Source organism: Oncorhynchus nerka, linkage group LG6 (genome assembly GCF_034236695.1).
Source record: "Oncorhynchus nerka isolate Pitt River linkage group LG6, Oner_Uvic_2.0, whole genome shotgun sequence".
Lineage (NCBI taxonomy): Eukaryota > Metazoa > Chordata > Actinopteri > Salmoniformes > Salmonidae > Oncorhynchus > Oncorhynchus nerka.
The window spans coordinates 28,967,121-29,111,299 of NC_088401.1; the positions used below are offsets into that span (position 1 = coordinate 28,967,121).

Genomic DNA, 144,179 nt, shown 5'->3' on the forward strand with positions numbered 1-144,179 from the left:
CCAGAGTGCTGAGGCATGCGTTGAAATCGCTAAGCTGTTTATTTCGAAGCAGTGTGCCGATGCTTGTATTGCTTTATCAGAAGCAAGTGAACAATGACGTCCAAAGCTTGGTTTCTTTGAACAACCACCTGATTGGTTTGGTATTGGTAGAAAACAAGAAAGCTACACTGTGCGTGCGCTACGGCGTGTGCAATATCATCTGTAGTAATTTTGCTGTTCTAAATTCTTCTGACCAGCACTTGAGTAATTAACATATTTTCAACACAATTGGCTGGAAATGCTCAATGCCTCTGTAAGCTTTGTTTCTCCATCACTCTTACAACATTTGCAGTACAAACAGTGTCAAAGGAGGTGCTCTACTTGAATTGATACAACACTTCCACTGACGGTTGGCACAAATCCACATGTATTTGTACCACGTCCCCAAATATGCTAATGAGCCCCACCAGTACATTGCCCCCATTTATCAAAGTGCAGTGATGATCGTACCTCATATTCAATATTATAATATTGCGTAGAAAAAGGTCCCATTATACCTACAATGTACCAAATTGTACCATGTGAGTTCATATACTGTATAAACCTCTGAAGTGTACCTTCGACTTTTGTATTCACAGGGAACAACACTGTACCCTAACCATACCTTTATTTTTTTGTGCATTAGTACACATTCCAAGCAATAAGTATGAATCTGGTGGTACTGCAGAAACATTGATGCACTCAAACAAAAGGTTGCAAGTTCAAATCCCCAAAGCATTCATGTATACTCTATGTCCAGTGTGCTTGAGTACGGCTAGTCTTATGTTGATGTAATGTTCGTGGTGATAATTATTTACTTGATTCTGGGTATCTTTTAGCAAAGTGCAGGAATGCACCTGGTGGTGTAGTAGGACATTTCAAGTTGCTAGCAACTAAGCGGTTTGGGATTCAAATCCCAGTTGAGTTCCAAGTGTGGTTAGAGTACACTATTTTTCACACTATTACATTCACGAAAATGGTTCGCTCCTACAGACAGTGAGTCACGTGGCCGTGGCTTGCTATATAAAGCAGGCAGAAAGGCATTGAGGCATTTAGTTACTGTTTAATTGAACATTAGAATGGGCAAGACGAGAGACCTAAGCGACTTTGAGTGTGGTATGATCGATGGTGCAAAGCGCGCTGGTTTCAGTATCTCAGAAACGTCCGGCCTCCTGAGCTTTTCATGCACGAAAGTGTCTAGAGATTATCGAGAATGGTGCGACAAACAAAAAATCCAGTCAGCGGTAGTCCTGTGGATGAAAGCAGCTCGTTGACGAGAGGTTGAAGGAGAATGACAAGAATCGTGCAAGCTAACAGTCGGGCCACAAACAGGCAAATAATGACGCAGTACATCAGTGGTGTGCAGAACCACATCTCGGAACGTACAACTTGTCAGTCCTTGTCACAGATGGTCTATTTCAGCAGACGACCACACCGGTTTGCACTCCTATCAGCTAAAAACAAGAATGAGCTGCTCCAGTGGGCACGAGATCACCACAACTGGAGGACTGGAAAAACATAGCCTGGTCCGACGAATCCCACTTCCTGTTGCGTCATGCTGATGGCAGAGTCAGGATTTGATGTAAGCAGCATGAGTCAATGGCCCCATCCTGCTAGGTGTCAACGGTACAGGCTGGTGGTGTAATGGTGTAGGGATTTTTTTCCTGGCACACGTTAGGTCCCTTGATACCAATTGAGCAATGTTCCAATGCCCCAAAGAATCATGACTGTTCTGGAGGCAAAGAGGTCCGACCCAGTACTGGATGGGTGTACCTAATAAACTGTCCACTGAGTGTATGTATAGTCAATCTGCATTATGTCCACATAACTGGTGGCGCAGCAGGCACTTCAGCTACCTAGCAACCAAGAGATTGTAAGTTTAAATCCCAAGTAAGGTTCAGTCCCAAGTTATCCAGAGGATATTGACACAATGTTCTGAAAACATTCTAGGGGATTAACTGGGAACTTGATAAAAACTTGCAAGGAACCATCTGTTTAAGTTGAAGTAATATCAATGATGCATTTTAAAGTAAAATATTCTCAATGACATTCGACATTTGGGTTTTCACGTGCTCAAATGTTGTCACGTGTAGTTTCATCGTACCATGTTCAAATTTTACACACGCACACACGCACACACATACTAGACAGGCATAATCACGTCACACAAACAGTTGCCTAAGAACTGTTGTCGTGCAGTATAAGGTTTACTGTAGTAAGCAATATTGATGAATTTCATTGGGAAAAGATTCAACATAATATCATTAGTATAATATACAAACCTGCTTATATACAGATTATGATGCATCTCAGATTAATCCAGCAGATTGATTCAACCTACTCAAACAGTATAATTTAATGCTGTTGAATTGAATGTGAATTGCATGACATTTATCTCTATTGACCTTTTTCGGATCCTTCTTTATAGGCCTAATCAATTGCAATAACACTTTCCCATTCCGTCACAGAAACACAACACTGAACATTCATTTTGTTCACAACATACAGTAGAATGAATAACCTCGAAGACGACCTATAAGATATTGATAAGAGAAAACCAATAACGTCTACTAGTCACAGGTCATTTCTCATAGTTTACTATTTCTTCAACCAATATTTCAACATTTGAGATCCCTGTAGCCGAGTAGTAAAACCTCTTCATTGGACAGGCAGGCACACATAGTGCTCTTGAAAACAGAAAATCAATCCTAAAATGGTTTCTTTATATTCTTTCAGGGTGCGTTTAGGTTACATTATAGCTCATCATATTTTCAGATTGACAGGGAGGGGAAGCGCAACTAGGTCTTTAGTCTCTTAATAGTCTGGCGCTAAAACGCCAGCATACTGATTGATGCTATGAACCTACGGTGAATGGTTCTCAGGAACCTGGACATTTAAATCGAGGCCTTGGGATTCTGTTTAGAGCTCTAGTCAATCTATTGTTGGGTTTGACCTTTTATCTATATATATATATATATATATTTTTTTTTTAAGAGGTTTGACTTGATGGGTTTGCATTGATAGGCTCTAGACAATCCATTGAGGGGGTTTTGACTGATGTTTGGCTATTTTTCTCCTTAATTGTTAAAAGAGAAAAGCATAGTGGCTTGATAGTGAAGCGATTGCTTTCATTTCGGTCAGTACAAAGTCATTTGAAATACACACATTCGAGACTGGAAATTCAAATGGCTGTTAGCCTGGGCATTGGGCAATAGTATACTTGATTCAATAGATTTCAAGCTACTGTAAGAGGTATAATCCAGCCAGACTGTGATGTCATCTTATCCTGCTCTCTCTTTCTGCAGGGGAACTATTGATCTCGGTATAAAGCCCTGTTTATACATGGTCCTAACATGTGTCATTTGTCCTGATCTTGCATACATTCTTATTGTGCCCACATTTTTAGACAGGTGTAGGTATTCAAAAGACACATTTTGATTTGATTCTGATCAGATCTTCCTGCCCACAACTAAAGGTAGTCAGGCACACAAGTGTGGACGGATCTGGACAGTGAAACCATTTAAATCATCATTATTCCACCCTGTAAAATCCTTGACAGTTTGCACCATTGTTCATTAATTATGTGTGAAATAATTGACTTGTGGCATCAATATGTGTGATAATACATATTATTTTGAAAGAATATATGTCAAATAACTTGCATACAGGGAGGGACCAGCAAATCTGGTCACATTGAGGAGACATCAGACATATAAGAAACACATTTTAATACAATGTGTAGACATGTCTGAAAATGTGTGCACAATCAGAATCTGGACAAGATCAGGACACATAATAGAACCAGGTATAAATAAGGCTTAAAAGACCACAACATCCCATAAAAGCATTGCAGGAAAGCAGCCAGGACATGCATACGAATATCCTAAAGTGGTTATGGTGCACAATGCTTTTAAAGGGATGCATTTCTCAAAGTCAGGATTCAGAGACAGTAAAGTAACCTGAGACAGGGAGGGAAAATTACTGGCCCGGCACAATGCGCCCTGGGAGTGTCCCGTGTCCATCTTAGACTGGAGCCACTGCTAGTGTATTGTATGCACACAATGGTGGTGGGAGGAAAAAGGCTGAGATACTGTAATTATCAAATCCCAGTGTGGCTTCATCATCATACTGTGTGGGGATTTAGCTGAAATAGGTTCTGTGGGATGCTTTGAAGATGGAGCACCTGTTGAAATATTTTGAGAGCTATTGAGAATGTGCGTATAAACTCAAGAATTTGCTTATATTCATCTCTAACACATTTAAATTATGGCAGCCACCTGTTCAGTCTTAAGAATTAAGCATGCTTCACTCACATTATACAGTTGACAAGTAGGCTATGCCTAATTAGGATCTCCACTCAATTTCTCTAACACAGGTTAAATGCATAATTACATTAACTCAGTATAAAATGGCAGGACATAAGGAACTCTTGGTATGTTTGTTTTCCCTCTAGTTTCTTTTCACCCCAGAGACTCCCAATTGGAGATTTTGAATGTCAGTTATTTCACTTCTACACCTTGTTATCTTTGACAAGAGTTTGTCATTCGAGATAGGCAAAGGACACACTGAGGGCAAAACAAATTGTTTGAAAAAATGTCCTTGTTTAGTCGAGAAATACCTTGACGTTTTCTTTTCAGTCTCCTATTATTCCATCAGAAAATATGGCTTTAGCCTAAGTAAGCTATCAACAGATACACGTATAGCCTACGATATCTGACCATTCTTACCTGTAAAACACCAATCACACAGTTGAGTTTCATATAAATATTTATTGCAGAGGAGGTATTTTTTATGTACATGCTATCACAATATAACACAATATAAATCTACCAAATATTCCCATATACGGATGCTATACGCTTGTCATAGAGCAATAAGTATAACAAGCACATAATACAGTGGGTAATGGTACAGTATCACTCACTAAACAACTTGTAACAGTCCATAAAAGATACCGTTTGTTTTTTTTGTTCTATCAAGGGCAGTGAAACATTGGTCCTACGAATTTCTTGATATCATGCAGAAGCCACGAGAGCAATAGTTACAACGTTACAGCACTGAGTAGTAGTAGTAGTAGTATTTCCCAATCAGTGACTTGGTTTGGTCACAAGAGAAGTCAGGTTAAATCAAACAAGCTTACGAACGGAAATCGCCCATGGTTAAAAAGTAAAATCATGAGATCGAAGAAAAGTGACAGGACACAATATTCATGTTGAAAAGGTCACAGGTAACAATGGGTCTTTAGTCATCATTATGTTCAAGAAGCGAAGTATGTAGGACGTACTATACATACAATGACCATTTCCAGAGAGACTGACAAAATAGACACAGATTGATACACTTTGTTACAAATCCATGAGCTGATTCGACTGCCACAAGGTACTGATACACATATCATTGAAGGTTATGTGTATCTAATGTGACTGTTAAGACCTGTGTGATGTTAATTTTTGTTATTGGTACTTAACAGCACTTTCACGCCATTTGAGAGGTATGAAGACACCCAATTACGAATGGTAATAAAACATAATAACTTTTTAAGCTTCGAGAGTTGTTTGTAGTGATCTTGCAGTGGCTGAAATGACCAGGTATCATATGCTCAAGAGCCAATGGGTTCATCTTATCAGTGTTTGAGGGGATACTGTTGGCTAGGGACAGGCTAGGTCCCTGGGATTGTCTGAAGTTGACATTTAAGAGCAGATATCACAATGTATGTGATGGTTGATACGTCTAGTTCATAAATATCATCGAGGTCCATCAAACCATTACAATCAAACTTGGCAGGGTGACATTTCCTTTCAGACACTATTCCAGCTGCCCATTAAGCAAAGCCTGTGACAAATCTCAATCTCATGCTCTAAGGCTGATAGTCTGGGTTTGACATATTTCAGACATGGCCCCATGAGGTCAATGGTAGATATAATTCTCTGTAGAGGGAGACAGAAATAAGACGTAACATCTAAATCATGTTTTATAGAGTCTGGATGTGGAGTGGCTATATTATGCTATACTGTACCTGTTTGGTTGTTAAACAAGATCAAGTGAAATATTATAAAGAGATCATAAAAGCATAAACAATATTGTTTGGGAATTATTTTGCTTTTGAAATCAAGTTAAATCTACTTGTTCGAGTGTTAAGTTACTGAGCAAAAATAAGATAATGTAATAATTTGAATGAAGCCGAAATTTGATGACCTAATCACATGTACAGGCATCATACCCTACAGTAATCCATGCCAACTGTAACAAACAACTATGATAGCTGTACAGGAATCATTACCAATGACGACATTCAACTCAGTCCAAAATAACATCTAATTTATGAGTACACTGTTACATTATTGTTATATTGATATATTATTTCCAATACATTACCTTTCATCAGATGTCGCTAAGAACCAGAATGGTTAATAAACTACAATAAATTATTATGGTGATGTAGCTATTTTGTAACTCAGATATTCCTCTAAAAGTTCATCTTTAATTGATGCTTGAAAGCAAAATGATTTTTTTGCTTGCTCAAAGAATTGAAGCTTTTGGAAACGTTAGACATAAAGTGTGAATAAGGAATAATACTTTTGAATATGAATAATGAAAACCTGGTGTGAATTTATTCTGCCAAGAATTTGTAGAGACAGTGTTAAGCAAAAGTCCTAAGACAATAAAACGAGCATTATACTTCAAACACTAGAAATATACCGTATGTATAAAAATGCTAAAACGATCACAAACACAGGTATATGTTCTATCCAGAAAGAGGAACAATTCGACACACATTAATGCCATAATGTCTCTCCCCATTGTATCATTTCAACTCTCAATGTGCTTTTGGGAAATGCAAAAGCTTTTTTAGGATGAGCTAATGCTTTTCTAAAAGTGAAAGAAAAAAACCATGCTGAAGTATTAATAACACAAATTAATTATTATTTGCTTCAGTTGACAAACCGTTTGGATCCCACCCCTCTCGTTACCTCACTGTGCATGCTGTTTATATAATACACCTTCGCAGAATGCTGAAGAACAATCCCTGTTCCACTCAGGACTTTACACAGACTGAAAGAAGACAGTTCTATTTAGTTAGGCACATACAGTAAAACATTTCTGCAGACTTGGAAGCATTAGACATTGCTGAGAACTAAAGGAAATCTAAAAACTCAGCAATTTAAACATGGATGTACATGTGGTGACTTGCTAGAACCATGAGGCTGAATAAAGTATGTGATGAAAAACATTTTCCCTAAGGTTTTCGCCTAAAGTGCTATAAGCTGATTTCCTCACTAGCAGCGCCTTGGTCTGGGCACACAAAAGTTGTTAAGTTGTTTGTCATGACGCGATTCTTGTGAGTTCTTCCACTATTTTGTTAAAGATGTTCCCTATATCTTTGGCATTCTATTATTTGTTCAACAAGCCACTCTGACTTTAAACATAGACATGGTAGTTCATGCTCAACAACTAGTACATTTCAGTTAATAAAACCTGCAGGAGAACATCTATTTACATAATATCGATTAACCTTGTTTTCAAAGTGTGCCATGTTAGTGTGTGGAGGGCTTTTTATGACCGATTAAAAGAAGATACATATTTTTTTTAAATGCAAATGTCCACTGAAATGTCCACTCATAAAGAATATGAGAAATGTCTATTCAACATTGCACATAAAGTGAATTGGAAGTTGCATAATTGTACGACTAAGATTTATCATTCAGAATACTCTGTAAGAATCTGGAATGCTTAATATGATTTTGTTGCTTTGTTTTCGTAAGTTTATACATTTTCACCCAAAAAAAAGACAAAACGGGGGAAAATATTGGAAAGGAAGGCAACTTGTGCAACTTGATATTTTCGTCGAAGTCACCATATTCATAGTAAAAGTCTATATTTGAGGACTCTAAAGTGGAAAACAATGTATACAACAACAACTACATTTCCAGTTGTCCATAAATGTTGATTTATGTCAGGCCTTCTTCCCTGCAGTACTGTCGTCAAAGTCCCAAGGACATACATCAGCCTTTTTCCCGCCACTTACAACCCCCCCTTTGGGATTTGGATTACTCTGTTTCGCTGCAGAAGTACCCTTGTCTGTTCCATTTTTCTCTGATGCATCCTCATAATCCCACGGACAGACTTCAACCGGCTTCCCTTTAACTGCTCCAACATTTGCACTTTTCCGTTTTTCTACCATTGGCACTTCCTGACTACTCTCTACGTCCCAAGGGCACACCTCCGTCATTTTGGATTGGCTCATATGTTTCTCTGTCGATTTACTTTTGTCCTTGGCTTTCGCTCTAAAGTTGTCATCGTCAGTGTATTGTGCCTTCTCTTTCTCCTTCTCAAAAGTTCTTGTGAAAGGTGTGCCCTTCTTTTTGGAGGGGAATTCCTTTGTTTTGGAAACTGTAGTAGGACTGGGAGTTTTCTCAGAATTGGGAGATATCGCTGGGGTGTCATAATCCCAGGGACAGACGTCAACCTTTGTAACTGACTGGAGGAGAGAGCTGCCTGGTAATTTGCAGAGTGGTTCTGACAGAGCACCTTTCCCTTTGCTCTCCACTAGAGTAGTGCACTTGTTGTGCCGAGTCTTGTCAGGTGAACAAGCTACCTCAGCTATCTTGACAGGCTCCTCTTCAAAGACCCAAGGGCATACGTCAACCTTCTTTTTAGAGCTCTCTGCTGCAGGTGGAGGCTGGCTAGACTGGTTATTCTTAGCAGGTTGAGGAACCTGACTGGATGATTGCAGCTTGGATCCCTCCACTGGGGCTTTTCTCTCAACTCCATCTTCCCAAGGGCATATGTCTGCTCGCTGGATGTCTTTAGAATGCCGGGAGCTTGTGGAGGACTGGTCACTACCTTTCTGCTTTTGCTGTTGGGGCTTGACCCCCTTGGTTCCATTTCCATGGACTGTGGTCGTTTCCTCGGGTGCTATGGAGACATGCTTCTGGACCTTGTTCTCAGAAGGTGTTGGCAGGTCCTCTACTTCCCAAGGACACACCTCTGTGAGGTCTTGTATTTCCTTGGCCTTCGATGGGTCGGAGCAGATGGATGGCTGGCTGCCACTCACCTGCTGCTTCATGATCCCAGTTTTCGCTGCAGTCTGCTTGTACTCCACCGACTGGCTACCTATCATGTGAGGATAGCAATCGTCTTCTGATTCTGGACTTCCCTTGGTTTCTTTAGCGTTCTGTTGGAACTTCTTGCTGCTGTCTTCAACAGTCTGTGTCTTCCCTCCTGTCAAGCCCAAGGTCTTCTCTTTGGCGCTGGCGATGACGCTCAGTGACTTCTGTAGCATGGACGTTCTTGGGTGGATGGGCTTCTTGTCTTGTGTCAGGTTATGAGCACTGGCCGACTTGCAGACCAAGGGAACGTTCTCAGTCAATTCACTCACAGCATCTATCTTCTCATTGGACTTCTTCTTAACCAGCTTTTTGCCCATCAGGGTGTCTATAAGGGATCCCTCAGTGGTCATAACCTCCATCTTGTCAGTAGTAGAGCTGCTGGAGTCCTCGCTCTGGTCGCGGACATGGTCGTAGCTACTGTGCGACTTCTTCAGGGTGAAGACCTTGCTCTTCAAGGACTCCTCTTTGGCAGGCTTCCCCGGATGAGAGGGGTCGAAGGGGTTCTTCCTCAAGACGCAGATGCTGTTGCGATTGCTCCCATGATCGCCCCCTTCCTTGTCTTCACGGCTGCACTGCCGGTGTACCGTCTCTGGGATCTCCGTAATGCGTCTCATCAAGGAACGACCCAGTCCCTTCTTGGAGCTGCGCTTCTTCTGTAGGTGAGGGTTGTTGGCCAACATCTTCTTCCTCTTGTAGATCTCCAACTGGGAGTACAGTTTCTTCAACTCCTCCTGGACATTTATGGAAAACACATAATGACAAGAATAAGACAAAAAAATAGAGCTATTAAAATGAATTAATATGACTAAAAGTGATCTGGGCCCGGTTTCCCGATAGCGTTGCAGTGTTTTAAGTGTTTTAACGATGCATCAATTGAATACAGAACATGCACATTTGAATTTGAAACATGAACAGTGCTTAAACTACGGACAGTGCTTCAACGATGTACTGCAGTGTATAACATGCTCTTTGACATAAATAAAAAACAGGTTTTGGACAGTATTAAAGATGCAATAGGCAGAAATCGCTCTGCCATTTCCTGGTTGCTAAAACTGTAATAGTTAATCTAATTTCAGTTTATGTGAAAAAAACAACCAGTCATTGTATGGAGAATCATTGTACCATCTAAACGGCTGTGAAACATATTTTCCATAACCATTTTTTCCCCAGCTGTTTAAAGTTGGTGTACAAAACGGAAAATATGCAAAAATTCAACCTAAGCATGGGTAGCATAGAAATAGCGAGCATATAATAGATCTACCGCTTCTTAGACTTGGTTTCAATGCGAATAACAGATCTATAACTCAACTTCTATGTGCATTTGGTCGGGTCGCCAAAAAAGGTTAGATATTGCCGCTTTAAATAAGGAAACTGGAGTGTGCTTTATTGTTAGGTCTTTGAGCATTGGTCTTGAATTTAATGTATTGACTGCTCTCTCAAGCATAATTTTAGGAGATCTTATCTCTCGCTCTGATAAATAGACTTGGACAATGTGCTCAAGTCTTTGGCAAGAAAATTCTTCAACTCTAATAAACAAACGGAAACCTCTGCTCCTGCTGATACGTTTTCCCCAAAGACTGTTGCTAGACATTACATCTGCAAAAATCTTTATTTTTGCCACAGTCAGAGGACAAGGATTCAAAACGTACTGTTTCAAAAAGGTTATGCAATTGAATGAGAGAATTTATTTTAAAAAATGGAAAGGGAAAGTTGCTCACCCGGATGTCCTCTGGATCCAGACTGTGTTCGCTCCAGGCTGATGTTATGCTGCTGTTGAGGTAAGATCCAGAGCGACCCATGTCCAATTCATCCTCATAGGCCTCAGAGGCAATGTCATCTCTCATGTGAGTACCATGAAGCAGAAACTGTAGTTGACAAAAGAGAGTGCAATGACTTAGTTTGATTTGGTTTCGATGTATAATATCAAAGCAATGCTATGCTCAGAATGAGAGGTTTACCTTGGGGACAATCATTAGCCCCAGAGTGACAGTTACAGTCAGGTGGGTGTGAGCAAACCATAGTAGCAGCATCCAGTCTGGGTGGAGCTCAGGTGCAAGAGTAAACCTGTACAGAGAGAAAGATAGAAAGAGAGAGAGAGAGAGAGAGAAAGAGAACAAGAAAGAGAGAAACAGAGAGAGAAAGAGAGAGAAATGTAGAAATAGAGAGCAAGAGAAAGAGAGCGAGAGAAAGTGAAATAGCAAGAGAGAACGAGAGAAAGAATGAGAGAGAGAGAGTGAAATATAACGAAAAAGAAGGAGAAAGAGAAAAAGAGTGAGAGAAAGAGAAATAGCGAGAGAAAACGATAGACAGAGAGAGAGAATGAGAGAGAGAGAGAAAAGATAAAGAGAGGGTGAATTAGTAAGTGAGAGAGAGAGAACGACACAGAGAGAGAGAGAAAGAGAGAGGAAAAGAGAGAGATGGCAAGCAAAAAAAAGTTTTTTTAATTGAGTGTGAAAATGTAGAAAAACACAACTGTAATAAAAAACACATTACAAGACATACAGTAGGACCCGGTTCTATATTTAGCAGAGGTTGTGTTGGGTTACAGATGAGATTCCCATTTGAATAATGCTATGCAGAGTCATTAATCATAGAGCTCATTGAGAAATCCACAGAGGGCTGGCATCTGCCTCACTGACAGTTTGCAGAGAAGAAATTGGGCCTGTTAGCTACAGTACACAATGTCACCATTAGCATGTTTTTATTCAATAGCTGATCTATACATGTAATATTTAATAGATTGTGGCAGGCAGTGTTATTTCTTTCTAACTGTAAACCTAACCCGTAACCAAAAATGAATTGGCAGGAACATTATAGCGTGACAGACAAAACTGCTGATTCTAAGCATCACACTAAACACATAATGCATGTTGTAGAATTTAAGTGAATGACAGTGGTTTTTGTGTACTGTATCAATAAGAAATGTATTTTTGCGCTGCAGCAAACCTCTCAGATGCAGGCAGTGTGAGAAACATAGACAGGATATAAGATGTTCATTTTAAACCAAACTATGTCTGGGCGTGAACATATTTCATTTCACTGCTTGGAGTGGTTTATCCATGCTGATTACTGCCTCAGTAATCCATTTCCCATCAGGGAGATTGTCTTCACCTTGGATTGTTACAGTATAGGACACTGATTCACTCTGATTTAGAAGAAGCAGCTTGATAACTTCCCACTGGGCACACACTGGTTGAATCAACGTTGTTTCCATGAAATTTCAATGAAACGACGTGGAACCAACATTGAATAGAGCTTGAATTTATGTCTGTGCCCAGTGGGTTCCTTGCTGAACTGTATTAAAAAAGTCACTTTGAGGCAGCAACAACATTGATTATAGATCCACTGCACATCTATTTTCGACTGACGATCAAGGAGTGAACAAAATGTAATTGTGGAATAGTGCTTTAATTACAGTAGCTACAGTGTTGTAATTCAGCTTGGTCTCATTAGACATAACATAGTACATGTAAATCCGGGATACTGAAATGAGTATGATACTGTATGTTAAGTTTGGTATGGTTACATAAGACAGAAGGTTACTTAAGGCAAAAACTAAAACTTTTAAACTACTTAACATGTTAGAAAATCCTTCCCTTTCCCCTAACCTTAACCTTTTTAGCTAACCTTCACCTACCCCTAGTCTTAAACATTTAACCAAACTCCTAACCTGAACCCTAAACCCTAACATAGCTAGCCCGCTAGCTAACATTAGCATTAGCCGCCTAGCTAACGTTAGCGTTAGCCACCTAGCTAACATTAGCCACAACAAATTTGAATTCGTAACATATCAAACGTTTCTCAAATGTGTAACATATGGTACATTTAGCAAAGTAGTAATGTATTGTACATTTAGCAAATTCGTAACATATCATACGAATGGATGATGGATATCCACAAGTTAACACAAATCATACAAAATGTAACATATCATACTAAATGGAGTGTCTCGGATTTACGTATAGAATAATACCAAATGCTCTGAGACCAGGTAGAGTGATTAGGAGGCATGTCCTGTCACACAGTAATTTAACCACTTGAAAGCCTACATCCCAGTAAATGGCATCCAGCAGGCTCATTAATTGGCAGGAGTTAGTGAATGGTTATTTCATGTACAGTTAAAGTAGTGGTAGCTAAAAACCATGAGGGGAGACTAAGGTCTAGAGAGAATGGGTGGTACATTTTCAAGAGTGTTTCCCAAAACACCTCATTAAGAAAACATTCAATAAAATCATCGGTAGAGCTTAGAGTAAATTTGTGGATTATGAAATAATCACAAATAATGATCTGAACACTTAGAACAGAGAGTTCGCTAATTGCCCCTACAGATGCTACAGGACGTCTCCTTGACTTAACTGGTCACAGTGGGACCACATGCAGGTTCTATGAGTAACAGCCATAGATTGTGTTAGCTCTAACAAGCCCATGCGATACTCCCTGGTGACAAGCTCTCAGCATTTCCCAAACAGACAAGACACATTTTTGCATTTACGTTGGGCCTCGTCTTGCTTTTAGCTGCTGAAACCATCCCAACGCCATAACAGAATTCGAACGCCACCATAAACACACGCTGGCTGTCAGATTTCCAGCTAATACAGGTAGCCTAGCTCTTAGAGTGTTGGGCCAGCAACTGAAAGGTCACTAGTTTAAATCCTTGAGCTGACAAGGTGAAAAATATGTTGATGTGCCCTTGAGCAATGCACTTAACCCTAATTGTTTCAGGGTTGCCGTTGATAATGGCTGACATTGACTCCACTCTCCAAGGGTGTCTCAGGGGGAGTTGGGATATGCAAAAAAACACATTTCCACAGGACAAATATAACAGACCGATTAAAAGGTCAAACGTCCACGCCTTCCCATCCTATCTGTAATTTCTGTTAACGTCTAACTGAAATGATGCTGCCAATAGCTCTGAATATCTATGGTGTGTCAAAACATAAATCATGTTGACATGCCTAATGACTGAATAATCTGATGTAGCTGAGCTCTCAATAAGTAGGATTCCAACTGGGAATGGGTTTGGTGGTGTCAGCTGAAACGGTGCAACATCTAATTTAGGATGTCTAGTACTTGATACATAGGCTACACGGAAAGCAGAGGGCATATTCATAGTCTTGGATACAATAACAAAACTCCCCTTTGAAACGCATCGAGATACTAAACTTGTGGCTCATTGAATATCGTGGCAAATTGGTGGAAAGCAATAGGCAAGCCAACAGTGAGTGACAAGAAAGTGTCCGATTATTTACATATAAAACATATTAAAGTCCACGATGTGTAATATTCAATGCATATACTTCTCTAAATATAGCTAAATATTGCAAAAATATATACACATCCATACTGTCATATCTCTCCCCACCACAGGTTGGGATCTTTACCTAATACCATGGAAGATGGCAGACAGGACGAGCTCGTTGTGGAGGGCGATGGCCATGTAACGGGGCTCGTGGAAGGCTGACGGCACCGTCCTCACAGTGTAACACAGATACACTCCCCACAGCAGGAACAGGAACTCCGCTGTGTGACAAACACGAAGAAGGAACTTCAACCCAATGGGAGCTACATAGCTACTGTAAGGAAAGGCATTAAGCGTAAATCGGCAGTGGCAATAATAACAAAGCCCGCTCCCCGCTCCTGTTTCGGTAAAAAGCGGAGTTATGGAGCTGGAGAAATGTAACCACAGTCAAATTCATAGATAGAGCTGTGGATGTGAGGACTGACATCCATGATATGAAAATGAAAGTTTTAGCATTTTTTGACTTTTTTTATATAGTGTTTGTTTATATGTACTTTGTTTACAGACATTGGAGCGAAACAAGCTTATAATTTGAGCTCTGATGGGATACGACAGTTAACTAAACTCATGAGACATTGATAAGGTGTATTCTTCAAAATGTAGCAACTGCTGATTGTCCCTTTAAAAATAGATAGATTGAATACTTGATATATACCCAGGGGGAAAGACATTAGAGTAACAACAAGCAATACATACAAAGCCTGTGCATCATGCTTGGAATGCAAAGGAATGGGAGGTTTCACCCTTAAATGCTCCCCTCCTCACCTTAGCAGTATAACTATCAACATCGACTACCCATACACTCCACAGATGACTGATTTTATGGACTCAGGGCAATAAAGATTGTCTAACACTGGCATGTTGAAAAATGACATGTTCAATAAATGCAATGAAAATGCAAACCTGCTCCTACTGGCTGTATTCTCCAGACACTCCATGACTTGTCCAAGGTTTTATAAATCTTCTCCAACCCCCCTTGTTTTCTGGGTGTAGCTTAGCCGGCTTGACAGCAATAAACGTCTGCCGTTTCCATGAATAGTTGTCACCATTATTTTAACATTCACGTTGCTTGTCTGCATGAATGGAAGTGCTCCAAGGTCTGACAGAGGCCTACAGTATGTGCCTTACACAGCAGGATAAACACTATTGAGTGCCATAGCTCACTCAAAATGCCATTTGTTATGTTTATCTAAGGACTAAGATCCATCAAGAGCTCTGACAGGCTGTAATCTACCATGGCCCTGGGTAGATATTTAGGTCTACATCAATAAACAACAACACAAAATGGCCGCCCTGTGTGTCCTACTGTATAGTTGAGTCGTTCCGCGAAATGGGTAGTGTAACTCACCTTATTTGAACATTCTGTCATAACGAGCACATGTTCAACTTAATAAGTCAAATAAACAAATGACTATAGTAAGTGTCTAATACGTGCCAAATAAAGTCACAGGGTTGACCGTAACAGGGTTGATGATTTAATCTTAAATCTGCCATGAATCCCCTTGTTATAGAGGGAATGCAAGCTTGTTGTGTGCAACAGGGAGGGGCAATTGAATGTACAGATTCACAAAAAAATGTATGTGTTAAAACATTTCTAGTCTGTCGATCTATGGGTAACAGGGTTGATGTGTTATGCTCGGCCCGCTCAGTTTTTCACCACAAATGACAAGAAAATGTCCATAAAAGAGTTGAATCAGCTCACCTGCTTTTAGATTATGCTTTGACTATTACAGTGTCTTCATAAAGCATTCCCACCCCTTAACTTTTTCCACATTTTGTTATGTTACAAGGTGAGATTAAAATGGATTGAATTGTCTTTTTTTGTGTCTACGATATACATGAAGTACTCTCTAATGTCAAAGTGGAAGAAAAATGTGAACATTTGTAAAAAAATATATATATACATATACACTACCGTTCAAAAGTTTGGGGTCACTTAGAAATGTCCTTGTTTTTGAAAGAAAAGCTTATTTTTTGTCCATTAAAAAAACATCAAATTGATCAGAAATACAGTGTAGACATTGTTAAAGCTGTAAATGACTATTGTAGCTGGAAACGGCTGATTATTAATGGAATATCTACATCTACGTACAGAGGCCCATTATCAGCAACCATCTCTCCTGTGTTCCAATGGCACGTTGTGTTAGCTAATCCAAGTTTATCATTTTAAAAGGCTAATTGATCATTAGAAAACTATTTTGCAATTATGTTAGCACAGCTGAAAACTGTTGTCCTGATTAAAGAACAATACAACTGGCCTTCTTTCGACTAGTTGAGTATCTAGAGCATCAGCATTTGTGGGTTTGATTACAGGCTCAAAATGGCCAGAAACAAAGAACTTTCTTTTGAAACTCGTCAGTCTATTCTTGTTCTGAGAAATGAAGGCTATTCCATGCGAGAAATTGCCAAGAAACGGAAGAGCTCATACAACTCTGTGTACTACTCCCTTCACAGAACAAACTGGCTCTAACTAGAATAGAAAGAGGAGTGGGAGGCCCCGGTGCACAACTGTGCAAGAGGACAAGTACATGAGTGTCTAGTTTAAGAAACAGACGCCTCACAAGTCCTCAACTGGCAGCTTCATTAAATATTACCAGCAAACACCAGTCTCAACGTCAACAGTGAAGAGGCGACTCCGGGATGCTGGCCTTCTAGGCAGAGTTGCAAAGAAAAAGCCATATCTCAGACTGGCCAATAAAAATAAAAGATTAAGATGGACAAAAGAACACAGCCACTGGACAGAGGAACTCTGCCTAGAAGGCCAGCATCCCGGAGTCGCCTGTTCACTGTTGTCGTTGAGACTATAAAATAACACACTAATATATCTTGAATACATAAGTATTCAACCCCCTGAGTTAATACATGTTAGAATCACCTTTGGCAGTGACTGCAGCTATGAGTCTTTCTGCGTAAGTCTAAGGGCTTTGCACACCAGGATTGTGCAATATTTGCACATTATTCTTTTAAACATTCTTCAAGCTCTGTCAAGTTCCTCTGGTCAAAAATAATATCCCATATGCCCCAGGGCAGTCATTGGGGACATTGCCTTGTGTAGGGCGCTGTCTTTCAGATGGGATATTAAACGAGTGTTCTGACTCTGTGGTCACTAAAGATCCCATGGCACTTATCGTAAGAGGGGGTGTTAACCCCGGTGACCTGGCTAAATTCCCCACTCTGGCCCTCATTCCATCGTGGCCAACTTATCGTCCCCAGCTTCCAATTGGCTCATTCATCCCCCTCCTCTCCCCTGTAACTATTCCCCTTTTCGTTGCTGTAAAGGAGAATATGTTCACAGTCAATTTACCTGGTAAAATAAGGGTAAAATAAAAAAAATAGTTGGTTGTTGATCATATCTAGACACCATTTTCAAGTCCTGCCAAGCCGATTTAAGTCAAAACTTTAACTAGGCCACTCAGGAACATCCAATGTCGTCTTGGTAAGCAACTGCAGTGTATATTTGGCCTTTTGTTTAAGGTTATTGTCATGCTGAAATGTGAATTTGTCTCCCAATGTCTGTTGGAAAGCAGACTGAACCAGGTTTTTCTTTAGGATTTTGCTGTATTTAGCTCTATTCTGTTTTCTCCCCCAGACAAACTCCCTAGTCCTTGCCATTGACAAGCATACTCATAAAAGCATACCCATAACATGATGCAGCCACCACCATGCTTGAAAATATGGTACTTACTCAGTGATATGTTGTGTTGGATTTGCCCAAAACATAATGCTTTGTATTCGAGACATAAAGTACATTTCTTTGCCATGTTTTTTGCAGTTTTACTTCAGTGCTGTTGTTCAGCAGTCTTATAGCTTGGAGGTAGAAGCTGCTAAGGAGCCTTTTGGTCCAAGACTTGACAATCCAGTAGCACTTGCTGTGCGGTAGCAGAGAGACCATTTTTGGACCTTCCTATGACACCACCTAGTATATATGGCCTAGATGTCAGGAAGCTTGGCCCCAATGATGTACTGGGCCGTACGCACTACCCTCTGTAGTGTCTTAAAGTCAAAGGCCAATGTAATCAATGGCCAATGTCAAATCAAATAACATTTTATTAGTCACATGCGCCGAATACAACAGTGAAATGCTTACTTATGAGCCCCTAACCAACAATGCAGTTTCAAAAAAATATGAATAAGAGTAAGAAATAAAAGTAACAAGTAATAAAAGAGATTAAAGATGCCAAGCTTATAGAGCTTATAGAGACAGGTGAGTGTACCAGATATACGTCATCAGACATGTCATCAGAGAGCGCAACAGAACATTGTACTGTCTACACTTGGTTTTTTGTTTATATTCAAATGTTTTCATTAAATCGATTTTATTCAGAACTAAAGTTTTGTTGCTAAGGATTCCACGACGCGGTTAGCCAATACGGCTTTACGGCTGGGACTGCAAGTTTGTGTTCCTTTTTTTGCGTGGATTCTGCAAGTGCTAGCTGGCTGTACTACAGACACCTGTCATCGCTGTGGGAAAGACTCATTGTTATCTTTCCGTAAAACAACTGGTTGCAGTAAAGAGCCAATCTGGATACTAAGGAGATCCTGAGGGAAATCGATGAGTACCAACAGCTTTACGCTATGGAGGAACAACATACTCCATCCTGGAAAGATCCGACCACCTCACAAAATAACTTTAACCCAACAAAAAAGAGAAAAACAGATGAATCTACAGACACGGGCAATTTACTTACCATTGAGGTAGAGGCTAGAGCTCTGGCTGGAATCCATGCAATACTGGAAAAGTTGTGTGAGTAGGTAGCAGGGCTGAGGGGGAGTTTGGAGTTCAGTCAGAGTGAAATTCTCACGCTCCAAAGAGAAAACAAGACACTCAAGCCAAGGTAAAAATACACGATTCCAACATGGATTGTCTACTCAGGGTAAACAGGGACACTCACAAGTCGTAGCATTCGTGAAAATCTAATTTATTCTGAGATTCCTGAGGACGCATCCAATAATCCAGAGGGCGCGATCAAGAGAATTCATGCAATCCGCCTTGAAACTCCCTATAGAGCCTGTAAACAAGGTGGCTTTCCACCGAGTACACAGACTTGGAGCTCGGAGCGACAAGACCAAGGGTCCCAGACCGATCATCACAAAATCTGAACACTACCAACAAAAGGAGCTGATCAAAAGCAGGGGAAGGGAGCTTAAAGGGACGGAATTCGGTCTCAATGATCAATTTCCAAGGGAGATAAACAAACATCGTAAGAGACTGTATCTAGTACAAAGATAACAAAGGGAGAATGGTAGGCATGCCTTTATCATTGTGGACAAACTCTTTATAGATGGACAGCTATTCCGAGACAGCTCCATGACACCGTGGCTGTACTAAATTCTACAGGGACTTCAGGTTACAAAAAAAAGAAAGTATGGGAACTGTAAAAATATCTGAAAATTATGAAGTGGATATGAGCACACACATACTCAATTACATGCTTGCTTACACATATGCATTTATACATACACACACACCTGACTTCACTCTCTTCTCTCACTCTCTCGTTCTCTCTTTTCTCTTCTCTTCTCTCCCTCTCTGTTGTCGAGAACTGTTTTATAGTTTAATGTGTTTATTGTTTGTCTGTATTTTTTATCTACTTGTCTACAAGTTTATATATGTTTACAACAAGCAAGGGGAAGATATCAGAATAGGGGCATTGGGGAATAATAACATATTGTACAGAATATATTTGTACTGTAGTAATGCCGTCTCTAGAGCAATGCAAGGTCTCTTTCATGATCATGTGAAACGTCAATTGCTATGGAAATGCTGGGATATGTTTTTCAATTATGTTAAAGGTAATTATGATGAAACTATGATGGTGATACGATATGGATTACAATTATCATCATGAATATTAAGGCTATATGCACTACATGTTACACTCATAGACACTCAACCATGCAGAATTATTATTTATTTGGACATTACAAATTATAATCTTACTCTTAAACAGACATCGTACACACTCACTATATCACATCCAATATCATACACATCAACCTACTCAGATTTGCTACACACATAATATCTTTCAATTTTCCAACATCTGTGGCATTGGCTCACAGGCAAACAGGCAAGGGAATAAAACAAATATTGCTAGAACCTATTTCTTGAATTCTAAATATCATACATTTGAAAGCTCTAGTTTTGACCTTCATAATACCTCTTATGGCAGTAACTTTACAAGCAGTAATTATGGTAAATAAGACTGGATTTTATATCTAAATACCTGTTTTTTTTTAAAAATTCCATTAGTTGTCTTATAAAATGGGTAAAGAAATTATGTATAGCAACCCCAGGAGTTAAATAGTAAATAACGGCTACTTCTCAGAGAGTTTTGTATTGTCAAGAGGAGTTAAACAAGGGTGTCCGCTGTCACCATATCTGTTCTTTATGGCCACTGTAATGCTAGCTATTATAATCAGATCCAATAACAACTTTAGAGAATTAGAAATCCAAGGCTTAAAAACAAAGGTGTCCATGTATGCCGATGACACAAGTGTTATATTATGTCCACAAGCTAGATCTCTGCAATGTCTCATTGAAGATCTAGATAACTTTTCTGTATTCTCTGGACGAAAACCTAATTTTGATAAATGTACAATTCTACGTATTGGATCCTTAAAAAATACAACTTTTACATTACCTATAAAATGGGCTGATGGTGAAGTAGACATACTCAGTATTCATGTCACAAAATATATAAATAAGCTCTCAACAATGAATTTCAATAGAAAACTTGTAAAAATAGACTAGATCCTGAAATCATGGAGAGGTAAATGCCTGTCTATTTATGGAAAAATTGGCATGATTAACTACTTAGTCACATCTCAGTTTACTCACTTACTTATGGCGCTGCTTACTCCTGATGATTCGCTTATCAAACCATATGAGACAAAATAAAACGTGCCTATCTATATAATGAATATGAATAGGGTGGGTTGAGATTATTAAATATAAAAGCACTAAACCTCTCTCTAAAAGCTTCAGTCATTCAAATGTTTTATTTGAACCCTAAATGGTTCTCAAGTAGATTACTAAGAAAAGCTCATCCATTGTTTAAAAATTGCCTTTTTGCCTTTGTGCAGATTGCCAAAGGCAAAGTATCTCTATTTTTCAAACAAGCATTGCAAAGCTGGCTACAATTTCAATTTCACCCCCCTGAAAAGGTAAAACAAATATTACAACAAATATTATGGCTGAACCCAAATGTGCTGGTTGATAAAATACCTGTATTTAAGGGAAAATGCTTGAAAAGGCTATTTTGTTCATATATTGTAAATTGGAATGGTAGAGTTATGTCCTTCATGGAGTTATCAGAATTGTACAGAAAGGTCTGCTCAATCCAAGAGTACAACCAATTGATTACAGCATTACCCCAAAAATGGTGGAGGCAGGTGGCAGCGTGAGGAGGTAGGGAACTGGTCTGTCTGCCCAATATAAAGAAAAAAACTGGTGGAGGAATGAAAATAGCATAAATAGGGAAAGTATTCCAGTTTCATTTGAGGACCAGGATGTTGATAACTGTGCCAAAATAGTTGGGAAGAGATTTGTGATGTACTGATTCCATGGTAGAGGGTGTATGAGTTGATATATAAAACAACGCAAGATTCAACGCTTCGTGCTTTTCAGCCAAAATTATTATATATAATTCTTGCCACCAACAAAATGTTAACTATTTGGGCCATAAAATCATCAAAGCTCTGCAGATTTTATTGTGAGGATACAGAATCAATAGACCATTTATTTTGGTATTGCCCTCAGGTAGCCTGTTTCTGGTCTCAGTTTCAGGAATGGCTGAAAATGCATTGCATTGATCTAAAATTGACCCTAGAAATTGTACTGTTAGGAGATCTGGAGAGACAATTACTAATATACTAATACTCGTAGTAAAAGTATGTATCTTCAACTTGCAATCTGTGGATTATATTTGATTAGATAGATTGAAATTGTACGTTAAACATCACAGCATAGTTGAAAGATATGTGTTGCGTAGAAACCCGAAGTGGGTGGTCAGGAGAGATAGATGAGATGGGCTGAGGGAAGCTGAGGGTTGGTATGTGGAATTGGAGACAAGTGGGAGTGGAGTTGCTGTGAGGGAGATGATGGTCAAAGGTAAAAGTCAAAACTAAGTCAAAATTAAACATTATAAAAAGTACATTTGAATGACACTAAGTGGCAGTGTTTTTACAACTAATGCCAATTTGCCTGAGGCTGACTCCGTGCAGATGTTTGTACACATGTATATACACACACTCTCATTCAAATAAACACATATAAGAACACACACATACATGTAATAGTGCCAGACATGCACACAAACATATACAGTTGGCATTGCTGTTATGCTTTTAGTTGTCCTTGATGTCCTTTGTTTAAATGTTGTTGTTTTTTGCATTGTTGTTTGCTGTTTTCTTCTGTCTTTTCCCTCTTTAGTTCATTCTCTTGGTTGTTGGTGCATTGGGGGGTTCTTGGGGGTGGGGAATGGAATTCATTGTATTTGATATTTTTCTTCCTGGGGGGGACTGTGGGAGGGGTCTCGAATGGTTGAGGGACAGCTATTGGAAAACTGTGGGGGAGGATCTTGGAGGGTTCGGGTTCACGTTTTATGGCCTGGTGGTAGATAGAAACATTCAGGGTCAATGTGCTGTTGACCTATGTGTCACTGTGAATGGGAATCTGTTGGATGACTAGTATGATGTAGTTTTTGAGCGGCTTCACTGCAAGTATATTGTATGTTTCGAATACTCAATAAATATATATTATTTTTTTAATTAAAAAAACAAATAAAAGAGCAGCAGTAAAATAACAATAGTGAGACTATATACAAGGGAGTACCGGTACAGAGTCAATGTGCGGAGGCACCGAATAGTCAAAGTAATTGAAGTAATATGTACATGTAGGTAGAGTTACTAAAGTGACTATGCATAGATGATATCAACAGAGAGTAGCAGCGGTGTAAAAAGAGAGGTGGGGTGACAATGCAAATTTGTTTAAATGCTCAGGAGTCTTATGGCTTGGGGGTAGAAGCTGTATAGAAACCTCTTGGACAAAGACTGGGCTCCGGTACCGCTTGCAGAGAGAATAGTCTATGATTAAAGTGGCTGGAGTCAGGGAGTCCAGGATCCAGTTGCAGAGGGAGGTGTTTAGTCCCAGGGTCCTTAGCTTATTGATAAGCTTTGATTGCACTATGGTGTTGAATGCTGAGATGTAGTCAATGAATAGCATTCTCACATAGGTGTCACTTTTGTCCAGGTGGGAAAGGGCAGTGTGGAGTGCAATAGAGATTGCACCATCTGTGGATCTGTTAGGGCGGTATGCAAATTGTAGTGGGTCAAATGTTTCTGGGATAATGGTGTTGATATGAGCCATGACCAGCCTTTCAAAGCACTTCATTGCTACAGACATGAGTGCTACTGTTCAGTAGTCGTTTAGGTACATTACCTTAGTGTTCTTGGGCACAGGGACTATGATGGTCTGCTCAAAACATGTTGGTATTACAGACTCGGTCAGGGAGAGGTTGAAAATGTCAGTGAAGACACTTGCCAGTAGGTCAGCGCATGCTCGCAGTACACGTCCTGGTAATCCATCTGGCCCTGCAGCCTTGTGAATGTTGACCTGTTTAAAGGTCTTACTCACATCGGTTGCAGAGAGCGTGATCACACAGTCTACCGGAACAGCTGGTGCTCTGATGCATGTTTTGGTGTTTTTTGCCTCGAAGCAAGCATAGAAGTAGTTTAGCTCGTCTGGTAGGCTCGTGTCACTGGGCAACTCTCGGGTGTGCTTCCCTTTGTAGTCTGTAATGGCTTGCAAGCCCTGCCACAGCCAATGAGCGTCAGAGCCGGTGTAGTACGATTCAATCTTAGTCCTGTATTCATGCTTTGCCTGTTTGATGGTTCGTCGGAAGGCGTAGCAGGATTTCTTATAGGCTTCGGGTTAGAGTCTCACACCTTGAAAGCGGCAGCTCTAGCCTTTAGCTCAGTGTGGATGTTACCTGTAATCCATGGTTTCTGGTTGGGGTATGTACTTGTGGTCACTGTGGGGATGATGTCATTGATGCACTTATTGATGAAGCCAATGGCTGATGTGGTGTACTCCCGGAACATATTCCAGTCTGTGCTAGCAAAACAGTCCTGTAGATTAGCAACTGTTTCATCTGACCACTTTTTTATTGATCGAGTCACTGGTGCTTCCTGCTTTTATTTTTGCTTGTACGAATTATGGTCAGATTTGCCAAATGGAGGGACGAGGGAGAGCTTTGTATGTGTCTCTGTGTGTGGAGTAAAGGTGGTCCAGAGATTTTTTTCCCTCTGGTTGCACATTAAACATGCTGATAGAAATTTGTTAAGACCGATTTAAGTTTCCGTGCACTAAAGTCCCCGGACACTAGGAGCGCCGCCTCTGGATGAGCGTTTTCCTGTTTGCTTATGGCAGAATACAGCTCATTGAGTGCAGTCTTTGTGCCAGCATCAGTCTGTGGTGGTATGTAAACAGCTACGAAAAATACAGATGAAAACTCTCTAGGTAGATCGTGTGATCTACAGCTTATCATGAGATACTCTACCTCAGGCGAGCAAAACTTAGAGAATTCCTTAGATATCGTGCACCAGCTGTTATTTACAAAAATATATAGTCCACCGCCCCTTGTCGTACCAGACGCCTCTGTTCTATCCTGCCGATACGGCGTATAACCAGCCAGCTGTCGTCGTTCTGCCACGACTCCGTGAAGCATAAGATATTAATGTTGGTAGTTTAATATTCCACATCAGTCATCGATTTTATTTTCCAAATATTGCACGTTTGCTAGCAGAATGGAAGGAAGTGGGGGTTTAATCGATCGCCTACGAATTCTCAGAAGGCAGCCCGCCCTCCGACCCCTTTTTCTCCGCCTGTTCTTCACGCAACGATGGGGATCTGGGCCTGTTACTGGGAAAGCAGTATGTCATTCACGTCGGGCTCTTCGGACTTGTTAAAGGGAAAAAAGGATTCTGTCAGTTTGTGGCGAGTAATCGCAGTTCTGATGTACATAAGTTATTTTCAGTCTTAAGAGACGATAGCAGCAACATTATGTACAAAATAAGTTTAAAAAAAGGAAGTTACAAACAACGCAAAGTAACAAACAAAAAACACAATTGGTTAGAAATACGTCAAACGTCTGCCTTCTTCTCCAGCACCATCTTGTAGTGTCAGCCTTCTTCTCCGGCGCCATCTTGTAATGTTCAATGTTTCTTTTGAATAATAATAAAACAAATAGTTTCACCACATTAAAACAAGAGTTCACTTCACTTCACAAGGTTGACCTTAAATTAGGGACAGGTTATTGTTTTTTTTCCCATTAAAATGAATCGCATGAAATAAATAATAATCTTCATAAAGCACTTTGTGAAAGCAACAAAATAACTAGGGCTTTACAATGATGATGAAAACTTTGAGAAATGTTAAGGTTAAATGGGTTCAAATCTTCCTAGAAGTCACGGAGGGTACACAGAGATACATTTCAAAATGCTGCGTTTTGGCACTTTAGCAAGTCTTTATTTACAGTATATCTCTATTTAATATAACAGGCTTTTAAAATTCAATATTGGTGCACATTTTCTATTTAAAACATCAAACCTTCTAATTGAGGAATTTAACAGTTTTTCTTGAATATTTGTGTTGTGCTGTATTTTACTTATTTTATGTTCTATTTGATTTTTCATTTTGTCTTATTAAATTTGATATGCAGGACTCCCTTGTGAAAGAGCCCTGCTCTCAGTGGTGACACACTGCTTGAATAAAGGTGAAATAAAATCAAATAAAGGGACTCATTTAGTGGAACGACCCAGTTGCTCATACACAGCTTAGTGAGTCAAACATAGCTGGACTTTGAAAACAACGCTGTGTTCCATCCTCCAGTTTTTCCCCTCTTGAACACAAAGATGTTTGGCTTCAACACAGCGTGTAATGGTTGCCCTGGGCTACACCTGTTCCACCAATGCAAAGCAGGGCCAGCGTTCTGTTTTCCTGGACCTTGGAGCATTACTTGGACCTTAGTCAGCATATGCTTAAAACAAGTCTGCTTTTCACTCTCAATTTGGGCTGACTTGCAGGATATCTAAAGAGAGTTAATGTCTGTTGTGGGAGCACAGATAAGGGTGTAGGCCAGGGATTCCCAAACCTTTTTGGCACGCTACCCCACTTTGATATTTAAAAAAAATTGCAACCTCACCATATAAAAAATAGTGATGTTATCAAAGGCCAATGTATACGTTTTTAATTGGGGCTATAACAGTCTATAACAGCCTATAACAGTCTATAACAGTCTATAACAGTCTATAATAGTCTATAATAGTCTATAACAGCCTATTACAAATCAGTCTGGTGTGAGTATGGTTTGAATTGACTGAAATGCATCAGAAAGGTATTGGGAAGTTCAGAAGATCATCAGGCAATAGTCTTGTATTACTGTATATTCTGTGTAGAATTTCCCCCCCCGTCTGATTTAGTGCCTGGTCTTGTACGCTCTGTACTAATGAGTCCTGTGTGGCTTGAGGGTTATCAGAAGACACATACGTGTTCCTGAGAGTCTTATCTTTCAGTGATGGGGTCATCACTGAAAGATGGGTTGGACAATCCTTTTCTCATCAATCAACTTGAAAAAAACGTATAGTTAAAAACTGGAAATCAACCAATCCTGCAACGTTAACACAATGGGAAGATTAAATGCTTTATTATCTAAGTGCGTGGGCGATGGAGAGGAACAAAATGGTGCAGTTTGAGGCCATATGGTAGAGAGTAATACGGGTGCTGGAGACTGCATGTTGTCGTTTGTAAACGACAAAATCTAATAAAATCAAACAAAAATGGAATAAAATTTAATAAAATTTGCCTTCATGACTTCCTCCATGACTCACCTTCTGATTACAAAAAAAAATAATGTTCAAAAGATAGAGCCACATTTGTAGCAAGGAAACCGAGACCGCTCTGTTTATTACAACCACATCTAGCGGCTGCTGGACGTTACTGATGTGACTTCGGTTCAATGAACCAAGTGCAATTTTCCCCAAAACAACGTGTTCATATAAAATATTTATGTTCTCTCTCTCTCTCTCTCTCTCTCTCTAAGTGGGGATCTTCACACATTTAAGCCATAAAATACATGATTGGCCCTCGTATCTTTAACAGGAGGCAGTAAGATTACTATGTTTCTGTCTCAGTTGGTGAGAGAAAGGCGCTGGCAATTCCCGCAAGCATCACATACAAAAAATGCACTCACTTGCAGAGTTTCCTAAGTGGCATATATTATTATTGCCAACACAAAAGAGGTTTCCAGGTTAAATAAAGATTTTTTAAATGTCACTTACCGACGGCCATCATGTAGTCCCAGCGATCTAGCAGGCACATGCTGAACTGGAGGCCGTCCGGGTCGGGGGTGTAGCCCACCTCGATGAGGGCCAGGTTCCTGTCCAGGTTCTGGCAGACGGCCGAGGTCCAGGCCACCAGGAACCAGCAGACGATGAGCAGGATAATGGCCAGGAGACGCAGCACCCGCCAACTGGTCATGTAGGGGATCCGTTGGGCCGTTCGCGACAGGAACACCTTCAGGACCCTGGGGAAATGGGACAGCTCAACGTCAAGACACACAAGGAAAAGTGCTGCTGTGATGCTGCTTGTTGATTTTATTGTTGTGGTTTTATTGTCATCGTCATCTATGAATTACGATAACATTCGTCATTATAGTCACTATCATCATTCTCATTAGCATCATCATGCAATGATTTCAATGGAATGATGTAATAGTGGCATTGCTACATCTCTTAATTCCCTTCCCTTTCCTCAAATGAACACCCATGGGGGCCATCAGAGACAGAGAGGTCCTGTTGAGTGTTTAACATCAGCCCCATCCTCATTATTAGCCCCTAATCATCCAGACACATTGATGAAGTGTCCTGTGCATCCCCCCTAATGAGCTCCTTTCAAAAATGGATCTGTGCAATGTGCTCAACTTCCTCCACGACTCACCTACCGATTACTCTCGCCCAAATTCATCTCCCCTCGCCATAATTAAGAGCTTCCTTAGGTATTTTTGCCACCTTCACCTGCTGAGAACACTGGCGCTGTCGCCATTTCCGATCACGCTCCTGTATCTATTTAAAAGACGTCTGCCCCCACGCTCCTGTATCTATTTAAAAGACGTCTGCCCCATGTCTCATTATCAACTGTTCACAGGGGCTCACCCTCCACCTCTCCTCCTCTAGACCCCTCCCTCTCTCCCACAGCTAGCTTTGACTAAGGGGTTTCCCTCTTTCAACCAGCATTACTCCCTCTATTTGTTTTCTGCCTCCTGGCCTGTCTCAGCCATTCGATAAAATGTAATAAATTGAGACCATTTGGGCCAAAGTGCTCTCTGTTTTTTTCTCCCCTCACTTCCTCCCACACTTTAACTGGGCAAACTCTCAGTCTCGCTTAACGAGGTAGTGAATTTTTTTCTAAAGTGTGGCCTGATGAACAAGCCAAGAAACACCACTCGCTGCTCCCCGTACTTTATAAGGGCTCTTACTTTCAGGAAGGAATTAGACATCATCCGACCTATAATTGCTTTTATTAAAGAGTATCACAGTGGGTCAATAGGGATGAACTGGCTTGTTTAACGCGGTTTAAACAAATGTAGGTGGCTTGTGGATAAAACAAGAGATTGCACTGTAAATGTGAATGCACTTACAAAACTTAACACAGACTTGAAGTGCCAGAGCACATATTCCAATAAATGACTGTAAATGACTGAAATTGTATGTGCCAGACTTTGTCTCATCTGCAGTGAAATATCTTTTTAGTCCAGGAGTAGGTTTAATCTACTGTAGGTCCAGGAAACCAGCCCTTGGGTTATATCCTTTCCATTGTTTTCCCTTTCCTTCAGTTCATTACCATTGCGGATGAGACAGACTTTGAAAGCAGGCAGAATGGCCCTTACAGCATTCCATTTGATTCATGTTCAGAGTAAACCAGATCCTTGAGTAACACCCTGAAATCTTAAAGCTGGCAGAACACAGGCAGGATGTGATTGGCTATGTTCAACCTTTGCTTCTTACTTCCAGTACACAATCAACTACAGTAGAATCCTTCCCTTCGCCTCTCAGTGCACATCTTTCTCTGGTGTTCCCAGGACATTGGTATTGGGTTGTCCCTGTCAAATAGGACAGCCCCAGTCACCTAGAGAGGGATGTGACATTTAATAACATGGATTATCTAGAAACTGCCAGTGAATCACTGCCAGTGAAAAAAAAAAGAAAGAAAAAATTCATAAATAAACAGGGTGATTCATTGGCAGTTTCTAGATAGCCATGTGAGTGAGTGTGTGTGTGTGTGTGTGTGTGTGTGTGTGTGTGTGTGTGTGTGTGTGTGTGTGTGTGTGTGTGTGTGTGTGTGTGCGTGCGTGCGTGCGTGCAATATACTCTGTTACACATGTGCGTGCATGAGTGTTTTCCACTGCATGCAACCCTGTACAAAGCCATCAATCAAGTGCTTTCCAGAGTCCCTTTCTTGGGACATGACTCTCATCCTAAAGTAATTACTCAGCAGGTAGCAATATAACATCATTTATCCCATACCTGGTTAATAGTAATGCTTAAACATGGTAAAAAGAGTACCTGTAGAGCTTTAGGGTCACTGTCCCATAGACTGTGGTGAATCCCAATAGGCGAACCCATCTCAACAAGATACAGCGGAATACACTGGGCTGGAAATACAGAATGACCACCTGCATGCAAACAGAGAGAGAACATAAGTGTAAATTACAATCATTTCTGTTTATGTGATTATGCTGCTATGGTGTCCATATTAGTACAGTCACATAAAATAAAATCATACCAAACGGTATTGGTAACAAATCTTGTCGTCCTTGACCTTTAAAGGATGGGAGGACTGCTAAATCACACAAACCTTATTTTCCATGTACTGTACGGGATAGTTTGCAAAATGCCAAAATAAGTTCCTGGAAAACCCCTGCTGTTCCTGTTATGCTTTTGAATGTTAATGTGGTCATAGGTCAAGTAAACACAGAGTGAAGTGGTGAGACATGGCCTACATTCAACTTCTAAGGGTGACTTTTAAAGTATAGTCGTGTAATCTGAATTGTGTCCATTGAAGCAACAAGCCAACAATTCACCTTCTGTATGAAGTGCCTTCAGAAAATATTCATACCCCTTGACTTATTTCACATTTTATTTTACAGCCTGAATTCAAAATGTATTAAATGTGGGTTTTATCTCACCCATCTACACACAATACCCCATAATGATAATGTGATAGCAGGTTTTTAGACATTTTAGCAAATTATTTTGAAGAATTAAATCCAGAAATATCTCATTTACATAAGTGTTCACACCACTGAGTCAATACTTTGTAGAAGCACCTTTGGCGGTGATTACAGCTGTGAGTCTTTTTGGGTAAGAGCTTTGCACATCTGGATTGTACAATATTTGCCCATTTTTCTTCAAGCGTTGTCAAGTTGATTGTTGATCATTGCTAGACAGCCATTTTCAAGTGTTGCCATAGATTTTCTAGACGATTTAAGTCAACTGAACTGCAACTAGACCACTTAGGAACATCAATGTTGACTTGGTAAGCAACTCCAGTGCATATTTGGCATGGTGTTTTAGGCTATAGTCCTGCTGACAGGGGAATTTGTCTGCCAGTGTATGTTGGAACAAGGTTTTTCTTTAGAATATTGCCTGTGCTTATAGCTGTATTCCGTTTAGTTTTATCCTTAAAAAAAACTCCCTAGTCCTTGCCGATGACAAGCATACCCATAACATGATGCAGCCACCCCCATGCCTGAAAATATTTAAAGTGATACTCAGTGATGTATTGTGTTGGATTTGCCCCAAACATAATGCTTTGTATTCAGGACATAACATTAATTGCTTTGTCACATTTTATGCAGTTTTACTTTAGAGCCTGATTGAAAGCAGGATATATGTTTTGGAATATTTGTATTCTGTACAAGCGTCCTTTTCACTCTGTCATTTAGTTAGTAACTACATTATCCGTCCTCAGTTTTCTCCTATCACAGACATTAAACTCTTGAACTGTTTTAAAATCACAATTGGCCTCATGTTGGAATCCCTGAGATCGCACTGAAGTTGGTTAGGACCACGACTTCAGGGAAAAAGGGAAATTATAATATCTTATACTAATACAATTGCTCAGAGAAAGAGATTTTGTTGAACAAGTAATACTTTTTTCTTAAAAAGGTAGGGGTCAAAGGGATCCAAATGATTGACACCCTTGAAAATTCTGATAAATAAAGTAGTCAAAAGTTTAGTATTTGGTCCCATATTCCTAGCACACAATAACTACATCAAGCTTGTGACTCTATAAACTTGTTGGATGTATTTGCAGTATGTTTTGGTTGCGTTTCAGATTATTTTGTACCCAATAGAAAATAAATGACTCCAAAATGTATTGTGTCATTTTGGAGTCACTAAATAAGAATATAATAAGAATTGAATATGTTTCTAAACACTTCTACATTAATGTAGATGCTACCATTATTGCAGATAATCTTGAATGAATCGTGAATAATGATGAGTGAAAAGGTTACAGAGGGTCAAAGATCATACCCCAAAGACAAGGGGAGGTTAGCATGTCTTGGCGGTATGATCTTTGACCCTCTGTAACTTTTTCACTCATCATTATTCACGATTCATTCATGATTCATTCAGGATTACAATTGTGTTAGTATCTCCGCCTTATCTCAGCTCACTGGTCACGATGGCAACACCCATCCGTAGCACGCGCTCCAGCAGGTGTATCTCATTGATCATCCCTAAAGCCAACACCTCATTCGGCCGCCTTTCGTTCCAGTACTCTGCTGCCTGTGACTGGAACGAATTGCAAAAATCGCTGAAGTTGGAGACTTTTATCTCCCTCACCAACTTCAAACATCAGCTATCTGAGCAGCTAACCGATCGCTGCAGCTGTACATAATCTATTGGTAAATAGCCCACCCATTTTCACCTACCTCATCCCCACAGTTTTTATTTATTTACTTTTCTGCTCTTTTGCACACCAATATCTCTACCTGTACATGATCATCTGATCATTTATCACTCCAGTGTTAATCTGCAATATTGTAATTATTCGCCTACCTCCTCATGCCTTTTGCACACATTGTATATAGACTCCCCTTTTTTTCTCTACTGTGTTATTGACTTGTTAATTGTTTACTCCATGTGTAACTCTGTGTTGTCTGTTCACACTGCTATGCTTTATCTTGGCCAGGTCGCAGTTGCAAATGAGAACCTGTTCTCAACTAGCCTACCTGGTTAAATTATAAAAATAAAATCAAATATTAGAATTTCCCTCAAAAGCGTTGCATACAATAAAGCTTTATATTATTTATTTCATACAGTCATTATTGCTCATCTTTATCAAGGGTGTCAATCATTTCGGGCCCCACTGTATGTATGTATGGCGGGATGGACACACATACGCACATACACAAACTCATCGACACCCTCCAAAACAAGGCAGCGGGCACCAGAGGAGGGGCTGTAATTGAAAAAAGGCACAGCTGTGCCTTGGCCTCCTGCGGACCTCCACGAGCATCTGCTGTCGGAGTCTTCCTGGTTTAGCCCTTAGTAGTGTGTGAACGGGGGAAATGCTCACTCTGTATAATCCAATAAAGCCTGTATGCTCACTGCCAATGTGAGTCCATCGGATTGATTAGCTAAAACTGCTTCCGTGTAGATTAATTACATCTCGGCCGTGTTTGAAGTACTGACTGTTTGGTCATAATTGAGTGCAATGATGGTTAGGAGAGGAAATGAGAGGAGAGGAGAGGAGAGAGGAGAGAGTGAGACAGACAGACAGAGAGAGTGATACAGATAGAGAAAGAGTCAATACTTTGTAGAAGCACCTTTGGCGGTGATTACAGCTGTGAGTCTTTTTGGGTAAGTCTCTATGAGCTTTGCACAACTCGAATGTACAATATTTGCCCATGAGAGAGTGAGAGAGAGGGAAGAGAGAGAGAGAGAGAGAGAGAGAGAGAGAGAGAGAGAGAGAGAGAGAGAGAGTGAAAGAGAGAGAGAGTGAAAGAGAGAGAGAGAGAGTGAAAGAGAGAGAGAGAGAGAGAGAGAGAGAGAGAGAGAGAGAGAGAGAGAGAGAGAGAGAGAGAGAGCGAGAGAGAGAGAGAGAGAGTGAAAGTGAGAGAGAGAGAGAGAGAGAGTGAAAGAGAGAGAGAGAGAGAGGGGGGGGAGAACTGGTACTGAGTAAATACCATTGGTTGTTGATGTATCAGGAACAGTATGGGGTGTTGTAGTCAAAGTTGAATGTTCTGTAGGGGTTCTATTGCGTTGACTCTGTGTTCATTTCCTAGGTGAGAAAAAGTGTCTAACCATCGCCCCAGTATAGGTCATCTGGCCATAGCCCTAGACAGTATGTCTGTATGACTCTATTCCCAAACAGACACAGTATGTTACCCCAGACACTTGGCTGATGCCCAGTCCCAACACTCTATACTGTGTGCAGACTTCCCGCTGGTCACACCAAGTCATTCAAAGTGGAAATATAGGTCATATATGGTTGTGACGTTGATCAATGAGATTTCAACCTTTATTTGCAGACTCAAAAAATTCCAATGGGAAAACAATGTCCGATTTTTGGTCTAGTTGTCATCTAAATGTGTGTCACTGCACTTTCAACCATTTAAAAGCAAAGCAAAGTTCAAATATATTTTGTATTCATACAACAACTTAATGTGTTATCACTGTGCTTCATCTAATAGTCTAACCAAATGACCTGGATTGCAGTTGAGATTACATAAAAAGTACATGGTGCGAGTGATTAAGGCCTTTTCTGCTCAGATTATTATAGCAATTGTGAAGATCTCCACAGATCTGCGACCTTTGCATGCAATCTTGAACATGCACATTTTCGATGATTACATAGGAAGACATTTATAGTTACTGTAGGCTAACCTCAAAATGTGGCAATATATGTGTTACTCATTTTAAGGTTAAATAAATACTGTTACATTAGTTTGTAAAAATAGCCTTAACTTAAGGCTATTTACTATATTACAAAAGTGATATTGAGTTGTGTTTGGTTTGTCAACACAGTCCAATATCAACATTTGAAGGAGATGTATTTTTTGTGACACTGATTAAGTCTGGCGTTAATTCCAGTTTGTCTACAAATTAATAATTGATATGTTGGATTCACGTCTCCATCTCAACCGAGAATCAAAGTAAAGAACGGGACTAAATCAAATCAAACTTTATGTTAAGCGCATTTAGTCCTATTCTTTAACTTAACATTTTTGTGGTTGAGATGGGGACGCGAATCCAACAAAACAATTGTACTTTTTTCAAATCCAACGTATTTCCCACATCAAAATTGGTTGAGAAATGACATTGGAACAACATTGATTCAACCAGTTTGCGCCTAGTTGTGTTTTCATGAGTGTATGGGGTTTAAGCTTCCTGCACTTTAGTACCATTTTAACTGTCTCTCTGTTCTTCAGTGTCCTAAATGCATATCTACAGTATGGATGTATTGTAAGAATGGATGTATTGTAAGTATGGATGTATTGTAAGTATGGATGTATTGTAAGTATGGATGTATTGTAAGTGTGGATGTATTGGAAGTATGGATGTATTGGAAGTATGGATGTATTGTAAGTACGGATGTATTGTAAGTATGGATGTATTGTAAGTATGGATGTATTGGAAGTCTTTCTGTACAAGCATCATTTATTATGACTCTCTTTAAAGACGTTTACAACTCAACTTAATTTACTGCCCAGTAATCAGAAATCAATCATACTAAAACCACGAATCATCGCAACAACCAAAATTGCCCTTTAGACAAGGAAAGCGGTCTTTCGTCTATGTTAGCTATAAGCCCCGGAAACCCACTGAAATGATGCCCAGCCTAGCAGACAACAGAAAAAAACTGATGATTGTCCAAAAAACATCCAGAACCTAAAAGCGAGAAAATAAACATTTGAAGCGACATAATTATCTGTGTATTGCAGATGTGGGATAGTTCATGTTAATCCGATTAGCAGAGGCATTAATATTTCCCCCCAGGCAGAGAAGCAGTAGGCTAGTGAAGCTGCACGCAGGCATAGTAACCTTTGTGCTCACTAGGTTTGAGTCAGTCAGAGGACAGAGAAGGACCCCGCTGGAGATGGATGAGTCCCACATCATCAGTAGCAGCTCAGAAGCAGAGCGACAACACTGAGCAGACTGAACTGAATTAAACTGGCTAACAACACACAGAACAAAGTAGACTGGCTTGAACTAAAACCTCCACCCCACTAAGTGGGACAACATTAACTACAGTTACTCTTCCTGAAATATACCTGCTTTGATTGAAGCAATGCGAAGTTGGCCACTTCCTTTAGTTGAGAAAGTCCTTTGGGGACCAGTCTTGTAATTACAGAGCTCCAGGCTCTTAAGTTGAACTGTCTTAGTGTTGATGGGGGATAAATCTGTTACATATCGGATATTATTTTTGACGATATGTATCGTTTTGACAATATCTCAATATTATTTTGCCGCTCGTTGGCTGTGCCTGCACCAAAACTGCAGTATTTTTCCTTCACAGCTTATTTTTCCATCTTATTTTAAATAGGGAGCCAATTTGTTTGAGACTCCCGCCCATGGTCGGGAATGAACCCGGGTCTGTAGTTTTCAGCCATTTTATTTCCATGACTGATCAAAACCTGTTCTCATGGCTCTCTCTCGTCCCTCTGCAGCAATATGTTTGGAACATCAAATCGTAATAGATTCACAGTATACATATAGAATCATGAGAATCTTGTTTTTATTATTTCCCCAATTTCAATCTTGTCTCATCACTGCAACTCCCCAACGGGCTCAGGAGAGGCGAAGGTGGAGTCATGCATCCTCCAAAACATGAACCACCTAACCGTGCTCCTTAACACCCACCAGCTTAAACCAGAAGCACCAATGGGTTGGAGGAAAGACCGTTCAACTGGCGACAACCTTCAGGCACCCGACCCTCCACAAGGAGTCTCTAGGGCGCAATGAGCCAAGTAAAGCCCCCCCGGCCAAACCTTCCCCTAACCAGGATGACACTGGGCCAATTGTGTACCATCCCTATGGGATTCCCAGCCGTGGCCGGTTGTGGCACAGCCCAGGAATGAACCCAGATCTGTAGTAACTCCTCTAGCACTGCAATGCAGTGCCTTAAACCACTGTGCCACTCGGGAGGCCAAAATCGTGAGATCGTAATACATATCATATCGGCACAAGGATTGTGATAAGATCATCTCGCGAGGTCCCTGGAAATTCACAGGCCTATGTGTTAGTGTCTGCTTTTTTTCTATTCCTTCTTAACTATGACGTGACTATGTTACCGTATATTTCAATTGCACTGGTAACTCAATATTTATACAACAAACAAACCAATGTCACTCCAAATCTAGTCCTGGGAATACACAAAGACCGCAAATAAAGTTGTGCCATTTGGTCTCAAGTCCCACTTTCCCCAAATGCAAGTGATAGAAGAGAATGAGAGAGAAGAGAGAAGGAGCGAGGAGAGAAGGATCGAGGCAGGCACTGAGCAACTTGCTGACGCATGCCCAGGTCCATTGGGAATTAACAATGCACAAGAGGTCACATGATTTGTAAAATGCACCATGGGAAAACACAGATCATGACACCCTTTTAGATAAAGTGCATAAATACCCAGTGAATCCGTGATGACGTGATGTGGCTGTATAAGGTTTGCTTCTGCAGGATGCCACAACTGAACCGTCTTTACTCGTACACTGTAATAGTATTGATGATTTGATCAATGATTTACCTTCTTTTTTTTTAAAGCAATGTGACGATGACTACTGTGGCCATGTTGACCCAAATGCCTCCCAAGGTTGTGTCAAGTTGGCTGGATATCCTTTGGGTTGTGGACCATTCTTGATACATACGGGAAACTGTTGAGTGTGAAAAACCCAGTAGTGTTGCAGTTCTTGTCACAAACCGGTGCGCCTGGCACTTACTACCATACCCCGTTCAAAGACACTTAAATCTGTTGTCTTACCCATTCACCCTCTGAATGGCACACATACACAATCCATGTCTCAATTGTCTCAAGGCTTAAAAAATAATTGCTCATAGTTACTCATACAAGAGAATTTGACAAGGCTCTAATTTCCTATTCCAAAACAATGAGAGGAGATGACTTGGCCGAAACACAAGGTCCAAAATGTCTCCCTCCTGGATTCTCCACTCTACTCTGTAGCTATGTCTCAGATATCCAATATGATATCCTCTACCCCCCACACATCTCTCTCTTACCATCGCTATGCACTGCTACCTACTTACCTACACACACACACACACACCAAAACGCAAGCATGCACACACACACACACACACATACACAAACACACAGAATCTCCTATTCAGCAGAGAGCCATTAGGCTAGCAACACACTGTTGAACTGCACTTTCTTCAGACTGCATCAGTTCTGGGAAAAAGGAAAGCCCTGATGCTTTGACAAGTGGGTGTTAATTCCAGTATGCATAAAGAGGAGGACAATTCCTCTCCCTTCCTCTGTTTTAAAACCTTCTATTAATAATCAATGCTGAGTGCTCGGAACCTTGGACTCCGCTCTGGGGGAAGAGGGAGGGGATCGGGTGTTGTTTGTGTGTGGGAGATGTGTATGGGTGGGGGGAGGGGTAGTCTACCTTATACTTTTCTAACAGACATCAATGTCCTGGAGAACATTATCAACACACACTCATCTCTAGAATGTCTACCGTGACTATCAAGGCTCCATTTACAGTATAGGGCAATTCCATACATGTTATGAGCACCACCAACACAGTGGATGGGAAGATGGATTTAAAGGAAACTCTCTGCTGGTGATTTTCTGAATGTGTAATCTTGAAGGACGGCTGTGATTGTTACAACAAAATGGTGCAAAAGTAGCAGAGAGCCCGCTCTGGAAATGTGACATGTTTGAAGAGTATGTTTTTTCAAACAACATGTCCCAAAATAATCAGAATCAAAAAGTGGTAGTTTTGAGATATTCCTATTTAGAAGTATAATGACACCAAGTTGTTTTCTGTATCGTATGGTTCACAGATCATAGGGTCTTACTGGAGGCATGTATAGGTTTGTGGTTTGCCATACAAATGTAAAAAGCATATCTAACATCCTTCCCTCCCAATTACATTTCTATGTGAGAATTGCCAGAACAATCGGAGATACCAAAATATTTTTGGGCCTTCCTGGGGTGGAATCTCCCATAAGCTATGATGATGACTACTCATTGACCACCTACATGTATGACAGGATACATAGTTTGATCTCATAATTACTCTCATAGTATTTTCTTAGAAGTTCTTATACTCCGTCCATTGTGATTTCACCATTTATATATTTTTAAGCACTTATCTACCTTAAGTCTGTCCCTAGAGCACTACGTGTTCTTCTTTCTACAGAACACAATAAGAGCATGGGTGGAATAGAGAACCTCTCAGTAAGTGTTTGAACACAGACACAAGTGGAGACAGGGATGAGTTTGATAATAACACTTTTGTCAGTCAACACTGTCTGAAAGAGCCCACAACTTTCACTTAACGTGCTAGACATCGACATACGCTAGCTTCGCCCCATTAAACCACCTCAGTCTGTTGCTCAAACGTTGTTCAAGGCAATATAAGCTCGGCAGAGGGAAGTAGAGAGAGAGGCAGCGAGTGAGATGACAGAGTGAGAGGAAGAGAGAGAGAGAAAGAAAAAAAGAAAGAAAGAAAGAAAGAAAGAAAGAAAGAAAGAAAGAAAGAAAGAAAGAAAGAAGAGGAAAAAGATCATAATGCACTATACATGAATCATGCTCTCATTCCAGTGTTAATGACCACCTTTCCTGAATGAACAGTCCTATTGTTGCTCATCACTGCATCATAGTACTGGGATCTCAAAACCAGCGTTTGTCAGTTGAAAGCGTAGTTAGAATGCATTCATATCTTTCTATTCCAGCGGGAGTGATTTGGTTTTTGCACCCGTGTACATTAGCTGGGATTCTTTGACTGCTGTGCTTCCTTCACAAAGGCCTGTGGGTCCTGAGAACGTCATTGTGTTACAGTACAGTAGAGAGCCCTGCTGACGAGCTGACTGTGTCAGATTGTACAACTCAAGGCTTGATACAAATGGATAAACAAACGTATTAATGGCAATAAGTCTATAATGCTGACTTTACTGTTGTTGGCCTCCCAAATCCACTCGCTTTTCTCAGCATCCCAGTCACAAAGGTGGGAATGAGCAGACTAAGAAAACTCTATAGAATGAAGCTCATTCAAGCACCCATAATGCTCATCATTGCCAGCTTGTGTCTTAGAAGAGTCTGCCATCATGGGTGTTGTTGCTGAAATCAAATCTAAGTTTATTGGTCACCTACATATTTTAGCAGATGTTTTAGCAGGTGCAGCAAAATGCTTATGTAACTGGCTCCTAGCAATGCAGTAAATGTCAAACAATACACAATAATAAAACGATAAAAATGTCTAAACAAATCCAATTTTAGCAAAAGCTCTTATCCAGAGCAACTTACAGGAGCAATTAGGGTTAAGTGCCTTGCTCAAGGGCACACAAACAGATTTTTCACCTAGTGGGCAAGGGGATTCGAACCAGCAACATTTCGGTTACTGGCCCAATATGCTTAGGCTACCTGCCGTCCCAATGAATCACCAACTAGCGCTGTAACAGTAATCCAAACGCACCAGGCTAGTTCCCGTCACCTCATTTCTCTCAGTAGTCTATTGAGTAGGACTGTTCCATGTTGTTTTTTAACAGCAACGTGTGAAACCCTGGGTTTGTCCCAAATGACACCATATGTCCTACGAAGTGCACTACTTTTGACCCAGGCCATATTGTACTATATTGGGAATTTGGTGCCCTTTAGGAGTTAGCCGTGCTACAGTGGGAGGTGAGGAGGGAGCTATTGACCACATGAGATTGAGATCAAAACAACATAGCCTTTGACCACCAGAGAATGGGCCGCTAATAGTTTATCGAATCCCATTGTGACAAAAGGGGGGGGGGGGGGGGGGACTTTTTGGCAGGGGGACACTATTTGGCATGACAGGCCTTTATGTAATTGACTTATAGCCTGTAGACTATAAACATGTAAATGAGATGGAGAGGTGGTATTGATAGATGCTTGGAGGGGGGTGAGTACCTGAGGGATCGATCCCCCACATGGACCCTTTCCTTCCTGTCAAGGTCAGGACGTGTGGCCCCGGGTATTGATCTCCCATCAGCTATTTGATTCCACTGTTATTTAGTTAGATAAAACAACTGAACTGACAGTGTGTGTGTGTGTGTGTGTGTGTGTGTGTGTGTGTGTGTGTGTGTGTGTGTGTGTGTGTGTGTGTGTGTGTGTGTGTGTGTGTGTGTGTTGGGGGTTGGGGGGGTTGTGTGTGTTTGTGTTTTTTAATGTGTTCCCACAAGAGATTGCAGGTGTGATTACTGACTGCGACCATCACTTAAATCATTCAACTACTGTATGTAATGTCAATACATTTCCAATGAAGTTCCGCTTCATCGGTGAACCATTCCAAAAAGCTAATATTTTCATTCAATCTCAACCACTGGTAACTAACCGTTGAACCCCTGAAGGATTTCCTGTGTCACAAAGGTCAAATGCCAATAACCTCATCACCATAATACTAACAGGATTAAAACCTTATCAGGTGCTTATCTGAGACCCCCTTAGAATGCTTGCATCCCACCCCCACTTATATAGTAGGTACAGTGCCTTTGGAAAGTATTCAGACCCCTTGACTTTTTCCACATTCTGTTACGCTACAGTCGTATTATAAAATGGATTAAATAAATCAAAAATCCTCAGTAATCTACACAACATTTTTTTTAAATACCTTATTTAGTGTTCAGACCCTTTGTTATGAGACTCGAAATTGAGCTCAGGTGAATCCTGCTTCCATTGATCATCCTTGAGATGTTTCTACAGCTTGATTGGTGTGCACCTGTGGTAAATTCATTTGATTGGACATGATTTGGAAAGACCTGTCTATATTAGGTCCCACAGTTGACAAAAAAACGTTTTTGCTTTATCATTATGGGGTATTATGTGTAGAGTGATGAGGAAAATGTTTTATTTAATACATTTTAGAATAAGGCTGTAACGTAACAAAATGTAGAAAAAGTCAAAGGGTCTGAATACTTTCGAATGCACTGTATGTGACTGTATACAAGGTTTGAAATTATTATGCTTCAGTCAAATATTATATCTGTTTGGGCAGTCTACAAATTATGTGTAATTATGTTCCAGTCCCCTGACCATCCGTTCAAGAAACAATTGTCCCTTTGACCTCTTATTCACCTTTCCCGCATACACTAGTAACCCTATAGTAAATTGTCTGGCATAGAAATACAACAAATAGAACTGCCGCCTGTTCTTTATTCTGCATGGTAGCTTGATTTGAATGAATACGATAAAATACAATGCATTCCATAAAGGATACTAGGAAATACACAGAAGTCCAGCTCTGGAGTTGTGACCTGAGCTCAAAAACAATCTTTTGGTATTTTTTTTTAAAAATTAGTCCTCTGTTGAAACAAACAGTCTCAAAGTTTTTTGCATGTCAGCAGTCAAGGTTTCAAGATATGGGACTTTCAACACGCAAAGTGTCACCAGTGACACTTTCCTTATTATTTCCTCCTACAGAGTAGTACCCTAACTTTCAGTTGAAAGGGAGCATGTCTGTAGGGAGCCAGGCAGTGCTTGAAATCAAATCTACTCCCAAAAAAATGAAATTTCATAAGCTTCAAATCGCACCTTGGTTCAGCTGCTTTGACTGCCTGTCTCCCCTGCAAGCTTATGACATTTCACGAGTGTGAGTTTTGGTTGAGAAGATTGAATTCAGCCAAGGCGGTGCGTGATGGTGTGTGCTGCCAATAAACAGGCATGGCTAAGGGTCTGAGTGACTGGGTTTACTCAGGTTCACATGGGCGAAAAGGGGAAAAATCCTCCAGATGGAAGTAATATTGTGGGCTACAATTTGTCTCCACTCTAACATTTTTGCATTGGTTGCATTCAAGACCATATCATTTTTATTGAGCCCAGGTTATCAGTGTCAGAGTAGCATAGCATTTTCGGTCATTTTTGCCTTATTAAAACAAATGTTGGTAATTTATCGAGTCATGTAATATGACATAGAATTGCAAGAAATGCATTTATAAAAATAACATTTTCCTCCTAAAGATAATAACAATCCTGAATGTGTACAAATCCTAGAAACGCCTCTAGTTGCCAGAATGTTGCTAGAACATTGCCAGAACCATGCTCCAACCAGCAGACATTAACTAGTTAATGCAAGACGGTTCACTATGTGGGGCATTCCAATCTTCTCATACAACGATAACTGTCAACATGTGTCGGGCCTGAGGCAAAAAAAAAAAAAAGAACAAATCCCTATGAGCTATTTAACATGTCTGTCTGTTTCCATCTGAGAAGGAGATAATGTGAGACTGAAGCCTCAGGAAAGTATCATGTCATTACACCCCTTCTCCTGCTTTGACATGCCCACTGCCATTCTATCCATCCATCTCTCTCAATCCTCTCTGTTCTGGTCATCATCTCGTTCCCCTCCTCTGTCTCATCATCTCGTTCCTCTCCTCTGTCTATTCCACTCTAATCGAGTAAATTCCTTAAAGGGAGAGAGGGGTGGGAGGTGGGGTTGGTATGGGATAGGGGCAATGAATCTGTTTTGATATAAAAGCTGACAGCTACTCCCCAATGATATGATATGAGAGGGCCCAGTGGCTATGGGCGAGGTAATGGTTTCTCCCCTTGTCCCCCTGAGGTTGTCCTTGTGTAAATTACATCCAACTTGGCCTCCCACAATACCTTCTCCTTTTCACCACTATTTCCTGTGAGATATTTGTGTGAGTATGTGCCGCAATTTGCAGTGTGCATACAGGATGTTAATCTGGACATTTTGATATGTGTCACCAACACAGAGGTCCCCAAGTTACTCAGAACTCAGCTGTGCACACTTCACATGTTGTCACATTACTGTCCGAGAGGTGAAAACTCAACTCAACACTCCAACCCTCCACATTAGGAAATCAGCGGATGCATTTTAAACAACCGCCCTGTATGGCCTCACTGAATATGAAAACTACGCTCAGGAAGAAGAGGAACGAATAGCGAGGGTTGAAAGATGGCGACTAAAGATAGTGCCGGAGAACAAGGCTGACGTTTTACGTATTCCTAACCAATTGTGTTTTTTTGTTCGTTTCTTTGCGTTGTTTGCAACTTATTTTGTAACTTATTTTGCACATAATGTTGCTGCTACCGTCTCTTATGACCGAAACTGAACTGAACTGCGATTACTCACCACGGACTGGCAGAATCCGTTAACGAGTTCGACATGAATGATATACTGCAGGCCCAGATCCCGGTCATTTGCGTGAAGAGAAGGTGGAGAAAAATGTGCTGGAGGGCGGACTGCCTTCTGAGAATTCATAGATGATCGAATAAACTCCCACTTCCTTCCATTCTGCAAGCAAACGTGCAATCTTTGGATAAAATCGATGACCTACGTGGAAGATTAAACTACCAACGGGACATTCAAAACTGTAATATCTTATGCTTCATGAACGACCACGGCTGATCGACGACATTATTAACATACAGCTGGCTGGTAATAAGCTGTATCGGCAGGATAGAACAGCAGTGTCTGGTAACACAAGAAGTGGCGGACTATGTATTTTTGTAAATAACAACTGGTGCATGATATCTAAGGAAGTCTCAAGGTTTTGCACGCCCGAGGTAGAGTATCTCATGATAAGCTATAGACCCCACTATCTACCTAGAGAATTTTTCTGTATTTTTCGTAGCTGTCTACATACCACCACAGACTGATGCTGGACTGAGACCGCATTGAATGAGCTGTATTCCGCCATAAGCAAACAAGAAAACGCTCACCCAGAAGCAGCGCTCCTAGTAGCCAGGGACTTTAATGCAGGGAAACTTATATCCGTTTTACCAAATCTCTATCAGCATGTTAAATGTGCAACCAGAGGGAAAAAACACTGGACCACCTTTACTCCCCACACAGATACACATACAAAGCTCTCCCTCACCCTCCATTTGGCAAATCTGACCATAAATCTATCCTCCTGATTCCTGCTTACAAACAAAAATAAAAGCAAGAAGCTCCAGTGACGTGATCAATAGAAAGTGGTCAGATGAAGCAGATGCTAAGCTACAGGACTGTTTTGCTAGCACAGACTGGAATACGTTCCAGGATTTCTCCGATGGCATTGAGGACTACACCACATCAGTCATTGGCTTCATCAATAAGTGCATCGGTGACTACCAGACAAGCTACACTACTTCTATGCTTGCTTCGAGGCAAAAAAACACTAAAACATGCATGAGAGCACCAGCTGTTCCGGAAGACTGTGTGATCACGCTCTCCGCAGCCGATGTGAGTAAGACCTTTAAACAGGTCAACATTCACAAGGCTGCAGGACTAGACGGATTACCAGGACGTGTACTGCAAGCATGTGCTGACCAACTTTCAAGTGTCTTCACTGACATTTTCAACCTCTTCCTGTCCGAGTCTGTAATACCAACATGTTTTAAGCAGAGCACCATAGTCCCTGTGCCCAAGAACACTAAGGTAACCTGCCTAAATGACTACCGACCCGTAGACCCTCACGTCTATAGCAATGAAGTGCTTTGAAAGGCTGGTCATGGCTCACATCAACACCATTATCCCACAAAACATAGACCCACTCCAATTTGCATACCGCCCCAACAGATCCACAACTCCAACATCATCAGTAAGTTTGCCGATGACACGATGATGGTAGTTCTGATCACAGACAACGACGAGACGGCCTATGGGGAGGAGGTCAGAGACCTGGCCGTGTGGTGCCAGGACAACAACTTCTTCTTCAATATGATCAAGACAAAGGAGATGATTGTGAACTACAGGAAAAAGAGGACAGAGCACGCCCCCATTCTCATCAACGGGGCTGTGGAGGAGTAGGTTGAGAGCTTCAAGTTCCTTGGTATCCACATTACCAACAAACTAACATGGTCCAAGCACATCAAGACAGTCGTGAAGAGGGCACGACAAAACCTATTCCCCCTCAGGAGACTGAAAAGTTTTGGCATGGGTCCTCATATCCTCAAAAGGTTCTACAGCTGCACCATCGAGACTGGTTGCATCACTGCCTGGTATTGCAACTGCTCTGCCTCTGACCGCAAAGCACTACAGAGGGTAGTGTGTACTGCCCAGTACATCACTGGGGCCAAGCTTCCTGCCATCCAGGACCTCTATACCAGGCGGTGTCAGAGGAAGGCCAACCACCCTAGTCATAGACGTACGGCAAGCGGTACCGGAGCTCCAAGTCTAGGTTCAAGAGGCTTCTAAACAGCTTCTACCCCCAAGCCTCTAGTCTCCTGAACATCTAATCAAATGGCCACCCAGACTATTTGCATTGTCCCACCCTCTTTTACACCGCAGCTATTCTCTGTTCTTATCATCTTTGCATAGTCACTTTAGTAACTCTACCTACATGTACATATTACCTCAACTATCCGGTGCCTCCGCACATTGACTGTACCGGTACCCCCCTGTATATAGTCTCACTATTGTTATTTTACTGCTGCTCATTAATTACTTGTTACTTTTAGTTCTTATTCTTATCCCCAAAAAATTTAAACTGCATTGTTGGTTAGGGGCTCGTAAGTAAGTATTTCATTGTAAGGTCTACTACACCTGTTGTATTCAACGCATGTGACTAATACAATTTGATTTGATTTTGATTTGATTTGACTGGTCGACCTAAGTCAGTGTACTGTGTTTGTCCAACCCTCTTTCATGCTCTTCCATCCATGTTCAATCTCACTCTCTTAAGTTCCTCTTCCTCTGTAAACACACCAAGCACCACAACAGCACAAGTTTATCTACCCCCTAACGTTCTACTCAGAGAGCATCTGTGGGTTTTGGATGAGCCCTACGCCTCAGCACTTTTGCAGGGAAGCAGGGAGGCACACGATCTGGCGGTGGGGGTAGGCGGGGGGGCTCCAAAACACGCCACTTCACCCTCCACCCACAACAGATCCACTTAAGGCAGATTGAAAGTGTCGGAGCAGCTGGGATAGGAAGCAGGAAGGGGGCAGGCGATGCCAGGCGGGCTGTGTTTCATGGCCTGACAGGTCAGGATGCATTATCCCTCAGACATACTGTTTCTCATTAGCCCCCTGATGTGCTGTGACGCTATGTCTGTCTGCCCTGCACTGCATGGGGACTGGGGAAGGCCTGAGATGGAGGAGGAGAGGAGAGACGCAAGCAGACATGTGGAGGAGGAGGAGAAGGAGGGAGAGGTGGAGTGTGTGTGTGTGTATGAGAGAGAGAGAGAGAGGGGGGTGGAGTATATGCATGCATGAGTGTGTGTACATGTTTGTGGGTGTATGTTTGTGAAGCAACAGGAAGGCAGCAGAGTAAAAGCCCAGAGTCTCTGATGGGGTACCCAGGCGGGGGGAGAGGGAAAGACGGGGGGTCTCAGTGGCAGCCTGCGCTAGCACACACACAGATGGGCTGGGAGAGGGAGCAGCACAAAACACTGTGGGGGAGGAGAAGACAGGAAACGAAAGAAAGAGAGATGGAGCAACCAACAGTGAATAAAGGGAGGAGAGAATTGTGAGTGAGTGAGTGAATGAGTGAGCGAGGTTGTCCCACGATGGACAGCTCCCACAAATGATTCTATCTGAATATATCCCCCCTTGATTGAGAAACTTGGTGGCATATTGAAAATGATGAGAAATAGCAATCCAAACTGTCACTTTACTCCAATCTCAGGCTTTCGAGCCACCTGAATAAGAGAAAAATACATAGCCGGAAAGCTAATGCACAGATCACATGGAGAATCACAAGTTATGTGTCTGTTCCCTCCTTTCTCATCTCCACACAGCCAAACAGAAATAGCCAGCATTGGCACTCCCGTAATTTCCTTTCTCTCCTTTTTTCCACTCGCTCCCTGTCTCTCCTCCTGCCTTATTCTGGGCAGGGACTGAAGTTATTGCATGTGACACACTGAGGAGAAGGGGGGAAAGGGGGGGAAAATGCATTACTCCAAAGAACGGAATGCCAAGAGAGCGCTGGGATGAGATGCATCTCCTTGCTCCTTAATAACACTGGAATTATTTCAAATAGAAGCAGCAGCAGCGGTGGAATATTTCTGAATCTATATTTAGATTGGGAGTTGATGCGACTCGCCCTAGCAGGCAGGAAGGAAGGCTCATGTGAGATTCACAAAGGAGACATGCAAAGGGATCAGGCTGGAGATCAATATAGCGTGCTGCGTAGACAATGGACTCGAGCAGAAAGGAACCATTTTCATATAAAGGGACTGAAAGACAGCATATCAAAATGAGACAAGGAGGTCTTGTGGTGACTTGGATTTCAATACATAAAATATGGGTATAAATCATTTCCTCAGCCTTCCAATATGTTCCGTATTCAATTGGGATGGCTCATTTTGATAATGGAAGATGTTTGCCAAAATGGTGTTACATAAGAATTATGGTCCATTCCATTTCAATGGAAACAAAAGACACGGAGCAATTTTTCAACCACAGTTTTCAATGAATTTGTTGTTGTAATTTCCATATTTTTAATTTCCATCTGAGAAATGCCCACTTCCTGCTCGTTCACCAATCCTCCAACAGGACTGACGTTGTCCGTCCAATCACAGACGACCCCAACCCCATCCAACCAACCCCTGCTTTCGCTCCCTATTTCATTGCAATTTCAAAGATGATTACTTTCCTTGTCACTGGCTAATTGCATTGATTAGCGAGCTGCTCTAAATCAGTTCACTTTAATTTACCCTTCGTGGCTATGCTAAGCCCATAGCTCGCTGCGATCACCACTAAATTGCAATCACCCAGAGGCCCGGGGCACCACTGACTAAGACATAACAATACATCTGCGTAAATCAATGTTATGTGGAGACGCCCTGAGGCTCGGTCATCTGTGGAAATAATCGGACGCTTCAAATAGAAACTCTGGTTATTTGGTTATTTTCATCTGCCTCTAAATTGTATCGTTTGCTCTTAATGATACTTAATCTAGTATAGTTGATCGTTTCTATGAGTTTCTACAATTAGAATGGTATAACATCTGTTATGAGTGATGTCACACGTGTCAAATAAGGTTCTAGACCGTTAATGTCAACCATCCTTATTGTGAAGAAATGTGTTAGCAAATGTAATGTAATTGAATAGGAGACTTGCTAAGGTCTGAATAGGTGCTGCACACATTTAACATGAGTGGCTGGTCAACAGATGGTATATTTCACAGGTTGCTGGGTTCATTGGGCAGATTAGCCGCATACAGCTAGCAGGAGGTCAGAGGAGAGCCCCAGGATGTTTGTCTCCGCCAAACAAAGAAACACTGTTTAACTCTACTCTGTAGAAACGCTCCAAAACAAGGCACTTGTGAACGGTTTTCTATGACCTGACCAAGTCAACATTCCATGGCAGCCTTCATGCCACATTATAGTCTTGTCATACAAAAAAAAAGTTGGTTTTGTGTGTTGTTGAATTAATATATGGTCTGGATCAAAGGTTAAACTGAATGGCAACTTTTTGTCACATACTAACTTTGTCCTAAACTTTTAAATAATAAGGGCAGAGGCCAATCATACTATAGATAGTAAATAACCCCCCTCCTACACACACACACACATACACATACACATACACACACACACACACACACACACACACACACACACACACACACACACACACACACACACACACACACACACACATACAGTGACTCACCGGAAAGTAGAGAAGCAGTGCTCCAGTCAGGATGGCCTCCAATAGAACTACCCCAGAGGCTCTGATACTCTGGAACACAGGAGACAACATTTAATAAAGGTTTCATTTGAATAATGCTAAAACTCTACGTATTAGTAAGAGCCAAGACGACCTGAATGAAGCCTACTTTCATAGCTACTTTATTGAGGACAAATGTACTCACTATGACTGTGATATGTGGTTGTCTCACCTAGCTCTTGATGGTGCAGCTGTACCTTAAGGTGAATGGGCTTATTTGAAGTCGCTCAATAAGTGTCTGCTAAATGACTAAAATGTCAATGTACTAGTGCATTCGTAAACAAACTAAATAAATAACAGCTGTATCCTAAGCCTGATCAAAACTCATCAAATAAATATTTGCCCCACAGAACTAGAACATTCTACGTTTTTCGATGGTTTTCCATTTCATGGATATTTCCAGGCTCCTCTTACAGTACATCAGACATTCAGCCATGCATTCTTTTACAGCAAACAGTGCGTGAGGGTGCTTTCAAGGGGCAATGGACAGCTGTGCCATTGGTTTGCAAACACACAGTATAAATGCCTATACACAGCTTACTGCTCTTGAACCTTGAGCAAATGATAGTGCTGCTACCACGCATAGAGTGGCAACAGAAGTAAAGTCCCTTTTGGAGGGTAAATGATGATTACATACAGGGACATTCAATATGACATACCTCCAAATTCTAGAAGTTGTATTCGTGAGAAAAGACATTGTTCGTCTCAGCCCTATTAGAGCAAACTCATCCCAAGGTGTGTGTGATCCAGTAAGGAGATGTTCTCCTGTCAGTGAATCTGTCAACCTACATCCTAATCCAGAGATTTCTCACGCTCAAGACAAAGTCCTAAATGAAGCCAATTAATTGACCGAACCCAACTGAGGGCTTAGGTGTTGTGCTCCACTCCAGAAAGCTAATGCGATTATAGAGCCAAAAGTTCCACAGCCGAAAGTTCACCAGGCTATGAATAAGGAACTGGTTCAGGACTATACGGCTCTACTATATAAAGTAAATGTCATGTTGTAGAAGTAGAACAGCGAAGTTGCCTTTAATACTAAAAAATCTAAGTAATGGCCTCTTGGACTTGGAGCTCCGGTACCGTTTGCCGTGTGGTAGCAGAGAGAACAGTCTATGAGTAGGGTGGCTGGAGTCTTTGACAATTTTTAGGGCCTTCCTCTGACACCACCTGGTATAGAGGTCCTGGATGGCAGGAAGCTTGGCCCCAGTGATGTACTGGGCCATTTGCACTACACTCTGTAGTGCCTTGCAGTCGGAGGCTGAGCAGTTTCCATACCAGGCAGTGATGCAACCAGTCAGGATGCTCTTGATGGTGCAGCTGTAGAACCTTTTGAGGATCTGAGGACCCATGCCAAATCTTTTCAGTCTCCTGAGGGGGAATAGGTTTTGTCGTACCCTCTTCACGACTATCTTGGTGTGTTTGGACCATGTTAGTTTGTTAGTGACGTGGTGGAGCTCTCAACCTGCTCCACCACAGCCCCGTCGATGAGAAAGGAGGCGTGCTCTGTCCTCTTTTTCCTGTAGTCCACAACCATCTCCTTTGTCTTGATCACGTTGAGGGAGAGGTTGTTGTCCTTGTCTACCACACGGCCAGATCTCTGACCTCCTTCCTATAGGCTGTCTCGTTGTTGTCTGTGATCAGAACTATCATCATTGTGTCATCGGCAAACTTACTGATGATGTTGGAGTCATGCCTGGTCGTCATGAGTGAACAGGGAGTACAGGAGGGGACTGAGCACGCACCTCTAACGGGCCCCTATGTTGAGGATGAGGTTGTTACCTACCCTTACCACCTGGGAGCGGCCCATCAGGAAGTCCAGGATCCAGTTGCAGAGGGAGGTGTTTAGTCCCAAGGTCCTTAGCTTATTGATGAGCTTTGAGGGCACTATGATGTTGAATGCTGAGCTGTAGTCAATGAATAGCATTCTCACATAGGTGTTCCTTTTGTCCAGGTGAGAAAGGGCAGTGTGGAGTGCAATAGAGATTGCATCATCTGTGTATCTGTTGGGGCGGTATGCAAATTGGATTGGGTCTAGGGTTTCTGGGATAATGGTGTTGTTGTGAGCCATGACCAGCCTTTCGAAGCACTTCATGGCTACTGACATGTGTGCTACGGGTCGGTAGTTGTATAGGCAGGTTATTTTAGTGTTCTTGGGCACAGGCACTATGGTGGCCTGCTTAAAATATGTTGGTTTACAGACTCGGACAGGGAGAGGTTGAAAATGTCAGTGAAGACACTTGCCAGTTGGTCATCGCATGCTCGCAGTACACTTCCTGGTAATCCGTCTGGCCCTGCGGGCTTGTGGATGTTGACCTGTTTAAAGGTCTTACTCACATTGGCTGCGGAGAGCGTGATCACATAGTCTTCCAGAACAGCTGGTGCTCTCATGCATGTTTCAGTGTTATTTGCCTCGAAGCGATCATAGAAGTAGTTTAGCTCATCTGGTAGGATTGTGTCACTGGGCAGCTCTCGACTGTGCTTCCCTTTGTAGTCTGTAATGGTTTGCAAGCCCTGCCACATCCAACAAGCATCAGAGCCGGTGTAGTACAATTCGATCTTAGTCCTTTATTGATGCTTTGCATGTTTGATGGTTCGTTGGAGGGCATAGCGGGATTTCTTAAAAGCTTCCGGGTTAGAGTCCCGCTCCTTGAAAGCGGCAGCTCTAGCCTTTAGCTCAGTGCGGATGTTGCCTGTAATCCATGGCTTCTGGTTGTGGTATGCACATACGGTCACTGTGGGGATGACGTCATCGATGCACTTATTGATGAAGCCAATGACTGATGTGGTGTACTCGAATGTCATCGGAGGAATCCCGGAACATGTTCCAGTCTGTGCTAGCAAAACAGTCCTGTAGCTTAGCATCTGCTTCATCTGACCACTTTTTTATTCATATAGTCACTGGTGCTTCCTGATTTAATTTTTGCTTGTAAGCAGGAATCAGGAGGATAGGTTTATGGTCAGATTTGCCAAATGGAGGGCGATGGAGAGCTTTGTATGTGTATCTGTGTGTGGAGTAAAGGTGGTCCAGAGTTTTTTCCCTCTGGTTGCACATTTAACTTGATAGAAATTTGGCAAAACACATTTAAGTTGCCCTGCATTAAAATCCCAGGCTACTAGGAGAGCCACCTCTGTGTGAGCATTTTCTTGTTTGCTTATGGCGGAATACGGCTCATTCAAAGCTGTAAAAGCCATAGCTGCTAAAGCCATAGCTTAATGCCAGCCTCTGACTGTGGTGGTATGTAGACAGCTACGAAAAATACAGATGAAAACTCTCTACGTAGGTAGTGTGGTCTACAGTACACACATTTTTAAGGATTCCATATCCATGGCAAGGAGGTTTCTTAAAGTTTTTACTTGTATCAAAGAATATCACTGTACCCAAGATTATTTTATCTCAGAGATGTTATTATTTTACTGTAAGAAGCCTGGGGAATTTGGAGAGTGTGTGGGCATTGGAGAAGCTAGGCAGATCTATTTATAAGCCTATAGCATCGAGGACAGCCATGGAGAAACTGAATCTTGTTAAGAGAAATCAGATCCCTCCACGTACCAACTCAGTGGCCTTGTGGTTAGAGTGTCTGCCCTGAGATTGAACGGTTTGGAGTTCGATCCCTAGTCAAGTCATACCAAAGACTCTAAAAATGGGTCATAATGCCCTGCTTGGCACTCAGCATTAAGGAGATGGATCAGCCCAACGAAAGTCTAGCATCCTGGTGTACTTGTACAAGCTGCCTCATGCAACAAAAAAAATATGTAATAGGCTCCTGCACTTTAGGCTGCTCTGACAAGGCTTACTTACCAGTGAGGCCTATACTAAACCCTTGTCTTAGACTCAACATAGTTATTATCATCTACCTAAGGTATGCAGTACTGTTCTCAATTTCATTGTACTAACATTCTCCCTTCATAACATATGCTGAACATCAGGGCCCATATCCTTCAGTTTTCCCTTTAAGATCATAATGAATAAGATAATGTAGACAGGGTGGACCTGTTCCTAGATCAGCACTCCTACTCTGAAACATCTCGTGGATACAAGCCCAGCTCTATAGTGAACTCCAAAACGTTGTAGCTAAGATCATCTCATAGAGTCTAAGAGTGAGACATTTGGTTGGCGAGGGGCGAACGCTGATCTTAGTGCCACGAATGTCTTGGAAAACTCACTCCAGTTCAGTTGAAACTAAAGATACAACTTTTGAACTGGTGCAAATGCCAACTAAATTTGTCAATCGGCATTAAAGCTTAGAGTTGGATTCTGCCATCAATAACCTTAATTCTGCCATCAATGTGCCAAACTGTACCAGATTGTGTGTGCCCAATGAATCATGTATAATCAGATAGAGTCAATTATTATTTGTGCTGCTCTGAACTGTCAGAAGAGGTATCCCCATGAATAATACACTTGTTGAACGTTCCTGAGCTACCCATGGCCATATGGTCGAAACACATCCAATCTATACAGTAAAATATACAGCAAATATCAATCTGTTCAAAAGGTACAGCACAGTGTGTCCCCTGTTCTCATTCAGGTTCAAGAACAAAAAAAGGAAAGGATAAGATAGACCCAGTCATCCATTAATGAATAAAACAATGTAGGCTAATAGGATGGAATAACATGTATCAAGTCATCCATTAACTAATACATCAACATAGATGATGAATTAGGATGGAAAATAACATGAATAACATGTATTAAGTCATGAACTATATATCAATATATCATAAATCAATGTAATAGATGATGAATAGTGATTATGATCAATGTAGATGGGGATGAATGACGGCTGAATAGTGCCTCACCTTGTTCCTGCGGAAGTGGTAGATGATCACCATGCTGACAAAGTCCACCAGCATACACAGGACCTGGAAGGAGAGCACGGCCATGCGCAGGGCGCTGTCGCTTCGAGCAACACAGGGCGTGTCATCCTTGCAGTAGGCACAGCCCTCCTGACAGGGCAGGCAGTCGCTGGACGACCCCTCGGCCAGGTTAGGACCCCCGTTTGAAGCTTTTCCCTTTCTGCCCCAACCTGTGACAGAAAGATTTCTTAAAGATGTTTTACCTGGGTCATAAAAACAATTTCCAATAAAATGGCACTTCAACACTCAACTAAATTAGGTACTTTGTAGTACTTTATGGTAGCTTTATTTGGTAAATTACTTAGTGCTATTCTTCTGCTCCTTTGTAGCAATTAGAGGGAGCCAGGCTCCTCATGTCAACGTAACCTTTCACCCTGTTCAAGTGGCTCTCCTTAAACGTGTTAAACATAGGCCCTTCTCTCTGATTATGGCTGCTCCTCCTGTGGTTTCCTGTAGGTCTCTATGTGGGTGTTCGAACACCATCTGTGCCAGGCCTCTATATCTCTAATATCTTCTCTGGCTTCGGCATCATCATCATCATCATTATCATCATATCATCTCACCTCCATTTATTGGAATTTCACAGCTATTTTTTAAGATAAGACCCAGCATGTGCATAAATTGCACCCTATTCGCTACATTGTGCACTACTTTTGACCAGATCCCGGGCCCTGGTCTAAAGTAGTGCACTCTAAAGGAATAGGGTGCCATTGATTAACTTCCACATCTTCGATCATTGATGACATAATTTTCAGTATGTAAAAAAGGATTTATGTTGTGTACCATTGTATATAACAAGGAGGGGTGGCATACTGTTTGTTGTAATAGAGTGTTTCTGTCAGCAGTACATACACCTACACCTGACATTGCTGAAGCCATAGCTAAGTAACGGACACTTTAAACGTCGCTGAATGTTTGATTGGCTGTATGGATGAGGGCATAGAAGCACATCTTGTTTAAAATGTTGAATTCAAATTGAGTCTGAATGACTCACTCGGCTCTTGTGTTAAAGGTCCAATGCAGCCGTTTTTATCTCAATATCAAATCATTTCTGGGTAACAATTAAATACCTTGCTGAGACTGTTTTCAATTATAATGGTCAAAAATAAACAAAAATAGCTTCTTAGCAAAGAGCAATTTCTCAAGAAAGAATATTGCTAGGACTGTCTGGGAGTTGTCTGAGTGAGAAGGGGAACACTGAAAACTAGCTGTTATTGGCAGATAGGTTTGGAACTCTCTTTCTTATTGGTCTAATAATGATGTCCCCAGGCAGGCCAAAACTCCATCTGAACCAAAATATGAAGAAATTTGAGGGGGTTTTCAAACAGCATTTACACTAAAAAGGCATTGTCATAATTTTCACAATTAGTATTATTATTATAGTATTAAAATATGATTCCAACCTCATAGTATGGAAATATATATATAAATCAAGTTTTTGACTGCACTGGGCCTTTAAGTAAACAGCCTTTTTAAAATGATGACAGTATCCTCTGTAAAAAAAAAATAGGTGCAGTGAAATGTGTTGTTTTACAGGGTCAGCCATAGCAGTACGGTGCTGGCTCAGGTCTTCAACCTTTCGGTTAATGACCCAACGCTCTAAACGCTAGACTACCTGCCACCCTATGATAGAGTGAAAGCCTGGAGGATGAAACCTAAGCTCTCTCTGGTGTCTGTACTGCACCTAAACATCAAAGCATATGTGTGAACATGAAAAGTCAACATAGTTTCCCTGGTTCAACGATTGGCATACCAGGATTCCGCAGAGAATACTCATGGCTAAAGCACAGAGAAATGTGCAAGGCTCACATTATTTCTAAATGGACAAATTCAGGGGACATGAGAAAGGCTGGTGGGCTCAGATAATTGTCTCAAGAGGGGTGTCGATGGAGAGAGCGAGAAACCCTTTAGTGATGCCAGTTTGGCAGCGATATTGGGTAAAAATCCAACCAGTTCTACCATTTACTGGGACTTTGCTCTTAACCAAAGACTATTTTAGAACTCTATGACTCTGCACATCCTTGATCTCCTGAAAATACCTACTTATCTCCCATTGGTTTGATGGTATGACTCATAGCTGTTTCTCATTTGGCTCATTGCTTCTCCTGTTGACTCAGTTTCTCACAGTCTGAAAGCGAGCCTAACGTCATTGGAAGCTAAAGCTATAGAAATGTAAGGAATCGAAAAGGAAAGGTGAACAGTGGCGGTTTCCTCTACAAAGAGTGTTGAGGATGGAGAATGTTCACTTTGAGATTAAGACAACAGTTGTTATTGGCCCGGTGGTGGGCAAGCCTGCTGAAGAACATCTACCCCTCTCTGAATGAGAGAGAGCTTAACTTCGTGGTGGGAGCTCTTGCTGTGCTGTCATATGCAAAAAGGGACGAGTGTGGGTAAGGATGGAGGGATGAAGAGAGGGAGGGAGGGATGGCGGGGGGGACTGATGCAGACACAGAGAGACATGCAGAGGTCCGGGTGGGATGAGAGGAGACTGAGGGAGAGAGCTGGGAGGAGAACACAGGAGTGTGAGTGGGCTTCAAGCCCGACCAACGGAATACCACAGGGGCTTCATGTCTGCAAGGGCCTATTCTAATTAACATACAAAGGAGGGAAGGAAGAAGGGTCACAAAATGACGATTCCACTGTATCTTGTTCCTTAAATAAAGGATTATAAAGGACCACATGGTGCCAACACCAGGCGAGGTTTAAGATAATGTCGTCATAACAACGGTAATGTCGTCGTAAACAACGGTAATGTCGTCATAGCAAGGGTTATGCTAATGCTACTAACACTACTTAACATGTCGTGAGAGAGTGTTCAAAGGGTCAGACAGCTACATCTGCTAAATTCCTCTTCCCGATTAGGAGCCATCATATGCGACTGGAAGGAACAACAGAAAGAAGAAGCACTGGAATACATTTGCATGGTCAACACATCACCGACTTGCAGCTGCTACGAATGAGGATCATATTTTGTCCGAGTTTTTGAGGACCACGATTTGCCTTCAGTCCTCACCATGCTCCCATCCCAAGTGATGTCACACATCGCAGAGCATGTTTGTAACATGTTGGCAAATATCCGTAATGTTACTTACTTTTGAAGCCATTGACCGCCACTCTGTTGGGGTGGTAGAAGCCTGTCTTGCACTGGCATTTGTATTTGTCCAGCACAAACCCATGGCCTCGGATAGACATGCACTGTGGACAGAAAAAGACAATACAGTATTTGGCATCTACTGTAGGTACAGGTGTCAATATATGTTGAATAAAATGGACAATATATGGATTTACGGTACAGTATATGTGTTCATCTTGAGAAGCCGTTGCTCTCAATGGTAATTCTATTTACATTTAAAAAAACATATGTCAAAGAATCGCACTCAATTCTCTCAGCAATTAACCAATGAAAACACTTACAACAGTGAGCACAAACCTCCAAAGCCTCGTCTTAATCAATGAACATAATGGGAAAACCAGTGAAATGCTCCATATTAAATTAGGCGAGGCTGTTTCATTTGATTGAGCTGATAGGAAACAGAGAGAGGCCTGTTAGAGAGAGCTCCAGAGGAGCGTCAAGGGGCATCCTTGGCAGACTTTTCGCCGCATTTGCCAAATTACAAGATGTAATTAATATCTAAATTAAGAACAGGCGTATTTGCAAGGATTAAAAGAGAACTATTAATTCTATGTCTCGGGGGACCTGATTCCATCTTCCATTCCGCTTCTAAAACATCTGGGTCACAGTGAGACAAAATTGTATTTTCTTTTAAGAGTACCGTCTGATTTTCAAACTGAAACAAGATTTTATTTTCTCAGCCCAGATGATTAATATAACTTCAGTTGAGAAGCCCAGGATAACAACAGGGACTCAGACTAAGTATTGGACTCCACCAGACACTTAACATGATGTGAAGTGTTGGTGACCTGTGGTTCAAGACCAATAGCAGTGGCACCGTCTACTCTAAATGAAGCAGCGGCTATTGTGACTGGACTTTTGCATTAAGAGGTCGCTATTTCTGGCTGTCTCTCAAGGAGCTCTGAGCCGGGGCCATCTGCATTTACAAAGCTGAAAACAGTCAACCAGGCCCTCAGACAAATCCTTTGAGACTCTCCTTCCCGACCATCTGCAATCGCAAGGTAATTACAGAGTTACCGCTCAATAGACGCTCTTCTCAGACAAAGCACCGATGTCACCAAGCCACCTAAATCAGCACTGCACAGTTTTTTGAACAGAAGTATTCAGCAGTATGGTGGCATAGTAGTCCTTGATTCAAGCCCTGCCTGAGATATTTAGTTTATTTTTAAATGAACCTTTATTTAACTAGGCAAATCAGTTAAGAACAAATTTATATTTACAATGACAGCCTACCAGGGAACAGTGGGTTAACTGCCTTATTCAGGGGCAGAACAACAGGTTTTACCCTGTCAGCTCTGGGATTCAATCCAGCAACCTTTCAGTTACTGGCCCAATGCTCTAACCACTAGGCAACCTGCCATCCCAGCTGGCTATCTGCTGCCCCAGGAATATGGTGTCAGAAGTGGGATGTGCATACAAATCAAATTTGCCATATGGGGTACAATATGATTCGCTTTACATGGCGTCAAATCGTAACTTCATTGCAGCGACATACCCAGTTTGATCTCAGGCCTACCCAAAAAATGTCCCAGAAATTATTCAATATAAATTGTGTTATAATTTATTACATTTTTAAAAGAAACGCATGTGAGATTTCTTTTCTATGGGTAATTTTATTATAATGTAACAAAGAAATAGCCCGCGACAATCAAGTTTGCTTCCAACTATTGGTTACATTTTAAATAAATTCATACCGTGGTTTGCCTCAACAACCTGCCAACGTCACATGGCTAAACTTTGTAGCGCATTAGCTAGCAAGTTCTACAATGCTAGCTTACTCAAATTTACTCACCAGCTAAGGTCATTTAGTAGTTCTAGCAATGGCAAACCAAATGTCGATCGCTAGGTTTTTCAAAAAAGGAAAAGGAGTGAGGAGAAGGAGTGTGTGCCAGAAAATCATTTGGATCAATACACCGATAGCTTCCAGAATGAGACATTAACAGGTGGCGCCATGATAGAAACAACCGCAATCGCCATCACAACCATCAATGCCACGTCGAGCCAGGCATGCTTGCCTACCCCACGGCCTCCTCTCGTTCTTGATGCTTCGGGCGGGGGTGAACCTGCAGTAGGTCCACCGACAGATTTGTCTGCTGTTTATGAACAAGCCTGTCAACCAAAGCTAGCAAAGTTCCCTTCAAGTATGATAAATGGCAAATCACGCTGCTTCTCTTCAAGTTGGTATGACCAGTTAGTGTGGATTGAGTATAGTAAAGCAAAATATGCAATTCATTGTACATTTTGTAGGCACTTTCCTGAGGCAAATGTCGAATTCAGATTTATGACAAAGTATGACTCAGAAATACAAAACAGGCTTAATGTTCTACCTCGCAATGCCACGCTTATGAGCCCCGAAATTCAGAACAAGATGCTGGAGTGTGCAGCAAGACTGTTACTGTGGAGGATAAAAGATGAAGGTCATTCTGCGCCTTCCACGTATTTTGCCATACTAGCAGATTAATATAAAGATCAATCTAAATGAGAACTTATTGCTGTGTGCATCCGATACATTCATGCTGGAATGATTAAAGAAAGAGCTGTTGGTTTTATGGAAACTGCTGATTTGTCTGCACAAGGAATGTCTCGGAAAATACTAGAAGTGTTGCAACCCCTGGAGTTGGATCCCACTCTGTGTGTGTGTTTTTGTTTTGATGGTGCATCAGTCATGTCAGGGAACAGAGGAGGGGTACATGTCCTACTAAAGCAAACATTTAAGCAAGCGGGAATATGTGCATTGCAACTCCCACCGTCTGAATTCGGGTTCTGTGCACCGCAGCAAAAGTGTCTGGACACGTCAGGACTTTTTTAGACACGGTAAATCAGCTACCCACATTTATGAGTGGATCCCACAGACATGCTGGATTCATAGGAAGTACAGAAAGAGTTGCACCCCGATAGACCGTGTATCGAGCTAGAAAGATCCACGGATGTACGGTGGAGTTCAAAATCAGGGTCTGTGAGTAAAAGTGCTGTCACTGATAGATGTCATTTTAGAGGTTCTTTCAGGGTTTTCAGAGGCTTGTGGACAAACCAAATTAGAAGCCGATGCCCTCTTACAACAAATCCAGGACAACAAGTGTGTATTCCTTATTCCGGTTACAAAGCTCTACGTTATCTGTGACGGACTGTATTGGTTTAATTGAAATCCTCAAACGCAGGTTTTCTACGTTCAGAGACAACTCAGGAGGAGAATTCGATTCATTTCTCAAGCTAACTGAAGAGATGATGATTAAGCATGATATTAGTAAATGGGATGTGAGTGCATCACGGCAGCGAAAACTGCCTGTAAAATTTGCAGACAAGTGTAGTCACAACTTCATTAGGAAAACAACAATATTCCAGACAGACAGATTACTGAATTGAACTCAAGATTTCAATAAAACACATACGGGATCATGCAAGCGGCAGACTCCTTTTCCAAGGAATCCCTGCGGCCTTAAAGAGCGGCTGAAGACCACATGCATTCTGCAATATCAATTGAGGATGCTGAAAAGTAACATGGGAAAGAGTGACTTTTCCTCCATAATGAGTGTACTTGACAGCTGCCCTGATGATATTTTCCCTAATATAAACTCTCTGTTAAGGATCATTGACACACTTCCAATGTCATTAGTGTGGAGAGACTTTTCTCAACAACAACTAGGATAAAAAATTGTCTTCGCACATCAATGACAAGCGGCCGGCTGAACCACTTCAGTTTGCAATTCTTTTGGCCGTGAATTTACAGATACATTGGATTATGATGAAATCATCACCATATTCAACTCAAAACCTCACCGTTTGCACCTTGTGATGTAGGTCAGGCCTTATGACACGTCTACTAAAGGTAAGGTAAAATTTTATAGTACTACTGCCCGCCGTGGTATAAATTGTAACATCAAACATAGGCTTGCAAACCCATTGAGATTAAAGTGCGTCTGAAGATGAGTTTTGTGTTGTTGGCAAGTTGGTAACTGGTCTAAAGTTACTGTCTTATTTTAATATGCTGGGATAGGTAATTATTTGTAAATGTAGCGAGGTTGCTCCAAGTACTATGCACTAGTATAAAATGATTGTATTACGAAAATAATATATGGTGCAATCGCTAAAAATAAATTAAATAAATAAGTATAAAAAATGCCTATCCAAATTTTTCTAGGCCTATCCAAAAAAGATATATATGCCTATGCTTCAGTGACATTTAACTTGCCATGAAAATCTGTGGAAAACTCCATCCAGCAGATCTTGTTTACAATCGGATGCAAATATGCTGTTGGGGAAGAGGGCTCCACCCCTCTTCCTCAGAGTGTGCCAGAGAATCCTATAACTGGCTCAGGCTGAAATTACATTAAATACTTTTTTTGAAAATGAATGATGCTGCTGAGGTTTTTCATTGATAGAGTATATTTCAAATTCCATAGAATAGGATAGTGTAGCACAGTTCCTCCTGAATCTTTGCCATCTCTTTTAGTATTAGTCCTCTGAATTCCCCACTCAGCGGGCATCTTCTCAGACATTCAGTAAGGTCAACTGGGACCACCATGCTTCCAAACCCTATGAATCATTAAGAATGTGTGTTGGCCTGCTGAACTTTGCTCACCTTGCTTCACAAAGCGGCCAACAGTGAACAACTCCAAGACAACACGCTACTATAGTGTCATGCAGCTCTCTCCCTCTCTCTCTGTTGCCTTTAGAACAGAGAACATGTGTTATTTTCTGTGAGCTATGGGAGGACTGGCGATCCTTTTTCTGGAGTATCGCAGGCAGGTCAGATTTTTTTACGTGTCATGTTCAGTGGTGTGTATTCATGAAGGCCAACGGAAGCCAGCCAGCCCCCGCCAAATTATAATATTATAATTTATATTTTTTGTCTCTCTGTGTTCAATAATATTCCTTCAATTGGCAAGAGGCTGAATGTATCTCACAGGAGAAAGCATCCGAATGAGCGAAACAGCACCCCCCTATGTCTCTCTACGTGTAGGCCATCTATCTGATGCTGTCTGGTCCAAACAAGTATGAAGTTGTTGTCGTCCATAGCATTGAAGGCATGTGAAGCCAGTGAGCACATGGCCTCCCTTGACAAGACAAATATACAAAATTAGCCAATCAGCATTTGAAATTCGGCTTATCACCAAAAGCACTCACAAACTTCTACAGATGCACAATCGAGAGCATCCTGGCGGGCTGTATCACCGCCTGGTACGGCAACTGCTCCGCCCACAACCGTAAGGCTCTCCAGAGGGTAGTGAGGTCTGCACAACGTATCACCGGGGGCAAACTACCTGCCCTCCAGGACACCTACACCACCCGATGTTACAGGAAGGCCATAAAGATCATCAAGGACAACAACCACCCGAGCCACTGCCTGTTCACCCCGCTATCATCCAGAAGGCGAGGTCAGTACAGGTGCATCAAAGCTGGGACCGAGAGACTGAAAAACAGCTTCTATCTCAAGGCCATCAGACTGTTAAACAGCCACCACTAACATTGAGTGGCTGCTGCCAACACACTGACTCAACTCCAGCCACTTTAATAATGGGAATTGATGGGAAATGATGTAAAATATATCACTAGCCACTTTAAACAATGCTACCTAATATAATGTTTACATACCCTACATTATTCATCTTATATGTATACGTATATACTGTACTCTATATCATCTACTGCATCCTTATGTAATACATGTATCACTAGCCACTTTAACTATGCCACTTTGTTTACATACTCATCTCATATGTATATACTGTACTCGATACCATCTACTGTATCTTGCCTATGCTGCTCTGTACCATCACTCATTCATATATCTTTATGTACATATTCTTTATCCCCTTACACTGTGTATAAGACAGTACTTTTGGAATTGTTAGTTAGATTACTTGTTGGTTATTACTGCATTGTCGGAACTAGAAGCACAAGCATTTCGCTACACTCGCATTAACATCTGCTAACCATGTGTATCAGACAAATAAAATGTGATTTGATTTGATTTGATTCGGATTTGATTTTTAAACTGAGCGAGCTCAACTATGAATGGTCCTGGCGGAATAAAAAAAAAGTGTCAAAGGAAGCCTGCTTGGATTTGGCTTCTCTCCTATCAAGTTGCTTTGAGAGCACACATCATTAACAGAAACAACTTGAATTGTTGCATCTCGTTGTGTTGTTCTCCTCCAGTGGCTAGCTAGCTTGTTAAAATTGGCCCCTAAATTAGCCATGGATGGAGAGACGAATTTGGACGGTTTTACTTAATTCTCTGTACTGGCCAACGATTATAACGGTGGTTCTGATCCAACCATTAATTCAAATAATGGTTGGATTAGAACAAATATTCAATCTGTACAGTAGCTAGATGTAGAAGGCTAATGTTAACTAGCTAACGTTGCCCGTGAATGGAAGATGGGCTAGTGAGCAAAAATTTTAGCCAGGTAGCCTAGGACAACAAAAAATAAAAGCATGCACTGTATGACAGAGTGACAAACCATTTTGTCAACATGAAAGAGAGGAGGACGGCATTGGCGTTTCTCTACAAGTAGGGTGAGTCAACATGTTTTTCTACTTACACGAACACATACACACACGCGCGCAAACAGAAATCAGAACCATGGACAGCCACATCATATTCAGCTTATGTTGATTGGACCAAATGGTTTTTGGTATCTTTTAGTTGCCACTGCGTTAGACTAAGCAGAGGTGATTTGATGATGATGAAATGTTGAAGTTGAAATGGTGCTGTAATAGTGGCGGTAGCTCCTGTTTTCTTTGCGACTTGTGGTAACTCTCTGTGGTTCCAAATAAATTGTTGTTTAGTGGACCGAAAATGTCGAAAACATTAACTTGCTTAACCATGCTGTAGGTCATGTCTGTTACATGCAATATGCGTTGTGGACTTCACCGGACAGAAACAAAGTTGTGGTAAAATGTATTCTGCCGCTGTCTTCTTATTGTCATGGCCTTTCGGCATATATATCACAGTCACAAGGCATATGAATTAACAGCAAATAATGAAATAATCCCAACACACTTTTTTGGGGGGAGGGGGCTTGGCTTCCCTAACGATTTTACCCATGCACTGCTGCTGGGTCATGTTTGGGTTTTGACCTGAGAGCACAGGTAGGTGAGATTCTTCAGGAAATCACTGAAATGGATCAATTAGCTCAGTTGATGAAGTGAAATGTCTTGTTGCAGATATTTTCCTACCAATTGAGACTATACCTTTGTGCAGCTTGGTTTGAAATGCAAGTCATTCCCAATTCTCCATCTGACAGAACAAACAGCTGTTGAAATCTGCTCTGTGTGTAGGGAAGGAAGGGAAGGTGGGGCGTAGTGGACCTGTCTGCCACTTTCAATACAGTCCCTTTGCATTAGCTTGGGAAATGAGAAGTGTGTACGTGTTTGTTTGTGTGTGTGTGTGTGTGTGTGTGTGTGTGCGTGTGTTTGTGTGCGTGTGCGTGCACGTGTGTGTGTAAAAGTGTGAGGGGCCGGGAATAGTCACAGCACTCCCCCACCACTCTGACTAGGTGATTGATGCGGGCTGGGCCCGGAGTGTGTTGAACGGCGAAGGAGGCCAGACGGAGCAGCCTGCTTCCCAGCTACCTGCCATCCGTCACATGTGATCTCAGCAACATCGGCCCATCGGCCAAGCCAGGAGTGGGTTTACCTCCAATGGGCCGTAAAATGGTCCGTTTGGACAAGATACATAAACCTTTCCACACAGGGATAAGGAGCATTAGAAGCATAAGTGACAGACAGTTGGATGCTAGGTATTATATGGCACAGTATATGGATGCATACTGATATGTATTCTGTCATACATTCTGTCATACATTCTGTCATACAGTATCATTATAATGATATCAGTTTCTGACCATCTGTTTCCACCTTGCACTGGCGGATGTACAGAGATTCCTACAGTATGCAATGTATTTCTACTATCAATCATAAAAGGAAAGGTGTGATGCAGTGGTTGCCGTAGGTCTCCCTACGAGCACAACTGCTCTTTGTTTACAACACAGCTGTGGCAGCTGTCAATCACCCACTCTCTGGCACGCTAATTGCCATGGTGACATGTGTGTGACCGGGAGCGAGAGCCTTTTTATTGGAGAGCGTCATGCTGTCACGCCAGAGGGGGGCCGTCGGTACCAAGAGCCTATGACAAGGTAGCTATAGGAGTCAGAAATAAACGGTGGACACACTGGCTCCAGTACAAACACATTATACAATAAATATTGCCTGCAGGAAAACTTGCACATATGGTTCAGGGTATATGGCTCCACAAATAAACTGTAGAGCTGGGACGATAAACAGAACATTTTTGACACCAGCCACTTATCGAGGGCATTTTACTAATATAGATAATCACAGTAAGTAGCTTATACTAGAGAAAGGTTTGAAATTAAATAAGTCTGCTAATATGGGCACAAACACACACACACACATACACACACACAAACACACACACTTTCACATAACATATAAGAGGGTCTCCTCATTCACCGCTCTCTGACATGAATGAGGGGGGAAACATATTGCGATTGGGCTAATTGATAGAGAAGCCTTCCCATTTCCACCTGCTCAGTAAGTACACTGCTCGATCATTAGACCTTTACCCATAAACCCCTTCTCTTTGAATTAAGCCCACACTCCTCCGGCCAAACACAGCGCCTCATCAACTCTCTAATAGGTCTGGATGTGGACTGAGTGATCCCTCCAAGTCTTAATGCAAAGCACAGAGGAACAAAAGCTCATCATACAGTGGTTACTGCTGAGGAATGTGTACGGTATGTATAGCATGGTATTTTGGGAGGAGTTAAAGGGAACTTTCAAAAATGTTCAACTTCACATTCATCATCTCCAGCACCACCCCAACATGTGAAAATGGTGCGTTTCAATGTTTTGTCATAAGAAAGGTAGATGAGGAAGATGAGTGTTTCCAATGACATCATCAACTGATGAAATCACACCGATGATGTCATTGGAAAAACCCATTTTACTCTATATCTTCTACTACAAAACCTAGACACGCGAAATGTTCACATATGTTGATGTTGGGGTGGTGCTGGAGTTGATGAATATGAGGTTTCAATATTTTGAATGTTCCCTTTAAGGTAAAGAGGGGCTGTGGGAGTTATCATGGCAAATGAGAGTGATTGTGGACCCCCCATATAGTAGACATTCAAAGTAACACTGGTAGTTACATGATAATGATCTTCATAGTGATAACCGCTATGATGTCCTGTCATAAACCATTCAGCTCGCTATGGCTACACCAATGACAAGGTGACATTTCCAGATTTTACTTATCCCATAGTTTTCACGCGATACTGAAATAAGACCCAGCATGCTATAACCTTCATACATGTAGCATTTTCAGGAGGTGCATGGATTTCTATGACATTTAAAAATGCAACATTTGCAGGCATGATGTCGAAGTGTGTGTGTGCATGTGTGTGTGAGAATCTGTGTGTGTGTGTGTGTGAGAGAGAGAGAGAGAGAGAGAGAGAGAGAGAGAGTCTGTGTGTGTGTGTGCTTCAGCTAAGATGCCAGCTCAGTACGTGTGAAGGCTCAGGGGGAATAAGAGGATATTAAGCCAGTGCATGTTTTGTTTGACAGAAGAGAAAAACAACAGGAGTTTTGTGAGAATTGCTAAACATAGCACCATCTTGACACCACACGTATTCTCATTAGACACATTCAGATAGACACAAACACACAGAATCACACACACACACACACCTTTGAGCAGTCTGGTCCGCAAAAGGCAATGCCCTGGGTGATGTCCAATGGCCAGCCTCTAAACGGTACTGAGATAAACACTGAGACCAAACATTGAGCTAAACAGCCTACCAGGCAGGGACTGTGGCGACTAGCACAGACAGCTTGTGACATATTGCTCCGATCATACACACATATCAACAACACGCATGCACACACTCCTAAAACGTACAGTTGGCGTACACACTCTGATAAGCATAGGGGCAAGGAGAGCAGAGATGAGGAGAGCATAGGCAGAGGATGGACACCCACTCTCAGCCTTTTTGACAGGCCCATAACAGCCCCAGGGGGGAGAAGGCCTAAATAGCTTCATGGCTGATATAATAAAGCTCAGGCCCATCCTAATCATGCAGTGTGGTGAGATACTGATCTGTCCTCCACTGATCTGACCCATTGCCTCTTATTAGAGTTACTTCTTTCCTTTCCTATGTGCTGTATTGCGATTACTTTTTGCTGAAGCCAACAGTCTACAGTTTCTTGTTCAGGTACACCAACGACTTGCATTTAATTACCAGCCAAGGTTTAAGATCAATTCCCATTTGTATTTAAACTCAAGAGCTCTGGACAGTATCTGACAACCCTTCTGTCATCCCATACTTCCCTGAATCTGTTTCCGTGCTGCTTTTGCTTTCTGTTTCATACACAGACATGGAAAACTCAAATGTGAAAGTATGCCTTGGGGCATGTGTATTAAAGTCTTCAAAGCATTTTCATGTAAATTCAGAGTTCCAACATTATCCACATGGCCAATTAACGGGACAGTGCTGAAGGAAGGCCCGTACAGACAAAGCCGGAGGCTACTGTTAAATCCACACATGTTCTGTGATCTCTCCACGAACAGTATCACGGACAACAGCCCAAACTTTGCATTTGATGTTCTTAACTGGCTGGCCCTGTGGAGTTATGGCCATGGGAAATTAGATTTCTCAGCAGTGTCCACTTTGGACTTTGAGCTCTTCGAATACCATTGGGGTGCCATTACATTGCCTGGCTAATTCACACAATAAGGTCTGATACAAAAGTCTGGTTGCGCTAAAATGTTCTGAATTATTTTCTATCCCTTCCAACCCAAATCTCTCATACATGATACACCCCAAGTGTGTCAAAAAAGGCAGAGCAAATAATCAGTGTTGTATGCTTAATCCCAATCCCTTTGCTCAGTGTCACTGTCTGGCCCCTAATCAGTTGTACTGTAGATTGGGGGTGGGCGGAGGAGGAGTTCTCACAGAGAGGAGCAGGGGCCCTCATTCGTTGACATAGGGCCCTACTTGGGATGACACAATGTTTATAACGCCGGGGAAATCCCTCAAGGGAACAGGAGAATTTGCTATTTTTATCGAGCAATCTGGAACTAGGGCTGGAGATGAAAGAGTAAGCACCTTTTTTTTCCCTCCGTGTAGAAGGAGAACCGAGGCGGAGAAGCTGTCACCGTTAATAACAGATAAATATGTTACTCACTGACGTTCTGCTAAAATATCACCTACTTTCCCAGGGCTGCATGGGGGAGTATATGCCTTCCACATAAAAAATAAAAAAAAAGACAAAGTAACATATTTGAGAGAGAATAGTTAGACTAGAAAAACAGACATATTTTCTTTATCTCAGTTGATCATTGATGACTGTGATTAGCATTTTCCTTTGAGTTGCTTGTGCGTGTGTTAAATGTTGATGCTTTGTTATTTATATAGTGTTTACAGTAAGTGTTCATACATTGTCGTTCAATGTTGTCCTATTCAGTGCTATATCCAACACATTATATGTACATTATCTGGTGCAAAATGGCTAGCTTCAAGCATCCGAATCACAAGTTTGGCATCATGTAGGCCTATTTGTGTCACAGGAACCCATGGGATCTCGACATAATATTCCACTTCATATTCAGAGAGCGCCAGCCTATCTCAAAGTGTCTTTGGCTGGCTTTTGTGGGAGCTGTCAGTGTAATTGCTAGATAATTGTGGAGAAAAGCTGTTTTCTCCTGCTCTTTGAAAGGTAATTTGTAGGTCTTGCCTGAAGACAAAGTCAACAAAAGCTTGATTAAATTGTTGATGTATTCAATAGTTTTTGCCATTGTCTGTGTTTGATGCTCATTTTCGGGAGGGCGCGGGTCCCATCACTCACTTATACTAATTCATCACTTGTTTGCTATTTCAGCATAATCAATTTTGCCTCAACTAAAGTGAAGTCCTTACCATACCCTTGTCGACCTCTAATTGGTTATCTCATTAAAAACACACTCAATTAGAGAGACAATGAATCCGATGTCCAATGATGCTACTCAACTAATCCTAATGCTAACACTGCAAAGCCCAACCCCTTCGAGCATGCTCAGTGTGTTTCAGAGCTCCCCTTTGGGTGGTCACCCAGACGAGATCCAAACAGCATTAGCCATGTTATTTTGACACCCATTTTGGCTGGGTCTGGTTGCTACACGTTGCTGGTGAGCACACCAGATGAACTGTCCTGTGTTGACATGGAGATGGATCACTTCTTCTCACAGCTAGCAGTGTAAGGCAGGCCTCTGTCTCATGCTATTACACTGAGGCCATGAGGATGCATACAGCATCTCTCTATGTGAACTTGTGAAGCCAATAAGACATCATTGGTTACCACCACTAAACATTATCAATGATCAGGTACCTTGAATTTATAAGTGATTCTTCCCATAAATCCATTATAAGCCTTACTAAACATTCAATGGATAGATATCGCTAAAAACCTGTGTATCCGTATCCATCCATATCCTTTTGTCATCTGTAGCCTGCCTATGAGTCTAAACAGTTTTTCAACACTGGAACTCCGGTGCCATCATACGTTTTCCCAAATGTATCACTGAGAAAGATTAATGGAGCAGACTGAGGCATGTTGGTTTCTCATTCCTCTTCATGGAGTTTGTGTTAGCTCAGGGCAGCAGGTCGCTGGAACACAGATTGCCTTATTAATTCAGAAGCATTAGGGGGACAGGGAACACCACAGCATGATAGAGGTGACAGTGTGAGGCAATGATAACCTTGTGAACCAAGGTGAGAATTAACCAAAAAACACATTGAAAGAAAAGACCTGGCTTATTCACTCAGGAACGATAAAGTTGGTCGATAAAGTTGGTCGTGGCACACTGGGAAAACTAAGCGTGTCTCCCAATACGTTTACTACCATGCTGTACACCGTCATACTCTAAGCTCGATCTCCGATGACGTTCTCTTGCGCATGTTCTTGTTAAAATGAGAGTGTGGAGAAAGCAACACATTTTACACTTGAGAAGCATTCGCAGATTAAACAAGATAGCTACATAAAGCAAAAACAAAAGTTTAACTTCAGAATTATCAGCTACCTATATGTCAATAATGTTAATCTAGCTAGCTAGCTATATTTCAATAATGTTAATCTAGCTAGCTAGCTAGCTATATGTCAATAATGTTAAGCTAGCTAGTTTTACATGTAAAAAAACAACCTAAAACTAATCCAACGGGGCAAAATCTGGTTGAATCAACGTTGTTTCCACGTCATTTCAACAACAGATATTCAATGTGATAACATAGACAGGTTGGTTGTTTAGCAACAAAACCAAGTGGTGCGCAACTATGGGGCAAAACAGACGGGTTGGCTTAGATTGTTGACAACATGTAAGATATATTTTGTCTCTAATGTTTATTGAAAACACAAATACATTTGCACAATGAGCACTTGTTGTCTCTCAAATACATTGTTGCAGTTGTTGGTTAGTTAGCTACCACATTTTTTGTCATATTAGCATTGAGCTGAAATCAGTCAAAACACCTCAAAACAAGACATGGTATCAATAACAAGATGAAACGAGCTGAAATGAGCATCTTACGATTCCCTTCATGGCAGTTTCTTGTCATTTTGTTAACAATCTGGCCATCCAGCACCACAACAACACGTTGACTTCTGCCCCATGGACGCACGCATATTGTTTTCATGACATTGTCTATTGAATCAACGTGGATTTGCAAAAAAGTCATCACCGTAAGGAAATTTCCTATTTTTCAACCTATATTCAATGAAATTATGACATTTTATGTTGATTTCACATTGAATTCACTTTAATTGACAACTCAACCAAATGTAAATCAAAACAAGATGATAAATTGACATATGTGACCAGTGGGATGTTTGTATACAGTATGCAGGGTAGATTTTCAACGTTAGCTACACATTTTTCATGGGTAGTTATCTAGCTACCAATTCTTCGTCAGTTAGCCTAAGACCTACGCAGACTACTGTGGATATTTTAGGCAGTTAAACATGTCAAAATGAACATAACATGTATTCATTAACAAATCAAGATAAAATATTGAAGTCCGACAACATACTGTACATAAGATGTGAGTGGGCAACTTTTCATTCCGATGTTGGAGTTAATTTTCTCTCGCTTCATCTAAAAAAAACAGCCGCCATCGTTTTGAATAAATTTTGCATATTTTTTTACGTGGTTGCGTCATGTTACGTTAACAATCCTGGGAATATTTCAGTTGAAGCTTGCTTCGATGCTTGCTTCTTATTGTGTACAAATGGAGTTCACATCTGAGAACTGTTCTCCGTGCTCTGCACCGAGGTATGCATACTGAGAAACACTTCAAGTCTCTGTTACAATATCCACACTAGCATACGACCTGAATGAGGCAATGTGTTCGACATTCAATGTGATATCCTAGTATGGACATGAGGATGTAGCCTGAGACTTTATGTTACAAGAACAGCGCATATCAGAACTCAAGTTCCATGAAATACTAGGTTAACTCACTGCCAGGTTTGAGGTCAATGCCATTTAAATTCCAGTCAATTCAAAAAGTTCACCAAATTCCAATTCCAAATTTTCCTCATTGAAAAGCATTGAAAATTGTTTGATTTTGAATTTCAGTGTACTTTCCGAATTGACTGGAATTGAAATGGAATTGACCCCAACCCTGCTCACTGTTGCCTGTTGATTTGAGGCCGGCCAGTGCAGCCAAGCACTAGGTACAACCATTTCTCCACAGTCAGTCTCTGTGACTGAGAGCCTTATGAAGCCTGCAGTCACTGTTATTCTGCTGGGTCAATCATTCAAGCTATGTGTCACCGCATCCACTGGGCTCCAGCAGCCAGTCCCTGAGGGCTTCACCACTTGTTCTGTGCAATAAGCTAAGTGATTGAGATATTCATCATCATTTTTATGTACTTGCATGAAAGGTGCCCTCGGTGCAAAGTTCAAGACTTTTGAAGAACACCGAAGCACACGAATGAAAGTGCCATTAGTGGGAGATGAGGAAAGAGGGGAAAAGGAAAATGTCAAGTATGACAGGTTCGACTCCTATTTGCTTCCCGATTGAAGGCCCATCTTGTTTGTAAATGTTTCTGCAGCGATAGCAAGAACATTATGGCTCACTAGTATGGCTGCAAACATTGTGTATCCATTAGAATATATACATGTATATATATATATATATACCTGTCACCGTTGAATACATGCTGTATTTAATACATTCCATATGCATTGAGTCTTTACAACATTACTGATACAGTTATATAGAGATCCAATCGGTCAAAGTAGCCTGGCTGTTAAGCTAATGGATGGTTGGTTCACAGCCTAGAATCCATGACCAAATTGATTGTCATATATTGTCCTTGACAGGCCAAGTAGCATTGGCATTGGCCTAAGCAGTCTGATTGATGCTTCCACCCCGTAGGCATAGGCCTTCTTGTATTCAACGGTGATATACATTTATTTACAAATGTTAACTGAATATAGCTTGGTCACCACTTTTCCTAGCCTGGTGTACCAGCCGGTGACAGGTAGCTACAGATAAAGTTTGAGCAAGTTTTTTAAAGCAGGAAAAGAATCCTGCAGCAACAGGAAATGTTCATTATTATGTGGATTATAATTAATGGACATTTCTGAATGGATAGATACATTTTTCATACGGGAAAATCAAGTCTGAAATTCCAAAGTGGAATCTACACATTCAGTAGTCTTTTTTAACCTCAAAGAAACGAACAAGTTTTACATTTCCTGCATTGCAGGAGAGTTCTCCTGCTACAGGGTGATCAAATTAAGATCCTACATCTCTAATGCACCCTCTGGTAGAATGGAATGGAATTATTTGGAAAGGGTCCTCCTACAGACCGCTGCAAGCCGGAATGTTGAATAAAATTACATTTGAACTTACTTACATTTGAACTTACTTACTGGTTGTCTGGGTGTTGGTCCTTATGCTGCTTGAAATTTGAGACAATATATGCACAGGAATGTATTATTAAACCAACTTTTAAAAACGCTGGTAGTGCGTTCGGATTGCTATCACTGGCTGGTCCGCCAGACTACCCTTCTCCCAATATTACTTCCTCATGCCTTGCTGTAATTGTCATTGCAAAGGAAAAGGTGCAACACTCGCTCACCTTCATCAGAGTTCTGTCCTTTTCATAATCAGACCATAAGCAGAAATGTAAGCCGGAAGAGGTAAAAAAATTAAATCTGACATTAACTCGGGTGGATCTCTGAATTCAGAATGTGCAGGATGATTGTACAAGGACACTTGGTGGATGCAAACATTTCCATACAGATGTAAGCATATTGATGTTGGAAGGAGAAGACAGTGTACTTGAACTGATCATCGTGGTGGTTTCCTGATTCTGAGAGGCCTCAGAGAAACTGTTCCTGAGCCACCATGCAGCGAAGCCCCTTTCATTACCACCACATCTCTTTGAAGACATGTATCTCTTTCATGACACATCTAAAAGACAGGCAAGGAGAAAAGGCTCACTAAATATGTACTTTTAGCAAACTTCACGATAGAGAACAAAACTCTGCATGCATGCATGCACACACACAGACACACATACACAACCACTGATTATTGCAGATATTACAAAGGTAAAACATATTACGGCTTATGCAATCCACTGTATTTGTTTGGTAGTCAGTTATGTTACAAAACAGCTCCTTCAAATGCTCATTTTTTCCCCAGTCTACTTTACGTAAAGGTTGGCAAAAAAATTGAAGATAGTGAAAATGATCAATAAGGACAAAAGCTGGATGAGTCAGTGGGAATAGATCGATTCAAGCGGATATGGGGGTTGGATCTTAAAATAGCGATGTCTGGCAGAAAATCAACATTGGTTGTTGTTGTTGTCGGGTTGTTTCTGTTTCTTTGGGTCTTCTTTTTCAGACAGAGAGACAGACTGGGCCTCATTTTGTTTTTTCTCTCTGTGATGAATCAGACATCCGTCTGTCTCCATCTCAGTTTGGGCTAGTTGCATGGTTGGCTGGCCAAACAGCAGCTTGAACAGTGGGGTAAGATATGGGTGGGGGGCTGTATTAACCCCTTACATTGTCAAACATTCAATGAAGGGAAACAATCACTGGCAATATTGTAGTATGAAAGAAGGAAAATAGCTAACAGAGAAATACCATTATTTGGATAGAGGGGGATACATTGATAATAATTGGGAAATAAGACACTTCAGTTGAAAAAGTACCATTTGTCAAACAATCAATCAATAGCAAATATAGCTGCGAGCAGCAATGAATGGGGTTCACAGGATGATGGAAATAATTTTGTATGACAAAGCTAGCACTCTATAATGTAGGGACTATCTTCCTTTATGTGCAATCATCTCTCAATACCATTTTGAAAAACAGAAATACCTTATTTACATAAGTATTCAGACCCTTTGCTATGAGATTCGAAATTGAGCTCAGTTGCATCCTGTTTCCATTTATCATCCTTGAGATATTTCTACAACTTGATTGAAGTCAACCTGTGGTAAATTCAATTGATTGGACATGATTTGGAAAGGCACACACCTGTCTATATAAGGTCCAGTTGACAGTGCATGTCAGAGCAAAAACCAAGCCATGGGGTAGAAGGAAATGTCCGTAGAGCTCCGAGGCAAGATTGTGTCGGGGCACAGATCTAGGGGAAGGGTACCAAAACATTTCTGCAGTACTGAAGGTCCCCAGAACACAGTGGCCTTACATCATTCTGGAAGAAGTATGGAATCACCAAGACCATTCCTAGAGCTGGCCGTCCAGCCAAACTGAGCAATTGGGGGAAAGGGTCTTGGTCAGGGAGATGAATAAGAACCTGATGTTCACTCTGACAGAGCTCCAGAGTTCCAATGTGGAGATGGGAGAACCTTCCAGAAGGACAACCATCTCTGCAGCACTCCACCAATCAGGCCTTTATGGTAGTGTGGCCAGACGGAAGCCACTGCTAAAAGGCACACAAAGACTCTCAGACCATGAGAAACAAGTTTTTCTGGTCTGATGAAACCAAGATTGAACTCTTTGGCCTGAATGCCAAGCATCACGCCTGGAGGAAACCTGGCACCATAACTACGGTGAAGCATGGTGGTGGCAGCATCATGCTGTGGGGATGTTTTTCAGCGGCATGGACTGGGAGGATCAAGGGAAAGAAGAACAGAGCAAAGTAAAGAGAGATCCTTGATGAAAACCTGCTCCAGAGCACTCACCTTCCAACAGGACAATGACCATAAGCACACAGCCAAGACAATGCAGGAGTGGCTATGGGACAAGTCTCTGAATGTCCTTGAGTGGCCCAACCAGAACCAGGACTTGAACCGAATTGAACATCTCTGGAGAGACCTGAAAATAGCTGAGCAGCGACGCTCCCCATCCAACTTGAAAGAGCTTGAGACAATCTGCAGAGAAGAATGGTAGAAACACCCCAAATCCATGTTGCCAAGCTTGTAGCATCATACCCAAGAAGACTCAAGACTGTAATCGCTGCAAAACGTGTTTCAACAAAGTACTGAATAAAGGGTCTGAATACTTATGTAAATGTGATATATTTCAGTTTTTTATTTGTAAGAAATCAACAAAAATGTACAAAAAACAGTTTTTTCTATGTCATTATGGGGTATTGTGTGTAGATTGATTAGGAAAAAAACGATTTAATTAATTTTAGAAGATGGCTGTAACATAACAAAATGTGGAAAAGTCAAGGGGTCTGAATACTTTCCGAATGCACTGTATACATAATGTTTATATACCAAATTTCATGGCCCCATGTCCATCTGTTCAGCCCTTTTAGTCCTGTATGGTGCCAGCTAGTAGGGTAGCATGGCCGACTTTGAATGCAGCAACTAATCATTCGCAAATTCATTAGATGCTAGCGTTAGTGCAATGACTGGAAGTCTATGGGTACCCATAGAATTCCAGGCATTGTGCTAATGCTAGTTAGCATCGGTTCGCAAAACAGTTTCTCGAACTTCCTTCATACTGGACACAGGGACATAAATCACGAAGTATCCCTTTTAACATGTCCCATTGAGGCCCATTGAGACCAATGTCTCTTTTTCGAAGGAGCCCTGCATTACAAGAGCACCAAGCAAGTACACATTAAAAGTTAGACACAAATACTTAATCTAAGACTGTGTTTTAAAAGACAATTTGTCATTGATCCAAATGCCCAGGACATGCTCCAAGTTATCCAGCAGGTTTCATTCAAATATAATTACAATTAAAATGCTCTATGTTGAGGGGTATTTTCCCCAACATCATTATTTGTTGAATGTTTGTGATATTATGTCCTGATATGTTGAAATGCATATGAAATGTGTATGTACTAGCCATTGATATTGAAACTGGTGAAAAGGACTGATTGTTCATTTGTATTAATTGTTAATAGATTAAATACCTATTTAGGTGCTTTTTGGATTATCACAGTGTTTACGGTTGGACTTTTAACCTGTTCGATGTGAAAACGTGTTTTTGGAACACTTCATATGTTATCACGTTTTCACATGTATAGTCTCATATTATCACATTGCTTTTATCACATGTTATCACATTAACTTCACATGTACGATCACATAACAAAAATGGTTTTTGGAACACTTCACATGTGAAATTTGTGTTTTTTCCATAAGGGTAAGGCTGGAGTGTAAACTCAGCTGTGTGAAGAACTTATAAGAACTTATATGCACAATACCTAGTTTGAAGGTACTCTGCCTATTAAGTGTATCTGCTTGTAATCTTGAAAGTCTATACAGTATGTCAGTGTTGTCAATGTCTTGTAAATGCTAATGGATCTAGCTCACCAGCTATAAATAAATACCACCATTTGCACCTGAATCCTACCTGACTCCTGATTTGTCACACCCCCCCTGACAAGACCTACACACCTCAAAACCCTTTTTATTTAGGGTAACAGTGTGATAGTTTCCGTGGAGGATTGTACAGTTTCTGTGTGAAACAGAAGCACGGTAATAAAACAAAATTAGTCCTTGTTTTTTATCAAATTACAGCACTGTTGAGCATGTCTTGATTACATTGCAGTCCAATGTGCTATTTATAGAGGTAGTCTCCATCACTAGAGAAGCCCCACTCTCCCCTCACCTCTACTTTACCTCATACTGTAGCACAATCCTATAGAAAAAGCAAGCTGTTTACTGTAACAGATACATTGCTGACATCGACTCATGATGGCACTACAGTACGTTCAGATGAGTACAGCAGCTGCAGGCAGCAACACAAGGGCTGAGGATAGCGGTGAGTGTCTGTACTGGAGAAAAATACTGTACCGTCAAGGGTTTCTTTCATGCGGATTACTATCACATTCACAAAGCTGTCATATAGTTGTCAAGCTCCTATTACATACAGTATGCAAGGCCAGATATATTACAGGGCCAAGGCCAGATATATTACAGGGCCAAGGCCAGATATATTTCAGGGCCAGGGCCAGATATATTACAAGGCCAAGGCCAGATATAGTACAGGGTCAAGGCCAGATATAGTACAGGGTCAAGGCCAGACTGAACTGGGTTACTGTATCAACAAGCACAAAAAAATGACCGCATACAAACACTGAGAGAGAAAACAGTTGCACTAACACACATAGGCCTATTATTGTGTACACACACACACACTCTGCCAGTCTCCTACTCCAGCCAACTGTCCATGGAGAGGTGGAAGTGCTCAGACAAAGAGACAAATTAATTATTCAAGGAGCTCCCTGCAATCCATTACATCACATGTATTATGAAGGAGTCTGATCTACAGTGCCTCTTAAAAATCTATCATTCCCAATGATGATCCTAAAACAGCAGGTTAAAGCATTTTGACCATCGACAAAAGACTAGCTGATAGATACAAGAACCTATTAAGTACAGTAGGTACAAAAATATAATAGTAAAGGCAGTCGGTGTACCGTATTGTTGTAGTGTAAAATGAGAAATTTGATTATATGTTTCTGTACATGATCCAACTCTTGGATTATTGAATTTACTTAATAAAAATGTATGGCTGAAATGAGTAAGCCTCTACTAAAAAAAATGGGACAAAATATAACCAATCCAATAATACAATGACAAGCAACATAATGTGACTATCAAGTGCTGTGATACATGTACAACATCAATCAAATACAAGTATACTATCTGCCATTGATCAAGTGGTACAATGATTCAGCTTTTACCCATTCATGGCATTCAAGACATTGTAATGTGACTTGCCATAGGCCAGTGTACAGGTTTATGGAAGGTATGAATCATAAAACACACACACACACACACGAACACACACACGCACACACACACACACACACACACACACACACACACACACACACGCACACACCCACACACCCACACACGCACACACACTCAAATCAATCAGTCAGTCATGCATCCATTAGACATAGCTACCTCCATAGTAGTCAGGTTGCATCGATGGGTCCCAGCAAACCAGCCGTCCGCAGAGCACTGGTCGATGTCAACATCCTGCAGATTGACGTCCACTCGAACCACACCCCTAAAACAGAGGAAGAAACAATGATGTACTACCAAAGCCCGTTACAGACTATCTATCTGTTATAGGGTATATCTGAATGTACTTGTCAATATACAGTACTAGTCAAAAGTTTGGACACATCTACTCATTCAAGGGTTTTTCTTTATTTTCACTATTTTCACTAATATGGAATCATGTAATAACCAAAAACAGTGTTAAACAAATCAAAATATATTTAGTAGCCACCCTTCGCCTTATTGACAGCTTTGCACACTCTTAGCATTCTCTCAACCAGATTAACCTGGAATGCTTTTCCAGAAGTCTTCCAGGACTCTTGAAGGAGTTCCCACATATACTGAGCACTTGTTGGCTGCTTTTCCTACACTCTGCGGTCAAACTCATCTCAAACCATCTCAATTGGGTTAGGTCGGGTGATTGTGGAGGCCATGTCATCTGATGCAGCACTCCACTCTCCTTGGTCAAATAGCCCTTACACAGCCCGGAGGTGTGTTTTGGGTCATTGTCCTGTTGAAAAACAAATGATAGTCCCACCAATAGCAAACCAGATGGGATGGCGTATCGCTGCATAATGGTGCCAACAGAGAGTGCTGCCGTGCTTCTAGCTCTTAGGAAACTTTGCAGTATTTTGTTTTTTTTTATGGTTATTTCTTACATTATTAGCCCAGAATATTTTTTGTGTTATTTCATACAGCCGGGAAGAACTTTTGGATATCAGAGCAGTGGTAACTCACCAGCACTACCAGCATTACGACCAGGAATACAACTTTCCCGAATTGTATCCTTGTTCGTACCCCCCAGGGCAATTGAACTGATTCCAGAGGCTGAATCAAAACAGCGCCGGCAGAGGAGAGGTACCTGGAGTGGTCTTCTAGTCCAACTTAGGAGGCGCACACACCACCCACCGCTTCTGAGTATATTATTTGCCAATTATTTTCAGGATAATAAAGTTGATGAGCTCAGGGCAAGGATTTCTTTCCAGAGAGATATCAGGGATTGTAACATACTCTGTTTCACGGAAACATGGCTCTCTCGGGATATACTGTCTGTGTCCGTCCAGCCAGTTAGGTTCTCAGTTCATCGCAGAGATAGGAATAAATATCTCTCCGGGAAGAAGAATGGCAGGAGTGCATGATTAATGATTCATGGTGTGATTGTGATAACATACAGGAACTCAAGTCCTTCAGTTCATCCAACCTAGAATACCTCACAATTAAATGCTGACTGTATTACCTCCCAAGATAATTATCTTCGGTTATAGTCACACATATGTATATCCCCCCTCAAGCCGATACCACGACGGCTCTCAAAGAACTTCACTGGACTTTATGCAAACTGGAAACCACATATCCTGAGAACGCATTTATCATAGCTTGGGATTTTAACAAAGCAAATTTGAACACATTGACTGTGGTACTCGCGCTGCTAAAACACTCGACCACTGCTACTCCAACTTCTGGGATGCCTACAAGGCCCTCCCCCGCCCTCCTTTCGTGAAATCTGATCATGACTCCATTTTGCTCCTCCCTTCCTATAGGCAGAAACTCAAACAGGAAGTGCCGGTGCTAAGGACTATTCAACGCTGGTCGGACCAATTGGAATTCACGCTTCAAGATTGTTTTGATCACGAGGACTGGGATATGTTCCGGGTAGCCTCTAAGAATAATATCTATGCATATACTGATATGGCGACTGGGTTTATCAGGAACTGTATAGGAGATGTTGTACCCACTGTGACTATTAAAACCTACCCAAACCATAAACCGTGGATAGATGGAAGCATACGTGCAAAACTGAAAGTGCGAACCATTGCATTCAACCATGGCAAGGTTACTGGGAATATGACAGAATACAAACAGTGTAGTTATTCCCTCCGTTAAGGTAATCAAACAGGTAAAACGTCAGTATAGAGACAAAGTGGAATCTCAATTCAACGGCTCAGACACGAAACGTATGTGGCAGGGTCTTGCTTGCTCCCGGGCAGACTAAATAACTTTTTTGCCCGCTTTGAGGACAATACAGTGCCACTGACACGGCCCGCAACCAAAACATGCGGACTCTCCTTCACTGCAGCCGAGGTGAGTAAAACATTTAAACGTGTTAACCCTCGCAAGGCTGCAGGCCCAGACGGCATCCCCAGCCGCGCCCTCAGAGCATGCGCAGACCAGCTGGCTGGTGTGTTTACGGACATATTCAATCAATCCCTATCCCAGTCTGCTGTTCCCACATGCTTCAAGAGGGCCACCATTGTTCCTGTTCCTAAGAAAGCTAAGGTAACTGAGCTAAACGACTACCGCCCCGTAGCACTCACTTCCGTCATCATGAAGTGCTTTGAGAGACTAGCCAAGGACCATATCACCTCCACCCTACCTGACACCCTAGACCCACTCCAATTTGCTTACCGCCCAAATAGGTCCACAGACGATGCAATCTCAACCGCACTGCACACTGCCCTAACCCACCTGGACAAGAGGAATACCTATGTGAGAATGCTGTTCATCGATTACAGCTCAGCATTTAACACCATAGTACCCTCCAAACTCGTCATCAAGCTCGAGACCCTGGATCTCGACCCCGCCCTGTGCAACTGGGTACTGGACTTCCTGACGGGCCGCCCCCATGTGGTGAGGGTAGGTAACAACATCTCCACCCCACTGATCCTCAACACTGGGGCCCCACAAGGGTGCGTTCTGAGCCCTCTCCTGTACTCCCTGTTCACCCACGACTGCGTGGCCACGCACGCCTCCAACTCAATCATCAAGTTTGCGGACGACACAACAGTGGTAGGCTTGATTACCAACAACGACGAGACGGCCTACAGGGAGGAGGTGAGGGCCCTTGGAGTGTGGTGTCAGGAAAGTAACCTCACACTCAACGTCAACAAACTAAGGAGATGATTGTGGACTTCAGGAAACAGCAGAGGGAACACCCCCCTATCCACATAGATGGAACAGTAGTGGAGAGGGTAGTAAGTTTTAAGTTTCTCGGCGTACACATCACAGACAAACTGAATCGGTCCACCCACACAGACAGCATCGTGAAGAAGGCGCAGCAGCGCCTCTTCAACCTCAGGAGGCTGAAGAAATTCGGCTTGTCACCAAAAGCACTCACAAACTTCTACAGATGCCCAATCGAGAGCATCCTGGCGGGCTGTATCACCGCCTGGTACGGCAACTGCTCCGCCCACAACCGTAAGGCTCTCCAGAGGGTAGTGAGGTCTGCACAACGCATCACCGGGGCAAACTACCTGCCCTCCAGGACACCTACACCCCCCGATGTCACAGGAAGGCCATAAAGATCATCAAGGACAACAACCACCCGAGCCACTGCCTGTTCACCCCGCTATCATCCAGAAGGCGAGGTCAGTACAGGTGCATCAAAGCTGGGACCGAGAGACTAAATAACAGCTTCTATCTCAACAGCTTCCATCAGACTGTTAAATTCTGTTAAATAGCCATCACTAGCGCATTCGAGGTTGCTGCTCTATATACACAGACTTGGAATCCCTGGCCACTCTAATAATGGAACACTAGTCACTTTAATAAAGTTTACAAATGTTGTATTACTCATCTCATGTGTATATACTATATTCTATCATATTCTACTGTATTTTAGTCTATGCCGCTCCGATGTTGCTCGCCCAATATTTATATATTCTTAATTCCATTCCTTTACATTAGATGTGTGTGTATTGTTGTGAAATTGTTAGATATTACTGTCAGATATTACTGCACTGTTAAAGCTAGAAACACAAGCATTTCGCTACACCCGCCATAACATCTGCTAAACATGCGTATGTGACAAATAAAATGTGATTTGATTTTTGGTGGCCATGCTAGTTAAGTGTGCCTTGAATGCTAAACAAATCACAGACAGTGTCAACAGCAAAACACCCCCACACCATCACACCTCCTCCTCCGTCCTTCAAGGTGGGAACCACACATGCAGAGATCATCTGTTCACCTACTTTGTGTCTCACAAAGACACGACGGTTGGAACCAAACATGTCAAATTTGGACTCATCAGACCAAAGGACAGATTTCCATCGTTCTAATGTCCATTTCTCGTGTTTCTTGGCCCAAGCAAGCCTCTTCTTCTTACCGGTGTTCTTTAGTAGTGGTGTCTTTGCAGTAATTCGACCATGAAGGCCTGATTCACGAAGTCTCCTCTGAACAGTTTATGTCAAGATGTGTCTGTTACTTTATCTCTGTGAAGCATTTATTTGGGCTGGTAACTCTAATGAACTTTTCCTCTGCAGCAGAGGTAACTCTGGGTCTTCCTTTCCTATGGTGGTCTTCATGAGAGCCAGTTTCATCATAGCGCTTGATGGTTTTTGAGACTGTACTTGAAGAAACTTCAGGTTCTTGAAATTTTCCGGATTGACTGACTTTCATGTCTTAAAGTAATGATGGACTGTCATTTCTCGTCTCTTATTTGAGCTGTTCTTGCCATAATATGGACTTGGTCTTTTACCAAATATGTCCATCTTCTGTATACCACCCCTACCTTGTCACAACACACCTGATTACCTCAAACACATTAAGGACAGAAAATCCACAAATTAACTTTTAACAAGGCACACCTGTTAATTGAAATGCATTCCAGGTGACTACCTCATGAAGCTGGTTAAGAGGATGCCAAGAGTGTGCGAAGCTGTCAAGTCAAAGGGTGGCTACTTTGAAGAATCTCAAATATAAAATATATTTTGATTTGTTTAACACTTTTTTTGGTTACTACATGATTCCATATGTGTTATTTCATAGTTTTGACGTCTTCTCTATTATTTTATAATGTAGAAAATAGATAAATAAATAAATAAAAACCCTTGAATGAGTAGATCTGTCCAAATTTTTGACTGGTACTGTATCTATAAGAAAAACTTCCTCAACTAGTACTACAAAGTTAACACTACTTCTAATCTGTATAATTACGTATTTACAATAACCCTTGTAGGAGTTATTATTAGTAGTTGGTACTAGACACTTTGCAGTATCATGCATTGTACAATTATAGGAAACGCTTGGCTGGAGGCGAAACACTTAAAGAAAGGTTTATGAAGAAGTGAACCTGCTACTGAAAATGGAAAGGCAGGAGCTTGTAAGGCCAGTATTGACATTTCACTGAACTGCAACAGCATTCTGTTCATCGACTGGCTGTAATCCACTCTCGTACACACATGCATATGCACATACGAACAAACACACACACGTATGTGCAAACAGAGATGCATGTACATGTGCACGCACACTCACCACAAGGGCGGTATTTCCCCGGTTTCTTAGGTAGGTTACATAGACAGATGGGTTGTTTAGCAACAAAACTGATGCGTGCGCAACTTTAGGGCAAAAGAACTGTCATCTCCAAAGGCTTATTGATTGAGATCATTTGAACTATATTTTGTCTCCAAATGTTTACTGAAAACATAAATACATTTTCACAATAAGTACTTGTTGTCTTTCAAATACATTGTTACAGTTGTTGGTAAGCTAGCTAGTGAATTTTAGCCATATCAGTATAGGCCTGACATAAGTCAAAATACCTCAAAACAAGATATGGTATCAAGAACTAGCTGAAAACAAGCCAACTAAGAATCCACACATGGCAGCTTATTGTACCTGTTAGCTATCTGACTAGCTAGCTATCTGACCATCCAGAATCATAAAACACACAGCCTTCTGCATCATCATCGTTGCGCACACATCATATTTGTGAAGTTTTCAGGCAACCCGTCGCTGCAACCTGGACTCAGGGGTAGACCTAACATAGTAAATGTAAATTTGGGACACCCAAATTACTATGATATGTTACATGTCTTGTGATATGTATTAATTTGTGGATGTCCATCAATCATTATGTTACCCTAACCCTAACCTCAACCCCTAACACCAACCCCTAGCCTTGCTCATGTTAGCCACCTAGCATTAGCCACCTAGCTTATGTTTCCCACAAAAAAATTACAATTCATATGATATGTTACCAATTGCATTTCATACAATATGTACGGAAACTGCACCGCCCACAACCGCAAGGCTCTCCACAGGGTGGTGCGGTCTGCACAACGCATCACCGGGGGCAAACTACCTGCCCTCCAGGACACCTACAGCACCCGATGTCACAGGAAGGCAAAAAATATCATCAAGAACAATAACCACCCGAGCCACTACCTGTTCACTCCACTTCCATCCAGAAAGCTAGGTCAGTACATGTGCATCAAAGCAGGGACAGAGAGATTGAAAAACAGCTTCTATCTCAAAGCCATCAGATTGTTAAACAGCCACCACTAGCACAGAGAGGTGGATGCCTCCCTACAAACTTGATATCATTGGCCACTTTAAAACATGGAACACTAGTCACTTTAATGTTGCCACTTTAAGAATGTTTACATACCTCACATTACTCATCTCATATGTACATAATGTATACTATATCCTTCACTATCTATTCTTTACTATCTATTGCATCTTAGCCGCTCTGTTACTGCTCATCTATATATTTTAAACATATATATTCTTATTCCATTCCTTTACTAGATTGTGTGTATTAGGTTTTGTTGTGGAATTGTTTGATATTACCTGTTAGATACTGCTGCACTGTCGGATCTAGAAGCATAAGCATTTTGCTACACTCGCAATAACATCTGCTAACCATGTGTATGTGACCAATACACTTTGATTTGATTTGATGTTACGAATTTGCAAAACGTATGATATGTTACAAATTCAAGTTTGTTGTGGTAAATGTTAGCTAGGTGGCTAGGCTAGCGGTTAAGGTTAGGGTTAAGAGTTAGGTTTAGGGTCAATGTTAGGGTTAGGGGAAGGGTTAGCTAACACGCTACGTTTTTGCAAAGTAGCTAAATGTAGTAAGTAGTTTCAAAGTTGCTAATTAGCTAAAATGATATAGTTGTCTGTGATGAGATTCAAACACACAACCTTCGGGTTGCTAGACATTGACGTTATACATCTATCCATCCTTCCATCCATCCACCCCAACCAACCGCTCTACTTTCTTTTTTGCCTTAAGTAGCCTTCTGTCTTATGTAACCATACCAAACGTAACATAGCATACTAATTTGAGTGTCCCGGATTTAGCTTTACTATGTTACGTCTAGTCTATGAGACCAGGCTGGTCTATATGTAAGACAAAAAATGGACACCACTACCCATGTACCATTATCGTGTGATTTTTTTAACTGAGAAAAAAAACGAACAAGGTCCCTACACCTGCAGATTTGTTAACAAGGCTTTACCGTGCTTATGATTTCTAATGTTTTTTTGCCCCCAGTGCCATAGAATAATGCTCCTGTGCAATACACTTTTAGAAAAAAAAGGAGAACCCTTTGAAGAACCATTTTTGGTTCCAGGTAGAATACTTTTGGTTCCAGGTAGAACCCTTTTGGGTTCCATGTAAAAGTCATTTACACAGGCGGTTCTACATGGAACCCAAAATAGTTTTAATTGGAAGCAAAAAGGTTGTCCTACGGGAACAGCCTAATAACCCTTTTGTAACCCTTTTTTCTAAGAGTGCATCAATTACAGAGAACAATTTCCAACCCAGTACTCATTCCTAATGACAAGTCATCCTTACACCTCCCTCCTCAACAATAAGAGCTGAGGAAATGAGTATATTTTTCTCATTTGTGGTAATGAAGAGGAGCTATTCCAGTGGACTTCCAGTCATTGCGCTAACGCTAGATAGCAATGGGTTGGGAAACTACCTTCAACTTCCTTCAAACTGCACGCAGAGACATAAAAAGGGATTGATTGACAAAATCTCATACTGTCCCTTTAATATGGGAGAATCTCATGAAATAGTGTTTGACCCGTAGTTGGTTAGATCCATGAGGCTTATGAGGACGGTGGGTTCCGATGGCAGAGGGGATATAGGAGGTTGACTGCACTATTCAGTCACAGTATGCTGCTATCTTTTCACCTTGTTTATTTTTACTCTAGGTGCAGCAGGTGTTTGCACCTGATTTACCTGCACCTGCTGTTGGCAACCTCACTGTGATTTGGAGAACAGCTTGGCACAAGCAGATACCGACCGAGATGAGAAAAGAAAAAAGGTGCAATTTCTCCGTCCTCCTATGATGCTACCAGCTGCTGCCAAAACTAGATACCGGTAAACGATATTTTGAAAATAATGCATTTCAATGTTCTGCCTCTGACACAATCATACAATCATTCAGTCTCAACTACCTAAAAAGTCATATTTGGATGTGTACATAAACTGATACTATGTACTAGGACATATTAATATTACTCCTAGTACTTCTTCCAGTCACGTACACATGTTGCTATGAATGTTGCTGGTGAAGCACCTTATCCAGGTGCAAGTGAACTGGCTTATAGTGTACCCAGTGGACATAATGTGACGTGTGGACAAACACTCCCTACCTACAGTATGCCGTTATTTATAACTCTTGCTGCGACCTCGCCTGACCCACACCCCCAGCCAGTGTTCAGTTAACAAGACATTGCTTTCCCAGCAAACAAAAAAATGATGTTCTGCCCTCTGGATCCTGAGATAACACACTGTCTGCTCGTCACATCTTGTCCAAAATACCCTGAAAAGCTTCATTTGGCTTTTTTCTTCCGAATTCATCCATCTCTTTTGGAGCCTAAGCCAAATTCCCCAGGCAATTTTCAGCAGCCGAGCCAAAGCGTCCATATGGTACGCAAAAAGTCTCAAGCACGTGCAGTTTTCCGAAGCGTCCAAATGCCTAGAACCATGGCTCTATCCGACAGAGGCAGTGAATGAATAAAGACGACACCGTTGGAGTGCAATTTAATCTGGGCAGCCACAAGGAGCAGGCTCCAAAGGCATCATAGTGGTCATTGGGCCCTCAGGCACAAAGGCTGAAAGATCACAGGGAACAGGAAAGAGTCTTGTCCCAGGAATCAGAGCTCTCTTTTTTTCTCCATCTCCATTCATTGCGGGTTCTAAAGAACAGTGGGAGAAAGGATGAGCATCGGACAGGGGGGTTCCACTTCCTCTAATGGACCAGTCAGCCACAATGCCGTGCTAATATTGGCCTATGAATGCGAGCATATTGGAAATTTTATCAAAGCCTATTTGTTGACAGGGGAATTTATGACAGAATTTTTCAGACAAAACATAGGTACAGCAGATCCCCTTATTGTATGGGACACTTTTAAATGTGCCTTTAGAGGCCATTCAATTCAGTACTCAGCTCTAAAACAAAAGCATTTTTTGTCAAAAGAGTCCATATTAACGAAGGAAATAGAAGGTCTAATAGAACAGATAGATAAAAACGGTACCATAGAGGCTCAGAATAAGTTAGGAAAAACTAAAAGAAATGCAAGAACTTATTCAAGAAAGAAAGTATAATATATTATAAAAAATAAAACAAACTTGATGGAATATGGGGAAAAATGCACCAAATAATTTTTTCATCTTCAACATATAAATGCTACCAAAAATAATTTACTGAAACTTGTCACCCATGATTCACCAAATTAGATATTGAAAGAGGAAGCAATTTGTTTTCGTTTCAGCCTCCTCCATCTCCTCTAACTGAAGCTAATTGTACGGATTTTTGTTCTGTTAATAATGTAAAATTAACAGCTGTACAGAAAGACTCATGTGAAGGCAGAGGAGGAACTTCTTGATGCTATTAAAGCCTTTAAGACCGGGAAAACTCCAGGGCTGGATGGCATACCAGTTGAGGTATACCAAACTTTGATATACTCAGAGGACCATTACTAGCATGTTTAACCTCTCTGATGTAAATGGTAGATTATCAGACACTCAACAAGAAGGTCTGATTGAATTATTACTGAAGCAGGATACAAGTGGTAAATATAAAGATCCAGTCCATTTACAAAATTGGAGGCCCCTTACACTTCAGTGTTGTGATGCAAAAATTCTAGTGAATTGTATTGCACATAGAATTGAAAAGGTATTGTCAGATCATATTCATTCTAATCTGACAGTTTTTTTTTTTTACATGGATGATTCATTGGAGATAATATAAGACAAGTACTGGAAACAATAGAACACTATGAAAAATCTGGGAAACCAGGTCTGCTATTCATAACTGATTTTGAAAAAGCTTTCGATAAAGTACGACTGGAGTTTATACATCAATGCCTGGAATATTTCAATTTTGGAGAATCTCTTATTAAATGGGTTGAAGTCATGTATAGTAACCCTAGGTGTAAAATATTAAATAATGGCTACTTCCCAGAAAGTTTTAAACTGTGAAGAGGAGTAAAACAAGGTGGTCCACTATCGGCATTTCTATTTATTATGGCCATTGAAATGTTAGCTATTAAAATCAGATCCAACAATAATATCAAGGGATTAGAAACACAGGGCTTAAAAACAAAGGTGTCCTTGTACGATGAAATCTACTATTTTGATCCCTCCACAGCCTCATAGAGGATCTAGATACTCTTTCTAACCTCTCTGGATTACAACCAAATTATGATAAGTGTACTATATTATTTATTGGATCACAAAAAAATGCAACTTTTACATTGCTGTGAAGTTTACCAGTAAAATGTTCTGAGGTGGACATACTCTGTATACATATTCCCGAAATAAATAAATGATCTCATTCCAATACATTTTTAAAGAAAGTAATCAAAAATAGACAAGATCTTATTACCATGGAAAGGAAAATACCTGTCTATTTGTGGAAAAATCACCCTGACTCTTTAGTCATATCCCAGTTGACCTATTTCCATATGGTCTTGCCTACACCTAGCAAACAGTTATTTAAATTCTATGATTAAAAAAATATTACATTTTATTTGGAATGATATAATGAATATGAATTCAGAGGGCAGAAATGATTGAATATTAAAGCTAATATTCTAATATTAAATATTAGACCTCTCACTAAAGGCTTCAGTCATACAAAAGCTACACTTAAATTCGAACTGGTTCTCCAGCCAATTAATAAGAATGTCTCACCCCATGTTCAAGAATGGCCTTTTTCCCTTTATTCAGATTACAACCTCGCACTTTCTGTTGTTTGAAAAGGAAATAATCAATATTTTTTTAAACAAGCCATTTAAAGTTGGTTGCAATTTCAATTTAATCCACCAGAAAAAAAAACAGAACAAATAATTCAACAAATATTGTGGTTAAACTCAAATAGATAAAAAAATAATAATAATTATGTCACACATGCAGCTAACAAAACTAAATGTCTGCTCTACCCAAAGAGTACGGACCAAAAAAAGAACAACTGTGACATATAGTTTGCAAAATAGTTGCGAAGACATTTTCAACGTACTGATTCCATGACACATGGTTTATGAACTGACCTGCAAAACGATGCCAGATTTAAATTATTATACAAAATTCTTGCAACCAATAGAATGTTATATACATGGGGGAATACAACCTTCCCAGCTCTGCAGATTTTGCTGAGAGACAGAATCAATAGATCATTTATTTTGGTACCGTCCATATGTAGCTTGTTTTTGGTCACAGGTCCAGGAATGGCTGAAGAATTGCAACATTTACCTGGAGCTAACTCTGCAGATAGCACTACTGGGTGATCTGAAAAGTCATCGTCAATCGATCAATAATATTATAATACTTTTAGCAAAAATGTTTCTTTTTCATTTTACAATCTGTAGAAATTATGAGAATAGAAAGGTTCAGAATTTTTGTAAAACATAGCACAGTTGAAAAATATATAGCAAATAGAAATCCAATATGGATGGTGTTAAGAGATAGATGGGGGGGTTGAATGGAGCTGAAGGTTGGGACTAATAACAACAAATAACAACAAGATAACTAATGTAAAACATACTGTGTCCGTTAAACGTATATACACTGTAGGTTCAAGACTTTTGTGAAATAAATAGATGGGAGAGGTTGAGGTTAGAGGAAGGACAGGAGTGAAAACAAACTAAATATAATTATTTTAAAATAGACTGTGCCCATAAAATGTATATAGTATGTATAAACTGGAAGTAGAAGCCTAAGAATTGTTGTTCACTTTACTCCAATTAGGGGATGGGTGGTAGGGTTAGAAAGTTTCAAAAATACAACTTTTTTTTTTAAAGATGTGTGTACATATTTACATATACCTTAGCCAAATACATTTAAACTCAGTTTTTCACAATTCCTGACATTTAATCCTAGTAAAAATTCCCTGTCTTAGGTCAGTTACAAGTCCAACGCTCTAACCACTAGAATACCTGCCGGCCCATACGTATGTGTACATATGTATATGTATTGGCATATATTTTTTTGCAAATATATATATATATATATATATATATTATATTTGCAAAACAATATATGGTGGATTGGATGGAAGATACAATCTGTCTGCAATATTAAAAATTATCTACCCCCTAAAAAATATAATAATAATATTAGCCCACGTACTTTGAAGTCTCTTCCACATGTTTCAAAGTCAATATGCTAATATGTGCAGTGATTTGGAGTAGAATAGTCATCAAAAAGAAAGGAGGACCAAGGCACTCTTCATATAATGAATTCAAATGCCTTTATTTGTATGGCATGTTCTATGGAAACCGAGTTTAAAAACTCCAACGTGTTTCAGCTGCATGGCCTTCGTCAGAGACTACAAAGATATGATAATACAATGTCTTCTTTTGAACAGCTTTTTTCAATCAACCCTGATTTGAAGAAGGAGTGGTTAAAGAATGCATTGGACAACACCTAGCAAGCAATACTATACACGTTAAAAAGTGAAATACTGTAGATATGTTATCAAAATTCAACTCAAGGCTAGAAGCATCAGAACCCTTAGAAAAGTAGTTCTAACCTTGAATATGACTGGGCCAAGTGCTACGAATAGGAGAGCCATCTATTTTATAGTACACTAGATCAGAGCAGACATGGACCACAACAGTCTAAACATAGCTGAGGGCAATAGAGCAAAATGTCCACTAGATGACAGCAAATGGATCCATCACGACCCTACAGGACAGGTGAGAAATCCATATCTTCATTTAAAACAGGATACTTAGCGGCCTGGTTTGTAAATCCCCAAACTTTCCCTTTGGTTTAGCTGTTTAAGATGACCCCCTTTTCTAATTGAGGCCAGAACATGATCAATACCCATAGCTTGAAGGGAGGCAGGGTTGCCATGGTGTAAGGACTTGTAGTGCCTTGACATGGAGTAGTCTTCATTGCCTAGCCGTATGGCGTACTTGTGGTCCACTAAGTGGTCTTGAAGGCGCCTCTTTGTCCGTCCAATGTAGAACACCTTGCACTGTGGACGTTCAAATTTGAGATGACATGAGTGGTTTTGGGGGCAGAATAGTCGTTCAGAATTGTCTTTAAAATACTAAAGCTTATACTAACTAGAAAGACCAAGAGCAACAAAAAAAAGTATGTTCTCAATGGTCAAATGGTTTCCATTAGAGAACTATGTAGCCGGCTTTCAGTTTGGCTCAGCAGCTGACTGCTATCTGGACAGCTTGACTGCTACGGGACATCCCACTGTCCTCCAGAGTGGGAGCACAGTGAGGTGCCAATAGCATCTGCTGAGATGGTGGCCTTCCAGAAACAGCTTGTAAGGAAGCCCCAGTATGCCTCTAGCTAAGTGGAATAATATGCTAGTAAGCTGTGAAGATCAGAGAGGACAGAAAATGATCATTTTGACAGCCATACTCTCTGAGATCAGGGACTTCAAAACACAAAACCTACCGTAATGTTGCAATAACGTTATGCCAGGGTAAATTATATGGTTTTACAGCGCTGTAGCAATGTTGTATTTGACATGTGCAATGGCTAGCTAACAATCCCTAGGATTTGCCTACATTTTCCATTGATGCCATGGGGACTCCACCGCTCAGTAAGGTTACTTGTCAATACTCTGTTGCCAATCAGGTAAAAGTGAACAGTGAGTAAACGGCTGAGGCTCATTGGACACACAAAAACACGACTTCCCCTACATAGAGAGAGAAAGCAATTAATAATAACCATTTCATTAATAATAACCATCTCAGTGGTTTTATTAACGATAATCAAATCACCATCTGTTGTTGCATGACAGATCGCCTACAGGGATTTTAATCCTGTAATGTCTTTAGATTTATCCCCATGTAATATTTTGCAGAGAGCTAGAGCTGCAATACAGTAGAGAAGGCCTAATGAGAGATGTGTTTGGGCTGGCTAGTTAGGGGTAAAGATACATGCTGTAAACAATATCGGGCGTAATAAAGGATAAACAATTCAGCTATGGCCATGTCTGCATGTTTCGCTGAACTAAGAGTAATGGTGAGATTATCTTAAATGTGATCTTCTCAATACTATGGATGCTTTCACTTTTCATTAATTTGATAAAGATGGGGGTATTGCTCAATCATCTCAATCATTTCTGGGTTACGGTCTAAAGAAAAGAGGGTTGACGTGAGGGTGTTTAAAGTGCAGTGCCGCTATGACAGAAAAGCGAGAGCACTCAAGAGAACGGCGTTCAGTGCTTTCTGTGACATTAAAGTCGCCATGGGCGTTCCGTCTGCTTTGATGACTGGCGACAGAACTCTATAAAATGACCCCGGTTGCGTTGCTTCATGGATGCAGCAGAGGCGGAGTCCGGCCAGCGGCTAGCTGGTCACATTAGTCTCTGCTTGTCCTGTCAGGTTAATACATTTCCATCACATTGGAGACGTTTTCCCAGAGAAAATCGGACATTGTGATCATTCTTTGACATAATGCATAAGGTGTTGTGCTCTTCTGAAAGATATGATATATTTGGTTATATGTGGGCAAGCATGTGACTTGGACTGGCTAAACAAATTACTTTTGGTCAGAGGAGCTTTGACTGAATACAACACATGAAGAAGTGACCATGTATATTATGCCTGGCTTGGTGCACAGTCATCATGGCAGTGCCAAGATATTACCACTGCATACTGTATATAACTATATTAAATGGTTGTCCTTGTCCCCTCTCTACAAAAAAAAGGTGCTATCTAGAACCTAAAAGGGTTCTTCAGCTGTCCCCATAGGAGAACCTTTGAAGAACCATTTTTGGTTCCAGACAGTACCTTTTACACAGAGGTTCTACATGGAACCCAAAAACGGTTCTAACTGGATCCAAAAACGGGTTCTCCTATGGGGACAGCCGAAGAAGCCTTTTGGAACCCTTTTTTCCCAAGAGTGTACTCTACCTCATCCATTCTCTGACACTCATTTTCTAGTCTACAGTATAGTCAGTATGTTTAATATTGTAACTTCATAGGACATTTGTATCTTGAATAGAGTAATAAACGTGTAGGTAGTATATCAGTCATGATCCTTCTTGTTCTTTTCTTTGTATTACTACAGTAGTGTGCATAATGAATGGATTTGCAATCACATTAACAGAGTAGAGAATCTATATTTTCATGGGGTCTTTTCAACTCAAAGCTTCTCTGAATGTCTATTCAAACTGATGTAATCGAGACACCGCATTGTGAAACTAGATGGACTAATGTATCCAACCGTGCAATCACGGCTTGAATATTGGCCTGTCAATATTCAAGGAAAGTTGTTCCTAGTACCTGCGATCATGTGCACAAATGAAAACAAATCTTATTTTAACTGACTCCAAATGTCAAGCAAAGAGAGGTTAATCCCTTCATTATATGTTATCCTCTAACACTGAGTTCAGTTGCTTACTGGGAATAAAGTAAATCCAAGTACATGAGATGAAAACTATTTGTTTAGAAGGTGCTAATTATATGGTCAAAAGGGAAGGACACTTTTCCTTGCTGGGTTCTTACCAGCTTGATCAGAATGTGAGTGTGAGCTCCCTTACAAAGAAAAACATGAAGAAATCCTGGTGTACCAGTCAAAATTTTGGACACACCTACTCACTCGGGGGCGGCAGGTAGCCTAGTGGTGAGAGCGTTGGGCCAGTAATTAAAAGGTTGCTAGATCGAATCCCTGAGCTGATTAGATAAAAATCTGTTGTTCTGCCCTTGATCAAGGCAGTTAACCTAATGTTCCTAGGCCGTCATTGTAAATAAGAATTTGTTCTTAACTGACTTGCCTGGTTAAATACAAATCCAGGATTTTTATTTATTTTTTACTGTTTTCTACATTGTAAAATGATAGTGAAGACATCAAAACTATGAAATAACACATATGGAATCATCTAGTAACCAAAAAAGATTCTTCAAAGTAGCCAACCTTTGCCTTGATGACAGCTTTGCACACTCTTGACATTCCCTCAACCAGCTTCACCTGGAATGCTTTTCCAACTGTCTTGAAGGAGTTCCCACATATGCTGAGCACTTGTTGGCTGTTTTTCCTTCACTCTGCGGTCCAACTCATCCCAAACCATCTCAATTGGGATGAGGTCGGGGGATTGTGGAGGCCAGGTCATCTGATGCAGCCCAAACTATGAAAAACACCCCCAGACCATTATTTCTCCTCAACCAAACTTTACAGTTGGCACTATGCATTTGGGCAGATAGAGTTCTCCTGGCATCTGCCAAATCCAGATTTGTCCGTTGGACTGCCAGATGGTGAAGCATGATTCATCACTCCAGAGAACGTGTTTCCACTGCTCAAGAGTCCAATGGCAGCGAGCTTTACACCACTCCAGCCGACGCTTGGCATTGTGCATGGTAATCTTAGGCTTGTGTGCAGCTGCTCGGCCATGGAAACCCATTTCATGAATCTCCCGAGAAAACAGTTATTGTGATGATGTTGCTTCCAGAGGCAATTTGAAACTTGGTAGTGAGTGTTGCAACCCAGGACAGACGATTATGTTATTTTGTTATTGGTATGCGCTTCAGCGGTCCCGTTCTATGAGCTTGTGTGGCCTACCACTTCGCGGCTGAGCCGTTGTTGCTCCTAGACATTTCCACTTCCCAATAACAGTACTTAGAGTTGACTGGGGCACCTCTAGCAGAGCAGAAATTTGAATAAGTGACTTGTTGTAAAGGTGGCATCCTATGACAGTATCAAATTGAAAGTCACTGAGCTCTTCAGTAAGGCCATTCTACTGCCAATGTTTGTCTATGGAGATTTCATGGCTGTGTGCTCGATTTTATGCACCTGTCAGCAACAGGTGTGGCTGAAATAGGAAACTCTACTAATTTGAAGGGGTGTTTAAGACATACATCTTTCACAACGTCCAGCTACATCTTGTCCCCCATCCAGGGACAGACCCTGCTTAGCTTCAGAGGCAAACCAGCAGTGCTATACCGTGTGCTATGTTGCTGGAATGAACATGCCAAAACTTGCAAATGGAAAAAAGGCAGCGAAAGCTAAGGACAGTGTAACATATCCAAAGACAGGGAATATTGCAGGGAAAAGGGAGGCGTTTCATTTCACCCAAACAATGGTACAACCTAATTAACATAATAAAAAACATCCCCATCAAAATCTGTCCGTGTAAGCTAGAGATATGTTGTTTTGCATGGGCTGCATCTCAATCCACCGCATCTGCTGATATCACCCTTGGGCATCTGTGGTGAAAGGTGGCAGAGCATCCCGAAAATCGGTCTTGTCGCATAAAAGTCTGTAGCATCCAAACGGTTTTGCCTACAAAGCACCCGACTGAAAGCTGAGACTCTCAGGAGCATGATGGGTTTCTCCGTTTTGCTCTAGGATGCCCAGAAATCTCACAAGACTCCTCTTCTGCCAACTTATTTCTGTAGTTTCCAAACAGTTTAGGCTACAAACTTATATGAATGGAAGTATATATGGAGATCGCTTAGTGCCTAAAATAAGCGGATAAATACATGTAAAAATACACTACTTTCTCTCTCTCTCTCTCTTACACACACACTCATCCCCGATGGGTGTACCTAAGGGCCAGAACTGTACAGATAGCATGTCTCTACACACTGTTCTAACTACACCCTGTGGCCTCCCTCTTGTCCCCTGTGGCAAATGTTGACGAATTGTGAGGATGTTCAAAGTGTGAGCTCACACACCTCCATGTGAGCAGGTTTATCTGCCACACACACATCCACACATGTTCATATAGACACACACTCATTCTACTGTACCAATCTACTGTACCGTATAGGGAAAGATTAGTATGTGTTTGCGCCACTATAAAGTTTGCTCAAATCTACTTTGAATAACTGTAGAAAGACATTAACTTATTCACGGTTTCCCTCTCCGTGTTGTGGGCAACAATTTGAACATGAGGCACAAATCTCAAATTCAGAACGAGTGCATTATTAGTCAAAACAAAAATTAGCTGTTGAAGAATTAAAGGACTGGAATCAAGATGGCCCAGGGTTGTTGTTGAACATCTTTCATTATTAATTCATCATTGTATTGATTGCGTATTGATCTGGATAGGAGACTGAGAAGTGCTGTCTGACGCAGTATATTAGCAAACATTTGCCCCTTTGTATCCGTGTATGGGGGAGGTAAGGGACAGAAAGGTTTTTAAGAGAATATATACATATATATTTACTTTTAATCTAGTCTGAGAGGAGGTAATTGGACATCACACAATTCAAAGAGAGCGTGGAGGGAAAGGGGTCACAAAACAAAATGTTGACTAAGTAAAAACCTGATCAACCACATATCATCTTATAACCAGATAGGCCTATCCTCTGCGTTAAACAAAAGGTAACACAGCAGTCTTAATGGCTGAGCATATGACAGCATCCCAACATGTTCTCATGTAGTTTGAAGGTGGGGGTAAGAAAAGACCAGACTGATACAAGCTGTTATTTAATAACTAATCATTGAGGTGAAACACAAATGTTTTATGTACGGATACGGATTCGCAAAACAATGATTTTCAGAAGAGAATGTATAATGCTGACCGGTGAGACATTTCCGAAGTACCTGTGGGATCAATTGGATTGAAAAGATGCACCATTGATTGCTGTTGTTGTGGCCACTCCCCAAGGACCCGAGACAATACATAACATCCCCTATTTAACCAGTATGATGTTGTTAGTGAGTTTACACGGTTGATGGGGTAAAAATGCATTGTAACATTCTTGTTGTACGTTGTTGTTACATTGAAGTAACATTGGTATCACAACTGGACATGATGCTGCATCTGCAATGAGGAAAGGGAAACTGAAGAGAAAATGAATTTGATTCCAAAGCTTAATGTAACCTAGCTATAGTAAGCCTTATACAATGTTCAGCACGATATGTCTCATTTGCAATCCATGCCTTTCCGTGAGCAACCCTGGTGTGTGTCAATTAAAGATCAATTGAACGCAGTGCACACAACTATCTATCTGAATAAAAAATGTATCACGAAGATGTCGGTCAAAATTCTATTGAGCCTCACTTAGGCTAGGCTACCTATTCCACTGTTGTCGTAAACATGGCAATACCACACTTACAGGAGCCCTATTAGACAGTAGTGGTGGTAAACATATTGGAGCATGAATAATAGATAAAACACTCATATTCAAGAATATATATTTCAACATTCCTCGTTACAGCTGAGACGCAAACTGGCCACCCTGGAGCTTGCGTGTGACTGTCTCGCATTTCAATTGGATGCAGTTTTACTCGAAATACCAGGATATTATGTTTATTATGCACATTTGAGTGATATGAAAATAGAAGGATTCCTTTTCGGATAAGGAAAAGCACGCACCCAACACTGTAAGAGTCGTAAAGGAGATGTACGAGTTTGAAAAATTAATTAGCCAGAGGTTTCCATCGTTGCAACGGAATAACATCGGGAGTTATTTTTAGCATCATCCTCTGCACCTGCAGTGACGCTTTCCCAACGCGCGTTGTTAGACGAGAGAAGGAGCGACACCCGTTGGAAACAACGGCGGCGGTAGATAACTTGAAATCAATAATTAGCTTTCACGCCCAAGTATGGAGTATCAGTAGACCTACCAAACCAATTGAAATGTATTATATTGCGTTGGGCATTGGTGTGTTTTAAGAAAGGTGACTTAAACAAAACAAGTATAGGCTACAAAGACACCAGCATGCGGCTGCCTCACTACTTTACTCATGTGCCAAAAGTAACGTTACCTTACAGCAGCAGCATAGGCCTACTGTTCTGGTATCTCCTGGGTGCAATGCTTATGAATAATGACTGAAACAACAGTAGTAGTTCAACCATACCTGAACTCTGGAGCCAGGTTGGGTTTGAGGCCATAGAAACCAGCTGATAGGGTCAAAAGCCACCGTGGGATGAAATTCCCGTGTTCACACTCCAGGTATGGGGCTGACCATTTGATATGGGATTTGTCAGGTATGAAACTCTCTCCTCTTTTCAGAGAAGCGTCAACTGATGTAATGTCTTGGCTCAACACCCTTTTGTGGAAGTGGGGCTTCTTCTTGTCTTTGATGTCGTGGTACCACTCTGTCTCGGCCGTTCTGTTTTTGAGGTGATGGTGGGCCGTGCTGGAGAGATCCTGGAGAACTATCTCGCCTCCTGTTCTCGTAGCTTGGAGAAAGACAGAGGGCCCTTGGGCAGACGACTCAGTGTTGAATATGACCACGGCCCTGTGGATCTTGGAGTCCCCCTCCAATATACTCCTGACCAGCGCGTGGTACCACTCAATGTCTCTTCGGAGACTCTGCTCCCTTGACCTGTTGGCTTGCAGTATCATGTTTAGGAAGTTAGTAGCGTGCATCACAGTGTCTAGCACGCTGTGCATGGTATAATGCGGGGTCGTATGAGACCTTCCTCGCAGAGCACTGAGCTCGTATCTCCGTGAGCAGTTGGCATGGTTTAAGGTAGTAGAATCCCCTGTGTGTAAAAACGCCGTAACGACCCGAGGAAGATGCTCCTCAATCGTCTGCGGCAAGACAGAGCGCTCTGTCGCGCCTTTTGGCAGATGAGACGCACGAAGATGTGCTTGTTGGTACTTGATATGAGTGTTGTAGATCGGCTGCTGTGCTCTGATATCTCGCTCGTGCTCTGGCCACTCCACATGTCTATAATTTGATCCAATAACAAATGCCACTTGCAACAGTATTGATAAACGGAAAACAGCCATATCACCAATCATTTTACAGATGTTTGGCGACTGGGTTGATGCTCAGCAAATGATTGCGTTTGGCACCATAGAGCGAGCCAATTTCTCAGTTACAAAATCTTTTTTTTCACCTGTAGATATTCACGCGACTTCCACACTTGGCTCCTGAAAATAAGAGAACTATTTTGAAATGTCTAATCAAATCCCTTATTTTTTCTCCAAACATATGTCACGTTTGGCTTGTTATTGTGTCTCCCGCTTGCAGCTGTTTTATCCTCTCTGATTCCGTTTGGTAAACCAATCTAAATAACATCCAACACGGGCTTGGGTGTTGCTTGGCGTCCTCCTTAGACTGTGATGTTTGTACACAGCCTGAATTGAAACGGGGGAAAAATCCTCAGATTTTTGGAAGCAGCGAGTCAGTACTTCACACTTGGGTGACAAACACACTCCGCCCTCTTCCGTCCACAACAAGCAGTAACTAAACCGTGGGGACATCGGGAACCATTCGTTCTTAAAGCCCGTCTCCTTCATTATCTTATAGGATTTCTAAAGTGCCCTTGATTCGCGTATGGCCGTTTCCTCTGTCAATCATTGCAATGGGAGCGCGGGTTAGGTGGAGCGGCGAAGGAGCTGTCCAGTGCTGAAAGCTGCGCTCGAGAAAAACAGGCAAGGAACGGAGTCGCTCGCTCAGCAACCTGTGATCTCTCCCAGATGATGATTTTTAGATGGAGACTTTCGGTTATTCTAATCTTTAATAACGTTCTAAAGATAGGTTTACATTATTTGGGGATTTTATTGATAAAGGTATTTTGTCGTAAAATACGCGGTGTTTATTTATTTAGGCTAAGTGTTATAAACGACGCTGTCCATAGGCTAGTCAACAGGGATAACAGCAGAATTGACTACAAATTGAAAATGTAGATGTTGTAGGAAGAGTAGATTGTCAGTTGTGGGTTAAGATTGTGCAGAGTCAATCTGTTGAGGCGCTAAAGCCTACTCTATAATAGGTATAGGCTACAAATGGATTGATGATTAATGCTTAAAACATGCCACAGCGCAGATTACGTTGCTTTCGTCTTTATTAATAAATCCGTTAGTGACTACAGGCCTAGGAGGCAACCACAATGTAGGCTAAATACAAAACCATTCATCACAAATTGATTAGACACATTTGAATACATCTTGAATGATGTCACAATGGCTGAATTTACACAGGCTACCGAAATCTGATATTTTTTTCCACTAATTGGTCTTTCGACCAATCACATCAGATATTTTCAAATTAGATCTTTTTCAGAACTGATGTGATTGGTCAAAAGACCAATTAGTGAAAAAAAGGATCAGAATTGGGCTGCCTGCAGACGCAGCCAAAGTAGGCTATGTGGCATCGAAATTGTATTGCATCCTTTCTGCCTCGCAGACAAATATGGTCCAAGAAAAGGCGATGAGGGACCACCGGAAAATAGAACAGGCTGAATGTAAAACGTTTCAAGTTGTGAATCATGGTGCAATGAGTCATTGCAGCTGCACGACCGCTTAATCCGTTGGCTCATGTCTGTAAACAAGGTAATATCAAATAACAAACGACTTCATCTTTCTTTGGACTTGCGTCACTGGGTCATGTGGCACAAAAACAGATTTTTCTCATTTTAGACATCCTAAATGAGTTCTAGGGCGTGGCTTGAGTTGCACAAGTATACACTGTCATATTATGCAATGTCAGTTTCACTCTTCTTTATAAATGAAACAATATGTGAGACGCAATTTGCAGTGAAACACTGTCACACACACAATGGCCAACATTCTTACTCAATTCCATATCCAGTTTATATGGTAATGGATTTTGTACTACAATCAATGCATTCTGTGCCAATAGTAGTTGTTTCTGTGTGCCTAATATATACCTAGATTGTCTGGAGCCTATGCGGGAGCTGTGTGCCTAAATACAGGATGACGGGAGATGAAGTCAGGTTACTAGTAAAAAATAATGTTTCTCCAAGGACGTCAAGAAATGACGTGAGTCTGTGATATCTTGTTGGCCATAGGGTGTCACTATAACCCTCATAAATGTTTATGGGCATGAATATTTAAAGTACATTTTTCGCTTCATCAACAACATTCCTTACAACCAAGACCATCAATACAACAGTCAGGCATTCACAGCACATTTCCTGTCACCTTTGCATCTTAGTCTTTTGACACCTTTTCAATGGGTCCCGTTATCCTCACAATCAATCAAGTTGTCAATCAAGCTATAACTCTCTAACCTCATGGGCGGTACAGTATTCTCAACAAGATAATAAATAAATAAAACATTCATGGCTTCATTAACTCATGTGGACCCTCTATCTATCTCATTGCATGTCTTTCACCCCCCGCCCACACACACACCTCTATCTCCACCCCCCCTCGCTCTCTCTCCACCCCATCCCTCCTTCCCTCTTTCTATCCATCCCCCTCTCAACCTCCCCCTCTACCTCTCTCTCTCCCCTATCTCTCTCTGGGGTGTAGGGGCATGTCAAGTCACGCTGTTTGGGCTGGAGGCATCTCATCCAGGGAGGAGGCTGAGGCTGGGGGAATACAGCCGTGACGGAGGGGAGGGAGGGTGTGTGACAGCTGGGTGCTGGGGTGCCTCCTGAGGACCACTAGGGAACTAAACCCAACATCCAAGACAGACTTATGGATCAGCAGAAGCAGGTGCACCCATTGTTATCAGCCACATCTCAAACCTCTGCTTTTCCAATATATTGGTTGAGGAATTGCATAAATTGTGTTTCAGTTCAAAATAACAACAGTATTCACATGAGGGATGCAATGTAAATGGCACAGATAAGCAATTTGATACATAAGCAAACACATATAATGATGCATTCATTTTGAAAGAGGTCACCATTATGTCATTATATTTAAGCAATCAGGCACCATAGGCAGTGCTGTATCATGAATACAGTCACAGGTAAATGGCATTGTTCTGCTCTGGCCAGTCAACCCATTTACCTGTGACTTCATGATACAGCACTGCCTCGTGTGCCTTAATGCTTTTATAAAACTGTTACCATATTTAAAATAACAATTCAATAGATATTTTAATTAAACCGTTATTTTTTATAAGTAATTTCATACAATTTCATTCTTCCACCAGAATATGTAGTCCGAACAAACATCTGGTTGTAAATTATTTTGGTTTAACGACCTTAATTATTTTCACATAGTTACTATGCAAAAATAATACAATCCGTTCTCAACCAAATTGTTACTATGCAGGCTGGACGGCTAATGTTTTTGTCACTTGCTGGCTAGCTAGCCAACTTTAGCTAACTGAGTCACTCAAACATTGAACCTGGAATGACAGTACACTAGCTGCATTTTCGTTTGTCTGAGCTTTTTTTCAATTGGCATTTACTTGGATATGGCCATGATAATGACGTTGATGCGTGATATCCACTGGCTCAGAAAAAGTTGTCTCGTCCTGTCTCTTCTTGGTACTGTTCACTCTGGACGGAAGTACAAAAGCAAAAGTGAAACATTGTTTCCGAGGCTTATATTAACCCCCGCTGTGCCAAACTAAATGCTAGCCTGGAAGTAAGGGGAAATAATGTGCGAATTGGGATAAACACAAGAGAAGATTCGAACAGTAACATGAACATGATATTCTTATTGCGGAGCAGTGATACTTTTCAGATGGAACTGTTATCAGGCATATGTGTGTCTGTGGCGGCCTATACAGCACGGCTTGGAACGCTGCTCGTCCAATCACCATCCAGGATCCAAGCAACCAGTTTTATAACGGTAGCTATTAGAAATGATATACTGTGTGGTTCGAGCCCTGAATGCTGATTGGCTGAAAACCGTGGTATACCGAATACCACGGGTATGACAAAACATATTTGTACTGCTCTAATTACGTTGGTAACCACGTTATAATAGCAATAAGGCGCCTCTGGGGTTTGTGATATATGGCCAATATACCGCATCGCGTAGTGCCTAAGAACAGCCGGTAGCCGTGGTATATTGGCCATATACCACACCTCATTGGGCCTTATTGCTTAAGTATGGTGTACATTTTCTAGACAGATTGCTCAATATCTTCACACCCAGACAATCAAATGTAAACCATTTCAAATTATTTATTCTAGACAGACAAACTGAAGTTTTTCTTTTAAGTCTCTTAAAAATACATGCCAGTGTTCAAAGTACACTATAATTTATCAGAGGACCTTAATGCAGAGTAATTGGCACTTTGAGAGACATTTAAGTCCAGATCTCTCTGACCGTTTAGAGATGGAAGTAATGTATTTAGCCATTTCTCCTGGAATTGAAAAAGCTGTAAGACTTGTATTGATAGGTAATTTAGCTGATTTAGTGATCTAAGACGTCAGGTAATTGTTGTAAATGTCACACCAGCCTTCACTTTGGCTCCCCCTCCTGTCCAGCTCAGGCGTTCGGCGTTGCCAGCCTTCTAGCTGCTGCCGAACATACTGCTGGCAAACGCCCTTCATTACACACACCTGGTTCCAATCCCCACTCTATCACTGTATAATTACTCCCTCAGCCATTTATCTTTGTCGGTCATTGTAAATGTTACTTGTTATCCTGAGAGGAATCTCTCCTACTATTTCCTGAGTAATTTATATTTTGCAATTTGGGTTCACCCTGTGCCTTTTTGTTTATGAAGATATATTTTGAGCACAACAGTGTTTGGGTTTCGTCCTGCTTTGTTCTAGGGTGCTTAATAAATTCAGTAGTTCTTAACCAGCGACTGCTTCCTGCCTACTCCTCTCTAACACCAGTGACAGTAAAATAACCTTTTAAAGTTGAAATAAAAATGTCAACAACAAAAAAAATGCAAGTTTTTTAGGATTTCTACTTGTGACACAATTGGATACCCATTGGATATAATTTAAACGGGGCATATGAAGCAACCTTTATTTGACATTTAGAAAAAGGACACAAGTCAACAGATACAAAGTACAAAATGAGTAGATTTTGTATACCATATTAAAAGGTGAAAAAAACATAGACAAACCAAAGAAATACAACTGTAAACAGCACCTTAATTGACACACATGGTCAATAATAACTTCAGTGACAGATCTATCAAACCTGTACAGTACATGAAGACGTCCTGGGCTAGTATCACCATACTGCCTCATGGGCAGTCAGGGTCCGTGGCCCAAATTGCGTGAGACAAATTGTTTTTGTTTTGTATTACACAAATGTGGGTTTTCTGTGTACATATTGTGTGTTTGTCATTGCAAAAATTATCGGTAACAAATACTTTGTTGTCACAGGCTACACACTTCTTGTCAAGCTTCATTTGAGGCATAACCCCACTCTTAAAATCTTTTTTCAGATCACTTTTTTGTTTTTCTGAGTTGGATGTGAATAAAGTTAGAAACACTGGGAGGAAAGTGATGCCATGAATGAGCCCAAAAAGCATTACCAAGCACATAATCTTAAAAAATGTCCTGAAAATATGATTCTTGGAAGCAGCCAAAACCACCACACCTAAAATGGTCGAACTAGCCCCTTGTACTATGGGATAGCCCAAAGTAAAGAGAGCATCAACAACTCTTTCATTGACACTCGATTTTTTGCACGAGACAAAGGCGTAGGATATATGAGCAGAGAAGTCAACGGTGAAACCAATGCAGACAACAAGAATGATCATGGATATGGAGTCTAGATTGACGTCCCACAATGCCATGAAACCAGTGACGCCCACAATGACAGAGACAATAGAGAATGTCACCCACAGAGAACAGAGAGGGTTTGGAATAAGTAAAAGGGAGATAATCAACATGACTGCTGTCGTGACTCCAATATTCTGGAGGGTGCCACTCACTATAACAGCATACTGGTCATAGTAGATGAATGCCGGGTGGTAAACCATCAATGGGACAACACTACAACCTTCTGCTGTTTCTTTAAGGCTGTTCACCATTTCAATTTCCATACTGGCATTGACTATATGAACAGTTTGGATGAAGAATCGAGAAGCATGGATAGCGTTACTGGTGAAGTTCACATCTTGCTTAAAATCAGGGTACAAATTCAGAAATAAAAATACATTTGCACTGAATACAATTTCATCATCAATGTTTAAATGTGTACTTCGTGCATAGCCTTCATAGTAATCTAGCCAGGATGTATACAAATCATCCGTAATAAATTGAAGCTTCTTGAAGTCATCCATGCAGGAGTGGAGTTCAGATCGTTTGTTCTTATCCCAATATGGAAATGTCTCACTGACAATTACCATGACATTAGGACCATAAGTAGAGAAGTATTGCCTGTCATTGTTATAATACGGAATAACATAGGAGTCATCAGCCGCCAAATCACGAAGATCAATTCCTTGCTGTATTTGAAAACACCCATAGATGCTTGCTGCCAAATACCCAGCATAAATAAAGATTACAATTACTTTGGTCCATGGTTTTGTCAGAAAAGGACCATAGTATTTCTTAAAGAAATGATTGATTGGTTGTTCTTTCTCTGTCCCAGTGGCTTTATCATAGTTCCCTCCCACACAACACATACTATACCCATTAGAACATTCTTTGGGATTCTCAGATGGGATCTTCATGCAAGTCAACCAGTGTCTGTTGCTTCTTTCTCTCCTCCCATTCAATGCCAGGAAAGCTCCAAAGAATGTGACATTGTAAATGTAGCAAAATATAATGGCAGTGCTTGTATATAGACAGAAATATTGTACTGACAGAAAGTCGGACGTGAGTCCAATGTAAAACCCAAGGACGTCAGTCAAGGTGGTGATGGTTATAGACATGGCTGCTTCTTTGTAGGTGTGTGCCATGCGTTTCTCCACGGGGTCTTTGACATTGGTCTGCTGCCAGTTTGACACCATAATGAACATGTCATCGACACCAATTCCTGTAAAGTATACATGCTGTTGTCATCTAGTGAACAGAGTCAGTTGGAGCTTTGAAATGCATTTAACCCTGACATTGAAAATGGACTTATTATTGACTCCATAAATGCGCTTACCAAGTATAAGGAAAGGACAGTTTGCCACAGTAATGACAAAGGGAATTCCAATGTAAAACATCAATCCAAATGAGGACAGCACGGCCAGGCCAGCAGAGAGGACACCAATAGCAGCCACCCACACTTTGTTCCTCACATTGTCCAGCCTAAGACAAAATGGTTGTCATCCACAAACAACCCAATTTACTTGGAATGATCGACAGTTGAATAACAATTCACCATACTTTGACAGCGACTGGTCAATTTGGTCAACAACAACAAAGAAATCTGCTTACCTTAGGCAAGATATGACTGAGAAGGCGATGGCAAGGGCATATGTGGCTGAGAACAATGGAATCCCGTCTGTGGTGTGTTTTTCTATCTCCTCCTGCTTCGATTGTGATGTATAGTAAAACACCTACACAATGAAATGTTCCACGGAGAAGCAACTGTTAAACAATATATATATATATATATATATATATATATATATATATATATTTCAATATAGGGCCTACTTAAAAGTCAATAATCCACAAGAGCAGTATCGTAACTGTGGTATAGAAGATTCCTCTGGTTTGTAAAGGACAAAGAATGTTATATTTCATGTGCTGTAGCCATGCCACTACTGTACTTGGTAACACTTTACAATATGGTTACATACATTTGAATTAATGAATGTTTTAGCATGAGAAAATGATTAACAAATACATTGAAATAGCAATGTTCTGAAAATATCGTCCATAGTTTATATTCTATTCCATTTGTCATATACAGTGTCTTCAGGAAGTATTCAGAACCCTTGACTTTTCAAAATGTTGTTACGTTACAGCTTTATTCTAAAAATGAATTCAATAAAACAAAATCCTTAGCAATCTACACACAATACCCCGAAATGACAAAGTGAAAACTGGTTTTTAGACATTTTTGCAAATGTAAAAAATTATATATTTTAAAAATATAGGAAATACCTTATTTACATAAGTTTTCGGACTATTTGCTATGAGACTTGAAATTAAGCTCGGGTGCATCCTGTTTCCATTGATCATCCTTGAGATGTTTCTACAACTTGATTGGAGTCCACCTGTGGTAAATTCAATTGATTAGACATGATTTAGAAAGGCACACAACTGTCTATAAAAGGTTCCACAGTTGACAATGCATGTCAGAGCAAAAACCAAGCCATGAGGTCAAAATAATTGACCGTAGAGCTCCAAGACAGGGTTGTGTCAAGGCACAGATCCGGGGAAGGGTACCTTCAATGTCTGCAGCATTGAAGGCCTCATTGAAGGATTTTAAATCTATCCGCCCGGCCAAACTGAGCAATCGGGGGGAAAGGGCCTCGGTCAGGGAGGTGACCAAAAACCCGATGGTCACTCTAACAGAGCTCTAGAGTTCCTCTGTGGAGATGGGAGAACCTTCCAGAAGGACAACCATCTCTGTAGCACTCCACTAATCAGGCCTTTATGGTAGAGTGGCCAGACAGAAGCCACTCCTCAGTAAAATGCACATGACATCCCGTTTGGAGTTTGCCAAAATGCACCTAAAGTACTCTGACCATGAGAAATAAGATTCTCTGGTCTGAATGCCAAGTGTCATGTCTGCAGAAAACGTGGCACCATCCCTACGGTGACGCATGGTGTTGGCAGCATCATTCTGTGGGGATGTTATTCAGCAGCAGGGACTGGGAGACTAGTCAGGATTGTGGCAAAGATGAACGAAGCAAAGTACAGAAAGATCCTTGATGAAAACCTGCTCCAGAGTGCTCAGGACCTTAGACCGTGGTGAAGGTTCACCTTCCAACAGGACAATGACCCTAAGCACACAGCCAAGACCATGCAGGAGTGGCTTCGGGACAAATCTCTGAATGTCCTTGAGTGGCCCAGCCAGAGCCTGGACTTGAACCTGATCGAACATCTCTGGAGAGACCTGAAAATAGCTGTGCAGATACTCTCCCCATCCAACCTGACAGAGGTTGAGAGGATCTGCAGAGAAGAATGGGAGAAACACCCCAAATACATGTGTGCCAAGTTTGTAGCGTCATACCCAAGAAGACTCGAAGCTGTAGTCGATGCCAAAGGTGCTTCAATAAAGTACTGAGTAAAGGGTCTGAATACTTATGCAAATGTAATATTTCAATCATGTTTTTATTATAAATTAGCAATAATGTCAGTTTTTGCTTTGTCTTTATGTGGTATTGTGTGTAGATTGATGAGATAACAATAACAATGTAATCCATTTTAGAATAGGGCTGTAACATTACAAAATGTGGAAAAAGTCAAAGGGTCTGACTAGTTTCTGAAGGTACTGTAGCTAGCTAGCTTGCTGCAGTTCTCCAGTCAATGTTTAGCTGCCTAGCAAAGTACATAGAGTTCTATATTTCAAGTGCTGTAGCCATGCCATTACTGAACATGTTAATGCTTAAAATAAGGTTACCGGTACATACAGTACCAGTCAAAAGTTTGGACACAACGACTCATTCCAGGGTTTGTCTTTATTTTTACTCATTTCTACATTATAAAATGCATTTTATATTTATATTTTATGTGTATATATTGCCTTGACGACAGCTTCGCACACTCTTGGCATTCTCTCAGCCAGCTTTATGAGGTAGTCACCTGAAATGCACTTCAATTAACAGGTGTGCCTTGTTAAAAGTTAATTTGTGGAATTACTTCATGCATTTGAGCCAATCAGTTGTGTTGTGACAAGGTAGGGGTGGTATACAGCAGATAGCGCTATTTGGTAAAATACCAAGTCCATATTATGGCAAGAACAGCTCAAATAAGCAGAGAGAAATGACAGTTAAATGTTTTTTTCTGTAAAGGTGACTGCAAAATGCTTCTACACCTGCATTGCTTGCTGTTTGGGGTTTTGGGCTGGGTTTCTGTACAGCACTTTGTTACATCAGCTGATGTAAGTAGGGCTTTATAAATACATTTGATTGATTGATAATAGGTTTGGTTTGCTCCTAGAAGAAATCCGTCTCGGCGAAACGAATGTCTGTGCCTCCCATACTCCCTTATAGGCCTTCGCCTGAAAAACGAGAAAAAAGCGGCCATGTTACTGTTTGTCCCTCTTGAGGCAAGGTAGCTACAATTTTGTCAGTACACACTTCCTTAAAATATGATGTATTAATCTAAGATCAATCAATTAATCTAATTCATTTAGACTTTTTTGCTGAGGAAATCTTAGTCGCGCAATTTTACATCTAACTACGATGTTTGGTGGAGTATTTCTCAAGTGAAAAAAATGTGCATGAAAACTAGTCGCATTTCATGCAATGACAACAAACACTTTATTGAAGAAATCCGTCCATAGTTCCCACTCCTTTTAACAGTAGTACTGTTGGCGAATCACCTATGAAGGGGCGTAGACTTCGGCTACCGAACCTTAACTTGACTCAGCAAAAACACCAACTAAAAAATAGAAGTGCTCAGGGACACTTGACATAAATCCTCTTGGGATTTGAAATTGCGACTGTTTGGCCTGGAATGCATTAGGGGGTTTCGCACTCTGGTGGGTTTCCGTTTACCCCCTTAGTTGGATTGTTTGAACTGGTGCGCATTCCGGAGCGCACTAAACAACACACCGCGTGGTTCGCTCAAACAGGGTGGTCTCGGTCATATTCAGTTCATACAATGGTTCGGTTAGCTGTAGGTGAGAATGCAGTCCGGACCAAACACAGGAAAATAATGGAAAATAATCAGAAGCGCACATTATTATTGGTTGTTTGACTGGGAGCATTTAATTAAATACACGCAGCATCATAACTTGATATCTCTGAAACATTCCGTGAGTAGGAGCTCATTTATGAGCGCATCCGATGCAGATTAAGGGATATGGGGGCTATACCGGGATAAAGGCTACTGAATATAACGTATTCACCTTGCAGTGAGAGCGGCTTTTGCGCTCCCGCACTTTGTTGAAAGACCAGAGCGAAAGTAATATGAAGATTGTAAGACAAGTGATGCTTCATGATAATCATAAATGGGTTTAACGTGATTATGTTTGTCCAATAAACAAACATATTGCATGAACACGTGGTTTTATTTAGGAATTTTTGTTAGTTTGAAATTTTGGGAATGTGAAACCAACCAGTTAAAAAATCACAAAAATACAATGTAACAAATAGTCAAACTCTGATTCGAACTATAGCTCAGAAAATGCCCTTAATGTCTCATTAGTGTCACCACTTGTTACCAAGAACATACATTCACCTGCCAGTTTATTAGGTGCACCCATCTACGACCCCCCTTTGCCTACAAAACAACCTTTATTCTTCGGGGCATGGATTCTCGAAGTCGGAAACGTTCCACATCGATGTTGGTCCATGCTGATGGATGGCACTTTCCTCTTTTGTTCTCTATTGCTCCTCTATTGTTTCTCAAGCAAGGGGGAGGCCGATGACACCACAAATACCCATCAGACCTACTCCTTGATGTTTGCATCTATTTTTCTAAAAAATAAAAAAAATAACCCTTTTTGTGTGTGCACTTTCCTGTATTTATACTTGGGTTATAGCTTGTCAACAGTAAAAGTAAAACAAATATTTAAATATTGCCCATGTTTTGTGAATCAAATTGATAATTGTTAGCTTATAATGGCACAGTTGGTAGAGCATGGTGCTTGCAACGACAGGGTTATGGGTTTGTTTCCCATGGGGGACCAGTACATAAATCTTTGCACTCACTACAGTAAGTCACTCTGGATAAGAGCATCTGCTAAATACACAATTATTAGTTAATGCTGATTTATGTAACCTTCTTGTGAAATACTACACCAGTACTATAAGCTTGTTTTCGTGATAACACTTTCTTTTCAATTTTCTGTAGTCAGATTTGAGGAGCAACTGATTACATGTAAGTTACATGTTACATGTAATCGGATTTATAAAAAACTAACTGTAATCAGTTATGTTACCAGCAAAAATATTGTAATCAGATTACAGATACTTTTGAAAAACTAGATGATTACTTCTTGGATTACTTTTAAATTCAGAAAGGATGTTTGCGGATTACATCTAGAAAGTAACCTAGCCAACCCTGTCCGTTGTAATGCTCTCATAAGGTTGGCTAAAGCTATAGTACATATATGCTGTTATTTCAATGACATACATACCTTAATATTTTCATTGTCCCTCTCATCTGATAGGATCCTTTGGAATTCTTTTAGCCATGCCTCAGCTCTGGTGGAGTGACTTTCCAAGAAGTAGAAAAGCTTTACAGCTTTGGCACTTTTGACTTCACTTTTGACATTTACTTGAACCCCACCTATTGCAGATCCCAGAAAGATTTGTCTTGATTTGTGTGTATATAGAGGGAAAGTAATGTTTGTCTGCTCAATTCTGCTTGCATTGAAGTCAATAATTTCTAAAATCTCATTTGACACACAATGTCCATTTGTCTTTGCACATAAATGGCTGAACTTCAACTCCCTTTGGTCTACATCAACTGAGATATCTTTAACCTTATCGTTCACTTTGAGAATGTTCTTCAAATGTTCTGTGCTTAGAATATTTGATTTGTCATTGGATACCACAATGATTGATGCGTAATTCCCTTCTTCATAGAGCCTCTGGCTTGAGAACTCTGCGTCGTCATTTGGAAAGTTCTCTTTGACAAAGGCCCTAGCAATCTTTGAGGGTCCACTCCTCGGTGTAAACTGTCGTTCAATGTCATTATCCTCCCTGTCTTTCAGAAAATAAAACCCTCCACCCAGAATTCCGGATACTATTAGAGTTATAACAAAAAACCAGACCGGGTAGGTGCCAACAATTCGTCCAAATTTCTCAAAGAGATTCGACAAGGGCTTCTCAATGCAGTCTGTACGTTGGCAGCCCATCCTATGACTTGAGCTTGTTCTTCATTCAGGTACAGTAGAAAGCTGAGGCTGCTGATGGCCTTTCTATAACTTGGAGACTGGTTAAAGACTGACAGGCATATTTATTCATAAACTGTACTCCTACAGTACACCTGACCTTTCGGAACAAGAAGGGTTGGGTTGTTTGAAAATTTAGATAAAAGAATAAAAGGCTTTAATAAAAATAATACAATTGTGGAAAGTCAAACAACTTCCCTAAACAAATAAGAAAACTATACAAATATCCCCCTAAGGAAGTTGATCATAGGGCTTGGGTTACTACAGGTTACACTTGAGAAAGAACACAACAGAGTCAATATTTTTGCAACGTAACCACAGAGATTACATGAACGTTAAATACATTATTTCACTTTTTTTGTATTTTATTTAACTTCTTTGATTAAAAAAAAGTCATCCAAAGGTTGTATTGGGAGTTTTCTTGAGGTACAATTGTGTAAGAAGTTCACAACTAAATATCAACTGATACCTATAACCTATTTAACATTAAATGGGTCATTTCACTGATTCATAGACTGTTCGGTACCGGAATGCCAAGTCTGGGACCAAAAGGCTCATAAATAGCTTCTATCCCCAAGCCATAAGACTGCTGAACAGTTCATCAAATGGCTACCCTGACTATTTGCACTGACTCTCTGGCTTTATGCACACACACTGGACTCTACCCGCACACTCAGGCATACTACACTGACCCTCCAACACACACACACACACACACACACACACACACACACACACACACACACACTACATACGCTCACACACATAAAACACACACATGCATAGTGACACCGCACACTCACACACTTTCACACTCTTCACTGTTGCTACTCTGTTTATTATGTATCCTGATTGCCTAGTCACTTACATGTACCTACATGTACATACTACCTCAAGCACCTCAACTACCTCGTACCCCTGCACATTGACTCGGTACCGGTATACTCTTTGTATATAGTCTTGTTATTGTTATTTTATTGTGTTACTTTGTATTGTTTTTTTAGCACATTTTTCTTGCTTTATAACTCTGCATTGTTGAGAAAGGGCTTGTAAGTAAACTTTTCAAGATAAAGTCTGTTGTAATTCAGTTTATTTTTGTGTGTGGATTTGATTTGATTCGGTGCCTTTTGAGAATACAACCTGATTAAAAATATATATAATTACATTCTGTCATAAAGAGCACATGTTCAACTTCATAAAAAACATGTTTTCTCATCTCAAGAGGTTTCGTTTTTTTTTTACTATAGTAAGTGGCTATTAAGTGCCTATTAAGTGCCTATTTAGGTCCTAAGGTAGAGCATGTAATGCCAAGGTAGTGGGTTTCATTCCTAGGACCACCCATACGTAAAATGTATGCACACACGACTGTAAATCACTTTGGATAAAAGAGTTTGCTAAATGCCATATATTATTAAGTGCCAAATAAAGTAACAGGGTAGATCATTTCATTTTAAGTAAGCCACGAATCCCCTCGTGACAGTGGGAATGGAAGCTGGTTGTATGGAACAGCCAGTTTGCTACAGCAGGAAAATAATCCCGCAGCAACAGGAAATGTGAATTATTATGTGGATTATAATTAATGGACTTTTGATACCATGTACATTTTTCATAACGGAAAATCAACCCTGAAAATTCAAAATGGAAATGACAAACTTTAGAAGCCTTTTTAATCCTCACTACAAGGTTATTTTGCGCAGAGGGGTTACTATAGGTCAGTGGTAGTCATTGCGTGGCCCGCAGGCAGCACGCGGCCGCATCCATATATCTATTGTTCTCTGGACGGCAGATAGAGGGCAGTATAGCGTAGCTGTTGAACAGAAAGGCCGAAATAGAACGTTTGCCGAAATAGAACGCAACTGCTCAGCTACAGCAACTGACACATATCAGTTTGCTACAAGCTCATTTTGCAGTCTGGTCGACATGGATCGATTTATTGTAAAAAAAATAAAAATAAATGTAAATCTATTGACTATGAAAATGAGGGGACAGCTATGAACAAACAACCACCGGAGAACCAGGAAAATGTCGGCGGGGAAATGCAGCTAGCTAACATAGCTAATGTGGCTCCGATGGCTAAGAGAAGGATACGGTCAATTCAAGAAGAACACAGAAAGCTCCAAGAGAAATGGACAGACAAGTATTTGTTTGTACTGTATGATGGGACTAGCTCACTTGGTCGAATTTGCCAGAAGGCAGTCAATTGTTTTAAACAGGCCAATTTAGCGTGACATTTGCAGTTACACCACGCCCACTTTGACAAAGCAACCTCAGAAACAACAAAATAGCGCAACTCAAAGGACATCTCAAAGGACAACAACAAATGATAGACATATCTAGCACTGTTGCAGAGAAAATGGCAGAGGTAACGTATGAGATTGCTTGGATACTCGGAAGAAACAAGAAGGCCTTCACATACGCAGAGACTGTCAAATAATGTTTTTTGGCCTCAGCCGAAATATTGTATGCTGATTTCACAAACAAGGAAGCTATTTTTAAGCAAATTAAGGGACTGCAACTCTCAGACTCAACCATAACAAGACTCATAGAAGACATAGGCGTAGACCCATCTCTTCAGTGGGTCATATGATTGAGTGTAGTCTGGCCCAGGAGTGTGAAGGTGAACGGAAAGGCTCTGGAGCAACGAACCGCCCTTGCTGTCTCTGCCTGGCAGGTTCCCCTCTTTCCACTGGGATTCTCTGCCTCTAACCCTATTACAGGGGCTGAGTCACTGGCTTACTAGGGCTCTTTCATACCGTCCCTAGGAGGGGTGCGTCACTTGAGTGGGTTGAGTCACTGATGTGATCTTCCTGTCTGGGTTGGCGCCCCCCCTTGGGTTGTACCGTGGCGGAGATCTTTGTGGGCCATACTTGTCCTTGTCTCAGGATGGTAAGTTGGTGGTTGAAGATATCCCTGTAGTGGTGTGGGGGCTGTGCTTTGGCAAAGTTGGTGGGGTTATATCCTTCCTGTTTGGCCCTGTTGGGGGATGTCAACGGATGGGGCCACAGTGTCTCCTGACCCCTCCTGTCTCAGCCTCCAGTATTTATGCTGCAGTAGTTTATGTGTCGGGGGGCTAGGGTCAGTTTGTTATATCTGGAGTACTTCTCCTGTCCTATCCGGTGTCCTGTGTGAATTTAAGTATGCTCTCTCTAATTCTCTCTTTCTCTCTCGGAGGACCTGAGCCCTAGGACCATGCCTCAGGACTACCTGACATGATGACTCCTTGCTGTCCCCAGTCCACCTGGCCGTGCTGATGCTCCAGTTTCAACTGTTCTGCCTGTGATTACTATTATTTGACCATGCTGGTCATTTATGAACATTTGAACATCTTGGCCATGTTCTGTTATAATCTCCACCCGGCACAGCCAGAAGAGGACTGGCCACCCCACATAGCCTGGTTCCTCTCTAGGTTTCTTACTAGGTTTTGGCCTTTCTAGGTAGTTTTTCCTAGCCACCGTGCTTCTACACCTGCATTGCTTGCTGTTTGGGGTTTTAGGCTGGTTTTCTGTACAGCACTTTGAGATATCAGCTGATGTACGAAGGGCTATATAAATAAATTTGATTTGATTTGACATCGGTAAGCAACTGATTCCTGACATATCCATGGCTCCTTGTTTTAGTATTGCGCTTGACGAAAGCACTGATGTAAGTGACATTGCCCAATTATGTGTTTGTGTCCACTTCCCTCAAAACGAGTCATTCAGATAGGAACCTTTATGTTTTCTGCCCCTTCAGGGACAAACACGAGGAGAGGATATTCTTAAAGCCCTTGTTACATTTTCTGCCGATAATAATATTGACTGGTCAAATCTGGCATCTGTGTGCACTGACGGCGCAAACAACATCTCGAGGGAAAGAGAAGGGACTCATAGGCCCGATGAGAAACCTGGAGGATATTCCTGAATTTGTTACGTTTCATTGTATCATTCATCAGGAAGCACTTGTGGCTAAACTCAAAGGCTGTGACTTACAGAACATGATGCAACAAGTCGTGCACGTGGTGAACATTATTATTGAGAGGTCACTGAATATACCAGGCAGAATACGGTGACTTGATATTTCACATTGAGGTGAGATGGCTGTCTCGTGGCAGAGTTTTGGAAAGATTTCCTCTCTCTCCCTGAAATCCGTGAATTTGTTGCAAGTAAGTCGAAAGAGGAGCCAGAGCTGGATGATCCACAGTGGATATTAAAGCTGGCTTTTTTAACTGACATCACCTGCCACCTGAACACAGTGAATCTCCAGCTCCAAGGGAAAGCTACAACTCCAGGCAAAATGCTGCTTGTGGTCACAGTATTTCAAAATCAAATCCCCACACTGTTCATACCTGACAGACAGTTTGTTCATTTCCCAAAACTCAGAGCAGTCACCACATACAAGCCAGACATACTGCAACATTTTAGCTATGATGTATTTGTGCGTGTGTTGGAAGAGTTGAAGTTGGAGTTTGAGTCAAGATTCAAGGATATAATGGAGTGCAGGAGTTTTTCAACTTCATTGAAAAAAAAACTTTCATCACAGACCTCTGTCCTGACCGTGCTGGAATAGATAGATAGTGGAGCTGCAGGCTAATTACACATTGCAAAGTTAAGTAAGAGCAGGTGTTACCCATTTCTGGAGACTTGTCTCAGACACAAAGTATCCACTTCTGAAGCAGTGTGTGCAAAAGGTGATAACATTTTTTGTCAGCACTTATTCATGTGAAGCAACATTTTCAACAATGAACATTGTGAAACAAAAACAGAGAAACAGACTGATCAATGCACACATGGATTGCCTCACAAGGATAGCAGAAACAGACTATACATTTAGAATGAATTCAGTCAAGGAGCAGAAGGGACATTTTTGCTCATCCAACTACTGAGGTAACCCTTAATATGGGTCTTATACATGTGATGTAGCCTATTTGATGTGTGTATGTACAGTGCCTTGCGAAAGTATTCGGCCCCCTTGAACTTTGCGACCTTTTGCCACATTTCAGGCTTCAAACATAAAGATATAAAACTGTATCTTTTTGTGAAGAATCAACAACAAGTGGGACACAATCATGAACTGATCTTATTATGCAAATATGAAGGTACAAACAGACTAATATAGAATAAGATGCCATATATCAATACCTTCAACATGATCAAGTAGAAAATCCAACAGAACAAAGACCAGAAAGTCCAAAGCTCAGCCATGGCCATCCTCTGCGTATCTACCCTGCCTTGTGCCCACAACCACCCACACGTTTCAATTTCCAATTCCTTGGCATGGTCGAGTGCCAGTCTGAGGAGGACTGTTTTACACCTCTCAACCAGCCTGTCTTTATGTGGCAGTTAACCCTGTCTGTCACCTGTCAGTCAGGCAGACACCACGTTCACCGAGACAGCTCATATTGCATTTCACACAGATCCATCTCACAGTCATTGATTTCCCAGACTCCATATGAGAAATGGATTCTTCTTTCCCTCGCCACAAAGAGAGAGCGAGAGGACTGATCGCCCCTGGCCTCGTCGGGAGAGGTTGAGGTTAGATGGAATCCATTTTGATACCATTCTCAGTTGCCTGGCTATAATTTTGTTCATCGTTAATTGGAATGTTGCTATCATGGCTGTTGCTGAATGTGTCTGAATGATCCATGATGATTGTGTGTGTAGGTGTGCATTTACATAGGTCTGTGGGGTGTGTTTGTCTTTGTGTGGCCCTGTTTGTTTAAAGGTGCTGTTGTACTGTATGTCTGTAGGTTGGGCTTGCCATGTTCATATAAGCAGAAATGGTGAGTAGAGCTACTCAAATGAAGGAAGGAAACAGGGATATTTTTCACCCAATGATCACTGGGAGCGTCCGGAAGATATACCGGAACAGTCACATAGCACATCTGAACATCTTGTTCACCTAAGGCTTTTCTACTAATTAGCAAAGACATTGATTCTCACCTGAAAATATCCCTTTGAAGTGGGTGGGAGAGAGAGAATTTGAGAGAAAGAGAGAGAATCCAGATCTAAATAAAGACTTAACAAGCCTTCTCCTCCAAAATATTATTTTTATAAACTAGTGATCATAGGAAGGTTAATGTCAGCAATTATTGTTATTTAGATTGTGGTGACATGTAGTTTATTTAGCCATCGTTCATTTAGACGTTGTTTGCCTACTGGAACAGTCTGGAATGACAAGAATTGGGACCTATCCTAGATCAGATAGAATCTGCAAACAGGATATGGAAACAGTGACCGGATCACATACACACCAATATAGCCTATAAGGTCAAAAGGTCATCAATCCAAAAAGCATGAAGTATGGTCTTGGGCTCATTGTTGGCGGTCCTTCCACGGCATAATATTTGGAGCACTTAATAAAGTTGGTGACATTAAACCAAATAAAGTAAAGTAAAGTTTAATCTCCTGTGTATTTTCTGAAATTCCTGAGATAACAGAAGTGAGATTTAAAAAATGAGAGCAAGAAGTCCTTGTTTTTTTCCTCACTCTGCCAAGATGAGTAAGTCATCGTAACTCCTGGTGTCAAAGTCCCAGCTTTTTAATTACAAAGATAACACAGTTTAATAGATCTGCAAGGCCCTAACGAGTGATCAGAGTGGCTCTTTGAGTATGCCAAAGACAATTTTGATGGTGAACTTCCCTTTGAAGTGGAACTGATAGCAGTGTCTCATAGAACCCACATAATGATGAACCCCATCACCTTGAAGCTTCAAGTACATATGTAGAATAATGTTGTGAAGAAACTTAATCTGTCTAAGTAAATTAAGTTAGTGACTGAAGTTACAGTGGGGTCTGAAATGATTGACACCATTGATAAAGATGAGCAGTACTACACAAATTGATTTAATTATTTATTTACTAACAAACTAAATAATAACACAGAATACACATACACATTTACATGAGATAAAAGTCCCTAGTGGACTGACAAGATATGACAGCTTGTTGCACATATAGAGAGGGAAGTGTCAATAAAAAGAGAGGGAAAGACAAAGAGACTCAACTTATCGTTGTTACATTTGGAACCTACACTCAAAGGAATAGTAATACTTTGCACATGAACCACCACTCATTAGGATAAGAAGTGCAATATATATATATTTACGCGTAGCTGTCCTTGATCGTCATCTATCTCTGTTGAACTCAATGACTCCTAGGGTGAAGTTGTCGATGGATGTTAGGCTCTGGTTTGTCTCATTCGGTGTAAGGCTCGGCTTGTCCACCAAAGGTCACAATGTCCTTTGTAGAGCTTTTCTGGTAGTGGAGTGGTTGTTAGAAGAGATACTTCAGATGTACCAATGGTTGTCTGTGGGGATTCTCCTTCCCACCTTGTGTTTTTAGTCAAAGTTCTAGGACCACTTTAACATGCACAGCTGCAGACTGTGAGTTTCTGGTCTCATAGGTGATTTTCTTCACTCGTGTTGAGGTTGAGAGCTTCAGAGTTTCTAACCATTTCAACGTGTAGACCACCATCTCACGTCTTTTTGTATCAATGGTTGATTATTCAGGGTTCAGCTCCTGACCACTTTACATGCCAGTAGTAAGCCGGCAATGTACGGGTCTCACCATTTTCAGCCGTGTAGCCACCACTCCACGCTGTCTGATCTTGTAGTTTGAACCATTTTGTAACTCTCAGCTCACGCTGTATGTCGGCTGGTCTAATGTACATTTTGTTACCAAGGTTTTAATCCTTGGATAAAAAGGGGCGTTCCATTACGCCGACACAATGTCTGTGCTCACTTGGGCGTGGTTACTGACTGGCCACAAGTTTAAATGAAAAACAATTCTCCTTTAGAAGGCTAAAATCACATTGCTATCTTCACAAATGTATTCTCATATTTAATCATATATTTTATACAACATTTAGGTCTAAACTTGATAAATAGGATGTGTACACTTGCAGTTACTTTGTTATACCATCCTTAACTTCTTTGGGACTGGGGGGCAGTATCGAGTAGCTTGGATAAAAAGGTGCGCAGAGTAAACCGCCAGCTACACAGGCCCAAAAGCTACAATATGCATATAATTAGTAGATTTGGATAGGAAACAATCTGAAGTTTCTAAAACTGATTGAATGATGTCTGTGAGTATAACAGAACTCATATGGCAGGCCAAAACCTGAGACGAAAATCCAACCAGGAAGTGGGAAAGGTTTGAGGTTTGTAGGTTTTCAAGTCATTGCCTATCAAATATTCAGTGTCTATGGGGTCATATTGCACTTCTTAAGGCTTCCACTAGATGTCAACAGTCTTTATAACCTTATTTGACACAATGTAACGCTCTGGGTGTAGTGGGTGCGAAGTCAGGCGCAGGAAGCAGAGAGTACAGGGTAGTGCTTTTAATTGCACACAGGGCGAACATATGCCACCCCACGAAACACAGGGCGCACACAAAACAAATGCCCCAAACCCGGGAACTCAAACAGTCCGGAGAAAAGCCCACAAACGAAAACACGTCAACCTCAAACGTGCACAGTAGCAACACAAAACAATCCCGCACAAAGAGCAGGCGGGCCTACTGGCTAACATAGCCCGACTAATCAGCCTACACACAAAACAGGTGAAACCAATAAACAGAAAGGGGAAAAGGGATCAGTGGCAGCCAGTGACGACGACCGCCAAGCGCCACCCAAACAGGAAGGGGAGCCACCTTCGGTAGGAGTCTTGACACACAGCAGTTGCATTAAGGAGAAGTTTATCTATATTTCCATGCATTAACACTTGTATCTTTTATCAATGTTTATTATGAGTATTTCTGTAATTTGATGTGGCTCTCTGCACTTTCACTGGATGTTTGTTTGAGACAATGCATTTCGGATCATAACACACCAATTTCAAATGAAGTTTTTGGACATAAAGATTAATTTTATCGAACAAAACACACATTTACGGTGTAACATGAAATCCTGTGAGTGCCATCTGATGAAGATCATCAAAGGTTAGGGATTAATTTAATCGCTAATTCTGATTTCTGTGAGCCCTCTCCTTGGCTGGAAAATGGCTGTATAGTTTTCTGTGACTAGGTGCTAACCTAACATAATCATTTGGTGTGCTTTCGCCGTAAAGCCTATTTGAAATCGGACACTGTGGCTGGATTTACAAGACGTTTATCTTTAAAATGGTGTAAAATACTTGTATGTTTGAGGAATTTTAATTATGGGATTTCTGTTGTTTTGAATTTGGCGCCCTGCATTTTCACTGGCTGTTGGCGAGGTGGGACGCAACCGTCCCACATATCCCAGAGAAGCTAATGACATCACAAAATAATAAACAACGTGACAGAATGATTCTTTAGACCAAAGTTCATTATCTTGGAGAAAAAGGTTTTGGTGGCAAAAGTCTCTCTGTAACAAAGAGATTTCAGTCTTCCCATACTAGAGAGCCAGAGGCAGAGTTTCTGCAAACTATTTATGACCGGCTGTTAAGTCATCAAACCAGCCCAAATCCCACTTCTCCTCTCCTGTGGGAGAGAGGGGGCATCTGGCTATCTGTCAGCCATTGTCAGCTGATCTGTCACCTTTGATCCTCACAAAGGAGAGAGATTCATGACAGGAGGTATATCTCGAGTGTCGTTAGATCTAGATGACGAGGTACCTTATTCAGAAAATCCCTGGGGTGGACAGTTCATGTCGCCTGACCCATATGGTAAATGGAAAGACGGAGAAAAGCCTATCGACACTTGTTGTTTGAGGAGACTACCTGCACATGTGAAGCTTGGATATGTGAGGTATGCGGTGAAAGCATTTGTATCCAAACCACTACAGTATGGGAATTGCAAAATATTTAATGGCCACGTGTCAAATGTTTGGAAACAGGAGAAGTATGTTATTGAATCTGTGAATGGAAAATGTTTCAACTGTGGTGGGGATCATATTTTGGACTTCCCTGAGTGCCCTATTAGGATGAAAGAAATTGAGGAGTCAAGGATCAGGGCTGTGCAGCAGATCTCCTATGTGCAGGCAGTGAAGAGAGTTGAAGGGCCAAGAGACCACAATGCTGAAGAAGATATGGCTATGGATGCACAGCAACCAGCTGCAAATGTTTTACAGCAATCAAATGATCGGGATACCCTCATTGTGAAGAAGATCTATTTCATAGCCACAGATATTAATTGTACTGCACAAGTGTTCAAGAAGCTGGACATCATTATATCGGCAGCTGAGTAGTTTTTGGGGCTCCAAGACTTCCCAGCAGAAGCACTGTAGCCAGAAAATGTCCCGCTCTCACAGGATCCTTCTGAGCCTGTGTAGGGATCTGATTAGAATTTTGGATTTTAAAAAAGCAGGTAGATTTGGTTTAGTTTAAATGTATTTTTGATAGTTTATATGAATCGTTTTTAGCCCGCATTATTTCCTTTTTGGGATCTTTATTATCCAACAGCACAGTAGATAGCGGAATGCACATCCAAATGTTGCGAACGCCATTATACCAGAGAAGAAGAAGACATCATTCCACTTGCCAATCAACATTGTCCATCATGTTCGGTTGGTGTAGGCACTGCAGTGTTCAAATGCTAGTCGGAACTAGAAGACGTTTTCGACCTGATTGAACACAGCAAGTGTATAACTACAACCTGTTAGCGAATCGAAAATGTAGGAGTTTCCTAGTTCCGACTTGCACGTGAATGCAAAATACTTCCTGTTGTTGCATGCATGGTCTCATCAGACTAGTATGGCAAAATTTTATTAGATCAGATAGGGATGTGCAACATAACATCCACTTCATAGGATGACACATAAGTATAGGCTAAAGGGATTTCCTATAGAAAAAAATCTATGAGCCTTATTTTTGATTAGTCTAACTTTCCCACTGCAAGGGCACTTCTGGAAGCTATCAAACCCTTGGAAAATAACTTCCCCGTTCCAAATGATCCCATGCAACTATATCCCTGACCAATTTGTGATTGGGATAGGTATAATGTTCTAATATAACATTTTTATTTTCCAAATTACAAACGTGTTAGACTTAATACGTAATAATTTTTATCATTTTACAAGCTGCCTTCGAGCAAGCAAGCCAAGCCTTCTCCAGCGAGCTAGCAGGACTGAACTGTCAAAGTCTAATGTGATTTAAGACAATAGAAAAGTTATACTTATAAGTGTGCATCATATAGTCTTATCTACTCCTAATTTTGTAATTCATATAGATTAAACAGTGAGGGAAAAAAGTATTTGATCCCCTGCTGATTTTGTACGTTTGCCCACTGACAAAGAAATGATCAGTCTATTTTAATGGTAGGTTTTAATGGTAGGTTTATTTGAAGAGTGAGAGACAGAATAACAACAAAATAATCCATTTCAAAATGTTATGAATTGATTTGCATTTTAATGAGGGAAATAAGTATTTGACCCCCTCTCAATCAGAAAGATTTCTGGCTCCCAGGTGTCTTTTATACAGGTAACGAGCTGAGATTGGGAGCACACTCTTAAAGGGAGTGCTCCTAATCTCAGTTTGTTACCTGTATAAAAGACACCTGTCCACAGAAGCAATCAATCAATCAGATTCCAAACTCTCCACCATGTCCAAGACCACAGAGATCACCAAGGATTTCAGGGACAAGATTGTAGACCTACACAAGGCTGGAATGGGCTACAAGACCATCGCCAAGCAGCTTGGTGAGAAGGTGACAACAGTTGGTGCGATTATTCGCAAATGGAAGAAACACAAAAGAACTGTCAATCTCCCTCGTCCTGGGGCTCCATGCAAGATCTCACCTCGTGGAGTTGCAATGATCATGAGAACGGTGAGGAATCAGCCGAGCACGGTGAGGGATCAGCACAGAAATACACGGGAGGATCTTGTCAATGATTTCAAGGCAGCTGGGACCATAGTCACCAAGAAAACAATTGGTAACACACTACGCCGTGAAGGACTGAAATCCTGCAGCCCCACAAGGTCCCCCTGCTCAAGAAAGAACATATACATGCCCGTCTGAAGTTTGCCAGTGAACATCTCAATGATTCAGAGGACAACTGGGTGAAAGTGTTGTGGTCAGATGAGACCAAAATGGAGCTCTTTGGCATCAACTCAACTCGCTGTGTTTGGAGGAGGAGGAATGCTGCCTATGACCCCAAGAACACCATCCCGTGCTTCTACACCTGCATTGCTTGCTGTTTGGGGTTTTAGGCTGGGTTTCTGTACAGCACTTTGAGATATCAGCTGATGTACGAAGGGCTATATAAATAAATTTGATTTGATCCCCACAGTCAAACATGGAGGTGGAAACATTATGCTTTGGGGGTGTTTTTCTGCTAAGGGGACAGGACAACTTCACCGCATCAAAGGAGGGCATTGAAGATGGGTCGTGTATGGATATTCCAGCATGACAATGACCCAAAACACACAACCAGGGCAACAAAGGAGTGGCTCAAGAAGAAGCACATTAAGGTCCTGGAGTGGCCTAGCCAGTCTCCAGACCTTCATCCCATAGAAAATCTGTGGAGGGAGCTGAAGGTTCGAGTAGCCAAAAATCAGCCTCGAAACCTTAATGACTTGGAGAAGATCTGCAAAGAGGAGTGGGACAAAATCCCTTCTGAGATGTGCAAACCTGGTGGCCAACCACAAGAAATGTCTGACCTCTGTGATTGCCAAAAAGGGTTTGCCACCAAGTACTAAGTCATGTTTTGCAGAGGGGTCAAATACTTATTTCCCTCATTAAAATGCAAATCAATTCATAACATTTTTGACATGCGTTTTTCTGGATTTTTTTGTTGTTATTCTGTCTCTCACTGTTCAAATAAATCTATCATTAAAATTATAGATTGATCATTTCTTTATCAGCGGGCAAACGTACAAAATCAGCAGGGGATCAAATACTTCTTTCCCTCACTGTATATTATCATAACACATTGTAAAGAGACTGCTTTTTAAACAACTAATGGGAAAACATCAGTTAAATTATTTGAATTCCATTTTGTTCGTTTTTTTTCTTCTGTGAATTCAATGTGCACATTGCACAGTTTCTCTACAGATAAATCAGATCCAGCCTGAAATATGCTGTCAATCCAGAAAATGTGAAGAACTTTGAAAGTTTTTTCAAGTGCAGTTGCAAAAACCATCGAGCACTATGATGAAACCGGCTCTCATTAGAGTTACCAGCCACAGAAATTGCAGCTCAAATAAATGCTTCACAGAGTTCAAGTAACAGACAGTTAGCAAGTCAACATCAACTGTTCAGAGGAGACTGCGTGAATCGGGCCTTCATGGTTGAATTTCTGCAAAGAAACCTATAGTAAAGGACACCAATAAGAAGAAGATACTTGCTTGGGCCAAGAAACACGAGCAATGGACATTAGACCGGTGGAAATCTGCCCTTTAGGCCGATGAGTTCAAATTTTAGATTTTTGGTTTCAAATGTATTTCTTTGTGAGATGCAGAGTAGGTGAACGGATGATCTCCGCATGTGTGGTTCCCACCATGAAGCATGGAGGCGTGATGGTGCTTTGCTGGTGACACTGTCAGTGATTTATTTCAATCAATCAATCAAATGTATTTATGAAGCCCTTTTAACATCAGCAGATGTCACAAAGTGCTATACAGAAACCCAGCCTAAAACCCCAAACAGCAAGCAATACAGATGTAGAAGCATGGTGTCTAGGAAAACCTCCCTAGAAAGCCTAGAGAGGAACCAGGCTCTGAGGGGTGGCCAGTCCTTTTCTGGCTGTGCCGGGTGGACAGAGAAGGCCAGATAGAATTCAGTGCACAGGTAACCAGCATGGCTACCACAGCATTCTGCAACGATACACCATCCCATCTGGTTTGCGCTTAGTGGGGCTATCATTTGTTTTTCAACAGGACAATGACCCCACACACCTCCAGGCTGTGAAAGGGCTATTTGACCAAGAAGGAGAGAAGGAGTGCTGCATCAGATGACCTGGTCTCCACAATCACATGACCTCAACCCAATTGAGATGGTTTGGGATGAGTTTCCCTCGATCCTAACTAGTCACCCAGTCCCTGAAAAACATCACCACAGTGGCCTCCCGAATGGTGCAGCAGTCTAAGGCACTGCATCACAGTGCTAGAGGCTTTACTACAGACCTGGGTTCATTCCCGGGCTGTACCACAACCGGCTGTGGCCGGGAGTCCCACAGGACGGTGTTGTCCGGCCTAAGCTGGGGGGGTTTTACTTGGCTCATTGTGCCCCAGTGACTCCTTGTGGTGGTCTGGGTGCATGCAGGCTGACCACAGTCGCCAGTTGAACAGTGTTTCTGGGCTAGGGTTAAGCTGGCGGGTGTTAAGGAGCGCGGTTAGGCTGGTCATGTTTCGGATGATGCAAGATTCCACCTTTGCCTCTCCAAGAACCTGTTGGGGAGTTTCAGCGATGAGACAAGATTGGAAAAGGGGGATAAAAAAAAGGTTTTCTCCAGACATGATGTTTGGCATTCAGGCCAAAGAGTTCAATCTTGGTTTCATCAGACCAGAGAATATTGTTTCAAACGGTCTGAGAGTATTTTAGGTGCTTTTTGGCAAACTCCAAGCGGGCTGTCATGCTTTTTACTGAGGATTGGCTCCGTCTGGCCACTCTACCATTTACATTTTACATTTAAGTCATTTAGCAGACGCTCTTATCCAGAGCGACTTACAAAGGCCTGATTGGTGGAGTGCTGCAGAGATGGTTGTCATTCTGGAAGGTTCTCCCATCTCCACAGAGGAACTCTGGAAGTCAGCATTAAATACATCAGTGAATACATCAGTCTACGCCATTTAGGAAATAAAAGTTGTTTGTGATCGGGTTGACGATCATCTTCTAAAGTTAGATTTGTAGCCCTCCATTTAGTATGATTTGTATGCTTGTCCATCATCCATTTTGTATGATATTGTAGCAATCCTCGCTATATGAGCCACATTACAATTCCCGTTAAGTGGGTTAACCCTATTGGCGCGATGCGTAGGGTGTTTGCCTTTCACGCCAAAATCCCAAGTTCGCTTCCCTGTCCCACTGTTCGCTACGTTGGTATCTGAAGTGGGATGGCGGCCGTGGGGTCATCGGAACGCACTGCTCTGGATGTGTGAGGTTAGTCGGGTCACAGGTAGTCTTTTCTGAGAGGGAAGTGTATCGATCCTCATTACATGAGCCACATTACAATTCCCATTAAGTGGGTTAACCCTAACAGAAAGACAGCACAAACCATCATTCTGAAAGTCAACTTTGCATTTGCACTGTTCTTCAAGTAAATTACCCTTTGTAAAATGTTCTGTGGAAATTGTTAAAAGTAGTCCTTGTGTATAGAGTTGTATGGTTTGTTTAACTTTACAATCATTGGTTTTTGTTTGGAATGCATTTTAAAGGAAGAATTCTGAGTATCTACATCTTTCTGTTACTGTGGAATTGCCGAGTTACAAACATTTCTGACATTCACAGTCAAAACGGCTTCCCCCATCCGGATACACCCACTCTCTCAAACCAAGGGTGAGTTCAGTTCGATTCATCGTTTGATACGTTGCGTGAGTGTTTGTATTGAGTGAAACGTTCCCCCGAAATGGTGTGTCGATTCTTTATAACAGCCTTTGAGGTACGTTTGCTCCCGTTTGGTGGGTGTGGCGAGGTGTGGCCTGGACGATATCGATGTGACTGTTTAAAAATGCGAAACTCGTGTAGCACACACCATACAATCTCCCTCTGGGCCACCATAATCACACGGTTCTTCAACTGGTCATTTAGTACAGTACCATTTCCGTACAGCCTATACATCTCATGGAACCATGGATTCCAACTGAATAACATTAAAAGAAGGAATAACACAAATGTATGAATAAAATATAACATATTTTGGGAGAACTGCTATCACAGAACCACAGCAATCCTCTCTCTCATTTCCTAACCTCTCTATCCTTTCTTTTCTTTTTTCCTCCCTCCTTCATGGCGAATGAGCAGTTTCCATTATGCCACAGGTCCACGTTAAGGAGATGGAAACAGGCTGGCACCTGCAATTATCCCTGCTCACCCAGCCGTGGGCCGTTAGGTGCTGAGGAACAGTTCTCTCTCTCTCTCAGACACAAACACACCTCCCCCACACCTTACACACCTGCCAAAGAGCCTGATTAATAAGACTGCAGCACTGTGTAGGTTTCTGTGTACACACGCATGCACACAGGCACAGATGTAAACATGCATGTATCACCAACACATTTATTGCTATAGGCACATATAGTACGGTTACACAGACCCTTCAGTGCACACTAACACAAATACAGTGTGGATAGATACAATGGCAAACTCACAAATAATGTGGACAGAGACACACACAGGTGCGCATTCACTTGGCACACAAACAGTCTAACCCATAATTTATCCTAATGTCCCCAGTCCTTTTCTCTCTATCTATCTCCCTCAGGCCCAATAACCCAGGTGCAGAAGCCTTTCATTGTGACAAGACAAATAGATCACCTTAAACCAGGCCCCTCCGTTCTCTCTCCATTTCTCACACATTCAAAAACACACACACACACAGTTCTGTTGTGAAGACAGTTGATGTGGGAGAATAACAGAACTCTACAGAGGAAACTTGCCAAATGTTTCCATACAACCTGCGTTGTGGCAAAATGTGGACATTTTAATTGGTTAGCCTCAGAATACGAATAAAGATTTAAGTACACAAAAAAAACAGAGTAATTTTAACTATCATGCATCTGTGTAATGATAAGACAACGCATAACGCAAGGCAAACTGCATTCGACGGCTGAATAAATGTAGACAAGGCAAAAAAACAAACAAGCTCTTCACTATTCTACCAGAGAGACAGTGATCCAAACGAGAAGGCAAGCCGGAGAAGTGCTTCATCTAACGTGGCCTGAACCTCGATCTATTTTAACAACTGCAGTCATAAGCAATCCTGGAGATCTATGAAACATATCTTTTCCCTCCCCCCTCCAGCTGCTGAGGCAGCACCTGCATGGATTTAAATGACTCCATTGATATCCATGGAGACGGATTCATTTCTGTCCTCTCTATCACCTTAGATGGAGAGAGGTAGGAGAAAGTCCCCCAGCATGAAATGATCATTCATTGCGTGTCGCCTTCCAGAATGGCGAACAGTTCTATTTTAAGCTGGTCGAATGTTAGCAGCACAATGGGAGAGGATTTGAAGGCTTGAATAGTAGAAGAGTAAATTACATGTTCCATTCGATATTTTCAGATCATTTCCTGGTTCACTCCAAGGTTGAATACACATGCGTTGTTGGACCTAGGTTGACTTCTGATAATGAGGTCATACTGATACCATAGTTGACTTTGAAACCTTGAACATCATACTAACTTATCTTCTATTAATCTTTTAGGTGTTAGGGGGAAAATACTGATGCCCTTCCTCATTCCATTTCCGTCTATATGGAACCTGAACAGGAAAAGCAAAGTCACTTCCTTGTGTGTCCCTATTGTTAATCCTCTTCATGTGTCATGTATCACAACCAATTTCGGCATGGGCCTGAAATGAACTACGGTAGAGACAAAAGAAAGTAAAAAATGACAGAAAAATAGGCTTAACATTTAAATACAAGTGTAAATAGCTTTGAAACCTGACTCTTATTTCTTGGCTTGACAGCTAATGTACTAGTATGAAAGAGCTGAGGGATAGTGCAAACAGTAAAAGGATTTTGTGCCGCAATAAAGGCCAGCAGTGTTAGTAGAAGCCTAGTTAATGAGTGTGTGGACATTGATAGGAGGTTCTCACTGCCTCTCCAACTTTCCCCAGCAATTACTGGACCATGAACCTCGTCGAGATTAATTAGCCAGGTTTTAATGTCACGAGGAGAGATTCGCCATTTTGCTTCGGCAGCACCTCAGCTATTCTCATCGCTTCTCTGGAAGTGGAGGATGAGGGTGGTTCTGGATACAATTACACTCATTCTCAGAGAGCAGTTTGGTTTGTGTACTAGAGAAATATATTTTCCCAGCAAAATTTGTATTTCTTATTTATGGATCACTCTGACTGATGTGTAACTGTTGTTCAGTGGATGAAGCTATACTCAAAAACCATCATAACCAAAAGAGAATAATGACTTTACACAAACAAACATTTAATACCAATGGTCAGATGAATATCAACCTGAGTATGTCCTTTGTGTTGTTGAGGATTGTAATATGACAGTTACATAACATTGTTCATTTCCCTTTTGTATGTACTAACATTTGTAATAAATAAATAAGAGCAAATCAAATTGTATTTGTCGCATACACAGGTTTAGCAGATGCTATTGCGGGTGGTAGCGAAATGCTTGTAACAAACAGCACATCTGGGTTAAACCATACTACATGACAAACATGAACAAGCATATTTAGTTCTATATATAGTTCTTCCTTTGGCACAAGGTAATGACTCCACAATTTAGTCTCATGTATTGGGCCGTTGGGGCTAGTTAGGAGCGTCTGAACCACGACTACATATCATGAAACCTGAGGGGACCTCTTGGCTGCATAGGAGCCATGTGGTAAATATCACCATCTAGTGGGTACAAAAGATTTATGTTATGACATCTCCAGTTGCTGTAGAAACATCACCTAAACCCAAATCCTGTCAAATAAGGAGATATATTGCACAATTCATAAGACCAAAAAAAAAACACATGAATTCATATGATTTATAAATTAATGGGCTGACTTTCATTTTCAACTGCCCTCCTCAACACACTGAATGAAAATAAAAATGTACCACCCTACCCCAGAGTATTTACCTGTTTGTTTATCTGAAAGAGACCTAAAGAACTTTCAAGAAAGAGTCTTGAATCATGGATTCCACCTCCTCCACTAACACACTGAAATCTGCTTGACACACTGTATGTTCTCCTCTACTGTTTTCCTTCAGGCACCGAAGCATGTTTTGGTGCATCCGAGGTGTGGACGCTACAGAGGCCAGCTCCCTCAGCTGGTCCACAGGATCTGAGGGGTTGTAATGAGTGTTCGGGCACCGCAGCGCTTTGAGGACGGTGGGGGCAAACTTCCCGTGGTGCGCCGTGGAACAGATCACCACTGGACACCATGGGTCCTGTAGCCGGTCGGCAACCGCCTTAGCAACGGCGGTGTGTGTGTCCATTGCGTAACCAGTTTTGGTGTGAACATTTAGGATGGCAGCCAGACATTCCTCTTCAGAGCACCAGCCAGCCACCACCTCCTCTTGGATCTTTTGGAGCAATGACTCAGAGACTTTGAAGTACTGGTCTTTTTCTAAGCGCGTGAACAGATCTCTAACAAGACAGCCATCACCACCTGAGGTGTGGTAGAGAAATCTCTCCAGGTTGGAGGATTTGAGGATGTCTATGGCTGGGGAAAGCGAGGCAATGAGGGGCTGGTTTCGGAGATCACACACCCCTGTCGTAATAAAGTCAGAAACGATTCGGTTTTGGTTGGAAGCGCAGATGATTTTTCTTATCGGGATTCCCATTTGCTTAGCGTACAGGGCTGCCATGGCATTGCCAAAGTTACCGGTAGGGATGCATACATCGATGGGCTCTCCGAACTTGATAACCCCATCTTTGAAAAGATCTAGATATGCTGAGGCGTGATAGACCACCTGGGGAGAAACAGGAGGTAAGGAAGTAATGCTACTTGAGCTGTACAACAACATACCAAGACATTAGTAGCCTAGACTGAATGAAATGAATAAATAAAACAATTGTTTAGAATAGCTATATGTGTTTAATGTTCATGTAGAATGTATTCCCCCCTACCCCTGTATATAATTAAGATGGGGTTGTTAATCCCCTATAATACAAATAAAAAATAACATACATCAAGCACATTTTCTGAGCCTTAAAAACACAAGTACTACTATGTCATCTAACAGCAGGACCTCACCTGTGGTAGCAGCCTTCCCCAATTAATGGAGTTAGCAGTGCTGAGGACAGTGCCATACTCCACAGCCAAATGCCCCGTCAGACCTGAATCCCCAAACATGGTCTTAATGGCCCTCTGGCAGAAGTCAAAGTCGGATAGGACACCGACAGACCTGGCGTTGCCCTCTTTGTAGGCTGTCAACTGTCGCTTCTGGATCTCACTCACTCCTTCCTCTGGGAAAAACACCAGCACGCCGACCCTCTGCCGGTCCAGGTCATGAAGGTTGCCGAACCCACTCAGCACTGCACTGCCGGTGTCACCGGATGTCGCCACAAGGATGAGGTAGTTGCACATTTGTGGGAGACAATAGGCGAAGAGCTGAGGCATCAACTGCAAGGCCAGGTCTTTAAACGAAGCAGTGGGGCCATGGAAGAGCTCCTGCACAAACTGGTTATGAACTAGGTGTTTCACCGGTGCAATGGCCTCGCTGGCAAAGTTAACCCCGTAAGCTCTGAACACCATTCTTCTGAGATCGGTACCAGGGATGTCCATGGGGTGTATGCACTTTTCAAGCATGGCTAAGGCTCGTTCAGGATAGGACATTTCTGCTAATCTTAGCCATTCTCGTACTTCGAGCTTCGGAAAGCCTTTTTGGGGCACGTACAGTCCACCATCGGGAGCTAACCCCTCTAAAACAACATCACTGAAGTATTTTGAATCACTAGATGATCCGTTCTCCCTCCTGGTTGACACAAAGGTCTCCGATTTCGAGTTCTGGTATCTCTCCACAGCCTGTAGCACCTTCTCTGCAATCTCCTCAACAGTATCTCCAGTCCCACAGAGCACTCTAGTGTCAAGCCATTTCTCATAAAACTGCTTCCTGTAGTGTAGAATCTGCCTGATGGGTACCCCAGCCTCCTGGCCCACAATCCTGTTCACTTTCATCCTGGAGAGCCTCTGTATGATATCATCGGTGGCTACATCCAGATACACTACCAGTCCAGTGCGTTTGAGGTGCTGCATAGCCCCAGAGTGGAGTGGGTTGGATCCTGTTAGGGAGATGACACTACCAGAGGTGGATAATTTGCACAGAGCCCGACCCTCTTCTTCCAGGAAACGTTCCCCTCCGACCTCGGCCAGCTTGTCAGCCACCGGCATCTTCCATGTCACCTCCAGGATATGGTCGTCCACGTCAATGACAGGCACTCCCAGTCTATGAGCAACAACACGCCCCACAGAGGTTTTTCCTGCTCCAGGCAGACCCATTAGCAGGATGTTTCGGTCCTCTATCTGGGGTACAGTAGATAGCCACGATCTGGATATTGGGAAAGGGCTTGTGCTTGTCCGCCATCTCACAGCTTTCAGAGCAAGCTGCCTTGTGTTGTTCAACACTCTCATCGCTATAAACATTTTCACCCTTTGACGGTAGGCTACTGGAAGCATTTTGATGTGGTTGTTATGTCAAATCTGTAAGACAGATAAGATGAGACTGATTGTACAGGGTTAATGACATCAAATAATAACAGGCAATATGTTCAGTGATGTAAGTTCCTTGTCAGGAGCTGTTGAAATGTAAAATGTATGTAGCCTCTGTACATGTTGACAACAGTTACTAAGTTTAGCTGTCGCTAAGTCACTTGACCAGTGTGAATAATCATTTACACATGTTCTATTGCCCTTTTCATAACAAAGTGCTTCAAAAGCCAAAACACAAACAAGCAATACATCATCATAAGTAGCCTAGCTACTGTATAGTTAGGCTACTCATGATTAAGTATTGATTGACCCAACTATACAGTAGCTAGGCTACTCATGATGATGTATTTAGTTGACCTAATTACTGTGTAGTTAGGTCAACCAACACATAATGATGAGTAGCCTAGCTACTGTATAGTTAGGTCAACCAATACAGGCCAAGTCTTTGAGTGCCAAAGGTGGAGAGGGACAGTGCATGGCTTGATCAGAGGAAGGTAGTCAAGGAGATGGTTGGTGAAGAATATGATTTTAAATATTTTTTAAAAGATGAATAGATCCTAGCTACCAAACTCTAGGCGGCATTCTGCCTTCTCCCTACAGTTCTCAGCTATAGTCCGTCACAGTGGACGCATCATAATACCCATAAAAACACAGAAATGGTTCCAATGGTTTTTCCGCCATTCATTTTACAAAGAAATTACAATTAATTGTGCGTTTGGTGTAGGCTTACCTTGTGACGTTTTGATAGCCGTGTAATTATTTCTCGGGCAAGGTGCGTTTTATCAATGTATTAGCCTCAATTTACAAAAAAAAAATGTGCATGGCTAATTATTGATAAAAGTTACCTTGTCCTAGAGCGATTTGCTCGGTTATCAAAACGTAAAGCCAGGGCAAGCCTAGATGAAACAGACCTTATATGAAGTAGTTCTAAATCCCTGATGGAAAAAATGTATGTCGGATAAACAATTGGAACCATCTCTGGGTTTAATGACTCATACTGTGGTAGTCAATTAGCTTTGTCCATAAGAATAATCCCAATGCTGGGTTAAAGCTGCAATATTTAACTTTTGGGGGGGGACAACGAAACTAACATAGAAATAGATCTGTCAATCTCATTGAAAGCAAGTGTGCGAAGCAGTAGATATGTTCTGTGTGTTCTATTTCTATGCTTCCTGTTGAGTTTTGTTTTCCCATATTTTACTTTTGGTGTTGTACACAAGCTTCAAACAACTGAAAATACAATATTTTTGGTGATGGAACAGATATTTCACAACAGTTTAGATGGTACAATGATACTCCACATTATACTAGCATGTTGTCACAAACTGGAATTAGGAAAAATATTAGAATTTTAGCAACAACGAAATGGTTGAGCGATTTCTGCATAGTGCATATTTAACGTTAAGAAACGTCAATAATCATCGCATGTAACAAGGCTTTTGAAACATATAGCAGTTATCTTTCATCAGCGAGAAAGAATCCTTCAAATAAAAAAAGATACACTTACTGTAGCAAATTTTCACAGATCCACACAGCTATGGATGCCTGCCTCCATCCAACGAAACTACATTTCTACTACACTTCTGAGCATGCGATATAGCTCATTAGCACGTGGTCGCTCCAGTTTTCCGTAAACAAGCGCCGTGACATGGTGATATGGCCGTATGGGAACACAAACCACCCCATGAAGGGGTTTAATTTAGCCTTTTTTTATGATTATTTCTCGCTTATGAAAGATAAGGTCCTTACGCTTCCAATACCGTACCGCAAGCGATACGTGTTAATTCATCTCCAGATCGAGCGTAAGGAAAAATATTAATTCAATCCATTTTAGAATAAGTCTGTAACGTAACAAGGACTGCCTGAATACAGCCCTTAACAAAACACCCCACTAAAGAAGCCGCCTTCGTCAAAAGACTTGTGTAATGTAATGGAACTGAGTCATGATCAAGGGCTAAATAGACCCGATAGGGTCAATACTTACATTTCTGTCTTCTAAAACACTGTTCTGTATAACACATATATTTGGAAATAATTTCGTTTACCCATCTACTGTTTCTAGCTAGATAGGTTATTTACATAGCTACTGTACCTAGCTAGCTACAGCAACTTTTATATCAAAGAGATTGCTCTCTGATATTATGTGACGCATGCATCAGTCGATAATGACTTTTAATATATTTTATACACTTGGCCTACCTGGATGATATTTTTTTTTACAGTATCTTAGATAGTAACGTTTAATTATTGGAGTAAAGCCAGAGCTGATGAAAATAAACCAATGTCAGCCACGTTCAACTTAAGCTTCTCGTCAGCAACAACAAAAAGGTACTTCCGGGTCACGGAATTTCGGACATTTTCGAAATAAATGTCCCCCACGTAATAGTAGAACAGTCAATTACCTCTATTATTAATTATACAGTATATTACAAATGATTGTCTAAACATTAACAATGAATCACATTTAAGTGACATTTGCATTAACCTCTTGAAGCTATGGGGGCGCTATTTCATAATTGGATTAAAAAAACGTGCCCGTTTTAAGCGCAATATTTTGTCACAAAAAGATGCTCGACTATGCATATAATTGACAGCTTTGGAAAGAAAACACTCTGACGTTTCCAAATCTGCAAAGATATTGTCTGTGAGTGCCCCAGAACTGATGCTACAGGCGAAACCAAGATGAAACTTCAAACCGGAAGTGCGCAACATTTTTGAGGCGCTGTTTTCCAGGATCCGGGATGGCTAGAATCAAGAGGTTAAATGTATGTTTTAAAACATGTTCCAAGGTCAAAGAAATTAGGCTGGCCTTTTGCTCCACCCATTCCATTGTGAGTCACTCTATATGGAATACATATTGGTTTTTGAGCGAAAATATTGTGGGTGCCACAGTAAGATTATTGTAGGGAATACTCAGTGGGGTCTGTAGAATGTATTATGGTGTCATTCAATTGCGCTCTGAATAATACGGAGTGTTGCTGGCCTTTTACCATTATTCATTGGCCACAACTCGAATCACTGTATATGGCATAGTTTTCGCATTGTCACACATTGGACAAGAAAAGTAAAGGGACAAACTGTATTTCGTAAGTACCGTGTTACATGTAAACGGGGAGAAGGCAAAACAGATAAAACGCAGATTGCATTCAAATCTTAGATGGAGGATTTTACCTCTCACTTTATCAGGAAACGTAGAAACAAGATGAATATTCTTCTCACACTGTGAACTACTAATAGCTAACAAATTAACTGTATAACGTTAGCTAGCTATGTAAACTTATTTGCATTGCACACAGCCCATGGGCATATCTACTGTATCTAACGTTAGCTAGCTTAATATTTTTCTTAAACCTATGTTTCTGTGTGGGGGATTGGAAATGTGTGGGGATACTTTGTTCCCACAACCTGGACAGTGAAAAAGACTGCACCACTGTGCACGGGGCGTCTGACAAGATTTTTGCACTCATGTCCTGAAATGATCTAGCTACTGTACTATATCTTCTCTTTTATTATTCCATTGTCAAGTTATATCAATGTTTAGGGCACAAGTTAAGCTTGCAAAAAGTATGAATAAGGTTCCAAACAAGACTGGGGCCAACAAAAGTAGAAGTGGCCTCCAGAGAAATAACTGCTCGAGCACTCCAAGGAACCCAAACTTACCGAAAGTAAGCAATAGGGCGAGATTACATCTCAATATGAGGTCATTTCCTAAATCTAATTCTGTGTTTATATTTTTACACCACTAGAGAAACTTTTTCACATTTGTATGATACTTTCAAGAAAACACAAATAGCAGCCAAAGCAGACAATCGAATTACGGGTATTCACTCCAAAAAGGACTTTGTAAAGACATATGCCTTTTTTATTTTTATTAAACCTTTATTTAACTAGACAAGTCAGTTAAGAACAAATTCATATTTTACAATGACGGCCTACCCTGGATGACGCTGGGCTAATTGTGCGCCACACACACAGACAATCACAAGGACAGGTGAAACAGATCAAGGTGTGACAGCATGAGACAGGGCGCCATTATACAGCTCTCTGAGGATGAGTGAAAAAAACATCACACAGGTAAACCACATAGGTCCTTAGAACCAAGCTGTCCTAGAATAGATCATAAAGATGCATTACATTAATATATGTGTTTTAGCTGATCAGTCATTTAGATAAGGTTCAATATTTGATCAATGTATCAAATGATGAATAGGCTTACAAATTCTGTTAAGCACCATGTCCCAGAAAGACATTCTCATTACACTGACATACATGGGTTTATTGATAATTAATTTTTCTTGAGCAAGAATGGAAAGCTCATCTCCCTTGCCTGTGTTATTGATGGGTCATTCTCTGTCCGGGGCTTGAAGAAGAACTGGGGGGAGCTGCACCATCAGTACCAGGGACTCTGTTGTCATGGACACCACCCCCAAGAAGTACTGCAAGGAGCGTCTGGAGATTAAGCAGCTGGAGAGGGACATTGACCTCATCAAGCGATACAAGACCATCTACATCGCCAACAACAACGAACACCTCTTAAGTCTCTATGGCAAATGTCAGAATTGTAAACAGATATTCAGTAAGGAAAAAAAACATATGCCCTGAGTGCTAGATATGAAATTGTCTGGCAAATTGTCATATCCCTCTCACTGTCTCTGTCTATGATTTCACATTGTTTTGGTAAACTAAATTAACTCTGCACTATATTTAAATATATTTTTGAAAATCTGCTTACAACAGTTTAGACATATTACTACATACTACGTCATGATGTAATCCTTGTAGGTCATTGTACAAGAGCCTTGAATGAGCCTATACTTATCTGGTCTTTTGCCACAGTTTCTTGAACCAAATTATTTCCTTTTAAGCAAGCATCCGTGCCTACAGGAAAACTACTACATGAAATCACATGCAGCTGATTATCCACCCCCGTGGATCTAATTGTGCCATTCGGTGGTTTATTCAGAAGGACTGGAAAACAACAACCACCTCTTTTTAGTCACACTAATGACTTTAGCATGACCACAGCATGCTTGATTTGTTGGCTAGTTTTGAGTTTCAGCCTAAAATTGCACAAATAATCTCTCTTTATAAAGTGGAAAAGTTGTCATAATACAGGGCGGGTTTACTTCGAGGAACACTTACTTCACCGTTATCTTGCGTGTGATTGTAGTAATTTGTTCGCTCCCCTTCAGTCCTTGTCTGCTGACTGATTTTTTTACTTCAACTGTCTGTCATCGCGGAAAAACATCATGGCAGAATGCGTTCCATCCAGAGCCACGGGAATGGAAGGAGGAATTGTGGTAAATAGCTTCAGACTTTGTTTTGTAGTGGTCTATTGTAATATACCAATATTTATCCTATCGTGATTTGTTTTCTTGAGTAACTTGTTGGATCTGATTTCAGTTGATCAAGCACTGTCAACAGATCATGAACTTTTTAAATTGCGAGGCTACTTACAGATATAGCCTATGGGAATATTTCATCAATAAATGTATCATAACTTTGCAAGTGTTTCTTATCTTTGTTTATCATATCTTAGATTAAAGATGATTGGCCCGGATACAGTTTAGAGCTCTTCACTTATCCAGAGCATTACCGCGAAGATATAGAGAGTGTCTACATTCCACATGGGGTTATCATGGACAGGTAATATTTATTGTATAATCTGGAGGAAATTCTTACAAACCTTTTCACCAATTTGCTGAGGTGATCAGAAGCCAATCCACTATTCTATTTATGTTATTGTAGTTTACAATATGGAACATACGTTACTACATGACTGTGCTTAAAGGATGATCTTAAATAGGAATAGCACCCCCGTTTCTAACCCACTTTATTGGTCTTCTCCTGGTGCACTCATTGGCCTGGGTTCACAGTTCAGGTTTTCTACCTCATGTGGAAAGGAATGCTGGTGCGTGCCACATTTTTACCAACCAGGGAGGCTTGGAGGACTTCAAGAATTCATTGAGTTGAGAACTGTGTATTGAAAGTACACAATAAACAATAGAATTGTGTGTGTGTGCATCATACACACTGCATGCCTTGGCAATTAGTGATAAAGCATCAACTCTGTGGTATCATGTGACCCCGAAATGTAATTACACACACACACACTGCTCTGTCTGTGTAATTGTGATTTCCTGGGAATGTTTAACATGATTTGTACTGTAGGACAGAGCGCCTGGCCCGACACATCATGGATGACATTGGGGATCATGACATGGTGGTGCTGTGTGTACTGAAGGGAGGGTACAAGTTCTGTTCCGACCTGGTGGAGTTCATTAAGGTACAATGCCGCAACTCCAACAAGCACCTGGAGACCAGAGTGGAGTTTATTAGGCTTAAGAGCTACCTGGTATGTAACCCCACCCTCACACAACAACAACAACAACAGTAGTCAATCATTGAGTATAAATAATGTACAGTGAACAACAGTGCATCAAGTTCTTTAAGAGTCTTTTGAAAGGCTCTATCATCACATCATTTATCAATCGCTTGTGATGAAGTAAAGATAAACATAGTGAATATGAGGTTCTCTAGTTTAATGTAGTTGAGGAGCACCTTGGTTGATCCCTCAATATCCTATTTATTTGTCCTTTGAAATATTCAGCATGTATTGTCTATGCAGCTGGGCTTCCCTTCACCAGAGCAACTGGGAGGCCTGTTCAGATGCTTCAAATCTCGAAATTGTCATATTTTAGACTTCTGACCAGAACAGTTAGGATAATACTTATTCAACATAAGAGAGGAAAATAGAAATCGAAACAACCTGTTGTTTCTGTTATTAATAATTGGTTCATGTTTGGAGATGGAAGAGAATATAGTCTGTCTGTCTGCGTATATAGTCTGTCTGTATGTATGTCACTTCCTTTTGTTTACTGATTTCATTGGATTAGGCAAAAATACAATTAATTTGAGATACTTTTGGTCATGTAGTGTATGTGGACACCTGCTTGGAGTTGGTCCCCCACTGTGCTGCTATAATAACCTACCCTCTTCTGGGAAGGCTTTCCACGAGATATTGGAACATTGCAGCAGGGACTTGCTTCCATTCAACAACAAGAACATTAGTGAGGTCGGGCACTGATGTTGGGCGATTAGGACTGGCTCACAGTCACTGTTCCAATTCATCCCAACGGTGGTCGATGGGGTAGAGGTCAGGGCTCTGTGCAGGCCAGTCAAGTTTTTCCACACTGATCTCGACAAACAATTTCTGTATGGACCTCACTTTGTGCACGGGGGCATTGACATTGCGGAAACAGGAAAGGGTCTTCCCCAAACTGTTGCCACAAAGTTGGAAGCACAGAATGTTGTAGCGTTAAGATTTCCCTTCACTGGAACTAAGGGGCCTAGCCCGAACAATGAAAACAGCCCCAGACCATTACTTTACACTTGGCACTATGCATTAGAGCAGGTAGCGTTATCCTGGCATCCACCAAACCCATATTCATCCATCAAACTGCCAGATGGTGAAGCGTGATTCATCACTGCAGAGAATGCTTTTCCACTGCTCCAGAATCCAATGTTGGCGAGCTTTACACCACTCCAGCCGACGCTTGGCATTGCGCATGGTGATCTTAGGCATGTGTGCGGATGCTCGGCCATTGAAACCCATTTCATGAAGCTCCCGACGAACAGTTCTTCCAGAGGCAGTTTGGAACTCAGTAGTGAGTGTTGAAACCAAGTATAGACGATTTTTATGAGCTACATGCTTCAGCACTCTGCGGTCTCATTCCTTGAGTTTATGTGGCCTACCACTTTGCAGCTGAGCCGTTGTTGTCCTAGACGTTTCCACTTCACAATAACAGCACTTACAGCTTGAGTAGGGCAGAAATTTGACGAACTGACTTGTTGGAAAGGTGGCATCCTATGACGGTGCCTTCAGTACGGGCCATTCTACTGCCAATGTTTATCTATGGAGATTGCATGGCTGTGTGCTCGATTTTATATAATTGTCAGCAACGGGTGTGGCTGAAATAGCCGAATCCACAAATTTGAAGGGGTGTCCACATACTTTTGTATATATAGTGTACTTTAGGATTGTTCGATATGAGCGCTAGGAAATTAGTTTAAGGAAATTAAACATGAAATGAGAAATTATTGTAAATTATTACTTTTTCAGTCCCCTCATTGTTCGCTATACTCCTATGAAAGGACATGCATTTATTTCACATCGATTTAAGGCAGCCCCCGCACATTTCTGATTGAGGGGTTGGGTTAAATGTGCAAGACCAATTTCAGTTGAATACATTCAGTTGTGCAACTGACTAGATATCCCCTTTCACTTGGGATTTTGTATTTTGGCTAACTCAGCATCTGAAATATCTGACTGCAGCATGATTGTAGAATTGAGCTGACCTGAATGACAGTGTCTGTATTACCTCCATTGTTACTGCCCTTCATTCTCGCCTTTTCCCATTCCATCTAAAGCCTCACTGTCTAAATGATAGTGATTACGTAGACACTAGACAGTCACCGTCATGGAAAATTCACTGATCTGTGCAGCGTAGTCGTCCTGGATGTCATGTTTGGGGACATCTCTGTGAGGTTATCTGTGTCTTGCCTCTGTCCAGGACAGAATGGTGACTGTTCACACACTCAAAAAAAGTTTTTTTTCTTCTTCTCTAGAATGACCAATCAACAGAGGACCTGCACATAATAGGAAGTCAAGATCTATCTGTTCTACGAGGCAAGGTATGTACGTGCCTAAATCAATTGTAATAATTTTATATGAACATTTGTTCAAACCTGATTTCTTTCTGTAAATAATCTTTCCATTTTTATCCCTCTCTGGGAAATTAGATTCTATGCATTCAGATACACTTTTTTCTTAAAGAATTTGAGCATTAAGAACATTTTTTGATATAAGGTCATAACTAGCCACAAGGGGGAGCGCTCAGCTCTGCTGTTGAGCGTCGACAGGGCTCTTGGAAATGTGTGCTCATTTGGGTGGTGAAGGAAGAAAGAGAAAGACATGTACACACTTTAAAGACAAATTCAGATAAGGTATACGATCTATAAGAAGATATAAGAAGATTGAGCTGAAGGATGAACTACCCTGTTATATTTCACATAGGTGTGGCTCTCTATGTCTAAGCAGTGGTCCCAGTGGTCCCAACAAGGCATAGTAGATCCATCTAATGAAAATACTTTTTTTATTTTTAAATCTATGGCGTGAGGCAAGGGCTAGGTCTTTCCATAAGAGACAGACAGACATTCCTGTGTAGAACTGTGTCTACTGAACTACATTTATGGACTGGAGCAAAGAGAGTGAACCCAGTGACTGGGTGTCATCCTGCGTTCATTCGGCGCGTCATACATTTTTGGGTCTTCCCCGACAACCATCCTCTTTGTGTGCCCTTCATAAGAGTCACTTTGTCAGTGTGGTGTAGCCATCACCAGGTTGAGAATGAATCACTAATCTAGTCCTGTGGACAGTACAGAAATGGTTGCACCAGGAATATCCTCTTTCTGAGGAAATACTTGACGATAAAAATAGGGTTTTGGTGGACCATCATCAACCTCACACTGTAACCTAACCCATATAAAAGACAATGAAAGATTTAATGGAGTTTAAGTCAAGGGTGCTCAAGAGGATGGTATGTGACTGGTGTTGGAATTGACACCCCCATCTAGATAGAATGTAGTCTTACAGCACATAGTTACTGTCTCTATCTCAGTAGTAAGGCATATTTTAGGAGTCAGAAGAGGACAGCAGGCAATGTCATGAGGAGTTAAAACATTTTTTTTTTTACATACAACTGAACAGGCAAAAACCTTACCTAAGATTTGTTTTTGCTTAGGGTTAGGAGGTCAACAAGAATACCTGTCTGTCTAACCCAGCAAATTTACACAAGTCAGGAACATTAATCTTCACTAAGGGTAACTAGATGGCTGACATTAATCTTCACTAAATGGCTGCCATCTCAGCGTCATGCCGTCACCCCATGGCACAGCTGAGTGGTGCCAGTCATTGGGGCATGTGCCAGTCATAAGGGGTGCCAGTTATTAGGCACAAGGACTCTGGCCAACCGTAAACTAGCATTATTGGCAATGGCATACCATTTACAGCACTTGCTTTTCCTAATCCCAAATGTCATTATGGAAAGTCGAGGAGTGTTAAAGTTCAAATGCATAACACTGCTGCAAATATGTAAGTTGGATAGGTTCAAGAACAGATCTGTCAAATGACTTGACTTTGCAGGAATCTCTGCATGGGGTAGAGTTTCTATAGCCTACCTCCCTTCCCAGTCCATCATCAACAGAAGGGAGGCATGTACAGGATTTTATTTGAGATTTCAGCAATAGGACAGATAGCAGTATGAGGGCAAAAGCCTTTGGGAGTAGTGGAGGGGGTTAGAATGAT

The 144,179-nt window shown here is 41.2% G+C and overlaps 3 protein-coding genes across 7 annotated transcripts in view; 1 reads left to right on the top strand and 2 right to left on the bottom strand.

Moving 5' to 3' along the window:
• Positions 1-4,767: 4,767 nt before the first annotated feature.
• On the bottom strand, positions 4,768-100,109 carry gpr158a (G protein-coupled receptor 158a). The gene is made up of 11 exons (XM_029661285.2): positions 98,860-100,109; positions 78,735-78,840; positions 57,277-57,379; positions 54,128-54,354; positions 49,271-49,339; positions 30,052-30,161; positions 27,769-28,013; positions 14,510-14,648; positions 11,087-11,192; positions 10,847-10,993; positions 4,768-9,859 (listed from the first exon to the last, which is right to left on the bottom strand). Exons 1-11 carry the CDS (start codon positions 99,750-99,752, stop codon positions 7,973-7,975), a joined length of 4,032 nt encoding a protein of 1,343 aa, XP_029517145.1. The 5' UTR covers positions 99,753-100,109; the 3' UTR covers positions 4,768-7,972.
• Positions 100,110-130,563: 30,454 nt separating this feature from the next.
• LOC115130296 (threonine synthase-like 1) lies at positions 130,564-136,118 on the bottom strand. 3 transcript variants are annotated; one of them, XM_029661288.2, is made up of 3 exons: positions 136,013-136,118; positions 132,359-133,804; positions 130,564-132,074 (listed from the first exon to the last, which is right to left on the bottom strand). In XM_029661288.2, exons 2-3 carry the CDS (start codon positions 133,778-133,780, stop codon positions 131,262-131,264), a joined length of 2,235 nt encoding a protein of 744 aa, XP_029517148.1. In that variant the 5' UTR covers positions 133,781-133,804; positions 136,013-136,118; the 3' UTR covers positions 130,564-131,261. The 3 variants fall into 3 exon arrangements, with proteins under 3 accessions (XP_029517148.1, XP_029517147.1, XP_029517146.1); XM_029661287.2 differs by having other exon boundaries at positions 135,798-136,118; XM_029661286.2 differs by having other exon boundaries at positions 135,321-136,118.
• Positions 136,119-138,135: 2,017 nt separating this feature from the next.
• The window catches only part of prtfdc1a (phosphoribosyl transferase domain containing 1a), an 11,802-nt gene continuing 5,758 nt past the window's right edge, over positions 138,136-144,179 (top strand). Inside the window, exons 1-4 of one of the 3 annotated variants that reach the window (XR_003863755.2) lie at positions 138,136-139,113; positions 139,353-139,459; positions 139,985-140,168; positions 142,442-142,507. Coding sequence is in view for 2 of the 3 variants with exons in the window: in XM_029661290.2 (XP_029517150.1) it covers positions 139,063-139,113; positions 139,353-139,459; positions 139,985-140,168; positions 142,442-142,507 (408 nt within the window). In the remaining variant the exon portion in view is untranslated. The remainder of the gene's footprint in view (positions 139,114-139,352; positions 139,460-139,984; positions 140,169-142,441; positions 142,508-144,179) is intronic. The other 2 variants (XM_029661290.2, XM_029661289.2) reach the window with 2 other exon arrangements.

Coding starts and splice junctions, on each gene's coding strand:
- gpr158a (XM_029661285.2), bottom strand. CDS start 99,752: ATGATTGGTGATATGGCTGTTTTCCGTTTATCAATACTGTTGCAAGTG. Junction 57,380..78,734: donor GCAACCTGACTACTATGGAG/GTAGCTATGTCT, acceptor TTCTGTCCACAG/TGCATGTCTATCCGAGGCCA. Junction 54,355..57,276: donor GGCGGTCAATGGCTTCAAAA/GTAAGTAACATT, acceptor TTTCTGTCACAG/GTTGGGGCAGAAAGGGAAAA.
- LOC115130296 (XM_029661288.2), bottom strand. CDS start 133,780: ATGCTTCCAGTAGCCTACCGTCAAAGGGTGAAAATGTTTATAGCGATG. Junction 132,075..132,358: donor GGGGAAGGCTGCTACCACAG/GTGAGGTCCTGC, acceptor GTTTCTCCCCAG/GTGGTCTATCACGCCTCAGC.